This window comes from Microtus oregoni, unplaced genomic scaffold (genome assembly GCF_018167655.1).
Source record: "Microtus oregoni isolate MIOR12 unplaced genomic scaffold, Mior012 000009F_ref0000495, whole genome shotgun sequence".
NCBI lineage: Eukaryota > Metazoa > Chordata > Mammalia > Rodentia > Cricetidae > Microtus > Microtus oregoni.
In genome coordinates this window covers 13,757,786-13,899,654 of record NW_024543068.1, presented here as the reverse complement: position 1 = coordinate 13,899,654, position 141,869 = coordinate 13,757,786, and the positions used below count along the sequence as shown (strand labels likewise).

Below are 141,869 nucleotides of genomic sequence, written 5' to 3'. Positions count from 1 at the left end.
CTAATGTTAACACTATTATCTGACTTTTTAAAAATAGCTTTATATTTGTTTAGTACTTTCACTTTTTTCTCTATTTCTTGCGACAACAGTGAGAGAAAACACGATGCATGAAAAAGATACTGGTCTGTAACACCTAAGAAAGCTAACTACATAGGTGGTTAGCGTGAATCACTCAATCTCTCCATAAAATAAAGGAATTTTGCTGTGTAATTTCTAAGGTTCGGGCAGTTTTAACGTTGTATGATTTTATCTCGATAATGGTTAACCTGAGAGAGAAAACTAAGGTTAAGTTACTTGCCAAAGTACACAGCAAATTATTGACAACACTGGATAAGACCTCATTCTCTGACTTAAGCAGGACACTCTTTCACCTTCAGATTCAAAGGACGTATTTAGGTCAGTAGTTAATCTACAAAATAGTGAATGAGTTTATGCCCAGATTACAGTGTCCCTCAAAAAGGAGAGGGAGGGATTCCTGTACGTAAAAGCAAAGAGCCTTTACTTTTACAGAAATTGGTGAACTTGGACTCTCCGTGATTGGAGAGCCCCGAGCTCAGTTGGTGTTGGGTTTTTATAACAGCAACGGTTGGGGTGAGGGATTTCTAATGTTAAGGACCCCTAATTGGCAGACATTTGCCTAGAGGTGTCGCAGTGAAGAGCATTGGGTGTGTGCTGGCAGGTGATCCTATCTACAATGATTAGAACTTTAGGAATTTCCTTTGCATTGTCTGTTCCTGGGTGGTGCCTGGGTGGTCCCAGTTTGTGGTCTTTCTTGGAACCAGGTATTGCTAAACTACTGAAACTCAGACTCTAGCCTCTGTTGAGCTTGTCATGGCTGGGTCCTACAAGCCATGCAGAAGGGTGATATTGCCCAAAATCATCTCTTCACAGTGGACCACCGGAGGGGGGGGGGGGGCAGCTAAGCTATCTGGAGTGCCCTAAAGATTAAATGTTTACCCAAGTGGTGGCTCATGCCCTTAATCCCAGAACTCTGGCGACAGAGGCAGGTGAATCTCTGTGAATTCAAGGCCAGCCTGTTCTACATAGTGAGTGCCAAGACAGCCAGGGCTGTTACACAAAGAAACCCTGTCTCAAAAAACAAAAACAAGAGCTGGAGAGATGCCTTAGCGGTTAAGAGCACTGGCTGCTCTTCCAGAGGTCCTGAGTTCAATTCCCAGCAACCACATGGTGGCTCACAGCCATCTGTAATGAGATCTGGAGCCCTCTTCTGGTGTGCAAGCAGACACGCAGGCAGAACACCGTGTGCATCATAAAGAGCACCAGCTGTTGAATATCATAAAAAAATAACTAAATAAGGTGGTGTGGGGAGAGGAAAGACAGGATTTTAGCAAAGAAGTTAAGCTAATAAGTTTTAAACAAGCCTGAGATTGTTTGGCATGAAAGGTTTTATTCCTAGGATTGCCTCTGTGAATACCTGTACCTTTGCCAGATTCTTTCATAACTCTGCTTATTAAATGAAGATATTGGTCTGTGTATGTAACTCAATAGAGAATGCTTTCCTGACATACACAAGTTCCAGATCAACCAGGACTACACAGAGAAACCCTGTCTCAACGCCCCCAAGCATATTTATTCAAATGAGACTTATTAGATTGATGTCTTAGAGTTTCTATTGCTGTGATGAAACACTTTGACCAAAAAGCAAGTTGAAGCCAGGCAGTGGTAACACACACCTTTAATTCCAGCACTTGGGAGGCAAAGGCAGGCAGATCTCAGTGAGTTTAAGGCCAGTGTAGTCTACAAAGAGAGTTCCAGGACAGCCAGAGCTGAGCTGTTACTCAGAGAAACCTGTCTTGAAAAAAAAAAAAGTTGAGGATGAAAAGGCTTATTTGGTTTATACTTCTATTTTTATTTTTTTATTTTTTTATTTTATTTTTATTTTTTTTTGGTTTTTTGAGACAGGGTTTCTCTGTGGTTTTGGAGCTTGTCCTGGAACTAGCTCTTCTAGACCAGGCTGTGGTTTATACTTCTAGATCATAGTCTATCTTTAAAGGAAGCCAGGACAGGAACTCAAGCAGGGCTGGAATCTGAAGGCAGGAACTGATGCAAAGGCCATGGAGGGATGCTGCTTTCTGGCTTTTTCCTCATGGTTTGCTCAGTCTGCTTTCTTATAGAACCCAGGACACCAGCCCAGGGATGGAACGATGCACCATGGGCTGGGCCTCCCCCTATCAATCACCAACTAAGAAAATGTCGTACGAAGGGATCTTTTGAAGGTATTGTCTCAGTTGAGGTTCTGGACGACTCTAGCTTGTGTCAAGTTGACAAAAAACTATTCAGTACAATTGGTTTACATAATATACCCACCCTTCTTAATGCTGTGACCCTTTGATACAGCTCCTCATGTTGTAGCGACCTATAATCATAAAATAATTTTCATTGCTATTTCATAACTTCAATTTTGCTAGTGTTATGGATTATAATGTAAATATCTGTGTTTTCTGTTAGTGTAGGTGACCCCTGTGACAGGTCATTCAACCCCCAAAGGTGTCACAAACCACAGATTGAGAACCACTGCTCTAGGTAGTACAACAATGACTCTCTTTACATTGAAGAGACTGAGAACTCAGGAGGCTCAATCCATGAGGTTCAATCCTCAGTAGTTCCAGTCTGGCACTGAATGCCCAGAAGCTTTCTGAAAAAAAGCCATTGGTCTTCAGTGAGTATTGGAAAGTCAAAGAAACTGAGTTAGTGCCTCAGCCCTGGCATCAGAACCTCCAAGAGCAAATTAGACAAAGTAGCTGCCTTCTGTCCTTCTTTCCTTCTTGAGACAAGATCTCCTGTAGTTCCAACTGGTCTTGAATTGAGCTGATAGCCTTGACATCCCTGCCCTCCTACCTTTCCTTCCCAAGTGCTGGGATTACAGGTGTGTGCCTCTGTCCCCTGCTTAGTTTCCTCTTGCTTTCCCTCTAAAATCTGCCTTATTTTAAATTATGTGTATGCCAGTATATCTGTGGGGAATACGTACACAGCTAAGCGTAGGTGCTCTGCGGAAGTCAGAAGAGAGGACTGGATGCCTTGGAGATGGAGTTACAGGGGGCTGAGAGCTCTGCAAGGCTGATGCTGGAAGCCGAACCCAGGTCCTCTACAAGAGCTGTGCTCTAACTACTGGGCCACTTCTCTGGTCCTTAGTTTCCTTCTTCAGAGAATTTGCTAGCAACTTGTGCCAGGCGGCAGTGGCATACACCTTTAAGTCCCAGCACTTGGGAGGCAGAGACAGGCGGATCTCAGTGAGTTCAAGACCAGCCTGGTCTACAGAGTGAGTTCCAGGACAGCCAGGCATGTTACACAGAGAAACCCTGTCTTGAAAAACTAAAAAACAAAAAACAAACAAAAAAAAATACACTTATGTTAGTGTTGCTGCTGTGATAATAGAGTTCAGGGGAAAAAAGACTAAAGAGGGGAAGGATTTACTTTGATTTCTGGTTTCGTTCTATGGTCATCTGGTTCCATAACTATATGTCTGTGGCGAGGTGAAGTAGAGTTGCTTGCCTCATGGCAAGCAGGAAGTAGAGAGAGGGCAGAGCCAAGCCAAGATGTGTGCTTCAAAGTATATCTCTAGCCGGGCGGTGGTGGCGCACGCCTTTAATCCCAGCACTCGGGAGGCAGATGCAGGCGGATCTCTGTGAGTTTGAGACCAGCCTGGTCTACAGAGCTAGTTCCAGGACAGGCTCCAAAGCCACAGAGAAACCCTGTCTCGAAACCCCCCCCCCAAAAAAAATATGCCTCTAGTAACCCACTTTCTCCAGCTGGACCCAACTTCCAGCCATTTTATTACCTGCAGCAACCCTTTCCTTTCCTTTGTTTTCCTTTGCTTCCCTTTCCTTTTTCTTCTTATTGGGTTTTAAGACAGGGTTTCTCTGTATAGCTCTGGCTGTCCTAGAATTTGTTTTGTAGACCGGTCTGGCCTTGAACTCACAGAGATTCACCTGCTTCTGCCAAGGGTGGGGGGGTTGTATTAAAAGTGCAAGTCATCACCGCCCAGGCCAAAGCCCTTTCAGCAATGACCCCATAGATTAATTAACTCATTGAAAAGAGCCCTTAGAATCCAAACATTTTCTAAAGGACGATTCTAAGTACCACCCCTGCTGTTGGTCTCAGGATGATTGTCCTTCATATGCAGTCTATAACATGTCACAACTCTCTTTTCAGGGTCCTGATTTCAGTTGGCAGACCTCAGAGATCCTATCTGGTGGGCAACACCAACCTTGATCTTCAGGGTCTGTGTAAGTACCTATGCTGCACCATATTTTCTCTCTCTGCAGTCCTGGCTAAGACGCAGCTTAGGAGAGTCCTTTCTTTAGGAAGCCTTCCCTGATTCCCACACTCCTTCTGCATCAAATGTCACTGCTAATACAATATTTTTTTTTCAGGGCTAACCAAATTTCTCTTTCTTTCAACCCAAAGTCTGACTTAATCTTCACTGAAAATGACCTTTTGAAACATCTATTTGCTTTTTATTTTGCTTATTTTGTATTTGAGATAGAATCTTGCTATTCAGATGTTGATGGCTTGGAATTTTCTATATACAAGTAGCTAGCCTGGAACCTGCTATGTAGCTATGGAACTCACTATGCAATGATCTGTCTGGACCTGAGCTTGCCTTTGCTTCTGGACTGCTGGGATTATAGGCATGCACTGCTCTACCGAGCACGATGGCATCTGTTTCACTCAGTATCACTACTTGTTCTTCAGTGACTTTAGAAGATCTAACCCAGCTTAGAAAGGAATGGTGCATGGGAGCTAGAGATGGCTCAGCAGTTAAGAGCTCTTGCTCTGGAATCATGAAGCCTATAGTCCGAATCCCAGAACATGCATGACAAACCAGGTATCTATGCAAATGCCTGAAGCCCCAGCTCTGAGGTGGGCAGAGAAGAGAAGTTTATCGGGGTTTGCTGACTTTCAACCTAACCAAGAAGACCTGAGCCCCAAGGAGAGAGAGAGGGAGGGAGATAGAAATAGAGATAGATTGACACGATAGATAGCTAGAAATAGAGGCACAGTTTAAAGGCATTGGAAATGAATGGGCAGCAAGTGACAGGAGGACACCAGACTCTCTTCTGGCCTCTGGGCATGTGCGTCTACACACACACACAAATGCAAATGCATCTTTTTTTTAAACTTGGTCTCGTTTCTTAGATTTATTATTTATGTAGATGAATGCTTTGTATACACTTACATCTGCACATGAGATGACAGCATCCATCACAAAGTTGTGAGCTGCCATGTGGGTGCTGGGAATTGAACTCAGGACCTTTGGAAGAGCAGTGAGTGCTCTTAACCATTGAGCCATCTCTCCAGAATACATCTCCATAAATACATCATTTAAAAAAAGAAGAAACCAGGTACTTAACTTATTTTCCATTCACCTTACTACCCTTCCAACCTATAGAGAATGGATTAAGACTGGGGGCTGTTTCTATCCATTCTGTGGCCTGGTTAGTGGAAGCAGCAGGTCAGTCTCCTGCAGTGAGCTAAGTCCTCTAGGTTTCAGAAGCCAAAAAGTGATCAGGTATTCACACACACACACACACACGCAGAACTCCATGGGCTAGCACCTGCCACATCCAGCCCATGAGTGAGCATTCAGTGCCCTTGTACTGCAGGGATGGCAATCTTCAATCTTCATGCTGTGCAGAGGAGAAGCTGAAGCTACACAGACATTTTAATCATGTTTGGAAGTCTGGAAGTTACATGAAGTCTGAATAGTCTGAATCTTTTTTTTAAAATAACTTATTTTTATTTTAGGTAAAGAGGTTTGTTTTGTTTTGAGACAGGGTTTCTCTGTGTAACAGCCCTGGCTGTCCTGGAACTTATGTTGTAGACCAAGCTGTCCTGGAACTCACATAGATCCGTCTGCTTCTGTGCCACCACCACCCAACTTTAAGTCTGAATCTTGATGACAAGAGCCTGAAATAGAACTTGAAGCAAAAATGCAGATAAAAATGATTTATATGTAGTTGCTTAAAATTATTTTTTGCTACCTATTTTGTAAAGATATATTGTGATTTTTCCCCATTAAACACTAATTTGGTGGGACTGGAGAGATTGATGGCTCAGTGTATCCCTGGGTCCAGTTAGTACTTCTGTCTGCTTGTCTGTTGGGGTGTTGGCTGATCTTGTAGTCATTTTTTTGGTCTAGTACTGGGGATCAATCCTAGAGTCTCGCCTATGTTGAAAAACGCTATTTCTGAACTGCAGTCTGACCTCCACGGCCTAGGGACCTCCCACTCTCAATTTATTATCTCTTCTATGTCTCTAGTTTAAATGCTTGGCATCTGGTGGATTTGGCTAAACAATGCTTTCCTTGTTTAGGCAGTTTTCCTGGCAAGTCACTCAATGGGCCGCTGCACACTTGTGTTAATCGTGTTTCATGGACAGGATCAGAATACACATGGCTGTTTATCTGCAGCTGTCTTCCTGGCAAGTGACTAGGATAAGGTCTCTGACACTGCAAGTGGATGGCTTAACCTGGCCTCCTTAAGTGATAAGTGGCTCGTCCTGACTTCGATTTGTGTGTGTGTGTGTGTGTGTGTGTGTGTGTGTGTGAGAGAGAGAGAGAGAGAGAGAGAGAGAGAGAGAGAGTCTTTTTTTTTTTTTTTCGAGACAGGGTTTCTCCGTAGCTTTTTGGTTCCTGTCCTGGAACTAGCTCTTGTAGACCAGGCTGGCCTCGACTCACAGAGATCCACCTCTGCCTCCCAAGTGCTGGGATTAAAGGCGTGTGCCACTACCGCCAGGCTGAGAGAGAGAGAGTCTTATGTCTTTCTAGCTGGCCTCAAACCCACTTTTCAAGCAAGGATAACTGAAGTAATAGGGGCGGCAGGGCTGCGTTCTCAGCATCCCCGGCCGCCTGCCCGGCTAGCTTATGCCCAAAATAATTACACAGACACTGTATTCTTTTAATCACTGCTTGGCCCTTTAGCCCTAGCCCTTACTGGCTAATCCTGTTATCCCGATCAACCCATCTCTAATAATCTGTGAGAACCGGTCTTACCGGGAAGATTCTATCCTAGTCCATCCTGGGTTGGAGCTTCATGGCGTGTGTCTGCCCGGGAGCGGGGCATGGCATCTCTGCTCTGAGGCGTCTGCTCCCGAGAGAGCTGTGGCTTCTCTGACCTCACTTCCTCTTCCTCCCAGCGTTCTGTCCTGTTTTCTCCTCCCACCTATCCTCTAACCAATAAAATGGGCCAGGGCAGTGCCTTTATTAGCCAATGACCTTCCTCCATCATTTCCCCTTTTTCGGTTTAAACAAAAAAAAGGCTTTAACTTTAACATAGCAAAATTACATATAACAAAACAGTTATCAAGTAAAAGTTACAATAATCTTTATCATAACTAAGGAAAACTATAACTATAAATAACTATTCTTAACTCCATCAAAGACTCCAGAAAGATATAATATTACCTAAGTAAACAAGAACTAAGAAACTTCAAACTCTAGAAATGACAGAGACATCTCGCTGCCTGGACAGTCACCCAAAGTTCCTCTGTACTGTTGGGGCATCCATCTGCAGCCTTCAGGCCCATGGTATCCAGCAGACATTTCCATAAAGCAGGAAAATTTAAAGTCAGTTCAGTCACTATCTGTTTTGTCCTGCAGAATGTCTCGCAGACTCTTTCAAAATGAATCAGGAACCCCGAAAGATCATCTCACCTTAGGCAAGTTCAGTAGTCCTCTCTCTGCAGGTTCTCTGTGTCCAGTTTATGCAATAGTCCAGGCAAGAGCAGTTTCTTGCCCAAATGGCTATCAAACTCCATAAGGTGCCTCTTCGATGCCCATCTTCCTCTTGAAGTACATTGGTGCTATATCATATCCCCCTTTAAATGTAAAAGAACATTTATAAACATTTTTTGGGAATATGGGCGCAGTTATTTCTCTCCAAACTGCTTCCTGCTGAATGGGGGCGTCGTTAATTAGGTCTTTCATGGTATAACCTGTGTGCTAGTTCCATCTCAGTTGGCAGTTGAGCGAAGCAATTTTTTGAAGGCGTTCACACCAACCCTTCAGGAGGGCGTGGTCCATCATACCAAATCGGAATAGAAGAAATGAACAGTGTCTCATCCTCTGTGAAAACAAAATAAGAAACTCCTTTCCAAAGTATCATATCCTTAGATCCAAATTGAAAATATCTATGTTGGATTAGTTCAGCAGTATTTATAAATAAATATCTTTTAGCAGCTGTTGCTCCTTCCTCAGCATTCAAATAATTCAAAGAGAGCATAATAGCATACAGTATCAAGATTCTCTGTGTATTTTCCATCTTTGTTCGTTTTATTTTAACCTCTATTTTATTTTTACTTTTAACTCTTTGCTTTTTGAGACAGGTTCTCTGTATCTTTGACCTGAAGTAACTCTGTAGACCAGGCTGTCTTTGAACTCTCAGAGATCCGCCTGTCTCTGCCTCCCAGGCATTTGGGATTAAAGGTGTACACTACTACACCTTGAACTCACAGAGATCTGTTTGTCTCTGCCTTCTAGGCAGTGGGATTAAAGGCGTGTGCTACCACACACAACAACTCTCTTCCTTTTTTTTTGTTACTTTAAGAACTTTAAATTTTAGTCTGCATATATTTTTAACACACTTCAAACCATTCAGAAATTTTCTCTGTCTTTGAATCTCTCTTTACTGTATATCTTTCTTTTTCTGACCACACGAGTCTTTAATTTACCAAGCAATATCAGTAGGATTAAAGGCGTGGCTTTGCCAGCTAGATCCAGTCCATTCCTTAGCTTTCCAGCCTCATGGCGGATGTACAGGCTGTAGCCATGTTTACTGCAACAACTGTATGGCATTTCAAGGTCCCTGCCAGCAAGTGAGCTACAACAGACAACACTCAAGTCCTCTCTCTCGGTAGCCGGCCCTCCTGCCTCAAACAGTCAGAGTTTGCCCTGGCAGGATGGCCCAGAAAACCGGCATTTTTAAACGGCGCAGCTTTTTTCCTGCTATGGCTGAAAACCGAAAAGCATGTGTTCAGCTTTTCGTCAACACCGTTTAAGTGTTTCGGGCAGGACCTCTTAATGAGCTGCAGGCTTTGCAGCTAAAGCTGAGTCAGGAAGCCTCTCTTAGAAGAAAGCGCATGCTTGCCTCTAGCAAGCAGAGCAGACCCGAGAACACAGCGAGTCTAGTTGCCATCAAACAAATCGTAGCACTTTACTCCAAATGGTCTATTCAAAAGCTCTGTCTCCTGCAGGAGTCAGACAGAGATCGCAATGGTGGCACAGCCCCAGGAAGTCGCGCTTTAAAATGACACAGCGTTTTTTCTGCTACTGTTGCCGAATCAGGAAATCTCTCTACAGCACGCCACCAACAAACAGCAAAAATCTGTGTTAAACTCTCTCTCCCTTATTTTTAAGCCTTCTCAGGTTTTTTAAGTGGGTTTCGGCTGTCCACACGTCTGGGCGCCAACCTGTAGTAGTATGGGGCGGCAGGGCTGCGTCCCCCACACCCGGCCGCCCACATACTACAGATAACCCTGACTTAATTCTCCTGTTTCTACCTCCCAAGAGCTGGGGATAGAGGGTGAGTACCAACGCTGGGTTTTTATGTTGTGCTGGGGATCAAATCCAAGGCCTTGTGCATACTAGGTAAGGACTCTATCCAGTGAGCTAACTCCTCAATGGGAAAACTTTTTCAGTAAACTGAGTTTATGTGTGGTGGTGCTCGCCTTTAATCAGGAGGGTCTTTGGGACTTTGAGGCCAGCCTGGTTTATTCAGTGAGGTCCAGACAGTCAAGACTACATAGTAAGACCTTATCTCGAGACAAAAATAAAAACAAACTGAAACAGAATGTCTTGAAGGAGTCTGCAAAGTTATGTAAAATCTATATTAATTTCTTCTTTTTTGATAGCCTGAGACATTTTATCCTCCTTTATGCCTTTTCAAAGCTATGAAAGGAATTAGTGTGGTAATTTTGCACTAAGGTCTGGGTAGTGAAGGAACCCTGAACATCCTTTTCAATATTTCAATATTCCAATGCATCCACAGCCTGCTAATCCTCCTTTTAAGGCCTAGTTTGTTACCCCCTCTTTTTTGATTGCTTGTTTTTTCTTCTTTGTATTTCAAGACAGGGCTTCTCTGGTAGTTCTGGCTGTCCTGGAACTCACTCTGTAGACCAGGATGCCTCTGCCTCTCAAGTGTTGGGATTAAAGGATGTGTGTCACCACTGCCCAGTTTATTTTATTCATTATCTTTTCTGGAATATTTTTTTTTCTTCTTTGGATCTTGACATTCAGCATTTCTCTCCTCTCCTTCCCTCTTTTACATTTTTTGGGGTTTGTTTGTTTTTCTTATTTTTTGAGACAGGTAGCTTTGGTGCCTGTCCTGGAACTCGCTCTGTAGACCAGGCTGGCCTCGAACTCACAGAGATCCGCTTGCTTCTGCCTCCCAAGTACTGGTATTAAAGGTGTGTGCCACCACAGCCAAACTTGCTTATTTGTTTTTCAAGATAGGGTACAGGGTTTCTCTGTGTAGCCCTGGCTACCCTGGAACTTACTCTGTGCACCAATCTGGCCTTAAACTCACAGAGATTCACCTCCTCTGTCTCCCTAGTACTAGGATTTAAGGTGTGCACCACTACCATGCTTCTGTCTTTCTGATGGCTTCATTCTTTCTATCTTTCTGTAAATTTGGGGTTCTACAAGGTGGTTTCATTGAAGATTCTGTTCACCGTGGTTTCCATTCAGGCTAAGAGAAAAGTAGCCAGTACTCTATCTTTCCTTTTCCATTCAGCAGCCCTCTTAAGACCTGGTCGAGTGGTTTTTAGTTTTGAAATTCTTTTCTATGTGTGTGGCCTGCATGTGTGTCTGTGCGCCACGTGAATGCCTGTTGCCCATGAAAGCCAGAAGAGGGCATCTGATCCCTTGGAACTCAAGTTGTGAGTGGCCATGTGCATGCTAGGAGCTGAACCCAGATCCCTTGTAAGACTCTGTGGGTGTGTTGTTTACTGTTCTGGTTTTCTGATTACCACAATAAAATAGCCTGACCCCACCACTGCTGTCTTAGCTAGGGCTGCTATTGCGGTGATGAACACCATGACCAAAAGCAAGTTGGGAAGGGAAGGGTTAGGCGTATACTTCAGCATTGCTGTTGATCACGGTGGACAGGAACTCAAACAGGGAACGATCTCGGAGGCTGGAGCTGATGCAGAGGACATGGAGGGGTACTGCTTACTGGTTTGCTTCCCTGGCTTGCTCAGCCAATTTTTTTGTTTTGTTGAGACAGGGTTTCTCTGTGTAGCTTTGGAGCATGTCCTGGACTCACTGTGTAGACCAGGCTGGCCTCGAATTCACAGAGATCCACCTGCCTCTGCCTCCTGAGTGCTGGGATTAAAGATCTGTGTCTTCACGGCCTGGCCAGCCTACCTTCTTTTTTTTTGTTTGTTCGTTTTTTGAGACAGGGTTTCTCTGTAGCTTTGGAGCCTGTCCTGGGACTCACTCTGTAGACCAGGCTGGCTCTGAACTCATAGAGATCTACCTGCCTCTGCTTCCAGAGTGCTGGGATTAAAGGCAGGCACCACCATTGCCTGGCCAGTCTACTTTCTTACAGAACCCAGGACCTGCAGCCCAGGTCTGGCACCACCCACCATGGGCTGGGCACTCCCCCATTGATCACTAGATGGGAAAATGCCTTACAGCTGGATCTCAGGGAGGCATTTCCTCAGCTGAGGCTCCTTCCTCTCTGATGATTCTATAGCTTGTGACAAGTTGACACACAAAACCAGCCTACACCACTACCTCCCCACCCACCCAATATACTACTACCCCTAATACACAACCACCACCACCACCACCCCCACCCACCCCCCAATATAAGAAATAAGGAAGAATTTATTTTGGCTTATGATTGATTGAGTACAGTCCATCAATGCAAGGAAACCATAATTGCAAGAACTCAAGGCTGCTGGTTGAACATATTGTATTGGCAGCCAGGAAGCAGAAAACCAGGAGCACTAGTGTTCAGCTTGTCTTTATTCAGTCCAGGCTTGAACCGATAGAATGCTGATGCCAACATTTCTATGTGGGTCTTCCCACCTCAGCTAGCCAATTAGGAAAGCAGTCAAGGTAACCCCTCCCAGGCCATGCTCTGAAGCTTGCATCCCAGGCAGGTCTAGATCCTAGTTACTCTGGAATAACCAGCACATGGGCTAAACTTAAGCAACAAAAGTCTAGGTAAGTTAGACAACTGTCAGAGACAACCTCTCCTTAAAATTTCTTTTTAGGGGCTGGAGAGATGGCTCAGAGGTTAAGAGCATTGCCTGCTCTTCCAAAGGTCCTGAGTTCAATTCCCAGCAACCACATGGTGGCTCACAACCATCTGTAATGGGGTCTGGTGCCCTCTTCTGGCCTGCAGGCATACACACAGACAGAATATTGTATACATAATAAATAAATATATATATAAAAAAATTTCTTTTTAGATTATATGTATGAATATTTTGTCTGAATGCTGTTTGTAGAAGTGAGAAGGGGGCATTGGATCTGCTGGAACTGCAGATAGAGGATTGTGAGCCAACATGTAGGTCCTGGGAACTGGACCCAGTTCCTGTGCAAAAGCAGCAAGGGTTCTTAACTGCTGAGCCACATCTCCAGCTACTACAACCATCCATGTATTTGTTAATTTATTTTTGATTTTAAAGATAAGGTTTCTCTCTGTTGCCCTGGCTATTCTGGAACTTGCTCTATAGACCAGGCTGGCCTCAAATTCAAGAGATCCATTTGCACTGCTTCCAAGTGCTGGGAACATGGTGTATGCTACCACTGCCCAGCTATTTGTTTACTTTTTTGGTTATTATTGTTTATTCATTGTTTGTGTGCATATGGGTGTATTTGAGTGTATCCCACAGTGTTCAGCTTGTGGGAGTTTGGTCTCCTACCAGGTGGGGTTCAGGGATTGAACTAAGGTTGTCATGAATGGCAGGCACCTTTACTGACTGAGCCATCTCACTGGTCCCTAAGGATTTATTAAGCAAGTGATATTATACAAGTAGTGGAGAAATGGCTTAAGGGCAATTGCTGTTTTCCAGAGGACCCTGGATCAATTTCCAGTACACAAGATGGCTCACAACAATCTGTAATTCCAGTTCCAAGGGATATGATGCCCTCTTCTGTCCTGTGCTGGCACCAGGAATGGATGCAGTACACAGACACACATGCAGTCAAAAATACACATAAAGTAAAAATAAATCTTTTTGAGATAGGGTTTCTCTGTAGCTTTGGAGCTTGTCCTGGAACTCGCTTTGTAGACCAGGCTGGCCTTGAACTCACTGAGACCTACCTGCCTCTGCCTCCTAAGTGCTGGGATTAAAGGTGTGCGCCACCACTGTTTGGCTACATCTTTTATTTTTAATATTTATTATGTATACAGTGTTTTGTCTGCATGTATGCCTGTAGGCCAGAAGAGGGCGCCAGATGTGAGCCACTATGTGATTGCCGGGACTTGAACTCAGGACCTCTGGAAGGATAGCCTGTGCTCTTAACACTCACTAAGCAATCTCTCCAACCCCCCTTTTCTAAAAAGGATATGTAAACTGGTTGATGGTGACACACACCTTTAACCCCAGCACTTAGGAAGCAGAGGCAGTCAGATTTCTGTGAGTTCGAGATTCACTTAGTCTATAAAGCGAGTTCCAGGACAGCCAGGACACAGAGAAACCCTGTTTTGAAAAAAACAAACAAGTAAGCAACCCCCCCCCCAAAAAAAAGATATATAGTAATTTGAGAGGATTTTGTTGTGGTTGTAAAAATAAACATTTATTTACAAAATATAAATAGCATTTAATGATAGGAGGTAGTAGCTCATGCTTTTAATCCCAGCACTTGGGAGGCAGAGGCAGGCAGATCTCTGTGAGTGTGAGGACAGCCTGGTCTACAGAGTGAGTTCCAGGCTGTCCAAAGATACACAAAGAAATCCTGTGTGTGTGTGTGTGTGTGTGTGTGTGTGTAGCATTTAATGAGCATTTTATTGTAGAAAGTACCTTTACATTGATTAATTTAATCCTTGGAATTGGGTGTTGGGAAGTAGGTATTGTTCACCTTTTTATAAGGAACCTAGTAAATAGAAATATATGGGAATAAACTGGGTGGTGGTGGTGCATGCCTTTAATCCCAGCACTAGGGAGGCAGAGGCAGACAGATCTCTGTGAGTTTGAGGCCACCTTGCTGGTCTACACAAAGAAACCCTGTCTTGAAAAACTTAAAAAGTCACTATAAAATATGGCAACAGGGGGCTGGAGAGATGGCTCAGTGGTTAAGACCATTGCCTGCTCTTCCAAAGGTCCTGAGTTCAATTCCTGGCAACCACATGGTGGCTCACAACCATCTGTAAAGAGGTCTGGTGCCCTCTTCTGGCCTGCAGACATGCACAGACAGAATATTGTATACATAATAAATAAATAAAATATGGCAACAGTATCATAAACTTTCCTATTTCCACTGTTCTTGCATTCAGTTTTCTTGGTATCAATCATATAACAATTTCCTTTTTGTAGCTTTGTTTTTTGAGACAGGGTCTCTTTATGTACTGCATGTAGCTGCCCTAGGAGTCCTGGAACCAAAGAGGCTAGCTTTGAATTTCCAGAGAACTGGCCTGCCTCAGCCTCCCAGCATAATGGACATGCGCTACATTCCTTTTGTTTTTTGGTTTTTGATACAAAAGTTTCTCTGTGTAACAGTCCTGGCTGTCCTGGAACTTGCTTTGTAGACCAGGTTGGCGTAGAACTGAGAACTGCCTACCTCTGCCTCCCAAATGCTGGGACTAACGGTATACGTCAACACCGTCGGGCTAATGACTTTTTTGTTCAGCAAACATTGAGTACTTGCTAAATACCAATCACTTTTCCATTCACTGGAGCTACAGTAGATAAGCGTTTTGTGCTATTATGTTTATATTATAGTGTGGCAGGAGCAGGTGGACCATGAGACATATTAGTATGACAAACAGTAATATGTACTGGAATAAAACTATGAGGTTATTTGGGTGTGGTGGCACTTGGGGAGGAGACAGGCGGATCTCTGAGAGTCCAGCCTGGTCTCTGTAGACTTCGTCTAAACGACAACTAAGGAAGACGGCAGGGAGTACGAATGACAAAGCGGTCAGGGTTTGCTATTCGTTACTCCGGGGCTTCAGTTCTTCCAGGACAGGAATAAATCTCACTCTACTTTCTGCCTCCTTGGCATAGCACCAGGCAAGATCCCTACGAGTCAACTATAAGCCTTCAGAGTAACAAGAAACAAACAAAGCAGTGGATACTGCTTATAAAATCCATAAATTGAATAACCCAGTAACTTGTGAGTAACTTTTTCATTATTTTAATATTCTTCTGAATCATTAGCACACTACAGAAAGCTGTATTAAATATTCTTACAGGTTTTTGAAGCTATCAAGCATCTAGTTACCTTACGGATCCTATTACCTAGCCTAAGTTGAAGTGCGTGTCCGCACAAAAAGTTCAAAAAAAAAAAAACAAACAAAAACAAAAAACCAAACGTAACCAGTTGTTTTCGAAGGACAAATGACACCTGGGTTTTCTAATGAGGATCCCGATCACACACAGTCTATCAGTTCATCGAACCTCAAAGAACCAGGAGATCAAGGTTCTAATTCCCGGAAAACGAACCACCAAAAAGTGATAAATCCTCTAACAAACCCCGCGTGGGTAACCAGCCGGAACCTTGACCTCAAGATGGCGTCGCGTAGTCATAAGATTCAATCGGCTCCAATCAAAAATGGCAGGGCGCGTCGTCACGTACGGCTCGAGCCTCTCTAGGTACCACCAGGCGCTGCTTCTCTATGGTTATCCTTCTGTGCGCAGTGACTCAGAGGCAACAGCGGCGACTATCTAGGAGCAATCTTCTCTATGGTTTCCCCTCTCCACGCCTCCTGGCGCAGTGCACGCCGGGCAAGAGGAAGACCTCCAGAAGCTCCCCGCGCTGCGCGGCTGGGTTTGCGGCCTATGCGTGTAGGCGCTTCGGACCCAGGCTTTTAGCCCGGCGGCGCTGGGAACCCTCGAACCGGCGGAGCCCACTCCTAACCTGACGCCCAAGAGGCCGCGAAGACCGTCTCGTTTTCTCAGCGGCGGGTGAGTTGACGCTTCCGAACGCTTGAGGAAACCGGTAGACCGGGGACCTCAGCTGCCGGAGGAGGAGGCGGAGGAGATGGAAAAGCCAGGGTGGCTGCGGAGGGCCGGGTGGCGTGGGGGTGAGGGGGTGGGTGGGGGAGGGGACGGGCACGAGGCTTGGGGCTTCTCCGCTCCTCCGAGGCCTCGGGGGGGGGGGGGGGGAAGAAAAGCCTATGGAACCGGGCGTCCTCGGAGGCCAGGCCCATGTCCTGAGCGTGCCTCCGTGGATTTCTGTCGCCCACTCTGTGGCTTCCCGTTCCGTCTGGGAGTGGATCGCCTCGGCTCTGACGGGACTCCTGTGTTAGCCATGGCTAGGATCGGACCTTGTAGGCCGGGGCCCTGCGGCCCCTTTCTCCCCGGGCCTCCAGATCCGCCCCTCGCTAGATTTCCGGGGCCAAGGACTCCCGGGCCCTCAAGGCTGCCTGTGCCTTCAAACTAGCCTGCGCCCACTCTTCTAGCGGGGTGCGGGCCGCCAACGCATTTCTTTCTCTCTTGTGGTCTGGTTGGCGCGGCCAAAGAAGAGCCCCACCCCTCCTTGAATTTAGCGAGTGTCCACTTTTTTGTTTTCGAAAGCACCTTTCCTGGCTCGCCGAAGACGGTGATAGTTTCCCATTCTAGTCCCCTGTCCTCTCGGAAGGATGCTTGATCTCCATTCATTCTAGGTAGCGCCGATCTTCATATTAAAATGTATTACCATCCTTTTGTTTTCAGTATTGATTTTTAAATACGCTTTTAGAAATAGGGTATGAAGGTTATCTTGACGTTATGTAATAGTAGATTAATATTGGCCTGAAAATGCCGTTTTTATACAGGGCAGAGTAAAGCACACCACAAAGAGGGGAAAGGATTGGGTTTCTCTTGCATCACAGTGCTTTGGAACTGAAAGAAAGTGTAGTAGTAGGTAGCTGGCCGTATCGAACACACAGTCTTGTTTTTTTTTTTTTGTATTGTCTGTGAACATCTCCTTCAACTTCCTTCATTTTCAAAATCTCTTGATTTTTGAGTATATTTTAGACTTAAAGAATGTAAGAAAGTAAGAGGGTCTCTATACCATTGGTGCTTGCAAGACTGTACATAGAACTAGGAACTTTCGACGGCTTAATGGGGAAATCTTCACACCACAAACGTAATTTTATGAAAAGTGTAGTTGTTTTTTTTTAAAGGGTATTCCAAAAACCTTGTGAGGTCTCAAGGCATTCGGTTGTCCAGTTCTTGTAATTCAAGCATACAGTGTGTTCTTATTAAACTTTTTTTAAGTCTTGGTTTTCATTTTCGATAAAATGAGTTTGTATTACGATCCACTTTACGGATTGGATTTGAGGACTGAAAAAGTGTATGTAAAATTCTCAATAAGATATATATTCTAGTAACATAATGTTGGTTTATATTGATAAATGTTACTTAAGAACTAGCGTGAGATGTTTCAGAGACTTTACATTTCTGCCTGTGTACTCGGAGTAGACTTTAATAGTTCTATTAATTTTTTTGTTTTTCAAGATAGGGTTTCTCGGTAGCTTTGGAGCCTGTTCTGGAACTAGCTCTTGTTGACCAGGCTGGCCTCAAACTCACTGAGATCTGCCTGACTCTGTCTCCCAAGTGCTGGGCTTAAAAGTGTACGTATGCCACCACTGCCCAGCTATTGATTATTTTTTGTTTGTTTGTTTTGTTTTTCGAGACCAGGTTTCTCGAACTCACAGAGATATGCCCTCCCCCCCCCAGTGCTGAGATTAAAGGCTTGCATCACCACTGCCTGGCCAGGCTATTGATTCTTAAATTCCTTTCTTATTGAGACCTTGTAGTATAGTGAAAGCAGCCTTTGAATTGGTAATTTCTGGAGAGTGGGGAACCTTGGTGTCTCCACCTACTTACTATGTACCCCTAAACATATTAGCTGCTGCTTTTTTGTTTTGTTTTTGAGACAGGGTTTCTCTGTAGCTTTGGAGCCTGCTGGAACTAGCTTTTGTAGACCAGGCTGCCCTCAAACTCACAGAGATCCTCCTGCCTCTGCCTCCCAAGTGCTGGGATTAAAGGCGTGCACCACCACTGCTCAGTTTAAATTAGCTTCTCAATCCATAAAGACAGTAACAGTTGTACAGCAAGTAATTTAGGAGATTAAAAAGGGTGATTCTGGGGCAGGCCTTCAGTCCCAGCACTTGGGAGGCAGAGGCAGGTGGATATCTTATGAGTTCAAAGCCAGCTTTCTTTGCCCAGGACAGCCAGAATTTACACAGGGAAATATCCCCCCCCCCCAAAAAAAGGACTTCTGAAAATAAAAATGTTGACATCACATCGTTTTGGGGGGTTATCATTTCTTTTTTCTTTTTTAAATTTATTTATGTGTATGGCTATTTTTGCCTCCATGTATGTTTGTGTGCCACATTTGAGCCTGGTGTGGCCAGAGGCTAGAAAAGGATCCCCTATAGCTGGAATTTAAAGTTGCTGTGAAACACTATAAGAGTACTGGGCATCAAACCCACGCAGGTCCTATGGAAGAGCTATACAAATGCTCTTAACTACTGAGCTATCTTTTTTTGATAGGATACCAAAGACGACTAGGAGAAAATGTTTTTTTTTTAATATTTATTTTATTTATTTATTATGTATACAATATTCTGTGTGTATGCCTGCAGGCCAGAAGAGTGCACCAGACCTCTTTACAGATGGTTGTGAGCCACCATGTGGTTGCTGGGAATTGAACTCAGGACCTTTGGAAGAGCAGGCAATGCTCTTAACCACTGAGCCATCTCTCCAGCCCGGAGAAAATGTTTTATTGTGTTTTGTTTAGCCGTTATAGTTTTGGTTAAATATTTTTATTGTGATTATCTTTTTTTGCAGTATTGAGTCTCTTTTTTTTGTTGTTTTTTTTTTTATTTTTTTTTATTTTTTCGAGACAGGGTTTCTCTGTGGTTTTAGAGCCTGTCCTGGAACTAGCTCTTGTAGACCAGGCTGGTCTTGAACTCACAGAGATCCGCCTGCCTCTGCCTCCCAAGTGCTGGAATTAAAGGCATATGCCACCGTTGCCTGACTAGTAATCACTATCTTGAAAGAAAACATTCTTTATATTTTTTTAATCTTTTAGAAAATATTTTTGAGACAGGATCTCTTTGGCTGTCCTGGAACTCAACTATGTGTACCAAGCTGGCCTCTGACTCATAGAGATCCACCTATCTCTGCTTTATAAGTGCCAGGATTAAAGGTGTGCGCTACTGTACCTGGTCTTAAAAAATGTTCTTAGGGCTAATATAGTTATTTATTTACTGTATGATGCTGGGGAGCAAATCTACGGCCTTGGACTTATCAGGCAAGTTCTGTACCTTGGAGTTAGTGCTTCCGTCTTTTTTAAAATCTTAGAACTACCATTCACCTTCTTAAAGGGGATTCTGATTCCTAAAACCTTCAGTACCTTTGTACTTTTAATCTTTGATACAGGATTTCAGTACTCAAACTTAAACTTTCGCCCTGGCATCCCCAATGCTGGCTTCTTTGAGACAGGATCTCTTTGGCTCTCCTGGAACTCACTATGAAGACCAAGCTGGCCTCCAACTCACAGAGATTCACCAGGCTTGCTTCTTTTTGTACTTAAAATAACTTTTTTTTTTAAATTATGTGGAGAAAATACTACTAAGAATTATTAGTATTGCGGTATTACCCTCATTTTTTCTTAAAATTTTGAGATGGCGTCTCATACTCTAGCCCAGACTGGTTTCAACATGTATTGTACTACAGGCTGACCTAGAATTCATGGCAGTTCTCCACTTTTGCCTTTTTACTTTGACATAATTTAAAATTTACCCAAAGTTAACAAAGTAGTACATGAATTCTCAGCCATTCTAACTCTTGAGTTTCCTTAGCTTCTACCTCGCTTGTGCAGGTATTACAGGCATGTGCCACCACTGACAGCTAGATTTGAACATTTTTGCCAATTTGATTTTGTTCTTCCTAATTTTCTTCTGACATATTTGTTAGTAAGTGGCTGACATGATGCTTCTAAACTCAAATACTGTAGATTAATTCCTGGAAGCTTTAGGATTTTTTTTATTATTTAAAAATAGTACAGTGATAACAATCAGGAATTTAATATTGGTACAATATTTTTTAATCTTCAGTATTGTTTAATTTTGGTAGTTGTCCTTAATTGATAACTGTTCTTGCCGGGCAGTGGTGGCGCACGCCTTTAATCCCAGCACTCGGGAGGCAGAGGCAGGTGATCTCTTGAGTTTGAGGCCAGCCTGGTCTACAAGAGCTAGTTCCAGGACAGGCTCCAAAGCTACAGAGAAACCCTGTCTCAAAAAACCAAAAAAAAAAACAAAAAACAAAACCAAAAACCTGTTCTTTTAAAAATAGTAACTTTAGAAAACTCAGTGATTTTTTTTTTTTTTTTTTTTTTTTAAGATAATATACAGAGTTGTATAACCATTACCCAAAAGTATCTCTCTGGCCAGGTGGTAGTGGCGCATGCCTTTAATCCCAGCACTCGGAAGGCAGAGGCAGGTGGATCTCTGTGAGTTCGAGACCGGCCTGGTCTACAAGAGCTAGTATCAGGACAGGCTCCAAAGCTACATAGAGAAACCCTGTCTGGAAAGAAAAAAAAAAAAAAGAACAAAAGTATCCCTCTAGCCTATTTGGGAAGCACTGTGTATTCTACCTTAGTTTGTGGCAATCACTGATGTATCTATATAGGCAGTGCTGCCTTTTCCTCATTGAAAGTAAAAATTTCTGAGAAAAAAAAATTGTTTATTTTTTGGAGATTCAAAACACTTTAGTATTGCCTTCCCTGTCTCTTGCCATCCAGTTTTTCTATGTATTGCCCTGTCAACAGGGCCTTTGCTGTGTTAGTAGATGAGCTCTGTGTCAGAGTTATTCCCAGTCTGCTGAAAAGTTGTGGTATAAAAGTTTCTTTTCAACCTTTTCATTATTTGGGCACAGATTATTCCCCCTTTGCTCACAGCAGCTCTGTCATCAGTCTCTAGTAATGTGTAGACTGTAAGCAGTATAGGAAACAGTGTTAAATTAATAGTCAGATGCATTGTGGAGCCATTGAGTTAGTTGTAAAAATCTCACCCTTTCATACCAAATAAAAATGCTTCCTAGAGGAGAGTTTACAACATGGAGCTAAGTTCTATGAGTGTTTGCTGGGGAAATGTATTGGTTCATTCTTTTTTTTTTTTTTTTTTTTTTTTTTTTTTTTTTTTTTATTTTTTTTTATTTTTTTTTATTGGTTCATTCTTAACCATTTCAGAAATTTAGTATATTGTCCCAAGAGAGCTAATGTGCCACTCTTTCCCTGGTGACATTTGGATAAGTTTGCAGTAGAGGATTGGTTATATGTTGTAGACCTGTGACATTCCCAGGTGTAGATAAAAAAGAGTGGACCAAGAAAAAGAAAAGTGAGAGTAGACGTAGAATGCAGATGGTGGACACTATGAATTATTTTATCTTTTCCTTTTTAGATGAAACACCTGTATAAATTATACATAATAAAATCAATACATTTAAATTCCAGTGAGTTTTTGACAAGTTGGGTGACCACTATCACAACAGATAGATAGTGGGAATGCTTATATCACAGGTACTTGTTACTTCAGGACATAAAACTTCATAGTTAACAAATAAAAATATTTTTTAGTCTTTTAAAAGTTAAAACATATTAGGCTAGGCATGGCAGCACACACCTTTAATCCCAGGATTTGGAGGCAGAGGCATCAGGATCGTTTAGGCCAATCTGGTCTTCATAGTGAATTAATTTCATAACAGCCAGAACTACATAGAAGTGACTAGGTGTGGTGATAGTTCATTTATATTTTAATAAATAAAGCTTGCCTGAAGATCAGAGAGTAAAACAGCCCCACTGATCAGCCTTTCAGACCAGGCCGTGGTAACACACACCTTTAATCCCAGTAGCCACACTAGTTTGTCATAGAAACTGGGAGGTGCCTTTGATCCCAGTGGTGCATGCGTTTAATCCCAGCCCTAGAGAGGACTATAAGACAGGAGGAGACAGTCTCATTCTGAGATTCCTGGAGGCAGGATTGCTTTTTCAGACTGGGGTTGAGGTAAGAGCCAGTGGCTGACTGTTTTGCTTTTATGACCTTCATGTTGAACCCCAAATTCTGTTTCTGGGTTTTTATTAATCGTGCTACAACTGGATCTTGAAAACAAAAGACAACCCTCTCACCCCCCAAGCCCTGTAAATCAAAAACAAAAATCACTTTTAGCCAGGCAGAGGCAGGCAGATCTCAAGTTCCAGGCCAGTTTGGTCTACAAAGCAAATTTCAGGATAGCCAGGACTATCCAGAGAAACCCCGTGTCGACAAACAAACCATAAAAACAAAAAAATAAAATTAAATTAAAAAACCCCACAACATCAAACATTGTTATAATTAATATTAAGATAATTTCAATATTGGTAACTATCTTGTCTCCCATCCAAGTACTAACCAGGCTCGACTCCGCTTAGCTTCTGAGATCAGACGAGATGGGGCACCTTCAGAGTGGTATGGCCTTAGACTTGATAACTATCTTTTTTTTTTTTTTTTTTTTAAATATTTATTTATTATGTATACAATATTCTGTCTGTGTGTATGTCTGCAGGCCAGAAGAGGGCACCAGACCTCATTACAGATGGTTGTGAGCCACCATGTGGTTGCTGGGAATTGAACTCAGGACCTTTGGAAGAGCAGGCAGTGCTCTTAACCACTGAGCCATCTCTCCAGCCCTTGATAACTATCTTGTATTCAGTATAATCCTCAGGAAATCTTTTTGGCTGTCTTCAAAATGTGTCCAGAATCTAGCAACTTGTTAACTCCATCTCCTACTGGGCACATTCTTGTGTTATTGCAGTAGTTTCTTGCTTACATCCTATTTCCTTTCTGGTTTAACAGGGTGACAATGATTATGTTAAACCAGAAACCTTTTAAAATGTGTTCTATTCCATTTAAAGTAGCAGCCCAGACATTTACATTGTAGTACTTATTACAAAGCCCTATCTACTTTCTACTTTGATCACTCCCTCTCCCAGGCTAATGGTCTTTTTTTTTTTTTTTTTTTTTTTAATACCTGACTCCATGTTTATTCTCCTGGGGACATAAAGTTGATTTGTGCTGGTCTTCCTCAAAGGCTTTATGGTTTTTTGTTTTGTTTTGTTTTTTTTGCTTGAAAGACTCTTCCCTCAGATATGAATAGGGCTTCATGCTTCAGCCTATGTCAGATCTTTGTTCAAATCTTTACTTAGTGAGGCCTGACCTGATCACTGGAACTGAAAGTAAACCTCTCCCTAGCTCTTTTCCTTGAATTATTTTTCTATAAAACCTTCTAACTTCCAATGTCCCTAAATCTTAGAAGTATATTTTCAAGTTTGAATTTACTTTAAAAATGGAATCTGGTACACTTTGTTATGGTTGTTTCATTTCATATAACAAGTATAAAACTGTTCATAATTTGAATTGTCAAAGGCATCAGGAATGTCTGATTTTTGACTTCCCAACAAGGGATCCATTATCTCAAAGGAAAAGGGACTGTTCATGTTGACTAATATTTTTTCACCTTGAAGTCCAGACCATGTTAAATTTTGAACAGCTTTAAATAAAAGGGAGGTATTTCATAGAAAAATTAGAAATGTATGCAATATTTATATTGAAACTAAAATGTATCTGATTAATTAACTTTTAATAGTAAAAACCCTAAAATATAGCTTAATCCTTAAGAATATAGCTTTACTTTAAAAATGATGTTTATATCTAATAATTGTGGGAGAGAAGTGTCTGTAAAAGTGAATCTGTGGCCCAAGGTCATACCATTGTGAAAGTGGGCGCTAGACTGTTGCTGATGTGTAGTAGCTGTTAAATAAATTTGTCAATGGGTCCTCAGGCGTTGTTTACTCCTCATTAATTAATTTATTTATTCAACAGGTACTATACCAACTGCCTTCCTAAGAAAGTGCTGAGCTAGAGTATTATTATAATACAAGAGCTTCTGTAAGTAGGACAGTAGCCTTCTGTTTTAACAGATACACCTTCCCTCTCCTTTCCATGCAAAGCATTTGTAATACAGATTATAAAAAAACTCAATGGGGAAGGGGAACAAATGAGAGCATAGTATATAATAAAATGTATGAAGATATATAATTGAAACCCATTACTTAATGTGGTAATTTTAAAGGTAGTAATTACAAAAGAAAAGCAGCACATAGAAATTGAATGCACAGTGTCTTTTAAACTTTTAGTTTCCTTTCTGAAATATGCCGATGAGTAGCTTTTCTAGCATCTTTTTGCTACTATAGGAATCATTCTGACAACTCTGACTTGTGAATAAGAACACTTTTCTGAAACCAAAGCTTAAATTTTAAATTTTTTTAAAAAATTATTTTGTTGGGGCTGGAGAGATGGCTCAGAGGTTAAGAGCATTGCCTGCTCTTCCAAAGGTCCTGAGTTCGATTCCCAGCAACCACGTGGTGGCTCACAACCATCTGTAATGGTGTCTGGTGCCCTCTTCTGGCCTGCAGACATACACACAGACAGAATATTGTATACATAATTAATCAATCAATATTTAAAAAAATTATTTTTTTTGAGACAGGATTTCTCTATGTAATAGCCATATCTATCTATCATAGAACTAGCTCTGTAGACCAGGTTGGCCTCAAACTCCAACATCTGCATGGCATTGCCTCCTGACTGCTGGGATTAAGGCATGTACCTGGCAAAGTATTTTTAAAAGTATTTTTTCTTTTTTTTTAATTTTTTTTTTTTTTTTTTACATACCAATCCCAGTTCCCTTTAAAAAATATTTTTGAAGTTGCTATTTACTTATTTTGGGGTATGTGTTCAGTGGCACATGTGTGGAAGCCAGAGGACAACCTTGTGCGTCTGAGGTATGAAATTTAGACTGTCAGTTCTGGTGGCAAGTACCTTTACCTACTGATCCATCTCACCAGCCCTTAGAGACAATTAAAAACTTAGATGAACAGTGTAAAAAGGAACAGTTATGAGCGTATAGTGCATGGTTCTTTCTTTCTTTCTTTTCTTTTCCTTTCTTTCTCTTTCTTTCTGTTTTTTTTTTTTTTTTAATTTTTCGAGATAAGGTTTCTCATTGTAGCCTTGGCTTTCTTGACTGTGTAGACCAGGCTGACCTGAAACTCACGGAGATCCACCTCTGCCTCAGGAGTGCTGGGATTAAAGGCATGCGCCACCACCGCCCAGCCAAGTGCATGCTTTCCTGTTTCAGAGAAACAGTAACAGGTAAACATAGCTTTAGGGATTGAGGAACTAAACTGAAATAGGTTGTTGTGTTTTTAAACTTCAGATTCTTGTACGTACGTTAGATACAGTGCTGATAGAAATATAAATATACACATTAGATTGGAGGCAATGATTTAGTACTAGAGTTTGGATGCAAACAGTGATAATCTGTATTACAGAATTATCTGTGTGCTCACAAAATGGCTCAGTAAGGGTGTGCTTGCTCCTATGCTGACAGCCCAAGGTTAATCCCACCAAGACCCAGGTGATGGGAGAGTCGACTCTGTGGCTTCTTCTCTGACTTCATACATGTCACACACATACCCAGACACATGCAAACTCACACAAATAAATAAATGTAATTTAAAAAATTCTAAATATTTACTAAAATAAAATCAGATGTCCAAGAATTTTCAGTGTTAATGAACTAAGGCACCTGGTGTTTCTGTATTATATATAATTTGTTATATAAAGACAAGAATTGATAATGAAGAGATGTTAGTGACACTGAAGGAGATATGCAGGTAACAGTGTAGTATGAATCTATTATAACAAAGCACAAATTATTAAATATTTGTATATAAAAAGATATGTACAAAACATAACATAGCAAATGGTTGGGATTTGGTGGGTAAAAGAAAAGTAGAAGATAGCACACTTAATAAGAAGCCAGGCATGGTGGTAGTTGAAAGGCTAAGGATGTTGGGTTTGAGGCCAGCCTGGGGTCCCATATCTCGTCCTAAACTGAAAAACCAAATAAATATATGCACTCACCTACAAAGATGCAGCCCAGGTTGGTCTCAAAGCAAACAGCATTGCTACATAGCAATATGGCCTTAAATTTATCCTCATGCCTCAACCTCTCAACTTTAGGGATTACAGTCATGTGCCGCCATGCCTTGCTTAGAAAATATGTTTAACAGTTGTAAGCTTATTTTCTTAGGTAGAAGAAATTTTGCTAGTTGTTTGGCATAAGTAGCTGCTGCTTAGTATAAAACAAAACAAGCAAAAAACTAATTTTATTGGAATCAATGACAAGTTCATTTTAGCTTCTTTTTTTTTTCTTTTGAGACGGTCTCCCCAGGTAGCCCTGGATGACTTGACAATGTAGACAATGTCGTTTTGGCTCTGTCTCCCCAGTGGAATCTGCTCAGCCCAGACTTTTGATTTTTTTTTAATATTTTATTATGTATACAATATATGCCTACAAACCAGAAGAAGAGGGAACCAGACCTCATTACAGATGGTAGTGAACCACCATGTCGTTGCTGGGAATTGAATTCAGGACCTTTGGAATAGCAGGCAATGCTCTTAACAACTGAGCCATCTCTCCAGACCCAGATTTTTGATTTTTGAGACAAGTCCTAGCATACTCAAGATTCTGCTTCCACCTCTGGGATTAGGGTTACAGGCTTGTGCCACCAGTCCTGGCTAGAGGTTTGCTTTAAGAAAAAAGTAAACTGTATGGTGGTATATACCTGTAATCCCCTGACTTGAAATAATGGAGACAGAAAGGTCAAGTGTTCATAATTGTCATCAACTATAGTGTTCAAGGCCAGCTTTGACTACTTGAGATCCGTGTCTTTTAAAAAAAAAAAAAAGCCTGTTACCTTATTACAACTTGTGGGCTCTTTTTATATGTTAGAGCTGTTACTATGTGGGCTGAAAGGGATCCCCTCTTCCTCCTAAGTTTATAATTTAATGACACGTTTGTCTTTAAGAACTAATTAACACTGAGTTGTCAAATACGTTTTCAGAGAATTGCTCGTTTAAAAATGAATGTTATTAGAACACTTAGAAAATTATCTACCCTCCTGGATTCTCAGTTTGTTTTAAAAGATTCATTGATGTTTGGCATTTAATTTTTTGATATTAACTGAACCTCAAAATTTTTTTCTTCCTTTATATGTATTCCCACATGACTGTAGGAGTCTATCCTGACCTTAGTTCGTGTACATTTTGGGAACTTATTTTAGAAAAGATCTAAGTTTTAAAAAATTCTCAATGGACAGACAGAGAAAAGAGGGTCTTTGCCAACTCCTTTGGGTAAGAAACTTTAGAATTTTGCAGATACTCTAAAAATGAAGGTCAACAATATAGGCATGTCAAATTAGAAAGGTTTCAAATAAAATGATTTGTCATTTCTTTCTTTAGACTGGTGCAGTCAGAATGTCTTTCCCCCCTCATTTGAATCGCCCTCCTATGGGAATCCCAGCACTCCCTCCAGGGATCCCACCCCCACAGTTTCCAGGCTTTCCTCCTCCTGTACCTCCAGGTAAGTTTGATCATATTTTTAAATTTTTTTAAGCCCGAGTCTTTGTCATTGTGATAATACCATTGGAACATGATACTCGTGATTTATTAGTAAAGATATGGTAGTCTTACTGTGAAAATGGATATCTGATTTTTATGTGACCTTAAGTTGTTTGAAACAGAATCTGTTGCTCCAGGTGCACCTTTACTTCTTAGCAAGTCCTTCGTGCTCCTGAATGCTGGGGTTACAGTTGAACGTCATCTGTTTTGACTAGTAGATTTGTATTTGTTGCTGGGTTTCAGACTCATCTTGGAAATTCCTTATTTATAAGGTTCAAAAATTTAGAAAATACAGAAAGTTAGCAGTGAATATTTCCTCTTATAGCAATATCAACTAACAGTGTTGTTACTGTCCTGTTATTGTCAAAGGGAAACCAAATGGTAGTTGATTTATCTTTTGAGATGACATAGACTAAGGTTTACATTTTTAGTTTTGTTTTGTTTTTGTTTTTCAAGATAGATTTGTGTGTGTGTGTGTGTGTGTGTGTGTGTGTGTAGCCTTGGCTGTCCTGGAGCTTATTCTGTAGACCAGGCTTGAACTCACAGAGATCCACCTGTCTCTGCCTCGTAAGTGCTGGGATTAAAGCTGTAGTATCAAGACTGCCTGGCTTTTTTGTTTGTTTGTTTGTTTGCTTGCTTGCTTGCTTGCTTGCTTTTGGTTTTTCGAGACAAGGTTTCTCTATGTAACATCTCTGAATGTCCTGGAACTGGAGTTGTAGATCAGCCTGGTCTCAAACTCAGAGAAAGATTTGCCTGACTCTGTCTCCCGAGTGCTGGAATCAGTGCCTCACTTGTGTTTTGTTATTGTTGTTTGGTTTGGATTGGTTTGGTTTTTCTTCTTTTTTTTAAAAAAAAAATAATAATTTATTTAAATTTATTTTATGTGCATTGATGTGAAGGTGTCAGATCCCCTGAAACTATAGTTACAGACAGTTGTAAGCTGCCATGTGGGTGCTGAGAATTGAACTTAGGTCTTCTGGAAGAACAGCCAGTGCTCTTAACCACTGAACTATCTCTTCAGCCCTGGTTTAGTTTTTCAAGATAAGGTTTCTCTAGTTTTGGAACCTGTCCTGGAACTCGCTCTGTAGACCAGGCTGATCTCGAACTCACAAAGCTCTGCCTGCCTGTTTCTGCCTCCCTGAGTGCCAGGATTAAGGCATGCACCACCACCTCCCAGATTTCTGTTTTTGTTTTCTTGTGTTTTTTTTTTTTTTTTTTTTTGAGACAAGGTAATGCCCTGTTTCCTGAGTTTGTTTGGAACTGTGTAGCCCATCCTTGTCTTGACTCACGGTTATCCTCTTTCCTCAGTCTTACAGGTAATTTTCACCACACCCCAAATTTCATCTCAGTATTACGCACACACACTTTGATGGGGACTGGAGGGGTTGGGTTAGGCTTTCAGCTAGCCTAAGATGGTCTGGAACTTGCTGTGTAAAAGGGCTGTTATACTTCAGATCTTCCTGCCATATCTCCTAAGTGTGGAAATACATACATGTTCGCCAGCATGTTTAGATCTAAATATTTTCTTTTTTTGGTTTTTTCGAGACAGGGTTTCTCTTTGACTTTGGAGCCTGTCCTGGAACTAGCTCTGTAGACCAGGCTGGTCTCGAACTCACAGAGATCCGCCTGCCTCTGCCTCCCAAGTGCTGGGATTAAAGGCGTGCTCCACCATCGCCCGGCTATTTAAATATTTTCTTGTATGTACTTTTCTTTGTAGCCTTAGATATCATATACAGGGCCTTCATTATTACTATTTAGTGTGTGAGCTTGTGCTCAGGTAGAAATGCAAGGATGTGCTATGGGGTAGGTATGGAGGACAAAAGACAGCTAGAAGCACTTAGCACTCTTTCCACCATGAGGTTACCAGGGACTGAACTGAGGTTACATTTTTTTTTTTTCTGCTGAAGAACCATTTCTCTAGCTCTCTCTGATTAATGCAGGATATTTTTGTGGGACTGAGACTCCTTTTTAGGCAAGGATGGCTTGCCAGTGGTCCCTATGCTTTTATTTTATGTGGGTGCTGGAGATTAAATGCCTGTCCTCATTTATGCTTTACTCTGTCAGACATGTCTAGCCCTTTCTGTAGTTATTTTTAATTGTATTCTTCTTTTTTTTTCTTTTGGTTTTTTGAGAAAGAGTTTCTCTGTAGCTTTGGAGCCTGTCCTGGAACTAGCTCTTGTAGACCAGGCTGGCCTCAAACTCACAGAGATCACCTGCCTCTGCCTCCCGAGTGCTGGGATTAAAAGCGTGCGCCACCACTGCCCGGCTTAATTGTATTCTTAAAATATGTTATGCTTTTTTCCTTTTAGGGACACCAATGATTCCTGTTCCAATGAGTATTATGGCTCCTGCTCCAACTGTAAGTATAGTTTCTTGTTTTTTGTTTTTGAGACAGAGTCTCGTCACTTCCTGGATTTACTTTGTAGCTGAGGATGACCTTGAATTTAGATTTATTTATTTGTTTATTTTTTCCTCTACCTCTTAAATGCTGGGATTACAGGCATATTAACCATGACCGGTTAATGTGTTGGGGATTGAACCTAACGCCTCATGTTTTCTAGGGAAGTACTCCAAGTTGAGTACTCCTTTCAACACAGTAAACATAAATGAAAAATTAAGATTTAGAATACAGCTAGTACTTTTTGAAATATAAAATTTTGGTAACCTTAGATAGCTTAAAAATGTTTAAATGTGGGACTGGAGAGATGACTCAGTTGTTGGGAGCACTGACTGCTCTTCTCGAGGACCTGGGTTTGAATCTCAGCACCCACATGACAGTTCACACCTGTCTGTGACTCCAGGTCCAGGGGACCCAACACCATTACACAGACATACATGCAGGAAAAACACCAGTACACATAAAATAAATAAGTAAAAATGCTTTTTAAAAATATTTATTTATTTATTTTGTCTACAATATTTTGTGTGTATGACTGCAGGCCAGAAGAGAGCACCAGGCCTTATTACAGATGGTTGTGAGCCACCATGTGGTTGCTGGGAATTGAACTCAGGACCTTTAGAAGAGCAGGCAATGCTCTTAACCTCTGAGCCATTTCTCCAGCCCCCTAAGTAAAAATATTTTAATGTAGTTTGTGTTCTACTTGTCATTATGGGCAGAATTTGCATGCCGTGCTTTTGGAGGCTTGAAGGTGTTGTGAGCCACCTTCTGTAGTTGTTTTGAACTGAATGAGAACCTTCTGTAAGAATAGTGTGTTAGTTACTTTTTTTAAAAAGGATTTATTTATATTTATTTAGTTTATAGTGTTCTGTCTACATATGTGCCTGCAGGCTAGAAGAGGGCACTAGATTTCATTACGGATGAGTTGTGAGCCATGTGGTTGCTGGGAATTTGGAAGAGCAGTCAGTGCTCTTAACTGCTGAGCCTTCTCTCCAGCCCCTCTTAGTTACTTTTATATTGCTGTGACAGAACAGCACCTCCTTAATAGAAGGAGGGGGATTGACTTGGGCTTACTGTTGTAGAAGGATTAGGGTCCGTATTGTAGGAAATCTCGGCACAGGTGGAAATGATGGCAGGAAGGGCTGAGAGCCTGCATCTGAAATAGCAGTAGAAAGCAGAGAATAAACTCAGAATGGTGGGAATCATTAAACTGTCAAAGCCCACCACTTCCTAAACCTCGCAAATAGTTGGGCAATTTTTTTGTTAAAATTGCTTTTGTTTGTTGGGGACAGTGTCTTACTTTTTAGTCCTGACTGGCCTAGAATTCACTATGTAAACCTGGTAGGTTCTCCTTTAACTCAGAGGAGAGCCACATGTCTCCCTGGTGTTTAGATTAAAGATGTGTACCACCATACCTGGCCTAGTTTGGTGTTTTTAGAAGCCTCCAAATGACACTCCCTTTGTATTGTAGAATAGAGAAAGGTGGAATTGGGGTTTGGAGAAATTATTCCTGTTCACAGTTTTTTCCATGCCTACCGAGTTGTATTGAATTCCTTGTTAAGTATATAGATTTCTGGTTCTGTATGTGGGGAAATTGCAAGTTTAAAGTGAAAATAAGCTAGTAACACAAGGACCTTATAAAAAGTAAAAGCGTGCACAGTGTTGAATTTGCCTTCAATTTTGTTCTGATTATAATTGCGTTGAAATTTTTATGTTTTTAATAATATGGCTTATGTTTTAAAATTTTAAAATTGTAAGCAAAAAATGCTTGACTTTTTTCTATCCTTTTTAAAGGTAATTAATGGAAATTTGTGAAGAATAAATTTGTATTAATGAAATATATTACATGCTTTAGGAATTTTTGATCAGTTATGCAGGGCTTTTAATAATATGCTATATATTTATACTTTAAATTTGGAATTTTTAGCAGAATGTCATAATTTCCAGATCAAATATTTTTGTCTTTTTTTACTATAGGTTCTAGTACCTACTGTGTCCATGGTTGGGAAGCATTTGGGAGCAAGAAAGGATCATCCAGGCTTAAAATTAAAAGAAAATGATGAAAATTGTGGTCCTACTACTACAGTTTTTGTTGGCAATATTTCAGAGAAAGCCTCAGACATGCTTATACGACAACTCTTAGCTGTAAGTTAAACTGTGTCCCCCACGCGGTCCCCCGCCCTTTTTTTTTTTTTTTTGGTTTTTCGAGACAGGGTTTCTCTGTGGTTTGGAGCCTGTCTTGGAACTAGCTCTGTAGACCAGGCTGGTCTCGAACTCACAGAGATCCGCCTGCCTCTGCCTCCCGAGTGCTGGGATTAAAGGCGTGCGCCACCACGACCTGGCACGCCCTTTTTTCTTTTTTTTTTTTGAGACAGGCTTTCTCAATTTCTCTGTAATAATCTTGACTATCCTGACTTCCAACTGACTGAGATCCGCCTCTCAAGTGCTCATGTTGAAGGTGTGTGCCACCACCGTCTGGCTATTTTCTACTTTTTTAAACTTACAAAATGAAACTTAAAAAAAAAAAAAAAAGGACTACTTCAGTTTTTGTGGCAGGCTGGCCTCAAACCCAGGAACGTTCGGCTTCTGCCTGTCAGATAGTTAGGTCTAAGGCCTGTGCCCTCATACCTAACTTCTCCATCATTTTTTTTCTTCGCATTTTGTTATAAAAAAATTTTAGATCTGCAGAAGAAAAAAGAGCAGGGCAGTGAGCACGTTAGCTTTATTTATTTATTTATCTATTTATTCATTTATTATGTATACAATGTTGTCTGTATGCCTGCAGGCCAGAAGAGGGCACCAGACCTCATTACAGATGGTTGTAAGCCACTATGTGGTTGCTGGGAATTGAACTCAGGACCTTTGGAAGAGCAGGCAACGCTCTTAACTGCTGAGCCATCTCTCTAGCCCCCTCTTTTTTTTTTAATTAATTTATTTATTATATATACAGCATTCCTTCTATGTATGTCTGCAGACCAGAAGGGGGCACCAGACCCCATTACAGATGGTTGTGAGGCACCATACGGTTGCTGGGAATTGAACTCAGGACCTTTGGAAGAACAGTCGGTGCTCTTAACCTCTGAGCTATCTCTCCAGCCCCTTGCGTTCTTTGATACAGATTCATCAGTGAACTTAATTTTTGTTTGTTTTTTGAAACAGTTTCTCTGTAATTTCTCAGGCTGTCCGAGTATTTTCTCTGTAGACCAGATTGGTCTCAAACTCGGAGATCTACCCACCTCTGCCGAATTGAATTGAATTGAAACCTTACTTGTTTTCAGTTTATGATATAATGAATGAATGAATTTGTGTTTCATTTAATCATAGGGCTCTTTTAGATAACTCTCTGGTTTTATTTATTTTGCTTGTTTCCCTGACACAAGGCTAGATCTTTCATAAAATATTTCTCAGAGTTAGAAATTGCTCAGTATTTGCTCAGATTTTGTACACATTTTTTACACAAGTGTTTTATGTTGTCCTTTTTCCTAGTTTTGGTCATGCTGCGTTAACTTAGTTAAAGTGATCAAAACTTACCATAATAAGAGTGTGTTAGTAATCTTTGGATTAATATGTTGTGATTTTGTAAGTACTTGGTAAATAGATGGATTTTGCTTTTGCTTTTGTTTTTCTGTAGCTTTGGAACCTGTTCTTGAACTCCCTCTGGAGACAGGCTGGCTTTAAACTCACAGAGATATGCCTCTCTCTGCCTTCCGAGTACTGGAATTAAAGGAGTGTACCACCACTGTCTGGCTAAAAATATTTCTATCAAAGAAAATTTTTGTACAGTGTTTTTTGATCATTAGAAGATTTTGACATTGGTGATAATTGATTCTTTTATGCAGAGCAGAAATAGCATGTTATTTAGATACCTTGAATTTTTTTTATTTAAAAAAATATCTTTATTATAGAGCAAAAAAACCTAATTGCTCCTTTTTTTTCCTTCTTTTTTTTTGGTCTTTGGTTTTTTTCAAGACAGAGTTGACCATGCTGTCCTCAAACTCACAGAGCTCCACCTGCCTCTGCTTTAAAAATGCAGTGATTAAAGGTGTGTGCCACCCTCACCTGACTGATTATTTTATATTTGTATTTTGCATGTGTCCATGTATGTGCACCATCTGTGTGCCTGTTGGATCCCTTGGAACTGCGGTTACAGATGGTTGTCAACCACCATATGGGTGCTGGAACTTAACCTAAAGTTTTTTTTGAAGTACAGTTGCTCTGACCACTGAACTATCTCTCCAGCCTTAAGCAAAAATCTTTGGTACATGGGTATTGCTGCTTCCTTTGAAAACCTGGTACTCTCTGGGCAGTGGTGGTGAACGCCTTTAATCCCAGCACTTGGGAGGAAGAGGTAGGTAGATCTCTGTGGCCAGCCTGATCTAAAAAGCTAGTTCTAGCACAGGCACCAAAGCTACATAGAAACCCTTTCTCGAAAAAACAAAGCAAAAAAGAAAACCTGGTAACTTGAGCCAAATTTTTGTAATCTATGTAAAGGTGGAAGGAGCGAACTGGCAAAGTCTTTTTCTTGACTTCTACCTACATACCACATGTGCCCTCAGTCATGCACGCATTTTACACATACATATACACACACCCAGTTGCACATACACAAACACACAATTATGTAATATAATAATGTAATATAGAGAATTTTTTTTCAAGTGGTCAAGTGTTGGTGCATGCCTTTAATCCCAGCACTTAGGATTTCTGACTTTGAAGACATCCTGGTCTACATAGTGAGTTCCAGGACATCTGGAACTGTACAGAGAAAACCTATATTGAAACAAAAATAACAATAATTTAAAAAGAAACATACATGCTGTTACATGGAATGGTATTAGATGGCTTTGTAATGAAAAATAATGGTGCTTATTTTCATGCTGTCACTAATCACTACTATTCATTTTCTGTTTTTGTTTTGTTTTTTTTTTTTGTTTTGTTTTTTTGAGACAGGGTTTCTCTGTAGCTATGGAGCCTGTCTTGTAACTCGCCCTTTTCGACCAGGCTGTCTTCGAACTCACAGAGATCCACCTGCCTTTACCTCTCAAGTATGGGATTAGAGGTGTGCGCCACCACCACCCAGCTCATTTATTTGATTTTTTTTTAATCTTTTTTTAATAAGTAATTCAGTAGCTATTTCCAGTTTGTTGGTTGTGTGGTCCTTGGCATCAAATGACAAAACAGAATCCACAAAACCCAGCTTTGTTAATTTTTAATATTTTATGATTCATACTTTCTTTCATTAAAATAAAATGTTAAAATTGGAAACTATTGGGTGCAGTGGTAGCACATGCCATTAATCCCAACACTTGGGAAACAGGCAGGCAGATTTCTGTGAGTTTGAGGCCATCTTTTTCTACATAGCGAGTTTAGGTCAGCCAGGGCTACGCAGAGAAAGCCTGTGTCGAAAAATAGGGACAAAAAACAAAGCTCCAACCTTTCTTTTTTCTCCTTAGAGACGAGTAACAACTTATTTTTTCTTTTTGAGATGTAGTTTTTATAGCACTGACTGTCTTAGACTTTGGTGTGCATGCCAGTCTGGTCTCAATCACAGAGATTAGCCTGCCTCGGGCTCTGTAGTGCAGAGTCACAGTTATAGTCACAGTTCTGTTTTTGGTTCTGGGGGGCACTCAGGATAGGATATGAGATTTTTTTTCTTTCTTTTTTTTTTTTTTAAGATTTATTTATTTATTGTATATTCACACACCAGAAGAGGAGACCAGATCTCATTACAGATGGTTGTGAACCACCATGTGGGTGCTGGGAATTAAACTCAGGTTCCCTGAAAGAGCAACAAGTGCTCTTAACTTCTGAGCCATCTCTCCAGTCCCCGGATATAAGATTTCTTACTGAAGACTGGGGGGCAGAGATTCAATACAGGGAAAGCAATCAGTGCATTGTTCAGGAGGACCGTGATCAGCCATATACAGTCTTGCAGCACATAAAATAAGCCATAGAATAAATGATAATACCACCCTCCTGTTATTTTCTACTAGCGGTTAATAAGACTCCGTTTTCTTTCTTTTTTTTTCCTTCCTCACCTTAAAGCTTGTCTGTTTCTGTTTTGGTTTTTGGAGACATGCCTTCTCTCTCTAGTCCTGGCTGTCTTGGAACTCATTCTGAGGACCAGACTGTCCTCAAACTTACAGCTTTCTTTTGTCTCATCTCTTGAGTACTAGAATTACAATGTCTAAACCACTGCCTGTCTAAAGCTTTATGTTGTTGTGTAAGCAATTTGTTACATGTCTCATGTTTTTGAGAGACTTAATATCTTTTTTAACAAGATTAGTTGCTGGCATGATCTTTCTTTTTTTAAAGATTTATTTATTATATATACAGTGTTCTGTCTGCATGTATGGCTGCATGCCAGAAGACACCAGATCTCATTACAGATGGTTGCTGGAAATGACCTCAAAGACCTTTGGAAGAGCAACTTTTACTCTTAACCGCAGAGTCATCTCTCCAGCCCATTGGCATAATTTTGTTTGTTTTCTGTTTTCCCCCCTCTATTGATGGTGGCATTATTTTGAAACTGGGTCTCAAATGGGGACCCAGGCTGCCTTCTTACTTTTTCAACCTGAGCCTCTTGGATTACAGGTGTTAGCTATCATACTCTGTAACCATTAATTGTGATCTTACTTGTTTTGAAGCTATTTCATTTTGTTAAGTGGTAAATTCTTAAATTTCTTTTTAAGAAATGTGGTTTGGTGCTAAGCTGGAAGAGAGTACAAGGTGCTTCAGGAAAACTTCAAGGTAATACATATTTTCTTTACTTGTTTGCTTTATTGTAATCTGTTTGCATAAATCACTTAGCATGCTTTACTTTAATTTTCTATTAGGATGTATTAAAAGACAATTGAGCTGGATGATGGTAGTGCACACCTTTAATCCCAGCACGCAGGAGGCAGAGGCAGGCAGATTCTGTGAGCTCATTGCCAACCTAGTGTACAAGAGCTAGTTCTAGAATAGGCACCAAAGCTAAACAGGGAAACCCTGTCTTGAGAAACAATAAAAAGGCAATTGAGAAGGTTTTTCGCTGAGATTTGAGATTAGAAGATTCAAAAGTTGGACTGGAGAGATGGCTCAGCGGTTAAGAGCACTGACTGGTCTTCCTAAGGACCTGAGTTTGATTCCCAGCCATCATATGGGTGGCTCACAGCCATCTGTAATGAGATCTGATGACCTCTTATGGGCTGCAGGCATACATGTAGACAGAATACTGAGAATACTGTACACATAATAAATAAATAAATCTTTAAAGAAAAATAAGTAGATCCAAAAGTTGAAATAGAATGGAGGTAGAAGAGGAAAAAGTTAAAATTACTAAATAGTTTTCTCTTTCTTCCCCCTTTTTAATATACTAAATCTAGTGGTTCTTTTTTTTAAAAAGATTTTATTAGCCGGGCGATGGTGGCGCACGCCTTTAATCCCAGCACTTGGGAGGCAGAGGCAGGCGGATCTCTGTGAGTTCGAGACCAGCCCGGTCTACAAGAGCTAGTTCCAGGACAGGCTCCAAAGCCACAGAGAAACCCTGTCTCGAAAAACAAAAAAAACAAAAAAAAAAAAAAGATTTTATTAATTGCCAGTAAGTTATGTGTGGGTTTTTGTATGTGAGTTCAGTGCCCATCAAAGCTGGAAGAGAGTATTGTATCCCTTAGAGCTGGAGTTATAGTTGGTTTCCGCTTCCTAACAGGGGTTCTGGGAATCTGTCTTCTGTAGTATGTGTTTTTTGTTTTGTTTTTGTTTTTCGAGACAGGGTTTCTCTGTGGCTTTGGAGCCTGTCCTGGAACTAGCTCTGTAGACCAGGCTGGTCTCAACTCACAGAGATCTGCCTGCCTCTGCCTCCCAAGTGCTGGGATTAAAGGTGTGCGCCACCACCTCCCGGCCTGTAGTATGTGTTCTTAACTGCTGTGCTATATCTATCCATCTCTACCACTAGTTTCTTACATATTTAAGGTTATTTTCTCTGAAAGAAAGGCTGTCTGGTCCGGGTTGAGCAATTAGAGCTCAGGAAAAGAGGAAAGATAATCACATGACTTACTTATTTTTGTTTTTTTTGACACAGGGTTTCCCTGTGTAGCTTTGGAACTTGTGCTGAAACTCTGTAGACCAGGCTGGCCGCAAACTTGTAGGGGTACACCTATCTTCCTCCTGAGTACTGGGATTAAAGGCGTGTGCCACCACTGCCTGGCTCTTGTTTACTTTTCACTAATGTCAAACTTTAAATATTAGATGGCTCAGTGGTTAAGAGCACTGGCTGCTCTTCCAGAGGTCCTGAGTTTGATTCCCAGCAACCACATGGTGGCTCAGAACCATCTGTAATGAGATCCGGCGCCCTCTTCTGGCATGTGGGCATACATGGAGGCAGAATGTTGTATACATAATAAATCAATAAATCTTTAAAAAAAAGGGCTGGAGAGATGGCTCAGTGGTTAAGAGCATTGCCTGCTCTTCCAAAGGTCCTGAGTTCAATTCCCAGCAACCACATGGTGGCTCACAACCATCTGTAATGGGGTCTGCTGGCCTCTTCTGGCCTGCAGGCATATACACAGACAGAACATTGTATACATAACAAATAAATAAATATTTAAAAAAACTTTAAATATTTATGCTATTCAGGATATATTTGAGCTTTCTATATTGAAAGTCATTGGGAATTTGTTCTAAGTCTTCTGATAGTTATAGCTATTCCAGTCCTCCTTTGCTTCTGCCTATGCCTTGTCATACCCAGCAAAGGTCTGGATGCTTAAAACTAGATCCTCAGTCTTTTGACTGTTGTTTTTTTCTTTAATTTCTTAAATTTCATTATTTTTTCCTTTCCACTGGTCTTTTATATTCTCTATATTTTTTCTCTCTCTCCCTCCATCACCCTGCCCCCCCCCCTCTCTCTCTCTCACACACACACACACACACACACACACACACACCTACACACATAATCTCTCTCACACACAAACACAGACCTCATTGGTTTGCACATGCTAAAAGTGAAATGGTTATTAGAGAGTTAAAGAGCAGGATTGGAGTGATGACTTCAGTACCCTCAAGTAATGTCTTTAATCATTTTACTTTGCTTTTTTTTTTTTTTACTTTTTATAACTTAAAATTCACAATTTTTTATTTCTAGCTTTTGGATTTTGTGAGTATAAAGAGCCCGAATCTACCCTCCGTGCTCTCAGATTATTGCATGATCTTCAGATTGGAGAGAAGAAGCTACTTGTTAAAGTTGATGCAAAAACAAAGGCACAGTTGGATGAATGGAAAGCAAAGAAGAAAGCTAATGGGGTATGCAATATCTTTTCTAATCTGGGTGCACTAGTTCAGTGTGAATCCTTTATATTGTCATAAATCTAAAATGGGGACTCAGACATCATTATTGTAATATGTACTTATGACTTTTGCAGGAGTGTATTTTCATAGTTTGTAGTTAAGTGTTTTATCTACCCACAGTGGGTGGATGACTGTTGGTTTGCTTGTTCCAGGTTGGGATGAAGGTAGTAAGGGAGGCTGGACAAGGTTAACTTGCCAGAGAAAACACTTGTACAGACTATTCCAATCAGAGCTAATTCATTAAGGCAGCTTTGTAAGTAAGTATAAAATATTTCAACCTACACAATGTTTATTAGTACCCTCTCTTTTAGATGCACACAGATTGGATTCTAAAATGACTGAAAATTAGTTGTACTATTTAATGTATTGGGGTGACTTAGGACATTTTCTTATTTTTCATTTTAGTTCTGTTATTTTAAATGAGGACAAAAAGTTTTTTTATGTCTTGTGTGGTAATGTATCTATTCTCTCCTTCACAAAACAAAACAAATCTTAAGCCTGAGTATATATTGCGTCCATTTTTTTCTTGTCTTTCCACTTCCATCAAAAAGCAAAATAACCCTTTTTCTCATCAAACTTTCATATAGCTTCCTTTAAAGATTATTTTTTAACTCAAATTTAAGCAAAATATAAAAGGAAATCAAGTTTTACCATACCCAAAGTACTTTACTGCAGACATTTTGGTCTCATGTTCTTGAAGACATTTTCTTCTGTGTGACTGAATGTAGTTTTCTGTTGTCTTTGTTTTTTCTTTCAGTGCTGAGGGTAGAGCCCAGAGCTACTGTTTGACAGGCAAGAACTCTGCCACTGATCCATATCCCCACCCCATGAGTATAGTGTTAATTAGAATAGTTTCATTTCATAAAAGCAGGATTAAAGCCAGCTGTGATGGTACAATCCCAGCCCTTGGGAGGTAAAGGCAGTGGGTTAGGAGTTCAAGCTCACCAGTTATTCGAGGAATTTGAGTCTATTCTGGGCAACATTAGACTATCAAATCAAAAAGGATTATTTTATGAACATCTTTCCCCCCTGCTTAATTCTGGTTTTCTTTAGACTTGTAGTATTTAAATAATTCACCAACATATTCTGCATATCTTTTTTTTTTTTTTTTTTTTTTTTTTTGGTTTTTCGAGACAGGGTTTCTCTGTGGCTTTGGAGCCTGTCCTAGAACTCCCTTTGTAGACCAGGCTGGCCTCAAACTCACAGAGATCCGCCAGACTCTGCCTCCCAAGTGCTGGGATTACAGGCGTGCGCCACCACCGCCCGGCTTTTTTTTTTTTTTTTTTTACATAGGACTTTTTTTTTTTAATATTTATTTTATTTATTTATTATGTATACAATATTCTGTGTGTATGCCTGCAGGCCGGAAGAGGGCACCAGACCTCTTTACAGATGGTTGTGAGCCACCATGTGGTTGCCGGGAATTGAACTCAGGACCTTTGGAAGAGCAGGCAATGCTCTTAACCACTGAGCCATCTCTACAGCCCTCTGCATATCTTTATATAGTAAACTATTGTTGCTTATTTGTCAGACCCAATCTTGGTTTGGAATTCTGTTTTTGTTTTTTTTTTTGTTTTTTTTTTTTTTTTTGGTTTTTCGAGACAGGGTTTCTCTGGTTTTGGAGCCTGTTCTGAAACTAGCTCTTGTAGACCAGGCTGGTCTCGAACTCACAGAGATCCGCCTGCCTCTGCCTCTCAAGTGCTGGGATTAAAGGCGTGCGCCACCACCGCCCGGCTGGTTTGGATTTCTTTACAGGTTTGGATTAATATGCTATTAATTGGCTCTTTACAGAGTGAAGTCTATGTTTTGCGTAGTGTTTGGGTTTTATTGTGTTGTGTATCTCTTGTTTTTTGTTTTGGTTTTCAAATTCTATTTTTATGTTTGTTGAGTGAGCACGTATGTTTATGTGCATCATTTCCATGTATTTCCCATTGAAACCAGAAAAGGTTTTTAGTCTCCTAGAACTAGTGTTAAAAGCAGTTGCCAGCCACTGTGTGAATGTTGGGAACGGAACTGATGTCTTCAAGAGCAGCGAGTGCTTTTAACTGCTGAGTTTCTTTTCAGCTGCTGTTTTGGCTTTTCTTTTTTCTTCTTTTTAAAGATAGGATCTTCTATAGTGCAGAGTGGCTTCTTTTTTTCTTTCTTTCTGTGTAGTATGACCTTGAGCTCTATTTCCCCAATGTGCTGGGATTACAATCAGATATGCTATTAATTGGGTCTTTGAAAACACTTAAATTACAGTTATTTGTGTGTATAGATATGTGTGTAGGTACGAATGTGTGTGTGGAAGTCAGAGGATAATTCACAAAAGTTCTCTTCTATTATGTAGGTCCCAGGGATCAAATTGAGGCCCCTTGACATGTTGAACATGTGGCATCAGCCCACAGACTTCTTTTTTTTTTTTTTTGTTTTTTTGTTTTTTTGTTTTTGGTTTTTCGAGACAGGGTTTCTCTGTGGCTTTGGAGCCTGTCCTGGAACTAGCTCTGTAGACCAGGCTGGTCTCGAACTCACAGAGATCCGCCTGCCTCTGCCTCCCAAGTGCTGGGATTAAAGGCGTGCGCCACCATCGCCCGGCGTTTTTTTTTTTTTTCTTTTGTTTTTGAGACTTCTTAATATTATTATTAATTACTTGATTTTTTTTGGTACTTATTGCCCATCCAAGCTCCTCCATTAATATTTTGTCCATCCAGTTATAATTAACATGTCCTTTGATTCATATAGCTATGAATGTGTTAAAACTTTTCCTGGAGAGAGACAACACACAGGTCTACTCACTCCATATAGGAAGCCTGTGACAGACCCAAATACGGTAAATACCACCAAAGTTCAACTTGGTGAACCAATGATCATTCTGGTTTTTCAAGATGGGGTTTCTCTGTAGTTTTGGAACCTGTCCTGGAACTCAGTCTTGTAAACCAATCAGGCTGGCCTCAACTCACAGAGATCCACCTCTTGCATGCTGAGATTAAAGGCATACACCACCACCACCTGGCTGAACCAGTGAATCTTACTGGGGTTTCTTCTGAAATGTGGGTGAGGGGTTACAGGAGCAGGAATGACTCAAAGATTGCTACCTCACCAAGGTCCACTCCAACATGAGTGACAGCTCACAGATATTGGGAAACCTGAAGCAGATTTCACAGCCTGCAGGCAGCTCAGCAGGTTAGAGCACGTCCTTTCAGAGTTACTCTGACAACTGTACTGCTTTCTGCTTCATTCAGGCAGCCTGTCTGGCGGCTTTTATTTATTTATTTATTTATTTAATTTTTTTTTTTTTTGGGTTTTTCGAGACAGGGTTTCTCTGTAGCTTTTTGATGCCTGTCCTGGAACTAGCTCTTGTAGACCAGGCTGGCCTCGAACTCCCAGAGATCCGCCTGCCTCTGCCTCCCGAGTGCTGCGATTAAAGGCAAGGGCCACCACCGCCCGGCTTTGGTGGCTTTTGTAAATTTCTAATTTTTCTTGTTTATTTATTTATTTTCGGCAGCTTTCTTACAGCTCAGTTCAGATTTGTTCTATCTGAGAGGGACTCTCAGCTTTTATTTATATATTATGTATACAATATTCTGTCTGTGTGTATGTCTGCAGGCCAGAAGAGGGCACCAGACCTCATTAAAGATGGTTGTGAGCCACCATATGGTTGCTGGGAATTGAACTCAGGACCTATGGAAGAGCAGGCAATGCTCTTAACTGCTGAGCTATCTATCCCGCCCGACTCTCAACTTTTATTTTTTATTTTTCTGTGAGGGAAAACTGATGAGTTTCAGGGACTTCCTGAACCTGTCTTCAGTTGTTAACCTTCCTGTTCAAGGTCTTCTCTGCAGGATGGAATATTTCAATTTGTAAATAAGTTTTACACAATGACTGCTGTCATTTCTTTATTGTCTTAAAATCCTTTTGTCTCACATCCCTCTTCCACACTCATGGCCTCTATTGTTTACTGTCTCATTTCTCACAGCCTATCATTCCCTGTCTGACTGTCACATTCTGTACCCTTTCCAGATCCCTGGTTTTCACTAAAAGTGAAAATAATTTCACTAACTTCTCTTTTGTACCTACCCTATCACTTAGCAAAATGTCTTTTAAATTAATAACATAATAAGCATTTATTGACTGTCAGTAATAACTTTGTGATCAACTCTTGGTTTCCTCTGACTTGAGGTAAAAGGAAGATCAAAAAAATAGCTTTAATGAGTCAGAGAAAAATATAAAATTTTATAAAAGAAATTGAGCTGGGCGGTGGTGGTGCACACCTTTAATTCCAGCACTCGGGAGGCAGAGGCAGGCGGATCTCTGTGAGTTCGAGACCAGCCTGGTCTACAAGAGCTAGTTCCAGGACAGGCTCCAAAACCACAGAGAAACCCTGTCTCGAAAAACCAAAAAAAAAAAAAAGAAATTGAAATAATTTTCATGATTTTGAATTTTAAGAAAAGTTTCCTTGTTAGCTACCTTGATTAAAAATAGTTAAAAAACTGCTGTTTAGCACAAGTGTATTTCATTGTAGCTAACCAATCTAATCTGTCTAGTCTTGGCCCTACTTGTTGCTTTCTATTTGCTCAGCAATCAGTCTGTAAATATAGATAAACCTCCATGATTGTTTCAAGCTGTGTTTTGTTAACCATGCGTTCAGGAATAAACTGGTGGGCTGTAGAGATGGCCCAAGGGTTACTAACTAATGTAACATTGACAACTTTTTTTTTTTAAATATTTATTTATTTATTATGTATACAATATTCTGTCTGTATGCCTGTAGGCCAGCAGAGGGCACCAGACCCCATTACAGATGGTTGTGAGCCACCATGTGGTTGCTGGGAATTGAACTCAGGACCTTTGGAAGAGCAGGCAGCCCTCTTAACCACGGAGCCATCTCTCCAGCCCCATTGGCAACTTTTGCAGAGGACCCAGGTTTGATTCCCAGCACACACATGGCAGCTTACAAACTGCCTGTAACTCTAGTTTCCCGGGTATCTGACACCAGCTTCTGGCATCCCCTCTACAGCATCAGGCATGCAAGAGGTACACATATATGCAGGAAAAACACCGATACACAAAGGAATGAATTAGTGTGTGAGGTAAATTCCTCTAATGTTAATATTTCATAGGGAGAGGCTGGTCAATGAGGTTAGCCTGGTCTACCTATTAAGTTAGGCCAGCCAGTGCTTGTATATATCTTAGAAAGCAAAACGAAATGATGAGAATTAACTGGTGAGTGTTGGAGTACAGATAATCTCTGGATAGCCATGTGTATTAAATTCTGGTAGATGAAGGTGCTCCAAGTGAACATCTTCACATAGTCCCTTCCAAATTCATAATGTTTACTGAAGGAACTGTGTGTTTGTTTAGGTTCCCCCAGAGTGGCTTCTTTCATTTTATAGAAGTTAGTCTTGATAAAGTTTCTTAGATTTGTTACTTTGTTAGTATTTCTTAGTATACATTTTGGATTTGGAGGTAGAAGTTAAAATTGGGAAATGGAAAGTTGTTGGTGAAGTCAGTGAGAGCTTTAGATCAGAATTGGCAACCTGTCTAATGACCTTTCTATCCCAAATTAACTTTCCTCCTTACGTGTTATTTCGACACATTTTTGTTTTAATGATAATTAGCAGTGAGCTAAGAGACAGCCTATCCTAGCTTTTCTTTCTAAAGATGTAGATTGTAAGGAAATCAGCCATTTGAAAGGTTTGTTATAAATCCTATATGGTCATAATTCTGCCAAATAGCTATGTTGATCCTTAAATTTTTAGTTTTTTTGAATGGTAATTTAGAGTCTGAGTTTCTTTTACATTAGCAGGCCTTTGAATTTACAACTCCATTCTTATTCCTGTGGTCAGAAACCCATGGAGAGTCTTTTGAGGGGGAAAAAAAATTAGAAGTGTAGGAAATGTCACACAGATTGTATATTTTTTTTCTTCTGGTTTCTTTTTTAGAGTGTTTCACTGTGTAGCGCTGTTTGGTCTGAAACTTATAGAAATCCCACCTCCCTCTGTCTCCCAAGTGCTAGAATTAAAGGCCTTCAGCCCCACACATGGCACAATAGTATGTTCTTTAAAGAATGTTTTAATAGTGTAGAGTTAGTTTTCAAAGGCCAAGTTTCAGGGAACTGGTTTTGGTGGCACATAGTTGTAATCTCAGCACTTAGGAGTCTGAGAAAGTATAGCAATTCCAGGCCCGTTGGGGTTATATGTTAGCTTTGAGCAAAAACAAAATTTACAAAATACTCCAAACCTGGAATTTAAATGTAAATGTTACCGGAACATTCTCTTTTAGAAAGGCATAGTGTATCATTAAAGATTTTAGTGACGTGTATAAATTTGAAGACCTTATTGTCCTTATTTCACCAATTTAAAATAAACAGTCTCCATAATTACAGTTTACTACATATTGTTGATCAATAATTTTAGTAGTTTAATTACAGTCTTGTGTAAAGCATCTTGTCTTTATCTAAGATGCCAAGTAGAAAATTTGGCTGAGAAAGTAAGAAACTATTAATAGAGTGGGTTGTTTTATCCTTGACACAATGTCTTATATTATCTGTCATACCCTTCTATTTCTTAGTGTATGTTCATGATGTTTGTGGGCAAAATTCTTCTTTTAAACATTTGTGATTTTTACTTTCTAACGATGTAAAACAATGTGTTCAGAATAAGGATTTGTTAAAATTAAATGTTGATTAATAGTAGGCTCATTAACTGTATATAAATATGTCTAATGGTAGAAACATCTTAATAGTTGTTGTGAAATAACTGGTAAGTTATAATTACTTAAGTAACCACAGAGCATGAAGTTCAGCTTCAGTAGAGTTGAATGTATTGTTACCAAGATCCTGGCATTTATGTGAAAGATTGTAGTCCTTTTTCTCTTGATGTTTTGACAGTTGAAACCAGGATGACACATGTTAGACAAGTCCTGGACGGCTGATCTGTGTTTCTTTCTGGCTCTACAAGCATGGTTTTAAATTAACTTTATATCTGGTTGCTTTAAGGCATGATTAGAAGCAACAATAGCATGTTTTTTTTTTTCATGGCAGACCGAATTTCTTTTTGAGATAGGGTCCTGTTGTGTAAGGGAAGCTTTCCCTGATAGTTATCGCCTTCCCTTAGGACTGTTTATTTGTTACATTCCCAGCTTTGAGTGAAGGTTCAATTCTTCACTTTTCACTTGTGGACTTTGCAGATTCATTTTTACTATTTGGGACTTTTGTGTCCAGTTGAGAGGGAAGATAAGGTTTTGTGAAATCCCGACTACCCACAAATTCGACATCCTGTGTAGGTCTCCCCACTGCTGTGAATACAGGCATCAGCCATCAATGGCCAATCAGATATTCAATCTTAAATGATCGTTATTAGAGTCTAATTTTTTTTTTTTAGAAACATTGAACAATTCGTTTGTGTATGGCTTGATTGATTCTTTTCGTTTATATTTTTTTGAGACTTTTTTTTTGTATAGCCCTAGCTGTCCTGGAACTTGATTCTTGAAGTTGGATATGCACCTGCCTCTGCCTCCTGGGTGCTGAAATTAAAGACATACTTCATCATTCCTGGCTAGGTTTTGATTCATTATTAATGATATTGCATGTGTGACTTAGGAGAAAGAAGTGTATATGGTGTATAGAACATGTGGAGACATGGTTTCACTCTGTGGCTTTGGTTGTTCTGGACCTGTATACAGATAAGTCTGACTTTGAACTCAGAGAGATCATTGGCCTCTTCATTCTGGGTTCTGTGATTAAAGGGGTGAACCTTCATTCCTAGCTAGGTATATGTTTTTACTGTACCATTTAAGCTGTAGAATCCAGGCTGCTGAGGTAGCTGATTAGGTAAAGGGACTTTACTGCTAGACTTGACCATCCAAGTTTGATTTCTGAGATCTTGAACCAACATTCAAGTTATCCTCTTGACTTCCACATGTATGCCATAGGACACACACATATACACACATAGAAATTTTTCAAAAAGATTTAATAATATATAAAAGCATATGTGGGGAAAGAAGCCATCATTTTCAGCATATAACCTTTTTTAGTGTTTACATTTTGTAGATATAGCTATTGAATATTTTTCTTTGTTTAGCCTATTCATATTCTTTGCAATGATTTTTTTCCATTCTCCCCAAATTTGTCTTGGTTTTTTAAGAATGCAAGACCAGAAACTGTTACTAATGATGATGAAGAAGCCTTAGATGAAGAAACAAAGAGAAGAGACCAGATGATTAAAGGGGCAATTGAAGTTTTAATACGTGAATACTCCAGTGAGCTAAATGCACCCTCACAGGAGTCTGACTCTCACCCCAGGAAGAAGAAGAAGGAAAAGAAGGAGGACGTATGTGTTCTGACAACACAGTCATTTCTAATATTTATTTTTCTGAAAAATTATGGTGTTTCTTCAGAAACTCTGGGGTTGTTTGTATCATGAAAAATGCTATAACTGTATATATTGATTATTTAGGGATAGGGAAAGGTTCTATTTTGGGTTTCAGTAGTTTTTTGGGGGGACTTTTAAGTTTTATTTTTGGCTAGATACACTTGTATTTAATATTTCATTTGATCATAAATGGGGGTCTACTTAGTATGTCTATTGGGAAAGATAGTTTGTAGAGTTTGTTAGGTATTAGGTAAAATAGAACTTCCTCTATTGATGTGGAAGGAGAAAAACAATGCATAAGTGAAAATAAGTTAAAGAAATACTGTTCTTTGGTAAGAATTATAGGCAGATCTTTTTATGTGGTAGACAAATTTTCTTTTGTGCATTCAAATACATATCAAGTGGAAAATATTAAGTATGGTTGTTTTCTACAGCTTAGAGATATGGAAACAGTCTTGCTCCCCCCCCCCCCCCCCCATTTTTTTTTCTTTCCTAGTATTGTGAGATAAGGTGTTAGATCTCTGGCTGTCTTGGAACTCATTTTTTAAAATTATTATTTCTTAAAATTTATTTATTACATGTGCAATCTTCTTCCTATTATGTGCCTGCATGCCAGGAAAGGGCACCAGATCTCATTACAGTTGCTTGTGAGCCTCCATGTGGTTGCTGGGAATTGAACTCAGGACCTCTGGAAGAGCAGACAGTGCTCTTAACCTCTCTCCATGCTGGCTTTCAAACTCACAAAGATCAGCCAGCCTGCTTCTGCCTCCCGAGCTCTGGGATTACAGGCGTATACTACCACCACTTGGCCAGTCCTGCTCTTCTTAAGACATTTTTCTCCCTGTCCTCGTCAGAGGAGGTTTTATTTTTATTTATTTTTATTTTTTTTCTCGAGACAGGGTTTCTCTGTAGCTTTGGTGCCTGTCCCGGAACTAGCTCTGTAGCTTTGGTGCCTGTCCCGGAACTAGACCAGGCTGGCCTTGAACTCACAGAGATCCTCCTGCCTTTGCCTCCCGAGTGCTGGGATTAAAGGCGTGCGCCACCACCGCCCGGCCTCAGAGGAGGTTTTAAAGATAAGGAAATAATTTTTACTATAATTTGAAATCAAAATATCACAAGTAATGGTTCCAGTGTAAATATGTAGTAAGTTGAATTACAGCATGATGTTTTTAATAAATAAAAAATTATAAACAAACAAATAAAAATATTTTAATAATAAAAACAGCATACTGTTTTTAAAAAAATCTTTGTGGGTTTCTCTGCAGATTTTCCGTAGATTTCCAGTGGCCCCATTGATCCCTTACCCACTCATCACCAAGGTTCGTTTAAAACGTACATTTTGATTTTATGTGTGTGCTGCTAATTGCCAGATTTGTGCTTTTTACTATTTTTTTTATCGTATTACATTAAATTTTACTGTCAAGTTGGTGCTTTTTTAGTCGATTTTGTAATACTTGTACAAAATACTGAATCATTTTATATTAATATATAAATATTCATTCCTTTCTGTTTCCTTATTTTTAGGAGGATATAAATGCTATAGAAATGGAAGAAGACAAAAGAGACTTGATATCCCGAGAGATCAGCAAATTCAGAGACACACATAAGGTAGTATTCTTATATTTTCACTTAATACCAATCTAGACTTTTTACAGAATCCAAAGCAAACAGACAAGAAAATCAACTTTACATTATTAGAGTATAATTTGTTGCCTTGTAAGGCTTAGTTATTACTGAGGTAGAAACAAAAGAAGACAAGCACCACATTTAAAGGTGGTCATTACTTAATTTTTTCCAGTCACTGACTACTCAACAGTCATCTCACTTTAAAAGAACAAGTTAATTCATAGATTTCAACATAGACGTCAAGGTCGGATTTAACTATATTTAGGGGGCAGCAGGATACCATACATACAATTTAGTTTATTTTTGTGGGCAGTTCTTTATCTTAGGAAAACTTCTTTTTAAAGAGCTGAGATTAAAATTTAAGGTTTATATTTGTGTAGATTTAAGTTTGAGTGGGGGAGATTTTAAAAAGTAGGTCAGTGATTTCCAGACTTACCAAATTATAGATGCATGGAAGAACTGTAAATTCCCATAAAGCTAATCTATTCATTGACCCCCCACCATTATGATAGAGATCATATGGTGACTAATGCAAGATGAAACTCTCAGCTTGGAAAGTAACAAGGAATAGGATGTAAGTATGAGCTTCTGTTTTTATTATATTTATGGATGCCCCCTCAGAAAAATATGCAAAGGGGTAACTGGCTTAGAAATTGGTATTTGTGTACAGTAAATCCCACTCACGAGTTTTGCCTATTTAAAGCTTCTCTCAATGACAGTACCTCTGTGAATGTTGGCTGGTATTGAAGGTGGTGCTTTTTGATGGTGAAATGCAAAATGCATGAGGTGTATTTTGATTGAAGTAATGAGATCTTACTGGTTCTGACTAGATTGAGAGATACATAACATAACTCTGTGGTGTTAAGTGTTCATTTTCTCTATATTGAGTCTTACTGGTTTCAGAATCCCAAGTTGATAATTAATGCTAATGATTAAATGCTGCTGAACACTTAATGTCCAGTTGCCCAACCATTGCTCACAACGGTGCTTTTCTGGAAGTAAATGTATCTAAAAGCACAACTATAACTCCCACAACTTGAGAGTTACAATGGTGGTTTGTGCATTGTCATTGTAGAATACTTCTATATATGTTCAGTATTCCAGTTCAAGGCCGAGTAAGCTTAAAAATGGTATACAGTTGTGTGTGTGGTTTACCCCTTCTATTTTTATTTATTTATTTTAAACCTTCTCATGTTATTGTTAAATTATGAGGAAATCAACTTTGTAAAAGTTTTTAATTGAGAAGATATTACTTCAGCATTTTAAGGGTCTGTCAGGCATTTCACTGCCTTAATACTATTTTACTGAGGGGAATGTTCCTAAAGATCAAAAGAGAAAAAAATCAAACTGTTTCTCTTTGGGTGGTGTGGTTAAGGGGATATTTGAATTCTTAGTAAAAAATGAGCTCAGTGAACCTTTGCATGTTTTGGTATGAGTTTATTAAATAACCACAGACTGTCAGGGTATCAGCGTGGCAGGGGGCGTCCATTTACAGCACGGATGAGTCTGAAGAGAGAATAAGGTAAGATTTTTGATTTTTTTCTTTTTCTTTTTTAACCTCTTTCCTTTTCTCTTCATTACTTAATTTTTAAGGAATCATTTCATTTCTTTCTTGAATATTTCTTAACATACATGCATATATGCTATAAATCTGCTTGTATGCATACACATATTGAATATATAAATAACTTTAGAATGCATTTGTTATGGACTTGATTTTCTCACTTTTGCTTACATAGAGCAATTAGAACTTTAAAATGAGTTGTGAAAGATTTTTTTTTTTTACATCAGAGATAAGGTAGCATAGTAAAAAACAGGAGTAAAAAAATTGAGGACTTTTACAAAAGAAATTAAAAATCTGTAAGTATATATTATCTCCGAAATAAGTTTCTTAAATGTATGATACTGAGGTAAGTCTTATGTAGTCTAGATTCATTTTAAAATATAAATTTTGAATTCCATTAGGAATGTTCAGAAATTAGAAATTACCCCTCTAGTGCTTTTCAGTTTCTGACCTCTCTCTCTCCATGTCTCCTATCTTCCCTTTCTAATTTCAATGTATTCAGTATTGGCTCTGCCTGTACGCTAACTTAGTTCAGCAGCTGAATATATTGATGCCTCATACACTAGCTTTTCTCTCATAATCCTCTATCAGTTCTTTTGTCCGTGAGCAAGACAAAAAGTACCTGACAGGTAAGACTGCTTTTTAAAGTTTTAAATGCTTTACATGACTGAGAAAAAGAAAAATGCAGATTTTATTGTTGCAGTTTAAATTTCATTTCTGTGAAATTAAACGTAGAATTCAGGAATAAATGTGTTTTGTTTTCATTTTGTTTTACTTGATTGGGGTTTTTGTTGTGTTTTCTTTTTTCCCCTTAGTTTGTATAGAAATCTTGTGGTACACTGGTAATCTTTCAGGGATACACACTTGGTCTGACTGTTATTTGGTTTATTTGTGAACCATGTACTTGCTCTTCCTCCCAGAAACATAGCTTGTAGGCAAGGTTAATCCAGTGTTGGCGGTCCATGTCCTAGCACAACATCTGTAAGTTAACATAAGATCCTTGCAAGGGTGGATTTATCATTGTAAATATATTTTTTATTGTCTTATAGGAATAATGGTGGGCATAACTGTACTGCTTTTAACTTTTAAATTAAAATGTTGCAATTATGTACACATTGCTTGAAGTGAGTGGTTTTCAAAGTTTCTGTATTTGGTGGACCATCCTTTTTGTAATGGTGGGAATACATATTTCCATGGTAAAGAAAAAATTTCTGACCGAATTCAGCTTCTGCTTCTTGTGGAGGGTGGGAAGCCTAGAGTGCAGAAGATTGCTGTATAGTGAGTTGGATGTTTAACACCTCTACTTAAAAACCTTCATCAAGTAATCTTCAAGTAGTGAGCCATCTAGGGTTCTAAATACTATCACTGTTCCACTGACTTAGAGATATTCATAATAAGCAGAATAAAACTTTAGCCAATTGTCTTTTTAGGAATTAATAGAAACCACATTCTTCATGGTTATTTTAGAAATTGTGTAGTTAGTGATCAGCCACTCAAGTTTCCCCAACCCAAGATTGGAGATTTTTGGATTGTGTAGAGTATATGATTTTGCACAAAATCTGGCATTCTGATTGTTTTAATTTGTCAAATAAAGCCACAAGTATTTAAAGCCTTGGTGGTTTGATGCTTTTCTTACCAGTATTGGGCATTGCGCCGGGGAAATTATAAATACTGGAGCCACAAAACTAACTCTAAAAGTACTTTTATTGGTTTCTAGAAACTGGAAGAAGAGAAAGGCAAAAAAGAAAAAGAAAGACAGGAAATTGAGAAAGAACGGAGAGAAAGAGAGAGGGAACGTGAAAGGGAACGAGAAAGGCGAGAACGGGAACGAGAAAGGGAAAGAGAACGTGAACGAGAAAAGGAAAAAGAACGGGAGCGGGAACGAGAACGGGATAGGGACCGTGACCGCACAAAAGAGAGAGACCGAGATCGAGAGAGAGATCGTGACCGTGATCGAGAAAGGAGCTCAGATCGAAATAAGGATCGGAGCCGATCAAGGTAGGAAGACTATATATATAATTGATTGTTTATATATAATTGATTGTTTTTGATAATGTAAATGAATTACAAGATTGCCATTGATACGATTTTCATTTAATTTTTTCATAGCCTGCCTATTTGTATACAAAATAATATTATTGACAGGTGGAAGTAACAATATATTTTCTGTTTTTTGGAGGGGTGGGAGAAAGTTTTCTCGGTGTAGCTCTGGTTGTTGTGGAATTTAACGTGGAACACAAAAGAGCTTCTCCTGTTTCTGCCTCCTCAGTGCAGGGATTAATGGAGTACACCATCATAGAGTTGTACATTTTTTTTTGTGTTTTGTCTGCATGTATATACATGTATCATGTATGTGCACGAAGAGTTTGTTAGATCACCTGAAACTATAGTTGTAAGCCACCATATTGGTTGGTCCTGGCTTTTATTTATTTATTTATTTTTTTGAGCCAGGGTTTCTTTGTAGCTTTGGAGCCTGTCCTGGCACTCACTCTGTAGACCAGGCTGGCCTCGAACCCACAGACCCACAGAGATCCGCCTGCCTCTGCCTCCCGAGTGCTGGGATTAAAGGCGTGGGCCACCACCATGCGGCTTGGTCCTGGCTCTTAAGGACGTGCAACAAGTGCTCTTAGCTGTTAAGATACCTCGCCAATCCTATATTTTGTTTTTGAGGTGAGCTCTTTGTGCATCAGGTAGCCTGGAATTTCCTATGTAACCTAGGGTGATTGTGAATTCATCCTTTGCTAAGCTTTGTATGTGCTGGAGGCCTTATGGGCTTGTCCCATCATGCGAGATAGGATGTTTGGGCACAGGGCAAGCACTCTACTGCTGGGCTACATTCCCAGCAACAGCAACAGTTTTCTTCTTTGTAGTTACTCTTTCTCTTGGGCCAGTTTTTAAAAACCTGTTACTGATTGTTACCTAAGTATTAAGAAAGACATAGTTCCATTATATCTTTGAGTTGGTAGACTGTTTTTCTATTAACATTCAGAAGTCAATTCTACCAGTATTGTTTTTAGAAGCAGGTGTGTGTTTCTTTGTCCCTATGTCCCATTTATCCATCTGATTTAGTAATTTCACCCTTTAAGGTGGTCTTTTAATACTTTTGATAATTTATAATTTTTAGAGCAAGATAAAAAAAGAACAGTGATTGAGAAGATTGGAAAACTCAGGTTTTTCAATCATTTTCCAAATACATGTTACTTGTGGCAATGTAGCTTAAAGCCTACTTAGATACCATGACCAAAAGTAAATTTTCAAAGAGTTTATTTAGGATTTCTATTGCTATGAAGAGACACCACGACCACAGTATTTCTTTTAAAGTAGAACATTTCATTGGGGCTGGCTTACTGTTTAAGAGGTTTAGTCCATTATCATTATGGTGGGATATAGTGGTGTGCAGGTAGGCAAAGTGATGGAGAAGGAGCTGAGATTTCTATCTCTTTTCCCCAGGCAAAAGGAAGTGAATTGTAGGTGGTTGGGGGTTGTAGTTTGAACATAGAAAAGCCCACCCCTACAGTGACACTTTCTCTAACAAGGCCACACCTCCTAATAATGCCACTATCTAGATGCATAGTATATTTTATATTTTCTCTTTTTTTCTTGTCGTTATAGCCCTCCCTTAATGAGAATTTGGCATTCTCTGAAATTACACAATTTCTTTTTAAAAATTATTTTTCAAAATCATACCTGGTGGTGCACATCTTTCATTCCAGCACTTTTGGAGGCCAGCCTGGTAGCAAGTTCTAGACAGTTAAGACTATAGTCAAAAAAAATATATATATATATGTATATATATACACACACACACACACACACACACATATACAAGGGCTGCTGCGATAGCTGAGGGGTTAACAGTCAACAGCACTATCTTGTCATTCAGCAATCCTGAAATCTAGTGCCGGCTTCTGGCCTGCAGGCATACATGCAGGCAGAACACTATACATAATAAATACATCTTTAAAAAGACATGCACAAATAACAATGTCCGTTAGTAACATAATTGTCTCAAATACACACACGTGTATTTATTTATCTCTGGGTATTGTGATGTATTTTGCAGTGTAACTTTTTTTAAGGTTTAGTTTTAGTTGTGTATGTGTGTTTATTAGTATGCATGCAAATGTGGTATACTACAACTAGAGAAGGTGAATCCCTGGAGCTGAAATTAGAGGCACTTGATACATACAGCATGCCAAAATTTTCTTTCTATGTGTTTGCCAGCATCATATTCCTTGATTGCTAGTAATGTAGTATTAACAACAAAAATTTCTGACAGTCTCTCGTTTCTCAGGGTGGTCTCTTTCTATGTAGGTAAAGATAGCCTTAAACTTTTTCCATATTCCCTCCCAAATACTGTACTAACAGGCATGCTTTGCCTGACTCTAGATTGGCTTTTTAATACGTTTACTAGTTTTTCATACTTCGTTTTTTCTTCTTCTTCTTCTTCTTCTTCTTCTTCTTCTTCTTCTTCTTCTTCTTCTTCGTCGTCGTCTTCTTCTTCTTCGTCTTCTTCGTCTTCTTCTTCGTCTTCTTCTTCGTCTTTGTCTTCGTCTTCTTCTTCTTCGTCTTCGTCTTCTTCTTCTTCTTCTTCGTCTTCTTCGTCTTCTTCATGTTTTCATTCCCTTATTGTGGGGCGGGGGTGACGACGACAACATTTCTCTGTGCTCTGGCTGTCCTAGAACTCACTTTCTAGACCTACCTGGCCTCTAACTCACAGAGATCCCCTCATCTCCCACCCAGCCTCTGTCTCCCAAATGATGGCATTAAAGGTGTACGCCACCAATTGGACATCCCTTTTTTAATTTTAAAGGCTGATACCTATTATGTAGCTCTGCCTGTCCTGTAACTCAATGTAGACAACTGAGATGTCTTTAAACTAAAAGAGGTCAGCTGGCCTCTTCCTCCCAGACATTAGGTTTAATAGTGTTTATCACCATGCGTGACAGTGCTCTATTTTTTTTTTCGTGCATAATTATGTATCCCAGCATATAATTAGCCAGAATTAATACCATTTCAATTTTTCATGTAATCTTATGTTTATTTTATGTAAGCTTAAGTTTATTTTCTGACATATGAGTAAATTACTAGGACTGACTTGAATGCAATTTAGAATTAGTAGTTAGAATTAGAATCTGTGTTTTTGTTTAATTCCAACATTTGGATTAAAATGCTGGACCTTGTTCATTTTAGACAGTTACTTCACCTGAATTTGTACCTTTCAGTATAGAGACATTTACAGTTCTCTAAAATTAATTTTAAAGTCTGACTTGATTATATATATTGATTTGTAATGTATATTACAGCTTCCCTTGGTTCCTAAAGAAAGAGAATAGAGCGATAAAAAAATATTTAATGTTTTATTTCCAAAGAGAAAAAAGCAGAGATCGTGAAAGGGAACGGGAGAGGGAACGAGAGAGAGAGCGAGAACGGGAACGAGAAAGAGAACGAGAGCGAGAGAGAGAAAGAGAAAGAGAACGGGAACGTGAAAGAGAGAAAGACAAGAAGAGAGACAGGGAAGAGGATGAAGAAGACGCATATGAACGAAGAAAACTTGAACGCAAATTGCGAGAGAAAGAGGCTGCTTATCAAGAGGTAACCTGAGGAAATGTCTTTCCTTGTGAAGTGTGTTACACTCACATAGGCTGGTGGCCATGTTTTATAGAGTCCTGTGTGAAATTTTAAAGTTTTGAAACTTTTTTTCTATTAGCGCCTTAAGAATTGGGAAATCAGAGAACGAAAGAAAACCAGAGAATATGAAAAAGAGGCGGAAAGAGAAGAAGAAAGAAGAAGAGAAATGGTGAGGTTTTAGGTGTAAAAAGGTGTTTTGTCAAGTTAAAGATATTTGAATTTAACACAGAAAATGTTATATATATATGACAGCTTCTCAGTTAATAATTTTTTGTTTCGGCTTTTTAGTATGGTTTCACTGTAGCTTTGGATGCCCTGGAATTAATGATGTAGATCAGGTTGGCCTTGACTCAACTCATACAGATACCTGGATTTCTCATTTCAAACAGCTTTGAGATAGACTCAGTACACATCTCCTCCTACTTTTCATTTGCTGCCCATTAATGATATGTAGTATAATTTCAATCTGCTATAGTGGGTTATAGAAACTTAGAATTAATTTGATGTCGTTTGGTTAAGATTTTAAAAACTTGCTGAGATGATGACAAGATGCCTCATCTTGGAGAATTGGCTCCAACTACCACCCTAAAGTTTAGACTGCAAAAACCTCTTGGTTGAGAGAAAACTGTCACCCACAATTTGTACCTTGACATCCGTATCTGTGTTATGGCATCCACAGGCACATACACAAAAACTTAGTGCCATAAATTTTTTCTTTTAAACAGTTCTGCAAAATTGTTGAATTAGTTAGTGTAGATGTCTGGTTTGTTTGGAGGGAACAGGTTTATATTGTTTTTTTAATTTATTATTTCACTGGTGTTTTTTCTGCATGTATGTATTCTGAGAGTATCATACCTCTAGAACTGAAAATGTGAGCTACCATGTAGGTGTTGACAACTGAAGAGCAGCCAGTGGGTGCTCTTCAGTGATAAGCCAGCTCTGTAGTTCCTCTTGGCACTCTTTTAAGCAGAAGTATATTTAGCATTTATCAAGTAGTTTTCTTGCTACTATAGTCTCTTTATATGGTCATAAATTTAGTTTTGTTGTATTTACACTGATAATTGTTAAGCATGCCCAGGCGGTGGTGGCACACGCCTTTAATCCCAGCACTCGGCAGGCAGAGGCAGGCGGATCTCTGGGAGTTCGAGACCAGCCTGGTCTACAAGAGCTAGTTCCAGGACAGGCTTCAAAGCTACAGAGAAACCCTGTCTCGAAAAACCAAAACAAAACAAAAAAATTGTTAAGCATGAACAGTTTGTTGAGAGTAGTGATAAAAGTTGCTTCAATAGTATATTCTATGTGTTGTGTTATGCAGGGTGTGGTGGCACACACCTTTAATTCCAGTACTTGAGAGGCAGAGGCAGATAAATCTCTGTGAGTAAGAGGCCAGCCTGGCCTACAGAGCTAGTCTCAGGACAGCCAGGGCTACACAAACCCTGTCTATGATAGAAAAAAAAAAAGATAAGAGATGGAATTAGTTGGAGAAACAGACAATGTTGTGCTTGCTGTGAACAAATCTGAAACCTTTAGAGAAATATTTTCTTTACAAAAAAGATTGTTTCTGAAATTGCTGTTAAGTATTTTTTCATGTTTAAGTAACAGATATATTCAGTACAAGTGAACGTTTCCCTGAGTAGTAAATTTCATTTGCGTTTCTGTGTGCTTCTATGTCGCCTGTCCTACATAGCTGTACTTTGAATATTTGAAGATACATAAGATTACTGTTATTGTCAACATACCTCTCCTTATCATATCCCAGCCTAGTGCCTTGTTCTGGACCATACAGAAGTGTTTGTTCATAATTTTGAAACAAGTGTAGAGAAAATATGAGTGTTTGAGATATGAAAGAGTTTTGTTCCCAGTATTTTGGAAGTACTACAGAAGAAGGCTCATTGTGCCTCAGTGAGTTTTTACTAAGGAATAGATAGATGATTCCTATGGATGTCTTTTACAGGACTTTACATCATGATTGCTGAAAGGTATTAAATTGTTAAGTCAGAAACTATTATCGGCTTTACATATAGATGTGAAATCTATCTTTACAATGTGGACATTATTTAAATCTAAATCTTGAATTTTACTTAAATCACTTGTAGTTTTATCTACCCTATGGAATATTAAGATACTTTTGCCTGCCAATAACATTTAATAATATTATATTGTATTGCTTTTTAATGTTTTCAGGTTTCATTGGGAGTGTATTTGAAAATTATATTTATAGGTTATTTGTTTAACATATTGTATATGTGGACTTTTTCGCATCTCAGATATATCCTAAAGCTGACTTATTTAAAATTTTAATTTGATACCCATTTCTATGTGAATAAATGAGAAGTATTAAAATTTTAAGTAATATAGATGTTGAGGAAAAATACTTTCCTAAAGAAGGAAGGATTCTAACTCTTAACCATACTTTGTCCTTTATTTCTACAAAGGCTAAAGAAGCTAAACGACTAAAAGAATTTTTAGAAGACTATGATGATGATAGAGATGATCCGAAGTACTATAGGTAAGCAAGTGTAAACCTATGTGCTGTTTGTGAGTACGAGGCTAGCAGGCGTGTTTAGGGTTAGAATCAATAATCCCATGTGTCTTTAGAGGGTCGTTTAAAAAAACTGTTTAAATTTGTCTTCTGTGTTTCAAAAGTTTCCCATCTGCTCCCCATGTACCATCTCTATATTGATATATTACTGTGAAGTTATGAATTGAACCACTTTGTGTTTACTGGATGTGTGTAGTCTGTCTTTTAATTTATAACTTGCTGCCTTGTCCTACAGATTGGGATTAAAATCATGTGTGTCATATCCACTTATTTTGGTTGAACAGAAAACTTCTCATGTTAAGCATTCACTCAGTTTTCTGAGTTACACCCTCATCCCCAAAAGTTCTTATATTATCTTCGTACCTTACTTGAAAAAATGCTAATTAAGTGTTGGGGATTCACTGTGGAATAGGTACAGCAAAACTGTCTTCCAGCCTGGTTGTGGTGGGCCACACCTTTATTCCCAGCACTCCAGAGGCAGTTTGTTCAAGGCCAGTCTGGTCTAGATAATGAATTCCAGGACAGGCTCTGGAGCTACAGAACTGCCCTGTGCGGATTAACAAAACAAAAACAAAACACAAAAACTTGTCTTCCCCTGGAACATTACCTATTGACTTTTAGGTACATTAGAATGATTTTTCAGAAGAAAATGACAACTCGGTGCTTCCGTGTTGGTTAGGGTTAGGGCTGTGTTACACATTAATGTAGAGAGTACACTGTCTTGGGAGTTCTTTGTAGAACACTTGAGTCTTAGCATTCAGTTATGTGGTTTCTAATATTGAGAAAGGTACTGTTAAACATTTTGTGTTTAGGCAATGATATTAAATGAGTCCTTTTAACTTTTTAGGGGGAGTGCTCTTCAGAAACGGTTGCGTGATAGGGAAAAAGAAATGGAAGCTGATGAACGAGATAGGAAGAGAGAGAAGGAAGAGCTTGAGGAAATCAGGCAGCGCTTACTGGCAGAAGGACATCCAGATCCAGATGCAGAGCTCCAGAGGGTGAGATTACAACACTTGAAATTGTTTGGTTTTAAATCACTAGAAATTTTAAAGTCAGCTATGTTATATTTTTGTTTGTAGATAAAGGGAGTATACAATATGATCTTGGAACTTAATGGTGCTGTTATTTAGTAGGTTAGGAGTACTTCTGTTACTTTTAGTGCAGAAGTTGTCAAGCTGAGCTGAATTTGCACCTTTCTATATTTGTGTATGTTGGGGGACACTTCAGGGGTGATGTACATTTGGGAGCCAGAAGTCAGTCTTGGGTATTACTCCAGAGACGGGATCTTCCTTGGTTTATTTGAGACAGAGTCTCTCATTGTTTCGCTAGCAGGCTGTCTACACCTTTCCAGTATTGTCATTACAAGCACATGGGCTTGGTTTGGGTGTTGTTGGTACTAGAAGTCAAACTCCCATCCTCATGCTTTCAGAGCAATCACTAATCCAACGGAGATATTTCCCGGGACTTGAATTCACAAATCTTTGTAAAATGTCAATACATCAGTTAAGTCTCCCATTACTGGTGACTATTAATAAAATTTGGATAGAAAGTTGTCCATACATTTTTTTTTGTTTTGTAATAAAATTATAGTTTGAAGTATTTTCTTACTTATTTTGGTTTTCAATTCATAATATATCATTTTAAAAAAGATTTAGTTATTTTTATTTTATGTTAGTTGGTTTGCCTACATGTAAATATGTCACATTCTTATCTAGTATACCCTCAAAGGTTCGATTCTCTGAAATTGGAGTGATGGTTGGGAGCCACCATGTGGGTTCTGAGAACTGAGCCTGGGTCCTCTTAAGGAACAGCAGATGCTTTTCATCACTGAGCTGTTTCTCCATCCCAGTAGTCTATTTTTAAGCAGAACAGACTGTTAGCAGATGTACTGTGCTCAACTTTTGCATCCAAGAACTATTAGTTTTGAAAATACTTTTAGTTCTTCTATTAAGTAACAATAGGATGTTTCTGTATTTTCACATGTTACATACATCAAAAAAACCCCATGTCCTTCCTTGTTCCCTTTTTGTTGTTTACTGAGTTGAATACCCTGCGACTGGAGTTACAGATAGTTGTAGCCAGACACCCAATGCTTTTAACCGCTGAGCTCTCTCTCTCCGCCTAGTACTCAGTACTTAATATTAAGGTTTATCCCAGTGGTCAAGTAAAAAAATTATTATTTTTTGTTTTTTTAAAGATTATTTGTTTATTGTCTATACAATGTTTCTCCTGCATGTATACCTCCATGCCAGAAGAGAGTACCAGATCTCATTATAGATGGTTTTGAGCCACTATGTGGTTGCTGGGAATTGAACTCGGAACCTCTGGAAGAGCAGCTAGTGCTCTTCTCTGAGCCGTCTCTGCAGCATCTCAAGTAAATCTTTTATCAGCTCTTTTATGTAAGATGTATAAAGCAAATAGAAGAGTTATAGTAGTAGTCTTTTTTTTTTTTTTTTTTGGTTTTTCGAGACAGGGTTTCTCTGTAGCTTTGGTGCCTGTCCTGGAACTAGCTCTTGTAAACCAGGCTGGCCTCGAACTCCCAGAGATCCGCCTGCCTCTGCCTCCCGAGTGCTGGGATTAAAGGCGTGCGCCACCACCGCCCGGCTAGTAGTCTTTTTTTTAAGGTTAATCAGGTAGTATTTTTTTGGCTGCAGATGGAACAAGAGGCTGAGAGGCGTAGACAGCCTCAAATAAAGCAAGAACCAGAATCAGAGGAGGAAGAAGAAGAAAAGCAAGAAAAAGAAGAAAAACGAGAGGAGCCTATGGAAGAAGAAGAAGAACCAGAGCAAAAGCCTTGTCTTAAACCCACTCTGAGACCCATCAGCTCTGCTCCATCTGTGTCTTCTGCCAGTGGCAATGCAACACCCAACACTCCTGGGGATGAGTCTCCTTGTGGTATTATAATTCCTCATGAAAACTCACCAGATCAACAGCAGCCTGAGGAGCATAGGCCAAAAATAGGACTAAGTCTTAAACTGGGTATGTTTGATTTTCCTTCCTTTTTTTGTCCTTTCCTCCAGTGTCCCCACAACCTTCACTGTAAGGTCAAATATATGGCTCCTTGGTAGATAGATAGCAAAGTATTCAACAATGCCTTTCTAGCTCACGATTGTTTTCATAGTTCTACTAGTGCTCCTATATCTCCAGCTGCCTCAAGCTCTGAGAAGAAGTGAAAAGTTAAATTTTCTAGCACTTGTGAGTAGAGAGTTTTTTTTTGTTGTTGTTGTTTTTAACAGTTGGGATCTTTCTCTGAGAACTGTGGAAGTATCTTTGCATTTTATGAGGGATGGTGGGTTGTCAGATTTAGCATTTGAAAATGTTGTTTTCACTAAGCTAGGGTTTTTAACTATAGGTGCTTCCAATAGTCCTGGCCAGCCTAATTCTGTGAAGAGAAAGAAACTGCCTGTAGATAGTGTCTTTAACAAATTCGAGGATGAAGACAGTGATGATGTGCCCCGAAAAAGGAAACTTGTCCCCTTGGATTATGGTGAAGATGATAAAAATGCGACTAAAGGCACTGTAAACACTGAAGAAAAGCGCAAGCACATTAAAAGTCTCATTGAGAAAATTCCCACAGCCAAACCTGAGCTCTTTGCTTATCCTCTGGATTGGTCTATTGTGGATTCCGTGAGTAGCACATTATATGTTGCTGTATTTGAGCTAGTTTTCAATGTAACTGACATATATACACTCTTATTAACAAATAAGGTGGAATAATCTCTTTGGCATGGCGAATCTTGTCACTAAATAGATAACTTGGCAGATGTTTTTCTATCTCCTTATAAAATCATTTCATTGCTGGGTAATGGGAAGTGCATGCCTTTGATCCCAATATGGTCTATAAAGCAAGTTACAGGTCAGCCAAGGCTATGCAGAAAACCCTGTTTCCAAAAACTTTAAAAAAAATTATTATAATAAAATCACCACAAAAAACATCACATAGCTAGCTACATTAAGATGGCCACTCAGGTCAAGCACTGGTGGCCGTGTCTTTAATCCCAACACTTGGGAGACAAAGGCAGGCCTCTTGAGTTCAAGGCTAAGCCTGGTCTACAGAGCAGGTTTCAGGACATCCAGGGCTGCATAGAGAGACCAAAAAATTTTGTAAGTGGAAGTTATCCTGAAACTATTGAGCTTTGCCTGGGGTTTTATACTTTCAATGTCAGTTACATTTTTATGTACTTATACACCACACATAGAATAATAAAAAACACCATGTAATTGAAATTTTAAAAAATCAGCTTTATTTCTCTTCTCTTTGACAATTTCTATTCTTTTTTCTGCTATTTATCCTTCAGTACCTAATATTGCCTTTTTCTCTGCCATAGCCTTATCCTCCATCCCTCTCACCACCCTCCTACCCCCTGGCCCAAATACTACCTTTTAAAGCCTTCTTTTTAAATGTTAATAGGGTTCACAACACACAGTAAGCTAAGTGACTCATAGGGGATTTTTTCTTTCTGAGTTTGGGTGACAACACTTAATATTTTATGCTTAAGTTTATCTATTTTCCTGCAAATTTAATGATTTTTTTCTTTGTCTTCTTTATTGATTTAAATTGAGCTCTATATATTTTTCTCCACCCCCCCCCATTCCTCTTTCTTTCCCCTTTCCCCCATGTTCCCAATTTACTCAGGAGATCTTCTATTATTTTATTTTTTTCTGTCCTAGGTGGATCCAAGTATGTCTCTCTTAGGTAGGGTCTTGGTTGTCTAGGTTCTCTGGGGTTGTGGAATGTAGGCTGGTTATTCTTTATGTCTAAAAGCCACTTATCAGTAAGTACATATATATCTCTGGGTCTGGGTTACCTCACTCAGTATGTTTTGTTTTGTTTTGTTTTAAATTCCATTTGTCTGAAAATTTCAAGGTGTCATTTTTTTTTAACTGCTGAGTAGTACTCCATTTTGTAAATCTACCACATTTTTCTTATCCATTCTTCAGTTGAGGGGCGTCTAGGTTGTTTCCCAGTTCTGGGTATTATGAAATAACGTTGATATGAACATAGTTGAGAAAATGTCCTACTGGTGTGATTGAGCATCCTTAGGGTATATGCCCAAAAGTGGTATTGCTGGGTTTTGAGGTTGACAGATTTCTAATTTTCTGCGAAATTGCCATACTGATTTCCAAAGCAGCTGTATAAGTTTGCATTCCCACCAGCAATGGGGTATGTTCCTCTTTACTCCATATCCTCGCCAGGATACGTTGTTGTCATTGGTTTTCATCTTGGCCATTCTGGCAGTTGTAAGATGGAATCTCAGAGTTGTTTTGATTTTGATTTGCATTTCTCTGGTGGCTAAGGATGTTAAACATTTCCTTAAATTTCTTTCGGCTGTTTTGAGATTTGTTTGTTGAGAGTTCTCTGTTTAGGTCTGTATCCCCCCCCCCTTTTTTTTTATTGGATTATTTGTTCTTTTGATGTCTAGTTTCTTGAGTTTTTTTTATATTTTAGAGTTTGAAACCAGGGATGGTGATGCCTCCAGAAGTTGTTTTTCGTACAGGATTGTTTTGGCTACCCTGGTTTTTTGTTTTTCCATATGAAGTTGAGTATTGTTCTTTTGAGGTCTGTAAAGAATTTTGCTGGGATTTTGATGGGCATTCCATTGAATCTATAGATTGCCTTTGGTTAGATTGCCATTTTTACTATGTTAATCCCACATCCCAAGAATATGGGCGAGCTTTCCATTTTCCGATGTCTTCTTGGATTTCTTTCTTCAAAGATTTAAAGTTCTTGTCATACAGGTCTTTCATCTGTTTAGTTAGAGTTACCCCTAAGATATTTTACTATTTTTGTACTTGTGTACTATACAACTTAAGTGTTTACACACACAGTAACAAGTGACTCATAAAGGAATTTTTTTTTCTGAATTTGAATGAGAACACTTAATGTTTTATGCCCAAGATTATCCATTTTCCTGCAAATTTCATGGTTTTGTTTTTCTTTATACAGATTTTTTTAATGTGTGCCAGACATTCATTATCCATTAATCTACTGGTTCACTGTAGTAAACAGAGCAGGAAGTTCAGATAGCTCTGGGACAGAGTTCTCTGGCTATAACCTAGGCATAGACTACTGGGTTGTCTACTAATTACATTTATTTATTAAATTTTTTTATTTTTGAGGCAGTGCCTCACTGTGAACTCAGGTCTTCTAGCCTTTGTCTCTTGTGTCCCGGATTTAAGATCTGTGCCCCTATAGTTGACTTATTTTAGTTCTTCAATCTTGCTTTCTTTTGCAGATGCTGATGGAGCGAAGAATACGGCCATGGATCAATAAGAAAATCATAGAATACATAGGCGAAGAAGAAGCTACATTGGTTGATTTTGTTTGTTCTAAGGTTGGTTTTTTTTTCTTCCTCTACCTTTAACATTTATTTTAGACGCTTCCTTAAAAAAAATCCTACCAAATATATGATAATTCAGTTTTAATTAAGGCACCTGTTATTTAAAGACCCATCATTCCACAGCTTTTTTTCTGAGTCAGGGAGGACAGAATTGGTGTCTGTTCTCAATTATATTTTCTCTTTTCTACTGCAAATGCCATGCCACGGTGGTTTGTCTTTTGAGTTTGAATTTTGCAGAGGTAGCCAATAGTTTGTTTCCTCAATTTCTTTGGCAGTCACGGTTTTTGAATAGTCCTGTCATTAATGGTGTTTAGGTAGTGACTGATTAGAGTTCTTGACACAGTGTATTCTATGGAACTTTGTCTTTTAGCTTTGTAGCAGTATACAAGTCTCAAATGGCATCCTTACTATATTTATGCATGAAGAAATTGAACCTTATGGAAAGGTGATGTCTTGGACATTTTTATCCAATATGTAGCATTTTTCAATTCTATAGGCTTTTTGTTGTTTGTTTTGTTTTGTAGAGTAGACAGTTTCCTATAGCCCAGGCTGAGTTTTTCCTTGCCTTCATTTCCTTGGTGCTAGAATTAATGGCATGTACCAGTACACTCAGCCATCATCCAGCAAGATGTGTTTTATTGTGTGTCCTCAAAGTATAGTGTCATTTAATAAAATGGTTATTATAGTGGGAGCATCATATTCTTGTAATAGTATAAATGTGTTCATCTTCCACTATCCTCTGCTTAAAAATATTACAGGATCAAGACTTACATAACCAAGTGTGGCAGATTTCTGTAATCCTAGCATTTAAAGAGGCTAAGGCAAAGGATCACAAGTTTGAGGGCACCCTAGGTTGCATAGCATGAGAGGGGGGGAAAGGCATTTTGTAAGTAATGATTAAACTGTTTTAGTGGTTAGGATTCTGGGTTAAAAAGCTTAGCCAGATGATAGTGGCACACCCCTTTATCCGTAACACTTAGGAAGCAGAGGCAGAGTGATCTCTGAATATACAGAGCAAGTTTCAGGACAGTCAAGGCTTCACATAAACCCTTTCTCTTCTAAAAAAATAAAAATAGAAAATAAAAAGCTTTTAGAGCTAGACATAGTAGGGCTTGTCTCTAAATCAAGCATTAGGGAGACCGATCTCTGTAAGTTCCAAGCCTTCCACAAGTAAACATTGAGACCATGCCTCAAACTAGAGCAACTCCCTCAGGCACAAAAATCTTTACCTACCGTTTAGAGGTTTTGTGTAGCTTTGTAACAGTAATTTGTTTCTTTTAGGTTATGGCCCATAGTTCACCTCAGAGCATTTTAGATGATGTTGCCATGGTAAGTTAGAAAAACATTGTCATCTATGTGAACAAACTGCTTTATAAATTTCTTGCGTTTTCTTGCTAAAAAATCAAATTCCTAATTGTACTTGAATTTGTATTATGGTCAGTATTTTATTTTATTGAACGTTGTAATTTTATAAGTAGAGGGAGGGAAGAGGTTTACAATTTAAATGAGAAAAGTACTGCCTGAAATATGAGGGAGGGCCTGTTTAACCCTAACCCTAACCCTAGCAAATTTGAGTAGAACTGGTAGTTTGAGTGAATTTAGAACTGGTAGGCTAATTGTGGAAGATTTCTTAGAACTAAGCAACTGGGAAAAGGTTTCTGTCAAAGAATAAGATGATAAGAAAGTAGAGCTGGGCTGAAATTGCATTCCTTTAATCCCAGACTATTAGTCCAAATGATGGCACATGCCTATCATATACCTTGGGAATCCCTAACAGCATTGAGACGTGTATTAGAGAACAGCAAGGGAGTTAGGGTTCAGCACAATGGCATGTGTTCATACCCCAAACAAACAAACATGCAAGTAATTTTTTTTTTTTTTTTGTTTTTGTTTTTTTTTTTTTTTTTGTTTTTCGAGACAGGGTTTCTCTGTGGTTTTGGAGCCTGTCCTGGAACTAGCTCTTGTAGACCAGGCTGGTCTCGAACTCACAGAGATCCGCCTGCCTCTGCCTCCCGAGTGCTGGGATTAAAGGCGTGCGCCACCACCGCCCGGCACATGCAAGTAATTTAAAAATTGTTTTTTTAGCTAGGCTGTGGTGGTGCACGTCTTTAATCCCAGCAGAGACAGTCAGATCTCTGTGAGTTCAAGGCCAGCCTGGTCTACAGATCAAGTTTTCCAGGTCTTTGACACATAGAGAAACCCTGTGGGGGGGGGGATTTGCATTAAAGAAAAAGCTTTTAAGGTGTGTAGGCACATGTAGATAAGATAGTACAAGTGTGCTCATGCAGGGGCACCCACTTCGTAAACCAGGCATGCGCACAGGTAAAAGAAGGTGTGAAAAGTAATGTCCTCATGTATCTAAATGAATAGCTCAGAAAAAGTGCTTACTGCTTACCCTAAGTCTAATTAAAATGTTGAGTGTAGCAGTATGCTTTCCTGATCCCAGCATGGAGGGATCCCTCCACGGAGGAGGAGACAGATAGTTGGAGCTTGTCCAACCACCTCTTTTAATTGTTAAGTCCAAGGTTCTAGTGAGAGATCCTGTCTGGGAAAACAAGGTGGACACAGGTTGATTTCTGCCGTCCATGAACTTGCACTTCTCCACACCAAAATACCAGAATATAAATTAGAGAAATGAATAATTGAAAAGAACACTTAATGCTCTATCATGAGATCCAGATTTCTAGTTTCAGCAACCGTGCTGTAAGTCAGGCACACCACCTGTACACTTGTCACTCCAGCAGACACAGAACCTCTAAATGCTTCTTAGATGTTTAAGACAGATTTTTAGCTCAAGTAGTACTTTATTCCTGATAAATACATTTGGTGTTTTTATTTTTATATCACAAACTTTAATTATATATTTTGTGATTTGTGTTCCAAGATCATTTCTCAAGCTACGGCGAAATAATGACCCACAAATGTGTTTAAAGGAAGTTTAAAGAAACTTGATTTGAGAATTTACTGATCACTGTGTAGCATGTAGCAAGGGCTCACTGCAGCTGTTTTAGTTCTGTAGTAGTACTACTGGTATGATGCAGCAAAATTTCTTAGATTTTTACAGCTCAGAGAAGTGAGACTTAGTGAGCTTCTTATGATTCTGCCAAGTACACATCCAATAGCCGGTAAAGATTTGAACCTAGTTTTAATAGAGATTGGACTCTCAGAATTCTTAGAGGCAGTTTAGAAAAGAAACCAGGCAATAAGAAGTTGCTTTCCACTCAAGCAATGATATCCTGGAATTTCATCATAGATAATGTCTGACGTTAGGTCTTTCGTTGCTTTTAACAGCAGGCCTGAGGACCAGACAGAGCCTTATGTTTGTAGGTTAAAGGCAGTAGTAGTATTGGGAACATTATGTAGTAATTAAATCCTAGGTAGATAGTAAACTAACCTAGATTATTTAACAGAAAAAGATAGTGTTCGTGAATCCTGTGGCATCGGTGTTCTCTTAATTCTGTTTACTGCATTCTAGAGACTAGTAAATTCTCATGCAGTGCTTAATTTGGTGTCACATAATAACCGTTTGTTAAATGTTAAGTACGATGATGAGTCTGACTTGGGATAAATAATATTATACTATTAAGATAGATGTATATTTAACTTGTTCATAAATTACTTTTTATGGTAAGGTTTTGCTTATGTGGTTTGGCCAGTCATATATAAATGTAATGTCTATAAAATTAACATCAAAATAAAAGGCAAAATATTATTGGAGGCAAAAATGGTGACATATCTGTAATTCCAGCACTTAAAAAGGGGAATGGTTATCCTTGTTTTCATTTAGGTTTAGGGCTCGCCTGGGTTGTGTTTCTCAAAATCAAACCAGTAAACAAAAGTACAATGGAATAATTATTAGTAAGTCATGGGATTTAGCTAAATTACTAACATTTTTTTTTGATAACTTAAATATTCTGTTTAAAATCTTTTTCATCCTGGATAATTTTTCTTTTTGGTTTATTTGAGACAGGGTTTTTCTGTAACTTTTTGGAGCCTGTCCTGGAACTCACACTGTCGACCAGGCTGGCCTTGAACTCTCAGAGATTGCCTCTGCCTCCTAAGTGTGGAATTAAAGGCATGCTCCAACACTGTCTGGCTGGCTAATTTTTCTTTAGGTCATTATGTTGATTGTGCTGTGGGTAAGAGTTTTGCGTGTTACTGTTGACTTGACATGCCACTAATTATCTTTTCATCTTTTGTCTTCTAGGTACTAGACGAAGAAGCAGAAGTTTTTATAGTCAAAATGTGGAGATTATTGATATATGAAACAGAAGCCAAGAAAATTGGTCTTGTGAAGTAAAACTTTTTGCATTCAGAGTTACATTTCAGATTTCTTCTTTTACACCCTTCAAAGAACTTTGAATTTTCTGTGTCTTCAAAGACATTTGTGAGATCTGTAATTTTTTAATGTAGAAAATGTGAATTCTTTTGTCCTCTAATTTGTTGATACCATGTGTACGCGCTTGGTTGTAAAGTCCTGAATCCCTGGTTCTCTTTTTACTCACCAGGTACAAATTGCTGGTGTGTTTTATAAGCTGCAGCTACTGTACACAGCCTATCTCATGTAATCTTGTTCTGCTGATTCGTCCCTTGTAAATATTGAAATGACTTCCCAATTTTTTTGCAGGATTCCACCTAATATTAAAACTGTACTTTATAGGCACCGACATGAATAATTTGAATACTAGTCATACTCATTACCATGTCACCCCACTCCCTTGATCAGAAATGGCAAGACCTCGTAAAGGCATGGAGTTTAAAATTAGAGTGCAAACCTAGCAGACAGCCATTCCTAATGTATCTCTGTATTAATGTGTTTATGTCAGTGTATGCATAAAAGTCTTTTTAAATTTTCTTTGGGTTCCCTTAAACATTTCGTAATTCATCAATAGACTCATAAAGGAAAAGTGATAATTGTGCCAACCCAAGTAACTAGTATAATTACGGTGTGAGTTTCCCAGAGTGTGATATTCTGCAGCGATCAACAGTCTGCTAAACCAGATTTGTTTCTCTGTGAATAGGATGGTATATCATAGTCTTATTTCTTCTCCAATTTGAAGGCTCAGGATTGAAGGAGATTCTAAAGTTCTGGAGCAGTTTATTCAATACATTTTCAACTTACTTGTCTTCGTTTAATTTGGATGTATTCCTTTTAATAAAATAAAATAAATTCCAAAGGGAGGGGAAGAGCCCATCTTCTTTGATACAAATGACCAGCAGGCACCTCCTGGGAGAGCTTACTATGCTCACCATGAAAGAGAGGGCCTGGCTTCTGTCCCTAGCACCAGTAAATAAGTAAATAAGGTAAGTTTACAAAAGAGATTTTGACAACACAATAGTAATTCACCATGGTATTTAACTGTTTATGTCTTTCTTCCAAAGAAACATCATTCATGGCAGTTTCCTACCTATAAATTTTTATTACTTGTCATCAAACTTTTAATATATTGATGACATGTTTAGAGAAATCCTTAGAATTTAATAGTAATTCAGAAGAACACCAGGGAACAAAATTTATTTGAAAAGTACCAAGTTCCAAACAGTTATTAACAAATAAGGTGCAGCTGTTGCCATGTTTGTTTATTAAAAGGTAAAGATTAAATTGTTAGGGTAATGGAACTGTGAGCTTGAGTTACTAAGTTTTTATTTTAATTTTTTTTTAAAACATCTTGAGGACATCCAAAACACTGTTCTTAATGTTGAACCTTGACATGGCTTCATTTTGTAAATATTTCAGTTATTAAAAATGTATATATTTGATCTTGGAAATGCTTTCTTTGAGTCTTATAAATAAATGACATTATGTTATAATTGTGTAGTGCATATACTAGAAAACAACCCAAAACTAAATTTTTGAATGAGTTTTTATGGTATCAGAAGATCAAAGAGACCTTGTTTACCTTATTTTGGATGAGGCTGTCATCCATGGATGTCTCCACATTGTGATGTTTTCTAAAGGAAAGTTGCAGAAAAATGACCTTTCCAGTTAGAAATTTATTTATTAGCCATTTTTCAGATTTATCCCTCCACTAGCCCAATACCCTCTTTAAGTCATTTATTTTGATTCTTTGTCTTCTAAACACATTGAACATTTGCTTTGACCTCATGCTAGGTTTTTTTTGTTTTTTTTTTTCTTTTTCTTTTTTTAGCTAATATTACTATGAAGTTTTATTCATGTAGATTGACTTTACCTTGCTAATATCTCAGATTCCTGCAAAAACTAGAGATGTTTACCGGGAGCTTTTAGGAGTATATACCTTATACTGCGTAGCATTTCCCTGTAAAATCATAGAACTTTTCAGGAGAGCTGGGATGGTCATGTGGGTGGCAGAAAAGGTGGTTAAATTAAGCTTATACTTTAAACCAAGTTTTGCCATTAAAGCTTCTTAGTTTTTATGATATATCTGTACATTCATTTTTGGTTTTATATTGGTTGGTATTGCTCATTTAAGTTATAAAACACATGAAGTTTTTTTTAAAACATTTATTTATTTATTATGTATACAATATTCTGTCTGTGTATATGCCTACAGGCCAGAAGAGGGTACCAGACATCATTACAAATGGTTGTGAGCCACTATGTGGTTGCTGGGGGATTGAACTCGGGACCTCTGGTATAACAGGCAATGCTCTTAACCACTGAGCCATCTCTCCAGCCCAACACATAAAGTCTTAAAACTAAAATGCTTTTCCCTCATTTGACCACAGAATAAAATTTAAGTATATTTTGAAAAAGAGTAGTTAAAATGTTTGATACAAATTTTTCTCACATTTGAGTGGGCCTCTTTATTACTTGTCTTGTTAAAATGCCTATGTGCTTTAGTAGGGTGTATAATACCTTTAAAAGATACCCCCCCCCCCCCCCCAGAAGGAGTTTCTCTGAATAACAGCCCTCGCTGTTCTGGAACTGTCTCTGTAGACCAAGCTGGTCTCAAAGTCTCAAACTGCAGAGATCTGTCTGTCTCTTCTTCCTGAGTGCTGGGATTAAAGGTGTGTTTCACCACTATGGGCAATAACTAACATTTATAATTACCAGGTGATATAGTATCAACCTATCCATATGAATTACATTAAGTTGAATAAGATTTTTCAGATGCCTGCACATCATTTTATCTTGACAGACTATACAGTAGCAACATTTTTTTTGTTGTTCAAAATAGATTTTAAAGAAAATAGCTGTTTTATTTTATTGAGACTGGACAGTTTTCCAATCAAATTCAGGCTGTCTTTGAATTTCCCAGGCTTCCATTGCAATCCAAAGGGCTAGGCTACAAGTGTGCAACTCTGGTGATGTTTGAGAACAGTAGTTAGCTATATACAATATGTTCTATTTGTGAACATTAAAATAAGCCTCCAAAATAGCGCCCTAGGGCAGTGTCTCCACCAGGCCCTGAGGATGTTCTATTAAAAGTTTGATATTTGAGCTTTATGATTTTTTTCCCTATAAACTATGTAATAGCAAATGTTGGTGTTTTCTTCACAGTAAAGTTTCAGATAATCTAACAGTGATGCCTGTAAGATACAGAAAAATCAGTTTTGCCTGGCGGTGGTGGAGCACATCTTTTTAATCCTAGCAGATCTCTGTGAGTTCAAATCAGCCTTGTCTACAACAGCTAGTTCCATAGCTACAATGAAACCCTGTCCTGAAAAACCAAAATAAATAAATAAAATAAAGATAAGAAAAATAAGTCTTGAGCCAAAACAAGTATTGTGTGTGTCTCTACCATGAAGAAAATAAATTAGCAAATACATATAAATAGGCCTCCAATGTTTGTGAGATTTGTTTTCACCAAACTTTTGGTATCAATATCTGTGATTTCAGAATGGCTATGCATTTTTCTGGTTATACTTCGAAGAGCTTTTTATTTACCACATACAATTTTAATATCTTTATATTTCAGAATGTGCCTTTTTTTTTTCAATTTTTTGTGCTTTTATCTTTGAGACAGGGTCTCACTCACCTTGGCTAGCCTGGAGCTCACTGTGTAGATGTCTGGCCCTACTTGTTTTTAATTTAACTTTTGAGACAGTGTTTCTCTGGGTTGCCGTGGAACACACTTTCTCTGTAGACCAGACTAGCCTTGAACCCTGGTGCTGTGATTGAAGGCACGCACCACTGCCTAGCTCCCTCCGTGTCTGTTTGGTTGGTTGGTTGGTTTTCGATCTTGGGTTTCTCTGTATAGTCTGACTGATAAGGCTTGCCCTAGCGATCTGCTTGCCTCTGCTTCTGCCTTCCAAATGCTGGGATTAAAGTCATGCACCACTGCCTAAGTGTGTCTTGAAGCAACCAAATTAGGAATAGTTGTAAATATCCATAGAAAAAATAATTATAAAAACGAGTGAAAAAAATGCTACATACTTAGTAGTTGGATCGATGACCTTTATATTCTCATACAGAATGGGAGTTAAATTGTGTACTAGCCAAGCTTTTTTTGTAAAGCAGAGTTTATGTTGATCATGGTGACCTTAAACTCACAGATCCTCTTGCCTCTGCTGGGATTAAAGGCCTACCTCACCACACACACAAACCTACTCCATTTTAAGTGTGTACTTTTTGTTTTCTGAGACAGGATTTCTCTGTGTAATAGCTGTCTTCAAACTCTAGACCAGGCTGACCTTGACCTTCTCTGCTCCCGAGTGCTGGGATTAAACAGGCCCCACCACTGACTGACATAAGTGTGTACTTTTTTAATTTGGATTGATTTTATTGAAGTCCTTTCTTCCACAACCCCTTCTCCTCTCTGTCTCTCCCTGTCGTTATCTGTATTTGGTTTAGGCCCATTTGTGTAATCCATGTTGTCCTCACTTTACCAAGAAACCAAGTCAAACAATATTCCATTCCTGTTTGATAACAAAAGGAAAACTGGAGTCCAACAGCTGAGGGTTTCGTTTCCGCCTTTAGTGTTCTAGTGTTAATAGATCTGCATTCAGTTACAGAGATTGAAGTAATTAGTGAGAAAACATACTAAACTTTCAGATGAGTTTATTTCTAGGCAAGAATCTAAAGTATGGACAAACTTGATTGAAAGGCAATTCACTATTTCTATAGGAACTATGGTAGTGTTAATGTATGTGAGTAAAAGCAAATGATCATATGCAACTGTTAATTGTGTACCTTGGACTCATTGGTAATATTCCTGGCCTTCTCATTGACGAGGCCCTGATTAAGAGGCACTTTCAGGTTCAGGCTTCTCTCTTCACTAGGTAGTCACTATTGGATTGTCTCACCGCATTTTGTTGTTCATACCACTGTCCTGTTGCCACGTTCTGAATTTCTGAATACTGGGGAAAAGAAATGCCCTATTGCAGAGAGACTCTGGGCACTTTTTTTTTTATTTTTATTATTTTTTTTTTTTTTGAGACAGCGTTTCTCTGTGGCTTTGGAGTCTGTCTTGGAACTAGCTCTGTAGACCAAGCTGGTCTCGAACTCACAGAGATCTGCCTGCCTCTGCCTCCTGAGTGCTGGGATTAAAGGTGTGCGCCACCATCGCCTGGCTCTTTTTTTAAAAATTTATTTATTTATTATGTATACAATATTCTGTCTGTGTATGCCTAAAGACCAGAAGAGGGCACCAGACCTCATTACAGATGGTTGTGAGCCACCATGTGGTTGCTGGGAATTGAACTCAGGACCTTTGGAAGAGCAGGCAATGCTCTTAACCTCAGCCATCTCTCCAGCCCTCTGAGTACTCTTGGTGCTGATAATTCTTAGGTTAGCTTTCAGTGTTTCTAGACTCAATGTTATGGGTTCAGTGAAAAATATTGAATGACTTCTTGCCTACTTACCCACAAGTCCACCACATGCAGCAAATAGCCCTCAACCCTATCAAAGACTTGTTAGAAAAAGTATTGGGCATTGTTTCTTGAATTTCTACTTATCTAGTTCATGAATGTAGCAAACTTAAGTCCTGCCTGTTGTAATAACTCCATGTGAGTTACCTAGAAGACCTCTTTTCTGGCCATCCCTACAGTTTCTAGAGCCTTGTTCAAGTAATTTTCTTTCTTGGTAATAATTTTGTTAAGACAGGCTCACCTTGAAGTCTTCAATACTGCATCAGTTCCCAAGGAATGTTCCACCACAAACCAGCTCATTTCATTTTCTTCTCTTAGTTTCAAGAACAAAACACAAAAGAATTAACTTAGGTTCCATCTCCTTTTCATTAGTAATTCTAAGAAATTATTTACTATGTACCTTCCAAATGTCTCATTCATCCTGTTGGAAGTGTGTGTAATTCTTCAGTATTTCCACTGATGCTTTGTGGCAGCATGATTGGGATATGATAGCTTATCTTGACTCTCTAAACATTTGCAGTCCACCTGGTATTCACAGGTGTCAATGTTTAATCACCTTTGTGCTCCCCTAATGTCTGTCTTCGCACCATCTCTTGGGTAATGAATCATGGGTGTTCATATTCCTAGAAAGAGGAATATAGAAAACAGGAAAAGGATCTGTAGTCCAGTTTGTGTGTCTTCTCTGCCTGCCCAACCCCCAGACAAGGTTTCTCTTTTTCTCTGTAGACCTGGTCTCTCAAACTCACCTGCCTCTGCCCTCCTGGGTTTGACAGTGTGTACCACCACACTGGGCTTTGCACATAACTCATGCGAGTTTTATAACATGGGTGAACTATATATTTTTTTTATTTTTATATACCAATTCTCCATGAACAAAATGTTATGTTGAGGTTGGCTCTACCAAAGGTTGCAGTTAGGATAATGAACACGTTTTAGCCTGTCTTTGTTTAGTGCTTGTATTGTGCTTCCTGTGTGGTCTCCACTATTTTCTGTATTCCTCCCATATATAAATGTACTTTATTGGGGGAAAGACTAAGGTTAAGAAATTTATGGTATGAAGTATGTATGGTATGTCTCCTCCCAGCTGCCATTCTGCTGGTGTGAAAGATAAATATGAAAATTTTACGCATGAATATATTACATGAAATCTGTATTGAAGCAGGGTTGGGAGTGTTGGGAGAAAATAGAGATGGTTGCTCTGGTATTAGAACGAGGCATCTGGGAAGTAAAATAAATTAGACACTGTGTAGCCCAGTTTGCCCTGTGATTTGTTAAGAAGCCAGTTTGACCTCAGTTTACTGACCTGCCCTCAACTTCTGAGTTGGACGACAGACATAACTTAACAATCGTCTTTACAATTACATAAAATCTTACGGATGCAAAATCAAAGCAGGAAACATTTTCTGCTCTCCAGATGCTTGCATCTTGGAAGACCTTTTCAGATTTGGAGCCTAGAATGTTAGGGTAGTTTCTCAGATTCTTTTTACCCACCAATCGCTTTAGTTTATTGAGAGCACGAACAATTAATTATATCCATTTTGAGCAACTGTACAAATAAATAATGTGAAGAAATGGGAAGTGTTCGGTTTTAAATGTTCTCAAAACGAAGGATGATGTGCAAACGCGTGGTGTATACAGAATAGGTTTTCTTTTTTTTTTTTTGTTGGGGGGGGGGCAGGTGATTTTCTAGACTGGGAATCTCTGTAGTTTTTAGTGCCTGTCCTAGAACTAGCTCTTGTAGCAGTTTGGCCTGGAACTCACGGAGATCCGCCTGCCTCTGCCTCCCGAGTGCTGGGATTAAAGGCCCGGGCTACCACTGCCAGGCCCAGAATAGGTTTTCAAGGCCGTATTTGTGTACAGGGTGTGTTTGATACCGGCAAGGAACACACGAATCTCAGAATCCAACCAAAAAACAAGGGGGAAATGCCTTCGCTTTTAGCATGGGAGAACACTAGATCAGTCTTAAGCCTTACAGCTGCCTCAGATCGCCCAGCATCTTAGACCCACAGCATCCTAGCTTCAAATGAGCCAAGACAGCTGCAGCCCCAGCCCTCACAGTTTGCGCGCGCCACCGGAAGTCCCGTTCACTGTTGGTGCTTGTAGCCAACGTCGTGGGGGCCGGAAATGACGACACTGACGAGGCCTTTAGGGCGGGGCCTAGGACGACCTGCTCTGTGGGCCGAGAGTTCTCGTCGGAAACAAAACAGCAGTAGCAGAGACCGAAACCTCCGGTGCGAGCCGGCCGCCTGGGCGCGGAGAGAAAAGGTGAGTTTCCGGTTGTGCCGGACGGACGGTGTCTGCCAGCTGCGATCGCTCGTTCTTTCTGAGGGCCGGGGCCTTAGCCTTTGCGGGCCGCGCAGCGGGCGTCCTCGAGGATGAGGGGCGGGGTCCAGCCGGGCGGAGACCGAGGAACCCCGCACGGGAAACGAGATCGGCCAGTTTGTTGGGGCCCGGCCAGGCTAAGAGTGACCCCCTCCGAGCGTTGGTCCGGAAGTGCTGGCTTTCCCGGGCGTCCCGGAGCAGGTGGCTGCCGTCGGGGGTGGCCGGCTGTACGGGAGTGGAGCAGGAGATAGAGGAAGCGCCCTAGGCTGGGTCGGCTTGAGCAACTGGTGAGACTCCCCGTCTCGTGTCTCCAGTGTGTCCTAGTCCAGAAGTGAGTGGCACCCAGGGCTAACTTCTCTGTGTCTCCATTGCCAGGCAGAGAGTCGTATCGCCGGCGCTTGTTCCTTCATCAGAGCTGTTAAGGTGCATGCCCGACTCTTGTAGGCGTCTTTAGTGCTTCCTTTTCTTCCTTTTCACGTTTTCTGATGTGACACTGCGGTGGACAGAGATCTGTCTGGTAGTGAGACTGGAGTGCATAAGAGAATTTAGGTGACTTTTATGTAATTTGGAGAGATGAGAGTTACAGTAACGGGAATGTATACGGGAGAAACGTTAGCAGGACAAGCGATCGGCTCAGCCAAAGTATGAGATTGAGTTCAAGAATGAGAAATGAGGAAGTTAGGAAGTGGTTTGAAAATACCACTTTTGAAGTGTCAGCGGGTGAAGATGGCCTGAGGTTAGAACTGTAGGCATGGGTCACTTAGGTAGATTTGCTGCTTGATGTTTGAGTAGCTAACTGGGTGACAGGAACTCCCAAAGAGCCAGGTGGAAGGAGGGTAAGGAGGCAGCTGAGGATGAGTGTAGAGCCACAATAGTGCAGTGTCACAGAAGCCAGAAGGCAGGGAGGCTTGAGGTTGAGGAAGCTTTGTCAGCGACTTGGAATGAAAGGGTGTTGTAGAAGTATCTGAAAATCGGAGTCGCATTGTGCCGTTGAAAGAGGAAGGTGAACCATAGATAGTAGTTTCAAGTGTGCCAACAGACATGTTTGTAAGGGTTACAGGAAACAGGTGAAATTCGTTTTAATGATTTGATAACCAGTATAGCTAGCAGTTTTATTTTAGCATGTAATCATTGTAAAGATGAACTTGTCTTCTCTGCTAGATCTTAACTGAAAATAAAAAAAAATATATCTGATTTCTAAAGTATCCCGGGCACATGTCACAATGTTTTGTTGTGTAAACCGAGTTCCTCTTTGATGCTGGAAGAATTCTTGTTTGGTTTTCATAATACCTTGCCTAGTTCCTGGTTTTAAGTTGAGTAAAAGCAGAAGAATTTAGGCAATGATAAATATCAGAAGCTTACAAGCTAATTAGATGTAAATAATCATCTTTAATGAAAAATTAGTTGTATTCTATCCATTTCCACAGAAGGTTGAGACAGTGACTCACAATAATCATAACTTCATTACAGAGTTATTACAATTTAAAAGAATAGAAAATAAAAATATTAAAATAACATTGGGGGAAAAGAGTCTTTCTAGTTGCCAGGTATGGTGGCATGCGTTTGGAGTCCCAGTTAGTTGGAAGGCTGAGCAAGAAAATCAAGGCCAGCCTTGATGAGAGAGAGACAGTGAGTGAATGAGATGAGATTAGTCCTATGTGATCTGAACCTATTAGAATCTGTAGTCTATTTCTAGGCTGTGTAGGTAGATAGGACATATAGTACATTGTGTGTGAGAAAACTGTGTAGACTCTCATTGTGTGGGTGTGTGTATGTGTGCACACGTGTACGTTATATGCAAAGCTAGAGTCTTTGTCTATATATGTGGGTGCGTGCATCCATGCTTGCAAGTGCAGAGGCCAGAGAAGGACATTGGATGTTTTCTCTATTAGCACCTTATTTTAAAAAAAAGTTATATTTTATTGTTTTTGTATGCAGGGTTGGGGGATGGTGGTGATGGTGGTGGCATGGTGTGTGTGCAGAAGTTTGAAATGAGTTCTCCTTCCATCTTTAAGTTGGTACTGGTACAAGTCTCCAGGCTTGTGGGGCAAGTACCTTTACTTCCTGAGCCACCTCCATAGCCCCTTATTTTTTTTAACTTAATTGTTTTGTTTTGTTTTTTTTGAACAGGGATCATTCTATATAGCTCTGGGTGTCCTGGAACTCACTATCTAGACCAGGCTGGCCTCAAGCTCACAAGTAAAGTAATGCTTCCCCACGTCCAGCTTTAGTTTTTGAAAACTTAATTATGTGTGTGTATCCATAATGGGGATCCTAGTGCTGTGATACAAAGGAATCATTCTTGTTTACATTATGTGGGTTCTGAGCATGGAATTAAGGTTTTCAGATATATGCAGCAAGTGCTCATCAGCCCTGTACCTTATTTCTACGCCAGGATTCCTTTACTGCACCTGAAGGTATTTCAGCTAGAGGGCTGGCCATCAATCTCCTGGGATCCTCGTCTCTACCCCCAGTGCTGGGATTGCAGGCATAATAGCTTTGCCTGGCTTTTCTGTGGTACTAGGAATTTGAGCCCCAGTCCTCTTATTTTCACAGTAAGTGCTTTTACCCACTGAGCCATCTGCCCAGATTCTATATACTGTCTTATACACTTTGAGACTGTTGGTTTGTTTCACTGTAGACCTAGATTTGACTTCTGTGATTCCAAGGCTCTTGGAAGTACTATCAAGCATATATTTGTATCACATTGCCTTTACAAAATCCAGAAAACATCTATATTCTAATATGTTTAATCCTGAAGGTTTGACTAAGAAATCCTCAGCTGATTTTAGCTCGTCTTCATTGCATCTTCTGAGCCAGCCAACATTACCACTTTTAAAACAAGCTGCAGCAGGATGTGTCCATAGCAGCCCTCCTTCAGAGCTAACAGCCTAGAGCACATAGATCTCACTCAAGGCTCTGCTTCAAGGTAGAAGTGTGGGGCCGCTTTTTTGATTTGAGCATCATCTTATGGGGCCTAGGTGGGGAGGGCAAGGAGTACCAATCCATGCTAGTGTCTCAAGGCAATGTCGAATGTATAAAAAAGCAGGGCCAACTGCACAAGCGTAGCTCACATATCTGCCAGTGTCAGTCAACTAAGATCATATTGACAAAGGCACATAGGATTTCACCTAAAGGCTTAGAAGGTAAATAATGAACTTTACCCATCATGAGGCCAAAGAGACATTGGTTCCAGGACCACTAGATTCCAAAACTTAAGGATGCTCCAGTTCAGTCCTTATATAAAACGGTATAGTATTTGGGGCGAGAATGTAGTCATGTACAGAGACCTACACTGGATCCCTAGCACTGAAGAAAAAAATCTGAACAAAAATACATTTGTTACTTATAATCTATACACATAAATCCTCTTGTATACTTTAAATCATTTCCCCATTAGAATATCTAATAACACATAATTGTTACACTGTGTTGGTTAAGGAAGAGCAAAGAAACTACATGTCACATAGTTTCAGTCTTTAGTTGGTTGAATCCGAGAATCCTGAACCAGAAGACATGAAGGCTAACCATTCTTCTCTTGGGGATACTGGGGGAAGAGAGAATATTTACTGAATAATAATTTTATCTACCACAGATGGTTCACAGAGGTGGAGTGGGATGGGAAGAGGGAAAAACACACACTCAATAAGATGCATCACCACCCTTGCTCTTTTTAGTTCTGTCACTTTCAGATCTCTTGGAGGGCGGGGGAAATGATTTGCTCTCTGTACCTTAAAAATTAAGAGTCTGTCTTGGCTATTCCTAAATTAAGGGATTTCTATTTCAGTTACTGAATACAGTTTAGAGTTTGGTTACATTTATTATTGAATGTGAGCCTTCAGAAACTCAAGTAGAACCAGGTTTGATAGTAAAACACTTGTAATCCTAGCACGTGAGAGTTGGAAGCAGGAGGACCTCAAGGTCAAGCATTTTGAGCAAGACCCTGTTTAAATAAATATGTAAATGACAGGGTATGCCTTAATCCCAGCACCCAGGAGTTTGAGGTCAGCCTGATCCACATAGCTGAGTACAGGCCAGGTGGCAGGCTACGTAGTGAAACCCTGTCCCAGACAACCAACCAAGGGGAGAGCCCAGGTGTGGCTCAGTGGTGGACAGGACACTTATTTGCTTCCCACCAGCCAAAATAAACAAATCAAAACTGGAGTCAGCGTTTGGGCTGCCTATCAAGGAGCAGCTGCTAAATGACAAGTAGAAGATAGAGTGGGGAAAGTGTGTGTAGGGGGGCGGGGGGAACAGCCAAAGTGCCCATTTGTGCAGCCTGTTGGTCAGTTGTGAGACCCTCGCCCCAACTTTTGTGAGAAAGCTTTAATTTTTTTTAACAGCCAGCCTTGGGCTCACGGGACATCCATCAGTCTCAAAAAGGAGGTAGATATGTGGTAATAACAACAAAAAGATTGCTCTTTAATTCTTGTCCCCTTGGGGTCAGATATCACTTTATGAGGTTAAAAAGGCCACCTTATCTTGAATATGCCATCCACCTCAAATATTCATCATAAAGTCTTTAAAATCTATAGCTCAGAACCCACTCACGTTCTGCTCCTTGTGCATTTTCTTGTAGCCTACTTGGGTCTGTCTTTAGAGTATATACATTGCTAAATAAGCTTTTGCTTAGATTATGTATATGTGTGTAGACTAAACCCTCCCTCCCCGTTAAGAAATAAGACCCTCACTTTAGGCCATTGCAAGATGTATGCGGATACTGCACCTTTGTTTCCCAGCCACCCAGACCTAAATAATCACACAGAAACTATATTAATTACAACACTCTTTGGCCTATGGCTCAGGTGTATTTTTTGCTAGCTCTTACATCTTAAATTAACCCATTTCTATTAATCTTTGTATCACCACGAGGCTGTGGCTGGAACAGTAACGTTCCAGCATTTTTCTCCTTGGGCAGCTATGTGGCATTTCCCTGACTCCTGAACTTCTGATTCTCCTGCCTGCATTCTTCTAAGTATTGGAATTAGAAATGTTCAAACCCATATCTGGCTTATGTGTATGGAGACTGAACCCAGGAATTGGTTTGTGCTAGGCAAGTACTCTAGGAACACACTACCTCTCTAGCCCTGTGGCTGCTTCCTTGAGTGGGATTTTCTCTTAGGAACCTATCCTGAAACTTGAAACATTGCTCCTGAGATGTGTTTGAAGTTTTAGTTTATAGAGGTTTCTAGTTGTATAGAAACTTTATTTTTTTCCTCATATGTGGTATGTGGATGTTTGCATATTTTGTTGTATGCCCGAGACTGATTTCTGGACCTTTTCTAGATCACTTTCCACCTTATTCTCTGAGACATAGTCTCGATCAAACCCAGAGCTCACTGATATAGCTAGTTTGGCTAGGGAGCTTGCTTTGGGAATGTCCAGTCTTTGCCTCCTGTGTGCTGGGATTAGAGCTGAGCTGCCAGACTCACCCACCCAGTACTGAAGTGGGTCTTGCCATCCCACAGCGAGCACTCTCACCCTGAACCATCTCCCCAGACCCTGCATAGACGTTTCTGCGGAGCATGTCTGAGCTCCGAGTTTATTTATAGTTCTGGGACTCTTTTCCCCTTTGTATATCTGCCTCGTTTTCCCTAGTACTAGGGATGGGCCCCAGGGTCTGCACATACTAGGAAGCAGATCTGCGTCCCACTTGTTAGTGTCTTTGTCTGATAGAAATTGTAGTTGCTCGTCAGAACAATGATCGCTTTTTCCTTTGTCTGACTGCCTGAGTTGTGCTAGGAACAAGCCCAAAGCAGAGGGTAAAGTATTTGCTAGATCAGAATTGATGTGAAGGTCTAGTAAAGAAAATATACTGTGGACAGAACTATGGGGGGACGGTCCATGAACGGGAACGGGATCCTTTTATAGTAGTCAAAAGACTGATTACCTGGCTTTACCTCCTGAGCCATTCGTACTCAAAATTTACTCGAAAATGTACTAAAAAGTCCTTGCAGGCTGGCCATGTCAGGTAAGGCACTCTGATAATTAGGTCAGCAGCACAGGCTCCATAGGTAGGATCTGATTGGTAGTGAGGGGTTTTGCTCTTTTACTTTTGGCCCTTTGATTTCGGCGCTTTGATCCCACAGTGTCTGATAGAAAGGAAGTAGATGGCAGTGAAGAGCTTCAGTGTGTCTGTTCTCAGCAGTGTCCAGAGTGGAAAGCACCAAGATCTACATCCCTTCTCCTCCCTTGCAATGCAGGTCCCTTCCCTGCTACTGGCTGTTAGTGTTCACATCTCTCAGCTGAGAAGGTTATCAGATTTGCAAGTACCTTCTGCCATGCTGCCTGAACCGTGGGGTCATTGACCTTGTCCATCACTCTCTTCAGCTGTTCCTGATCAAAATCAACTCTGTTTTGGCCTACCCCTTTCTTTGTAGCGCTAAGCAGTGTGTGTCTATTCCCCTGCCGTGGCATGGCCTGCTTCTGCTTTTGGGCTCCTTCTGAAGACAGTTCTATCAGGGATGCTCTTCTTATGCCCTGTGATCTTCAGAGCTTCGGGGGAGGCCTGTGATTTCTCTAGGTGACCAGAAGAGCCCTGGGCTCTGGATTGGTAGTGTTATTCATTTGATCCTTAACCTTGCACAGGCAGATCCCTTTGCTGTAGACTGAGGTGCTTGTTGTGTGGGACATGTAAATGCAGAGTCTTGGGCCCAATTTTTGTCTTTTGTTTTTGTCTTTTTGGGAAGGGCAGGCAAGGAAGGTTTTTTGAAAGGGAGAGAAAGAGCTCCCTGGAATAGGAGTGGAGGGTGGAGGTTAAAGAGAGAACTGTCCCTTCATGAGAATTTTTATTATTTTCAGAAATTTTTGTAGATTCATGTGTATAAGTGTTTTGCCTGTGTATAAATATGTGCATATCTGTGTGCCTGGTGCCTGTGGAGGTCAAAAGAAGACATCAGCTATCCGGAAACAGGAGTTGAATGGTTTTGAGCCACTGTATGGGAGCAGGGAAAGAAACCTCGGTCCTCTGCAAGAGCAGCAGCATGTGCCCCTTAACCACCGCGCCAACTCTGTGCCCTCAGGGAACTTTTCTACCCCATTTATTTATTTTTATTTTATGCGCATTGGTGTTTTACCTGCATGTATGTCTGTGTGAGGGCGTCAGGCCCCTGGAACTAGAATTACAGACAGTTGTGAGCCACCATGTGGGTGCTGGGAATTGAACTTGGGTCCTCTGGAAGAACAGCCAGGGCTTTTAACCACTGAGCCATCTCTCCAGCCCCCCATGGGGACTTTTAAAGAATCAAATGGAATATGATTATGAAAAGAACTTTGAAAATAGCATTGGGAATATGCGGAAGTAGTGGCTGTGTTATTATTGATGGTTCTTACAAGATATGTCTGCGAGAGCTCCAGTATGGCTTCTTCTGATGGTTAAACAGACTGTGTAAGTATTAAAGAAACAAGTAAAAAGGGCAGTCCTTTATAAAAATAAATGCTAGGACTGTCTGTGGAAAATACTTTAAATATCTCAGGTTTCACTTTATACTAAAAGCAGTTGCTGATGTTAGGGATCTTGTTTACTTGTGAGCAGTAGTATTATTGCTAGTGGTAAAAATGAGTTTCACAAGCCTTGAGGTGGTGGTGCACGCCTTTAATCCCATCACTCTGGGGCAGAGGCTGGCGGAGGGCAGCCTGGTCTGCAGATCGAATTTCAAGACAGCCAGAGCTATATAGTGAGACCTCATCTCAAAAAACCAAAAATAAAAATGAGTTTAATATAACCTAGTCTGAATTGCTGTAAAGCCTTAGGCAAGGACAGTGTACTATATGTGGGTTTGGATGACTTTGTTTACCAGATGAGATCTTGGTTGAAATAGTTGACTTCTTCATGGTACATTCCCCGCCCCCCCCCCCCTTTTTTTTAGAGACAGGGTCTCATTATACAGGCTAGGCTGGCATCAAACTCTGAGAGATTTGCTTCCTGAGTGCTGGAATTAAAGTATTGTGTTACCACACCCAGCTATTTGATTTGATCGTAAATGAGTGGATAAAGTGAATAACTAATTAGATGTTTTTACTTTTTGTTTAAATTTTGCATGGAAGGAAGGAGACAGATAAACATAAAAGAGATCCTGCAGTGACTAGAAATTTGCCATGAGAAGGCTGGGGTGTGGGTTGGTAGAAGGCTTGTCTAACATGAGTGAGACCTTGGGTTCCATTCCCAGGAGCCCCCCTCTCTTAGAAAAGCTATTTGTTGGGGATAGAGAGACGGGTCAGTGTTTAAAGGGTGCATTCTGCTCTTGGAGAGGACCCAGGTTTGTTTCCCAGCTCTTAACCCAGGGCCTCGAAGCACTGTGCTACGGAAGTCAGTGCCCATCCCCTCTTCTGCTTGTATAAATGGCTGCCGTGTCGGGTGAAATGAGACGGCTAGAGAGGGGTTGTGAAGTGAGAGAGCTAGGCATCTATGGTATGAAGATGGAAGAATTAGTTTAGAGTTGTCAGTACAGAAAAGGAAATTTGAACCCGTGGTGATGCACACCTTTAATCCCAGCACCCAAGAAGCCTCAGAGGTAGGCAGATCTCTGAGTTCAAGGCCAGCCTGGTCTACAGACCAAGATCCAGGACAGCCAGTCAGTGTTAAACAGAGAAACCCCGCCCACCTCCCACCCCCCACCAAAAGGCAAAACCAACAATAAGAAAAAAAGAAATTCGAGACCGTCTCTTAAAATCACGTGACTTCTTGGTTTGAAGTTAAAAAGTATCTCAGTGCTTGAGGTCTCATTGCCATACCTCTCCCTAACACAGTAAATCTGTCAGCCAAAAGTCACACATAGCAAGTTAACACATTTCTTCTGACTTGCAAATGTTTGAGTGGATTTGACTAATTATGAGTAACGTGGTAAAATCCTATTTCATACTAATCCAGGAGTCAACACGTGACAGAAGCCCTTCAAGGTCCTTAAGCAGCTCGGCCTGGAAGAGAACACATGAGAGAAAGGTTTGTTTTTACAGAATATAATTCATGAGAGTGTTTACAAACAAGTGAGTAATCTTAACAGCTTGAAGTTCTGCCTTGTTTTTCCCTTTTCAGAATCCCAAGAGGCTCTGTTTTCCTTGAAAGGGTATTTCTCTACAGTCGCTCCAATGACAGACATACCTGCACCCTTGTCCTACTTCCAGAATGCACAGATGTCTGAGGACAGCCACTCCAACAACACCGTCCGTAGCCAGGTACAGTGTGGGCTTCTGAAGCTTCCCACCACCCACATCACGCGCCTCTGGAAGGTGCTGAGCCTGGGCAGCTTTGTTCTACTTTGGACATTTTTATTTACTGAATACTAAGCTGGGGCTAAAGTATCATAGCCATGGTGAATGGGGCCCCAAAACTACTTTTGTTTTACTTTCTTGTGCTGGGAACTTATCCTGGTGTACTGAGCTGTTCCCCCAGCCCATAAGGCTGATACCACATGAGTGTTGATGCAGGTCCTACTGGCCTCATCACCTCAGCTGAGACTTTCTTCAGCTTCCTGAGGTATGAGGACCTCATGGTCCACATTATTTGTCGTGATCTTACTCTTCTACAAGGAAGAAGGGATACGTTTTATTAGGTTTTCTAGTTTCTGGGCCAGTTTCTGGAAGTGTTCAGTAAATATTTAGTGACGGTGATTATACAAGGTAAAGCATCAAAGGTCTGAGTTGAGGATAGGACAGGGTACATGGTGCAGTACACACCCTCTTCACAGACTATGTGCACACACAGAAATCTGTCTGTTGTGACCCTGTTAGTAAGCCATTGCTGACCAAGTACAGACTCCATAGTAGGCCTGTGAAGTGACTAGGGAGTGGTGGAGCTTCCTGAGATATAACTAGGGTGGAGGAAACCTTGACAAGGGCAGTCTAAGTTCTGTAAGGCTGGCTTTGGGGGATTGTGTATACTTGCTACTAAAATTTGTCATTAAAGGCAAGTCACAAATGAGTATGAGGGACCTGGAGAGGTGGCTTAGGGGTTCAGAGCAATTCCTGCTCTTTCAGAGGATCCTGCATCTACATGGGTGGCTCACAACTGCCTGTTAACTCCAGCTCCAGAGGATCTGATGCCCTCTTCTGGTCTCTGAGAGTACCTGTGTGTGTGCGCGTGCACGTCTATACATGCACACACGCACATACACTAATAGGCTCAAGATTTTCTTTGTGTTCTTTGTAACCCTGTTAGCTAATCACTGCTGACCGAGTTCAGACTTCGCAATAGGCCTGAAGATTTAGGATTCCTGACTTTCTCATCAGTAAAGTTAGATGATTTGCTGACTAGTCTAAGTTATTGTATAACTTAAAATGTTTTGATAGCACAAGGAGTTTGGGTAGCCCAACACTAGAAAGTAGGACTTCAAGTTTTAAAACTCTTACTACAGCTGGGCGGTGGTGGCTCACGCCTTTAATCCCAGCACTCGGGAGGTAGAGGCAGGCGGATCTCTGTGAGTTCGAGGCCAGCCTGGTCTACAAGAACTAGTTCCAGGACAGGAACCAAAAGCTACGGAGAAACCCTGTCTCGAAAAATCAAAAAAAAAAAAAACTCTTACTACAGTCCTGAACAAATAGGTTCAGGATTGAACTGGTTACTCTTCCCACAGTATACTGAATTGAAGTCATTTTGGAAAAGACAAATCTTTACAGTCTGCTAGCTGACGTTCTTGTCTAAGTTTAAGCACCATTATCTGTTGTTAGGTAATGTAATTGGACATAACATGTAAAAAACATTCCTTGTTCCAGATGTCTTAGCATAACCTCTTTTATTTAATTGTTTTTATTTTATGTGCATTTGTGTTTTACCATGGATGTCAGCTCCCCTGGAACTGGAGTTACAGTTGTGAACTGCCGTGTGGGTGTTGAAAGAGCAGTCAGTGCTCTTAGCCACTGAGCCTTCTCTCCAGCCCTAGCGTAACCTCTGTGACAGAGGCAATGATGGGCTGTAGGAGTCCCAAAATATGTTTTCATCTTGTGGACTGCTATGTATAATCTTATTTATAGTGAAGGGACTTTATGTTGGATAAGAGTCACTATTTTTTAAAGTCTAAATATTTATAAAAATTTTATTGTATAATGTTCTAAGCATCTAGAGTAGTGGTTTTCAACCTTCCTAATGCTGTAACCATTTAATATAGTGGGAACCCCCAACCATAAAATTATTGTTGTTACTGCTTCATAACTGTAATTTTGCTACTGTTATGAATCATAATGTAAATATTTAATATATAGGATATCTGATGTACAACCCCAAAGGAGTTGTAACCCACAGGTTAAGAAGCACTAATCTAAAGCATAGCAAATAAGTAACCAACTGATCAAAAGCATAGCAAATAAGTAACCAACTTTATTAAAGTTAGAGGCCGTATTATTTGGCATGTACTTCTTATTTGTAAAGGCGGTTAAGATTTTTCTGTTCTATGTCTGTTGACCAAGGTTTCTGTCCTGCCTGGTCCTGCAGCCGTTCAGTTCCAAAGAAACACACAGAGGTCTGCATTAATCATAAACTGGTTGGCCTATTAGCTCAGGCTTCTTGTTAACTAATTCTTACATCTTAAATTAGCCCATAATTCTTGCCTGTATTAGCCGTGTGGTTTGGTACCTTTATCAGTGAGGCATTCTCATCTTGCTTCCTCTGCAACTGGGTCATGACTGCAGACTGACTCTTTCCCCTTCCAGAATTCTCCTGTTCTCGTTGCCCCACTTTGGCCACTCAGCGTTTTATTAAAATACAAGTGACAAATCTTTACAAAGTACAAGACCATTGTCCCACAGCATATGTCTCTTGAAAACAACAAAAATGCATTTCTATCATGTGGCAGTTCAAACCCAGATATTTATACATGCTATGCAAGTACTCTACATACACCCCAGCCCCTGTTTCTATTTATTGATCCTAAATTCAATGAAACCATAACCAAATAAAATAGATCTCTACATTTAATTTGGAAAATTTTGTGGGAAAACAAACAATATAAAAAAAAATTGAAGTACCTCTTCCCCATCCCACCCTCTTTTCTTAGGAGTTACTCTTCTAAATTTGGCTTTTTTAACATGTTTACTATAAATATGCAACAAAAAGACTTTTGCAATTGTACATGAATCAGCCCAATCTTCTTTGTTCTCTTTTGTGGATACATAAAAACTTGGTTTACAAATGTTTGGTAGTTCCCAGTTTCTCAGCATACTGAGCAGATCTGTTGCCTGTGGTGGAGGCGTGAGAGGTCTCAGAGATAGAGACCAGATTGAGATCTCTGTCCAGTGTTGCTCAGCTATGAGACAGTGAGTGGAGAACTGAAAGTAAGTTCTGTTCTAGCGCAGTAGTGCACTTGGAGTATACGGCTTTTCAGGAGAGTTCTGGGTGGTTTATTTCACAGGTGAGCCTTAATGGAAGGGCTAAAGGGGGGGTTGTCCAGATAGGAATCCAAGTAGGTTGGGGTTTCTTCCTCTGTAGGGTTTCTTACCCTTTTTTTGTCCTTACAAAGTTTTTGATGGGGGGCTGGAGAGATGGCTCAGTGGTTAAGAGCATTGCCTGCTCTTCCAAAGGTCCTGAGTTCAATTCCCGGCAACCACATGGTGGCTCACAACCATCTGTAATGAGGTCTGGTGCCCTCTTCTGGCCTGCAGACATACACACAGACAGAATATTGTATACATAATAAATAAATATTTATAAAAAAAGTTTTTCACCCATACACTGAGACAATGGGGATGCTCTATCGGGAATTCACCAAGACCAGCTGCCCTGGGTCTGAAAAAGCCTGGGATAAAACCGGACTTGCTGAACATAGCGGACAGTGAGGACTACTGAGAACTCAAGAACAATGGCAATGGGTTTTTGATCCTACTGCACGTACTGGCTTTGGGGGAGCCTAGGCAGTTTGGATGCTCACCTTACTAAACCTGGATGGAGGTAGCCAGTCCTTGGACTTCCCACAGGTCAAGGAACCCTGATTGCTCTTTGAGCTGATGAGGGAGAGGGACTTGATCGGGGGAGGGGGAGGGAAATGGGAGGCGGTGGCGGGGAGGGTGGCAGAAATCCTTAATAAATAAATAAATTTTAAAAAAAACATAAAAAAAACAAACAAAAGCCATAAAAAAAGTTTTTGATGTGTTATGGAAATAGATGCATGATGGGAACAGCCAATTTTGCAAGGCTAAATGAATGGAAATTCATTCTAAAAAAGCAAAGTCTGGGTTGGCTATGCTGGTCCCAACCAATTTGAACAGTGATGTGGTAAGATAAAACACAACTCTGTGGTTGCATTAGTCTCTAAACCACCAGCAGTTTGTCCCTTTTTCCTATGCCTGTATAGCCTATCTCAGATCTGCCATTTTTAGTAGAATAACTAGCGTGACCTGTCACAGGAGTCCAGTGGAGATTTCATGGTTTCCCCATTACACACACATATACACACACCCTACTTTACTACCTTCTGTCAGCTTACCCATACTGCCCCAGTGTGGACATGACTTTCATGTTTGTTGATGCCATTGATTGGCTCTGTGTGTATGGACTGGAGACTAAAAGATGGTGTAATTAAATAATGGTTCATTTATTTCTGAAAAATGCAAGGTTTAAAAAGCAATAAATAACCATAGCACTTTGTGTTCTAAATTACCATTTAAATTAGGTATTCAAGAAGCTCTAACTAATAAGAGCCCTGGGTATTTGGCTGTAGTTGGAGAAACAGTAGTAATTACCTTGTTGTTCTCTGCAGTACAGTCCTGTGATGCAGTCAAGGCTGGCTTCAGCCTTCCCAGTTTTCCTAAATGCAGGGATAATAGATATTCATCACCACACCCGACTCTTCTTTTGTACTCTTTTTTGAAATATTTTAATATTAGTATTTTTTGTATGTAATAAATGTACCACTCCTGTCAATGATGGCAGTAGTGGAAGAGGCTGGGAGAATGTGTGAAAACTCTACCCAATGTCCTCCATTCTTGTTTCTGTTTTGTTCAGAGACAAGGTTTCTCTGTGTAGTTCTCGCTGTCCTGGAACTCCCTTTGTAGACCTGGTTGGTCTCCAACTCATAGAAATCCACCTGTCTCTGCCTCCCGAGTGCTGAGATTAAAGACATGTGCCACCATTGCCTGGCTCTGCCCAATATTCTTATGAACTAAAACTGCTAAATGTATATTGAAAGGAAGACATGGACTATCACCACACATGAAGGAAGCCTTTGAAGTTTTTATTGTTTAGAAATACAGAAGTATTTGTGATAGAAATGAGATTTGTTTCCATAGTTAGGAAGAATCAAAGTAGGTAACATGTGGGAGAAAAGATGAATCAAGATTATCTGTTTTTCACTTAGGACTTTATTATTGTATATTTCTGACACTGTTTAACTTTCCAGTAGTGATACACACCTTTAATCCCAGCACCTGGGAGGCAGAGGTAGGCAGATCTCTGAGTTTGAGGCCAGTCTGGTCACAAAGTGAGTTCGAGTTCCAGGATGGCCAGAACTGTGACTCAGAGAAACCCTATCTCGTACCTCCACCCCCAGCCGCTCCCCCCCCCCAAAAAAAATGCCCTTAAAGAAAAGTTTATTGCTTGCTCTTTTTTGTTTGTTTTAAAGACAGGATCTCTAGTAACCACGGCTGTCCTGGAACCTGTCATGTAGCCCAGGCTAGCCTTTAATTTATCATCTTCTTTCCTTAGCCTCCCATGTGTTCAGATATAGGCATATGGCACCATGCCTAGTGAAAACCTTTCTTTTATTTTATTTTATTTAATTTCTCTTAAAATAGCGCTGTGTCTATGTCTAATCATTTTAGTAGGTACAAGATGTTTATTTTTGGAAGCCCCTAAGTATTTTTAGTATTATCTCTTCATTTTAACAGCTTTGAAAGCTGCTTTTTGTTTTGTTTGTTTTTGCTTTCCTGAGATAGGGTCTCTTTATGTAGCCTTAGCTATACTGGAACTCAAAGCATATTTTAGAATTCCTTTAAAAAGATGCTTTTATTTTATTATATTTATTTTAAAAGAGAATCAGTCTCTCTTAATTTAGACTGGTTTCACAGTTCTGCCTTAGTTTCCCAAGTGTTGTGATTATAGGTGAGTGTTATTATGACCATTTTGATGGAGCCAGGCTGTTATCACCCAGACTAGCTTCAACCTGGAAGTATAAGCATCTACCACTGTACCCGACTGGCAGTCTTTAAGAATGGCTTTCTCATGATATAATTGGCATATGATAAACTATACATAGTATTCCATGTGCTGACTTTAACATGTATAAATACTCTTATTTATTCCACCATGATCAAGATAATGAACAGATCTCATCAATCCCAAGTTGCCCCAAGCTCTTTTTGTGTTGTTTCTCAAGCCCTTCTGTGCCCCAGCAACCACCAATCAGATTTTTGTCACTGCACTCTAGTTTTGCTCTTCTAGAAGTTTATATAAATAGAATCATGCTGGCATGGAGAGATGGCTCAGCCTTTAAAGACTAGGCTCATAATCAGAAATAAATAGAATCATGCAGACCTTTTTGTCTGGCTTCTTCCATTAGCATAATTCAAAATTAATGGGTATTATGTCAGTAGTCTCCTTTCTATTCCTGAGTTGGATCTAATTGTATGCTTGTGCAGAGTTCTTTGATCATTTGCTCATTTCAGTATTTGGGGGGTTTTCAACCTGATGACATACTGCAAATAAGGTACTGAGATATTCAGTTAAAAGACTTTAAATGGACATGTATTTATTAAATGTCTAAGGGCAGAGCATAACCCAGTATTTCATGGTATATACAGTTTTCCAAATTGATTACCATCAGTGTATGAGAGTTTCATCTAGTTCATCCCATTCTTGTCAGCACTCACGGTCAGTCCCAAGCTTTGCAGCACTTTTAAAGGCATATTGTAGTATCCTTGTCTGACTAGCGGTGGTGTTGGGTGTTTTCCTGTTGTCACACTGGTGGCACTTTCTCTGGTAAAGTCTCACAGTTTGTTGCCTATTTTTAAATTGTTTGTTGGGGTGGTTGGTTTTTGATTTTTGAGTAAGTTGCTTTCTTGCTACTAAGTTGTGAAAGTTCTTTAAATTCTGGATAATGTAAGTTATAATATATACATCTTGAAAGTATTTTTCCTAATCTTTGGCTTTTCTTTTTATTACTGGTGTTTTTTGAGCAGCAGTTTTGAATATTGATGATGCACTTTTTGTCTTTTTTTTTTTGGTGTAGATATGGTTTGTGTGTATATGTGTGTGTTATTATCTAAGAATTCTTTCCCAAGTTTTTGAAAGTTTTTGTCCACATTATTTTCTTTATAGTTTTATGTTTTACATTTATCTGTTATTGGGCATTATGGCACACACTTGTAGCCCCAGCTACTTATTTGGGAAGCAGAGGCAGGAGCATCACTTGAGGCAAGCCTAGACAACCCAGGCTCAAAGACAAATCTCATTTTGATCTGTGATGTAGTTTAAGTTGGTTTTGTATATGGTCGCACAGTATGGGTCAGAGTTCATTTTTCTGCATGTGAGCATGTCAGCACTGTTATGAAGAAGACTGTTGTTTGCAGTAAAGTGTCTTTGTATCCTGGCACACGTCTGTTCTGTCCCATGGGTCACTTTGTCTTTGTACCAGTAGCATATTGCCACAATTACTGTAAGTGTATATTAAGTTCTGATATCACTACCTAATTGGTTGTTATTTTGATTTTGGGTTGTTTTTTTAAAATATCAGTTGAGTATGACATTGTACACCATTAATCCCAGCATGAAGGAGACAGAGGCAAGCAGACCTCTGAGTTTGAGGCCAGCCGCTCTACTTAAGCCATTGTGTATATAAGTCCTTAGTGATTTTTTTCTATCAGTTTTACAAAGTTTTCTTTTAAAAGACAAACTGGCAATTTGAATTGCATTGAATCCATTCATATGTTTTGTAGAGGATTTGTGGAACTGATATCTTTATAATACCAGTCTTCCATTGCCTGAGTAGTATATTTCTATATGTATTTAGGTCTTTTTTTTTTTTTTTTTTTTTGGTTTTTGGAGACAGGGTTTCTCTGTGGCTTTGGAGCCTGTCCTGGAACTAGCTCTGTAGACCAGGCTGGTCTCGAACTCACAGAGATCCACCTGCCTCTGCCTCCCGAGTGCTGGGATTAAAGGCATGCGCCACCACCGCCCGGCCTTATTTAGGTCTTTTAATTAAAATTTTCAGTTGTGGTAGCACAAAGTTTAAAGTTTGCCCTCTTAATCAGTCTTTAGCTCATGGTTTAATATAAACCACATTCACATTGTGCTCTAGAATGTTTTCATCTTGCAAAGCCAACATCTCCATTGAACTGTCTTCTCCACCTCCACAGTGATAGTTACAATTTCTGTTTCTCCATGTGATGACTTTAACGGTTGTCTTCTTGTGGCTTGCTTACTTCACTTACATAGTTTCTCAAGACTCATCTGTATTATAGAATGTGACAGGACTTTCTTGTTTGTTGCGTATTTTTTCCTTCCTGTTCCTTCTTCTCTGTCCTTTCCACCATAGCCAGGACTACAGGTGTACCCCACCTTGTCTGGTTAGGACTTCTTTAAGGCCAGGTAATACTCTGTTACATGCTGGCATGTTTAAAATTTTGGGGGAGGGGTGTCCTGTGAGACTTCTCTGTCTCCTGGTTTGAATATGGGTGTATATGTCTTTGAGATCCTGTTTTCAGCTTAGTAATTGAGTATATGTTATATATGCCTGAAATGGAATAGCTAGGTCATTTGCTATTTTTAATTAATTTGAGCAGGATCTTATTGTCCTCCTGCCCTAATGTCCTGAGTGCTGGGCATACGGGCTGTGCCACCGTGGCTAACCCCACCCCTCAGGAATCCACCTGTTACTTTCCTTATTGGTTGTGCCTTTTATGTTCCAGATAATAGAGTACAAGGGTCAGTTTCTTCACACCACCACTGCTGTTACTTCCTGTTCGTTTTTCTGAAGCTGGTTTTTCTTGCCTAGCTTGGCTCTAACTAGGCAGGCACTCTAGATTGAGCTACACCCAGCTCCATTTTGTGTTTTGTTTTGTGTTGTTGATGATGGCTATCCTAATGGTGTGAGATAAGCTTTGATATGTTTTGCAAATGAAATTTATTGGTAGTTTCTTTTGTTTGTAGATTACCTGTTCACTCTACTACATGTTCCTTTGGTGCATTTTTTCTTTTGTAGTTATTTTATATATTTTATTCACATTTTTTTAAAAAAAAGTCCATATTCCTTCCTGCACAGCTGCATGTCAAAAAAAACCCCACTATAAACAGTTTGAAATACATGTAGGAAAACAGATATTTGGCATAAAGCTTATTTAAATTTTCCTTAAAAAAACATTATTCAGAGTTTCAAGAAATTTAATAAAATTTTTAGTGATGATTATTTCTGAAACATACAAAATTTAAATATTATAAAAAGGTTAAACCAAAATATGAAAACTTTTTGCTTTTTTTCCTCCTTAGTAAAAATTCAGACTATGTCATATTAAGAAAGTTCAAAAGGTTATAGTGGCTGTCATCTCATTCGCCCTCGGAGTTGCTGTCCCTTCTCATGGGGACAGGGCCTCTCACTGAGGACAGTAACATGTCTTTGATAGGCTTCTTGGGATTCTCCTCGAGGTCTGTCTTGATTGTTCCCGACTCAGACAATTTCCAGTCCAGCTCCTTGCTTGTACAGGTGTAAGATCATCCAGAAGCTGTCTCCAGCTCTGGTAACTTCTTGAACATAATCCTTTCCTGAGATCTCTAAAACTTCTCCAAATTTGTTCCTCAGCTGATGTGCTTTCCACTGGGCCAGCTCGATAGCATGTTCGTCCTCCTCATTGAATTCATCCTTCTCCTCAGCTCCTCCAGAGTCATCTCTTCATATGCTTTCACCCTGACTGCTGGAGGAGTGCCTGCTCCTCTTTTTCTGCTTCTCCTTTTCCAGTTCCTTCAGGCTCTCCTTCGGGAGCAGGATGCCCTTTCTGCACAGGATGTCATTCCACTTGGTGTCTGCATTGGGGTCCTGCTTGCCTCCACTCACTCGGACCAATCCTTTGGTGTATTTTTTATGGTTGGTGTAGTTATTGGTTTTACTTCTATTCTTTAATTTCTCTTCGCAGCATTTTGTAATTTCAAGTGTGTACAAGATATTTGGAGCAGGAGTCCTACACTACCCTCGATTCTGTAGTTCACTGGAAGGTCTCACAGACCTCAGGAAAACTATTGTGTTCACTGTTACAGTTGATTAGTGTGAAAGAATACAGATTAGCATTGGCGATAGAAGAAGGCACATCAGGCAGGCCAGAAGACACTTGCATGAGATTCCAGTGGATTTGTGCAGACAGTGCTTCAGTTCTAGCTACAGCACATGGCAAAATACGTGGACTATTTTCAATTAGGGCAACACACTTGGGCCTCAGTGTCCAGGGTTTTTATTGGTTATGGCCCATACAAACACGGCTGCTTTGGTTCTCCTCCCCCTTTAGAGTCAGACTGACACTGTTCTTGATAGAGATCACAGTCTAGGTTGCTGGAAGGCCTCTCATAAACAGTCCTAATAGGATATTCCAAGGGCTTACAGATATCTTCTAGGATCTGGGTGAGCCAGAATATTCTTGGCAGGTGCAGAGTTTAGAAAATCCTGATGCACTAAGTTGGTAGCCTTACTGTTCAACAGACGCTTAAATCTTTCCTTCCACCTGGCTTGGCTTTCTGGTGTCATACTGTCCCAAAGTAATCACATCCCAGGTTTCTTAACCCTCTGTGTAGTCTTTGCAGAATGGTCTCAGAGTTCAGGAGAACAGGGTCTGTCTGTCTGGTTTCCCTGCTTTTTTCCTGGCTCCCAGCATCCTGTTTGGACATGGCTGATAGTCACTCATTCCCCTATTGTAACAAATGTAGCAATTAACACTTAGAAACTGAAACAGATTTATTTAACAGGAAAAATGGTGAAAGACATGAATACAATTTTATTTTTTTTAACTTTGTTTTGTAGTTTGGGTTTTTTTGGTTTGTATGGTTGGTTGGGTTTTTTTTCAGACAGGGTGTGTGTGTGTGTGTGTGTGTGTGTGTGTGTGTGTGTGTTGTGTGTGTGTGTGTAACCTTGGCTACCGTGTGTGTGTGTGTGTGTGTTGTGGTGTGTGTGTTGTGTTGTGTTGTGGTGTGTGTGTGTGTGTGTAACCTTGGCTACCGTGTGTGTGTGTGTGTGTGTAACCTTGGCTACCCTGGACTCACTTCATAGACGAGACTGATCTGGAACTCAGATCTGTAGTTGGACTTTCTTTGGACTGCCAGCCATCTTCCAAATAAAGACATGGAGACTTATTATTAATTATGAATGCTCAGCCTTAGTTTAGCTCTTTAACTTAGTTTAAACTGTTTCTATTCATGTACATTTTGTCTTTCTACCTTTTTTGTTTCATTCTGTATATTCTACTTTTCTGCTTCCTCTGTGTCTGGCTAGCTGGCCCCTGTCATCTCTTTTGCTTTCTCTCCAGAGCCTAAATTTCTCCCCCTTCTTACTTTCCCTGCTTGGAAGTTTCACCTATGCCTTCTCCTTTGCTATTCACTGTTCAGTTTTTTATTTGTCCAATCAGGTGCCTTAGAAAGGTAAGGCAAAATGACCATACATCTTTACATATTTAAACAAATGCAACACATGTTTCTGTAATTAAACAAGTATTCTGCAACATTTTCCCTTTTTTGTCCAAATAAAAAGAATTTAATTTTAATGTAGTAAGACCATATGCAATAAACAATTATCAAGTAAGAATTATATTTACAATATCCAGTCCATTTGTATTTGGCAAATTCAGAGAAAATACTCTGTTTTCTATCCTAGCTTGAAGTCCAAAGTTTTATACCTAAACCACTTTCTATCATAACTTGTATTACCAACCTAAAAATATCTTCTTAAACCTTAACACATTTTTTTAGATAGACAACTTAAGACTTTATGTCTATCAACCTTTGTAAATTTTTTTTTAAAATATATTTATTGATTATGTAAACAATATTCTGTCTGTGTGTATGCCTGCAGGCCAGAAGAGGGCACCAGACCTCATTACAGATGGTTGTGAGCCACTATGTGGTTGCTGGGAATTGAACTCAGGACCTTTGGAGGAGCAGGCAATGCTCTTAACCTCTGAGCCACCTCTCCAGCCCCCAACCTTTGTAAATTTTGCATCTCTTTTTGTAAACTTTCTTTCTGAATTTGGTAATAAAGAAAATGGTATAACTATCTAGTCTTTAACCCCATCAGAGACGCAAGAAGGATAAAATATTACCTGAGTAAACAGGAAGTGCAGAACAAACAACTTCCAAAACTGTAGGAATGATAGAGACATCTGGTTGCCTTGACAGTCAACCAAGGTTCTTCTGCAATATTGGGACGTCCATCTTTGGCCTACAGGCCTAGAATATCTGACAGACTTTTGTGTGAAGCAGGAGTTTTGTAGGACTGTCTCACTTGTCTTTGAAAAGTTTGGCAGCTACTTTATTTTATGTCCTGCTTGTCCAGTTTTTACAGTATACTGTCAGCAGTTGAAGAAGGGCAGTTTCTTGCTCAAATGGCTAGCTTTGACACAGTGAAAGCAAATTTCATATGGAGGTTCTTCAATGCCCATCATCCTTTTATGAAGTAGATTGATGCTGCCAGCAGCAGATGTCTTCCTGTCATGAAAAGCATTAGATTATTAAATATCTTAAATGCCATATTCTGTAGGTCTCTGAAGGTTTTGAAGATTACTCATCTATCTAAAATAAATCTGTTTTAACTCTGAAAACATATCTAATGTGACTATAAGTTTGATTGTTATAGGGGACTTTTAACTTGCATTTTTTTTTTAAAAAAAATATCCTAAACAGTTTGTTAATAATAGCTTTCAAGGACTAGAACTTTATGTTACATTTTTAAATGAGCTGCATGAGTACAATAGTTTAGACAAGAGTAGAAACATATAACAAAAATAACCTTAAATTTGTATCAATATACAAGAATCCATAAAAATATAAAATATTTGAGATGAATAATTGTCTTTTTGTTCTATATTTTATATCCCCACTAAATGATGGCAGACATCCATAAGCCATCAAAAGACTGAAAACCACCCACCCTACCTCTTGGGAATGTGGGTGTTGTGTTCTCTGGACTGCTTCCTATTTTTTTCTGGGGGTGATGGCATTTCCAGGCGACCCTGAGAAAATTGAGGTAATGGTCAAGTCCTAAGAAAATTAGCTGTAAAATTTGTTGTCCAGTGTTTATGTAATGGGACAGTACAAGGCTATCTGAAGCCCTGGCTAGGATAGTCTGTGAGGCTGGGCCATCTCAGGTAGCAGCCTTGAAGTTGTTCTGAATGCAGAATTCTGAGGAAACTGCAACAGAAGCACTCTAGAAGGCTGGTTCACCTGGACCACCCATTTTCAGTGGTGTCTGGTTTCCTTGCTCTGAAAACACAAACTTTCAAAGCTAGCATACATAACTGCACTAACATGAATATGGAATATGTGTTGTATACAAGCCAACCAAAGATGATTTTGTATTTACATCTTTGAGCAAGTAAAAGTTATCTGTCAACTTTATAAGTTTATTTGGACTCTATATGAACCCTCTACCCATGCCATATGAAAGGATGGCACGTAGTAATAAGTCATGAGGACTCTAACTAACAAGATATATCCTGTGTCATCCAGTCTCAGAGCTGTCCCCACGTCAAGGGATCAGCATATATGTCACCTGTCTTGTAGTCTTTCTAGGTTTATTTCTTTATGTCTGTAGCCAGGATTTTCAGGAGGTTTCCCCTAGTCAAATATGGTCTCTATTAATTTTGAAGGAATTCATAGCCTTTCATTTCCTATGTGAACAAAAGCATAACTTCTTCCCCAACACAATACATTTTCTGAATTCCACTTAAGAGTTAAGGCATCCCTAAAGTATCTCGGCTGGTTTAATTCAGCAGTCCTTTTACAATCTCACATCCCTCAGCAGCTGTTGTTCGCTCACCAGTGTTAAAGAAACTCAAAGCCAACAAAGCACTGTACAGGATCTAGACTCCTGTGCATTTCCCATCTTTTCATGGCTTATTCTTTTTATATTACTTTACCCTTTTCAAAGACTTATTTTTTTTTCCTATTTCTACCCCCATTTTATTTCTTAGGCACCTGTGCACATTGTGTAATATGTCTAAAAACTTTTTCTTTTTTTTTCTTTTTTTTTTTTTTTTTTTTTTGGTTTTTTCGAGACAGGGTTTCTCTGTGGTTTTGGAGCCTGTCCTGGAACTAGCTCTTGTAGACCAGGCTGGTCTCGAACTCACAGAGATCCGCCTGCCTCTGCCTCCCAAGTGCTGGGATTAAAGGCGTGCGCCACCACCGCCCGGCTTAAAAACTTTTTCGGTCTGGACCTGTTTTACTGTGCACTTGTAGCATTCTCTGACCTCATGAGCCAGACCTTAAACTGCTGGGCAGCAGCTAGACCCTCCACTGTGTGGCTCTGCTTCTCCTCAGGTCCATAAGAGCCGAGCCATAAACCTGCAGACCTGGCCTGGTCTGTAGCTGGGAGCTATGTTTAACTGAGAGCTGTATTCAACCACCCAGCTCTAGGAAGTTGGTGTCCTCTCTGTGACAGGTGTTTTTTACTTAGCTTGCCATTTTACATAGTGTGGTGACTGCTCAAGTGCTGTGCTGCATAGCAGCTCCTCTTAAAGGAGCCATGTTCTTTTTTTTTGTTGTTCTTTCTCAGGCCCTATGTGTAAATTCAGGCCCCAGCTTGGGTGCCTGTGATCCGCCTGCCTCTCCCTCCCAAGTGCTGGGATTAAAGACATATGCCACCACTGACTGGCAAGAGACCTTAATCTTAAAAAAAGAAAATGAGAAACTGGTTGTACACTTTTTCATATCTCTTACTTTAACACCATCTTACCTTCACAATATGTTTTACTTTCTAAGAGTTGATAATATGAAGACTAGGGTGTTAAGCAAAAGAGTGACTGTGTGTGAGAGACAGAGACAGAGAGGACAAATATTCACTGCTAAGTTAAACCACACTCTCTAGACCATTTTCAGCTCAAAACAGGGCAGGGTTGGGTCATGCTCCTCATCAACCAGAATATCGAGTGTAGGAGTGAGTGCTTGATCTCCTCTGTCATAGCAACTTTAATTAAACTGTTCATACAGACTGGTAATATAATTGTGCTGCCAAGAAAGTCACACCTGTTTCAGTTCATGTTATTAGAATTGTATTGCTAAACACAGACGTCACAGTTTTGGCTGATGACTTGATCACTTCCTTCTCTGGGAAAATAAAAGCCTAGTTTATCTCTGTTGCTATTTTCTAAATTTATTATTCTGTGTGTGTGTGCGTGTGTGTGTGCGTGCATGTGCTTTAGTCTTTATCACTTTGTATTGCTCACAGGATAAAGTCTCAAGTCTCTGATAGGGCAAATAAAGTTTCCTTTAGAACCTGTCCTAAAAGTCAACAGAAACTTTTCAAAGAGCAGAGTCTCTGGAGCCAGGACCCTTTTAGGGATACTGGGTTTGGAACCAAGGTCTTGCTCATGATGAGTAAATATAAATGAGCTACATTCCCTTTTCAAAATTTTATTCTGAGACTGAGACTTAACCACACTGCCTTCGGACTTTATTTCTCCTGCCTCAGCTTCCTGAGTAATTAGATTGTAGGTGTGCCCCATCACACCCAGCTCAGAGTCTAGAGCAAACTGATTTCAGTGTTGCCACAGCAGAGGACCTGGGATGCAGTAGGATTCTCCTGACTATTGTAAAATGGTATCTTAGTTACTTTTCTGTTTCTTTGGCAAAACACCATGTCCATGACAGATTATAGAAGAAAGGGTTTATTTGGGTCTGTGCTTCCAGAGGGCTAGAGTCCATCAGCGTCATGGCAGGGAAGCATGGCAGCAGACAAGCTTGGTAGCTGAACTGGAAGCAGAGAGAGTGTGCACTAGGAATGGCGAGACTTTTAAACCTATCCCTAATGACTTATTTCTAGTAAGGCCACACCTCCTAAGCACTACACACCTTAGCACTATCAGTTGGGGACCAAGTATTCAAACATCTGAGCCTGTGGGGGACATTTTCATTCAAACCACCACAAATGGGTATGCTCAAGTGAAATCAAAGAGAACCTTAGCCTAAGAGGTATTTCAGGATCCCATGTTATCTCTATTGGCAGATTAGGAGAACTTTTTTTTTCTGGAGGCAGGAGGCTCTGGGTTGAGGCCCTTCTACACTTGCTAGCTGTGCCTGTTTCCTTGTCTATGGAGTGATGGCAATAGAGTGACTGAAAATTAAAGGATATGTAATGTCATAATCCTTCCTTCAATGGAATATTTTTTTAAAGATTTATTTATTTATTATATATACAACATTCCTTTCATGTATGCTTGCATGCCAGAAGCGGGCACCAGATCTTATTATAGATGGTTGTGAGCCACCATGTGGTTGTTGGGAATTGAACTCAGGACCTCTGGAAGAGCAGTCAGTGATCTTAATGTCTGAGCCATCTCTCCAGCCCCTCAATGGAATAATTTTATGCTGTTACTAAATGTGGGCTGTATTATTACTCTCTTGTGTGTGTAAGTGTGCATGGCATGCATGTGGATGTCAGAGGATACTGATATAGAGGCAGGCAGTTCTCTCCTTCCACCTTTCCGTGAGTTCCAGGGATGAAACAGGTTGTTTCATTGGGTGGCAGGTCCCTTTACTTGCTGAGCCATCTTGACCATGGGATGTGTTTTTTAATGAATGATTGTAATCCTCCACAGTAATGTTTATGCTCTGTAGTCAGAACTGATGTTTGAGGGTAGCTTGTTTTCAAATCATCATCCTGAGAGAATTTAGCTTAATCAATCTTCATTTACCAGCAGTGACTATATCAACAGTGGAAGTTGGCTCTTCCCTCCCACCATGTGGTTTCAGGGAATTGAATTTAGATTGTCAGCTTTGATCACAAGTACCTTTGCACACTAAACCATCTCACCCACTCTGGTACTGCTCTTTTTATTTGTTTCACCACTGACAAAATTTAAGTTTTAACAAATGAACAGTAAATACCAGAATAAAAATAAAACTTGGGAAAAATAGGAAAATAGCTGGGCGGTGGTGGCGCACGCCTTTAATTCCAGCACTTGGGAGGAAGAGGCAGGTGGATCTCTGTGATTCTGTGATTTCGAGGCCAGCCTGGTCTACAGAGCTAGTGCCAGGACAGGCTCCAAAGCTGTCTCAAAAAAAAAAAAAAAAAAAAGAAGAAAGAAAGAAAAAATAAAGCCAAGGGTCATGGATAAGTGCACAAGCCCCCAAGCCTGATGACCCAAGTTTGTACCTGTACACACACACACACACACACACACACACACACACACACACAGAGTAAAGTCAGGATGAGGCTGTGCCTTGGTAATAGCAGGACAGTTGCTGAGCATGTATGAGGTATGAGACCTTGGGTTCAGTCCTCGGCATCACAGACAAAAGAAAGAGGGCTTGATAACCCTAAGCATAGAATAGATATGACCCTAACAAGACAACCCCTGGTTTAACTAAGGAAAGTGAGGTCTTACAACGATTGTAAACTCAGCGTCCATCGTCTAGTGTTCATGTCCACTCCCTACTGTATTAGGCACAGTAAAGGCTGGGAAGGTGAGGACATGGAATATCAGGGTTATGTAAGGCCATTTGCTGTCCAGGAGATTGCTTGCTTGTTTGTTTTGTTTTTGAGTCAGGGTTCCTCTGTGTAATGCTGGATTACCAGAACTCACCATGTAGAATAGGCTGGCATGAGTTGTTACGTGTAAGGATTAAAGGCATGTACCACCATGCCTGGCTGGGAGAATTTATTTCAACTAAGTATTTTTAAATGATTGTAGTTTTACATGGCATTATGAAAAAGGATACAGAGAGATATCTTGAACATTACTACATATATTTTAAAGTCTTATTAATAATGAATTCCAGCACTCAGGAGGTGTAGGCAGGCAGATCTCTGAGTTTGAGGCTAGCCTAGTCTATAGAGGGAGTTCCAGGACAGCCAGGGCCATACAGAGAAACCCTCGAAAGGACAGTATATATGGTAGTCTATAAGTTGGCTCTTTCTTGCTTTGTATTTTTCCAAACTTAAGTATTGATTGGCTCATTACTATTAATCCCAGGTATCATTCTTATAGAATGCCTTGGTTGTGCTGAGCTCAGTCTGATTTACTGAATGGTTTTCTTGTGCTTTTAGAGTGACGGTCAAGAACGGCAGCAGCACCATGACAGGCGGAGACTTGACAACCCTGAGCCTGTATCTAATGGTCGACCCCAGAGGAACTCACGGCAGGTGGTGGAACAAGATGAGGAAGAAGATGAAGAGCTGACATTGAAATATGGAGCCAAGCATGTCATCATGCTCTTTGTTCCTGTGACCCTCTGCATGGTGGTAGTCGTGGCTACCATCAAATCCGTCAGCTTCTATACTCGGAAAGATGGGCAGCTGTATGTATTAGTGTTTCATTCTCAAGGCCAGTGGGACTTTTTCCATGTCAGAGCCTGTTGTTATCCCCTTGAGACCTCTGTACTCACAGAGCATGGTAGAGCCATCTTTTCTGATTGCCAGAGCCAGTAGGGATGACGGTGGTTGATTACTTGATACTTTCAGTGACAGAAAGAATGATGGAGAATTATTCCCAGGATGCAGTCATGGGTGGAGCTGAGTTTATGTGACACTGAACAGGGTGGCCGTCGTCTTTCCTGTCTCAGGACCATTGGGCCATCATTCTTACTCTTGGACTGCTGGAGCTTCTTTGTTGTTGATGTTCTATTTTGAATCGAATTCTTACTTTTCAGCCAGGCAGGTGGCATGGTTGGAATGGGCCTGCAATCCTAGTACTTGGGAAATGGCTCATGGGAGTTTAGAGGTTTAGGAACCCTGGATGTGGAGGTTCAGCATGTGGCAGTTGGAATACAGCATGGTGGCTAGCATATGCCTGTAATCTTAGCACTGGGGGGTGGAGAAGGAGTAATCAGGAACTCACAGCCAATTTCTGCTTTATTGTCCTCTTGGCTTGCCTGTTAAATCTTTAACTAAAACTGCCTTCATCTTCTGCTAGAACTAGATCCTTTACTAGTGTTTCTCACTGTATCTTAGGCTGGTCTGGAATTCATTGTGTAGTCTAGGCTAGCCTCAAGTATTTGATCCTCCTGCTTCAGCCTTCTGAGTGCCAGGATTACAAGTGTGCACTACCATACCCAGCTTTATGACCCTGTTACAGAAACTCAAGTTTCTCTCAGAGTAGTGCAGGGTAGGCAGCCCAGCACCGGTCTGTTGGTCTTTTATTCATGAAGCACCTGGGCTCCTTTCTTCCACTTCTGTCCTCTAGGTTCCTCCAGGGTCCAGACTTAGAACCTCAGCTTTCATTCAGACAGCAGGAGGAAGTTGGGAAGGAGATGTAGTCATCACTTAGCAAGGGCCCTCCTTCCTTAGAACACATATTCAAAGTTCTTTGGCCATCATTTAGTCTCATGACCACATCTGCTATAAGGGACAGAAGAAAAGTCATTGGGCCAAGAGCCTTTGGCACCAGAAATAAAGGAATTTTTATGTAAGTGAAAAACAAGGAGAAGACAGCTTCTATTGCAATCACTCTACAGATAAAAGACAGTGGTTCAAACCTTGTTTCCCCCCTCTAATAATTGTCATTTTGCCTAGGTAGTTTATATGGGAGATCCTGGCTATTTAACAGATTCTAATGACCCATGGAGAAAACATTGGGTGAGATTATTATTCCAGTACACAGCGTCCACTAGATGGAGCCACTGCCTGGCTCGTGTGCAAGTGCATCTCTACAGAGGCTAGCTGTTTCCTTCTACCTGAAGCAGTTCTTTTAGAGGATAGCTATTTTCTTAGGTTAAAAATTCTTAGCTAGAGGTTTAGAGAGATGACTCATCAATTAAGAGGTTGTACTACTCTTGTGGGCATCTTGAGTTTGATTCATAACACCCCTACCAGGGACCTTATAACTGCCTTTAATTGCAGCTCCAAGTGATTGGATGCCTCTGCCCTTCATGAACATCTGTACACACATGCGTGCGTGCACACATTCACACAAAACTTAAAATAGTAGTGTATATGTGTGTGTGCGTGTGTGTGTGTGTGTGTGTGTGTATTCTTAAAAACTGTTGGTTAGCACCAGAGTGATACAGACCTATAATCCCCACAGTTGAAAAGCGGAGGCAGGAAGATCACATATTCAAGTACAGCCTGGGCTACATGGTGAATTTCAGGCTAGCTTGGAGTTATTTACTAGATTCTGTCTCAAAAAACTAACCAAACCAAAAAAATTTTTTAATTGTCTGATTAACTGTGAAAGGTACATTCTACAGCACTGTTAATCAAAGGCCTCACAATTAAATACAGTTTTAAAGGGAGTATATGGTTTGAGATATCCATTAACGCTTTCGTATTGTTTTTTTTTTTTCTCTCCTTCCCTCCCTCTAGAATCTATACCCCATTCACAGAAGACACTGAAACTGTAGGCCAAAGAGCCCTGCACTCGATTCTAAATGCTGCCATCATGATTAGTGTCATCGTCGTTATGACCATCCTCCTGGTGGTTCTTTATAAATACCGGTGCTACAAGGTGAGGATGACACAGCTTGGCTTTCTGTCTTGATCTTTCCAAACTTTGTTAGTATGTAGGAAGGAGAAAGAGGGTGCGTGTGCGTGTGCGTGTGCGTGTGTGTGTGTGTGTGTGTGAGATAGAGGCCGGGAGGGAGGGTGTGTGTGTGGTGAAGCTATGCTTGCCAGTGTACATGCACAGTGGAGAGGACAACTTGGTGAAATAGGTTTTCTCCATCTTTCTGTGGGTTCTAGTTATCCAATACTCAAGGTGGTAAACACTTGCATTCACCTCTTGAGCCGCTTCACGACCTTCTCTCGTCTTATTATATACTTGACTAGTAAAGAAAAACGTGCCTTATATCTGGATCTAAGTTTTAGCTATTTTTCTTTCCTTTCATTCTGGAGCATGTTTAAAGTACCAAGACATGACTGGGAAACAGATGTTTCCATGTAAGATCACGTAGCACAACGGTGGTGGCACACGCCTTTAATCCCAGCATGCTGGAGGCAGAGGCTGGCGGATCTCTGTGAGTTCGAGGCCAACCTGGTCTACAATAGTGAGTTCCAGGACAGCCAGGGCTACACAGAGAAACTCTGTCATGAAAAAACAAAAACAAACAAAACAACACAAAACAAAAAAAAATAAGTAAAACAAAACAAAGATCATGTGGCTTCATTATTTTAATTTATATTGTGCCTGTGGCATTCCAAAGGGATGTGCCCTAAGACTTTTGTGTATATCCTTATTGACAAATAGCACTATAGGATTTAAGTGTCTCGTAAAGCCACCTTCAGATGCTGCTGTTAAACTCAGCAGTGACTGGCTAGCTCACTTGAGAGCTCTCAGCACCATTTGTGTGTGCTCTCTTGCCCTGGCTACAGGGAGAAGGTGCAGTAATGATGAGGCCGCCCTCAAACCGCTCCTCCTCCTTCTCTCTCACTAAGTGACAGCTTCCTGAATTTCAGTCGTCTAGAGCATACTCCAGACGCATATCCCAGAGAAATAACAAGTCACTGCAAGTCGTAGACGCTTAAGATCATCCTCAAATAATAGGAATACTGTTAACTCTCTAGATATTACAGTCTGATTTCCTCTGTGTATTGTTTCTGTGTATTCTTTTTTTTTTAAATGTTTATTTATTTATTATGTATACAATATTCTGTCTGTGTGTATGTCTGCAGGCCAGAAGAGGGCACCAGACCTCATTACAGATGTTGTGAGCCACCATGTGGTTGCTGGGAATTGAACTCAGGACCTTTGAAAGAGCAGGCAGTGCTCTTAACCACTGAGCCATCTCTCCAGCCCCTGTTTCTGTGTATTCTTAAACATGGTTAAAATGTATGGTCAGTGTGTGTCATAAAGACTTAGAAAATATTTTTGTAGCTATGTAATATTTAGCTTGGTAAGTATAATTTTTATCTTCTGAGCTCTCTGATTTCGGACATTGTTTCTGTTCACTACTGTAAAGGTAATGTCTTTATGAATAGACTTTTTCCAGTTACTTCCTTAGGGTAAAATCCTAAACTTAAAATTTTAATCATCTAGAAGATTTTTGGGTTTTTTTTGTTGTTGTTGTTTATATTTTTTCTGAGACTGGGTTTCTCTGTGTAGCCCTGGCTGTCCTTGAACTTCCTCTGTAGACCAGGCTGGCCTCAAACTCAGAGATCCTCCTGCCTCTGCCTCCTGAGTGCTGGGATTAAAGGTGTGTGCCACAACTGGCTTTCTACAAGTTTTTAACTCTTAGTGTGCCAAATTTGTTTTTAGACTTATTTATTTTGTTTTATGTGTATGAGTACTTTTTATGTACGTACATACATGTACCACCTATATGCCTGGTGTCTTCCGAGGTCAGAAGAGGGTGTTGAATCCCGAAGAACTAGAGTTAGATGTTTCTGAGCCACCATGTGGGTACTGGGAGTTGAACTCTGATCCTCTGGAAAAGCAGGCGCCTTAACCTGCTGAGCCGTAGCTCCAGAACCATTGTTGTTTTGTTTTTAAGATTGATTTTGCATTAGTGTGTGTGCATGTTTGTCCGCCACATATGTGCAGGCCAGAAGAGAGCCTTGGGGTCTCCTGGAGTTAGAGGACTGATGAGCTGCCTGACATGGGCGTGGAAACCAGATCACGTCCTCTGGAAGAACACTGAGAACTCATAGCCACCCAGCTAGCACGCTAGCCCATGACATTATTTTTCAAAAAGATTTACAATTTGTATTGATTACCAATAGCAAGTGGAATATCTGTATTTTAACCTTCACCAGCGAAAATTTCGCCCCTTTTGGTAAAATACCCTTAGTTAAGCCAAATGTGGTGACACATACATTCATCAGAGACAGATAGGTATTTGTGAGTTTGAGGCCAGCCTGTTCTATTACTAGTTAGGGCTACATGGTACAACCCTGTACCATGTACAAAATAAAACGCGTGCACACACACACATTTTTATAGGGTGAAACTCAGTTGACTGCTAGTCAAAATCAAATTATTTTCTATACCCATGGCTCTAAGCTCATAATCTAACCTTGCTAGATGAACCTTCTAGCGCGTGGTGGTGTTAGCCTGACACGTAAGCATTGTGGTCTGACATTTTGTGGAGGCCACTGAAGAGGAAACGTGTGTGATGGTGAGAGGTCGTCAAACATTCAGAAACAGAAGCAAATGCCTAAGCCCTCCCTTCCTTGAATGTTGTGTTCTTTAGGGTTCTCTGTGCCCATCCCACTGTGGCTTTGTATGTGTGTCTGCATGCAGTGTTTACCTGCCAGCCCCTTTCTTGGCTTAGTGGGCACATTCTGAAGCTTCCTGATTATAGGCTAGGCTTTTTCTTTGATTCCTTTTCAGACTTAATTAGGGGTGGGATTCTGCCTTCTCCCAAGTTTATTCCCTCCCACTCCTAGATTTCTTGCTTTTCTTTTTCCAAATCACCTGTGTGCCTGGATAGAGAGGTGTGGATTCAGCATTGTATTTCCTGAAGTCCCCCCCCCCCGAGTAATTTTGGAATATTATTTCATTTCTGTGAATTTTAACATTTTCATATATAGAAAAGAAACCACCGTCTGTAAGCTACCTCTACTTCCCTCTAATTTTTTTCTATGCAGTGACGACAATATAGCAAACTCTGTTCACATCTGCTTTGTTGCATATGGAGGCCCCACTGTTCTCTCAGCTTTACAGTTGAGGTATGGAGGCAGGGTCGCAGCTGCTGTGAGTCAGAAGGGGGTGACTCTGTTTGGGAATTTTAGTCCAGAATTTGGCCTTGATTGACTCATAGCCATTATGTAAAAATCCTCTCAAATCGTGTCCTCAATTCCTACAAACTGCTTTCTCTTTCTGTGCCTCATGGAAACTGTTTACACATGCTTGACAGTATTCCCCTGCTTGGGAAGTTATGTTCCCACGTATGTTCTCTGCATTAAAGGCTAAAAATTATAATAAACATGTAAAACTTTCAGTGGGGTTGGAAAGATGGCTCAGTGATTAAGAGCTATTCCAGACGGCCCAGATTTAATTCCTACTACCCACATGGTGGCTCACAACCATCCATAACTTAGTTCCAGGGGATCAGATGTCCTCTTCTGGCTTCTTCAGGGACCAGGTGTACACATGGTGCATAGTCATACATACAGGCAAAACACTAAGACACATAAAATAAAAGTAAGTAATAAAATCTTAAAAAAAACCTTCAGTGCCATGTGTGGTGGTGTATGTCTAGTCCCAGCTCTCAGGAGGCAGAGGCAGGCGTGTCTCTGTGAGTTCGAGGCCAGCCTGGGCTACAAGAGCTAGTTCCAGGATAGGCTCCAAAGTTACAGAGAAACCCTGTCTTGAAAAAACAAACAAAAAAATTCAGGTATTTTGTCTGTTTGTGTGCGTGAGTGCTTGCGCGCGTGTGTGTGTGCATGCATGCATAGTATGGGCTAGTCTAATCTATATAATTTAGGCCAGACAGTTTCTTACTGAAACCCTGTCTCAAAAAACAGCAAAAACCGGAGGCTGGAGATAGATGGCTCAGCAGTTAAGGGCACTAACTACTCTTCCAGAGGACCTAAATTCAAATCCTAGCACCTCACAACTGCTTGTAACTCTGGTTGAAGGGAATTTAACATCCTCTTCTGACCTCTACCACTACCAGACTCACAGGATGCACAGATATACATGTAGGCAAAACACCCATAAACATAAATGAGAATTGTGTTCACATACGCTTCCTGGGAGATAGTCCCATGACCTCATGAATGGCTTCCCAGAGGTGACTTTTCGTTTCTCTAGACTTTTCTTTTTGGTTCCTCTAACCAGACACTGAGACTCTTTCCCTGGTGTCAGGATGGGAAGATGGGAAGTCAGAGAGAAGTAGAGCAGCTATCTCATTCCCTGGTGACCAGTGAAAATTCCCCAGGGCCCCAACTGCCGCTTTCTCCCACTCAGGGCTGGTGGGTGGCTGGACTTAAATAGAACTGAAAAGGGGCAAGGGACTTCCAGAGTGCTGTTGTCTTTCTAGTGCCAGCTCTGGTGGACTCTGTGTGGGAGTGGGTGGAACCCAAGTGGCACTACTTGGACTTCCCCAGCTGCCCGCCCCTTCTCTTAGTGTCCAGCTAGCTGAGACACATGGAATGTGCTTATTCTGCCATAACTAGACCTGATCTTAACATATTTGGGTCAGTTCTTTACATCTGTTAATGATGCTAAATTTGAAAATTTATTTCCATTTCCACTTGTTCATTTGTGTTGTTTCATTGTTAATATTGCAGTCTTAAGCATAGCCAGTTCTTTAGAAGAATGTTGTTTACTTTGACTTCTTGTGTGAAGTAGAAGGAACTTGAGCCAGGCATTCAGAAGCTTGCTGGGACCTGTTTAAAAATAAACCCTGAGGAGTTCTCCTGTCAGTAGTTTGGTTCTACGGTGTCTCCAAGAAGCCAAACAAGCAAAAACAAAACAATAACAGCAGAAAACAACCTTACAGGGGTAGACACAGAAAGGCAGTTGACTATGACACATGACTTGTGGCAGATGACCTGTAGCTTTAAAGCCATGAGATTGCTAGCCTGCATAGCTCAGGTTTAGAGAAAGTGCTCACAGCTGGGAACAGAGCAGAGCTCCCAACTTTCAGAGCCTTTACCAGTGGCACTAAGCTTGGAGACTTAAAGAGAATAGAAAGCTGCCTTGCCCTTGATTGTCTCAAGTGGAGGGTGCTCTTTAGTCATCAGAAAGTCATGAGAGAGGTGAGGGACATAGAAAAGGAACAGATAGCCTGTCAGAAGTTAGAAGGGAACATTGGTAGCTGATAAACAGGTAGGGGTGTGTCGATGTGTTTCCTCATTAGTGGAAACAAATGCATGCTAAAAAAAAAAATCAGATGAACGTGTTTGGCACATTGATGTGATTAGTCCTTTTTGTAACTATTAGCCAGTGTTTATTAATGATCAGATAATTAGGAAAACTTAGTAGACTTTTAATTAAATTTAAGTAACTTTTGGGGGGGGTGGAGGAATTTTGAGACAGGGTTTCTCTGTAGCTTTGGAGCCTGTCATGGAACACCATCTGTAGACCAGGCTGACCTCGAACTCACAGAGATCCACCTGCCTCTGCCTCCCAAGTGCTGGGATTAAAGGCGTGGGCCACCACCACGTGGCAAATTTAAGTAATTTTTAAAATTAGTTTCTGTGAAAGAACTGAAAATCCAGAAAGAAAAAGATGTATGCTAGGACATTCATGATAATAAAAATAATAATTGGGTGGGGAGATTATTAAATATATATAAGTATTTATAAAACAGATTCCATATGTAGGGAAAGTCTAGATTGTAAATTCATACATGCGAGTGGAATATTTAAAAATCATGTTTCAAAAAATAATTTGGTGTGCTATATGAATATGTTTCTCATAAAGATGAAGTATAGCTGGCAGTTGTGGCAGACCCTGTAATGCCCGGATTGAGGCAGAAGGATTATGAGTTTGTGGCTAATCTACCCACCCCTCAAACCAGATTGTTTTTAAAGGCATAAATAAAAGCTGTGTACAGCTTACATTGTGTCAGAAGACTTGCATACATGCTGACGCTTGCAGGTGAAAACCATGTGAGGAGAAAATGTTAGGTTTTTTTCAGTATTTTTATGTTTTCTAAATTTTGTGGGTACTTGTTGCTTTTGTTGTTGTTGTTGCTTTATTTTTAATTCCTGCAACACTAGAAATTGAACCCAGGACTCTTCTGCACATTATGAAAGCACTTTACCATGAGTTGTAACCCAGCATACCTTGCTATGTTATGTCAAAAAAAATTTAAAGGCTTTTAAGAATGTATATAAACAGGAATTTTTTAATTGGTTTATTGGTGTTTTACATGTTTTGCATGTCTGTGTAAGTATCTGCACATGAGTGCAGCTGTCCATGGAAGCCAGAAGTTTCAGATCTAAAAAGCTGTCCAGTTTGGGGCACGGTACTGGAAACCTAACTCAGGGTCTCAGGAAGAGCACCTTATGTTCTTAAACCAATGAGCTATCTTTCTAGCCCCTTTATTTTTTTTTTCAAGATTTATTTATTTTTTTATTACATTGGGGTTTTTGCCTGCTGCTATATCTCTGTGAGGATGCCAGATCCCCTGGAGCTGGAATCACAGACAGTTGTGAACTGTATGTGGGTACTGGGAATTGAACCTGGGCCCTTTGGAAGAGCAGTCAGTACTCTTAACCACTGAGCCATCTCTCCAGTCCCAACACTTTTTTGCTCATCGTTTTTTTTTTCTTTCCAATTATGGGCCAGAATAAATAATAGGAATTATTATCTATGTGTTTTGGCAAGTAAATGCCAAGTGATGTCTTTTGTTTCTTTTATAAAAGAACTAAAAAAAGAAAATATGTTAACTGTTTGTGTGCATGTGTGTATATATGTATCTTTATGACATTTCTGTTTTACACTCTGATTAGCACCCACGATTTCTGAATAACTAACTATTCACTGATCCCAAAGCCACATTTGTTCTGCCTTTTAAAAGTAAACATGGGCATGGATTAGAACTTGGTAATATAACAGTTGCCAGCATGTGCCAGGTCGCAGGTTTTATCCCAAGCAGCACAAGAAAAAACAACAACAACAACAACAACAAACCAAAAACAAAACAGAGTGATAGCATGCACCCTGTTCCTTGTTTAGGAGTTATGGAGGCTGTTGGTTATATCTGAGCTCTCTCTCTTCTAGGTCATCCATGCCTGGCTTATTGTTTCATCTCTGTTGTTGCTGTTCTTTTTTTCATTCATTTACTTGGGGTAAGTAATACAGTTTCCTGGCCTCTTTATTTACTGTGGCATCCATCACTACCCTTAGAAGTCCATTTTCTCCTTCCACTTTGGGTTCTGTGGATCAAACTCAGGGAGTCAGGCTTGCCTTTACCCACTGATCTGGTATAGGAGGTCCTTCTATTTATGTGTTCCTCTCATTGGTTGAATAAAGGAATTGCCTTGGTCTTTTGATTGGGCAGCACTTAGGTGGAGTAGACAGAACTGAATGCTGGGAAGAAGGTAGAGAGAGAGCCGCCATGGAGCTGCCAGGTCAGACATGCTAAATCTTTCCTGGTAAGCTATGACCTCGTGGTAACATACAGATTATTAGAAATGGGTTGAATCAAGATGTGAGAATTAGCCAATAAGAGGCTAGAGCTAATGGGCCAGGCAGTGTTTAAATGAATACAGTTTCTGTGTGATTATTTCTGGTGTAAACTAGCCGGTGGGGCGAGACCAAAAGCAGGCCCTCTCTCCTCACTACACTGAGCCATCCTGCTGGCCAAATAGAGAGGTGGGGACCTCGTGCCACAGTATACATGTGGGCAACTTGGAGGTGTCAGTTGTCCCCCATCCTCTTCCAACTTCTTCAGGCACCAACCAGGTCCACATACCAGTACACATACATATATTCAGACAAAACACTCATACACATAAAAATTTTAAAAAATTAAAGAACAAAACGCTGTCAGAACTGAGTGTAACAGACTGTCATTTGTATCTAATAAGAATATGTGTAATCCCAGCACTCAGGAGGCAGAGGCAGGCGGATCTCTGTGAGTTCAAGGCCAGCCTGGTCTACAAGAGCTAGTTCCAGGACAGGAACCAAAAAGCTACGGAGAAACCCTATCTCGGAAATTAAAAAAAAAAAAAAGAATATGTGTATTTGGGGGGCTGGGGAAGTAGCTCAGTTGGTAGAAAGCCATGGATTCCTTTTCCACCACCACATAAGCCTGGTGTGCAAGCAGCAGGATCAGTAGTTCTAGGTCATCCTCTGTTACCGATTGAGGGCAAGCCCATCTTCAGCCCTGCGTGAAAATAAAGTATGCATTAGGTAGACTCTGGAAGGATAACATAAAGCTAATACAGCAGTGTTTTTCCTAGAGAACAGAACTATGGGACAGGGGAGGGAGTTCTATTGTCCATCCTGTATTAACTTACGCATATTTCCCTAAGAGTTGAGATTAGTTTGATTTTCCTGTTTTTGAAATGATTAGTATAATACACATTGCAACCTCATTCAGAAATATCAACATTTTACTTTTAGAATTTCAAAATAGGAGAAAAATCATCTGCATCATCCCCTTGGCCCACAGTTTGTGCTTATATATATTTTTTCTCTCTAGCTACTTAGGACATCTCCTGTAGTTGCAGTCTCTTTAGATGATAGATTTTTATTCTCCAGAAGTTAAAATGGTAATTTTCTTCATCTGAAAAAGTTAAGCAGGGTCTGGGGAGTTGGTTCATGTGGCACTGTGTGCTGGTCAAGTATCAGAACCTGGGTTTGGATACCCAGAACCCACGTAGAAGCCGGGTAGAGTGGCAAGCTCCTATAACCCCAGCAGTAGGAGACAGAAATGGACAGATCCCAGGGACTTGCAGGCCAGTCAAGCTAGCCAAACAGCAGCAGCAAGTTGAGTGAGAGATGGTGTCTCAAAAAATAAGGTGGATGTCAAGTTCATGCCTCTGCATCTGCCCTTGTAGGCGAGCTTACCCACATACACCACACAGAATGCTAAGCATTCTTTTCCTTAAAGGGCTAGGAGGATAAATCAGTGGTGGGGCCCATGCTTAGTATGCGTGAGGCCTTACATTTTTTCCTAGCACTGCACAGATACTCTATTATATTTTTTTATTAATTTTTCTTTATTTACATACCAGTTTCCCCTCCCTCCTCTTCTTCTGTTCCCTCCCCCCACCTCCCTTCTACCATCTACCCCTCCACTCCTTCTCTGACCCCATTCAGAAAGGGACAGGCCGCTCAAGGGAGTCAACAAAGCATGATACATCAAGTTGAGGCAGGACCACGCTCCTTCCCCTGCATCAAATTGGGTGAGGCAACCCAGCATAAGGAATGGCTTCCCAAAAGTCAGTTCAAAAAGTGGGACAGCACTCGGGAGGCAGAGGCAGGCGGATCTCTGTGAGTTCGAGACCAGCCTGGTCTACAGAGCTAGTTCCAGGACAAGCTCCAAAGCCACAGAGAAACCCTGTCTCGAAAAAAAAAAAAAAAAAAAACGAAAAACAAAAAGTGGGACAGGTCCCGACAAACAGATCAAGTCACACAACTGTCACACACATGCAGAGGGCCTAAGTTGCTCCCGTGTTGGCAAGCTCCCGCGAGCTCACGCCACCTCACACAGACACTCTAAATAAAAGGCATTGTATAAGAATAAAGGTAACCTAGGTGGTGACACACGCCTTTAATCCTAGCCCTTGAGAGGCAGAGACAGTCTGGGAGTTTGAGGCCACCCTGGTCTACAAAGTGAGTTCCAGGACAGCCAGAGCTACACAGTGCAATCCTGTCTCAAAAAACCAGGATGAATGAATGAGTGAGTAAAGGGAAGTCCAGTCATCCTTCTAGAGATTAATAGATGAATTTCCAGCTCTGTTCTCTTTTCCTTTGCTGGGAATAAAGGCATGTGCCACCCCCACCTGGGTTCAGGCTGTGTTATTGGACACTTTTCTCATTAGTGGGATTGGGGTTTGTTTCTTTGTTTCTGTAGCAACAGTGTGTCAAACTATATTCTTTGCATATGTATTTGTATAAAATTTATGTTTTGTAATGGATACCATAAGTTTCATTATGAAAATATTTATGTTTCTGCTATAAATCTGATTGGTTCTTTTTTCTAGTTTCAGATACTTTAGGATTTCATAAAATATGGTATTATAGGCAATATGATTTAATTCTTTTAGTTTTGCTCTTATTTTTACAGGTGTGACCTGTATTAATGAAATTCATTCATTAATGTGAATAATGTAATACCTGTTAAAATAAGTTCTGCTTGAGGAAAGTGTGATTTTAAAAAGATGTTACATAAATAACAGTACAGAGGCTGGAGAGATGACTCAGAGGTTAAGAGCACTGACTGCTCCTCCAGAGGTCCTGAGTTCAGTTCCCAGCAACCACATGGTGGCTCACAACCATCTGTAATGAGATCTGGTGCCCTCTTCTGGCCTGCAGGCATACATGCAACCAGAATACTGTATATATAATAAATAAATAAATCTTTAAAAAAATAACAGTACAGCATGGGCCATAGTAAAAACATAAAAATGGAATCCGAGAGTTAATGTTTCAGAATCTTACTTCTAAACTATGTAACATGAGAATTACACAGAAGTCACCTTAAATCCTTGTTTATTTTTCCAGGGAAGTCTTTAAGACCTACAATGTTGCTGTGGACTACATTACAGTTGTTCTGCTCATCTGGAATTTTGGTGTGGTGGGAATGATTGCCATTCACTGGAAAGGCCCACTTCGACTGCAGCAGGCGTATCTCATTATGATCAGTGCCCTGATGGCCCTGGTATTTATCAAGTACCTCCCTGAGTGGACCGCATGGCTCATCTTGGCTGTGATTTCAGTATATGGTAAAACTCAAGACTGACACTTTGTTCATCACAGAAATCCTTGCTGGTGTGTTTTCCTTCCTATTCTAGTTCTCTTGATTTAAGGAAAATCTTAATGGCTATTTCCCATAGCTCTTTAGTGTTCTTTCCTTTTAAAGTGCTGAGGATTTTATCTGGAACTAGTTGGTGCTAGGCACGTGCTGTGCCATGAGCCCCATCTCCAGCCCTGAGAGTAAGGACTTGCAGTTTTAAGTCTGTGTGTGCCGAATTGATGGGAGGAACCGTAGTTCTCTGGTCAGAAGATTTAGAGTCAGTTCTTTCTCTTAGCATATGTTAGGTCCTGGCTTTAGTCCCCCAGACAACAGTAAGCAAAAAAGCAAAATATGATCAGTAGTTTTATTGAGCTTTGATTTCCTTGTAAGTTGGGAACAAGTGTGCAGGAATGTAAGAGTTCAGTGAATTGAATATATGCTGAGAAGTGCTAGCAGCCACCCAACACATGTAGAATGTTGAGTTTATTCTTTAAGAATTAGTTGATAATTTTTTATATAAAGGCCTGTGTTGTGGCGTAAGTATAGAGGTCAGAGAACAACCTCTGGAGTCAGTGCTCCCCTTCTTCAGGCAGGTCCAGGTACCTCAGCTGACCCATCTCTCTGCCCCCAACTCATTTTTTTTTTTTGACACATTTTTTTTAATGTCTGCGAGTGTTTGCCTGTATATCTATGCTTGACACACAGGCCTTGTGCCTGCAGAGGCTAGAAGAGGACGTCGTATACTCTAGAACTGAATTTACATCCAGTTGTGAGCTGCCTTGTGGGTCCTGAGAATTGAACCCAGGTCTTCTAGAAGAGCAGCCAGTGCTCTTAACCTCTTAGCCACCTTTATCCCTTCCTCAATTAAGTTTTTTAAAAATAACTTCTTTATTTTTATTTCATATACATTGGTATTTTGCCTGCATGTATGTCTGAGTTGAGGGTGTTGGGTCTCCTAAAACTATGCTACAAACAGTTGTGAGCTGCCATATGGGTGCTGGGAATTGAACTTAGGTCCCCTGGAGGAGCAGTTAGTGCTCTTAACCACTCAGCCATCTCTCCAGCCCCTCTTCAGTTCATTTGTAAGGTCAAAATCATAAAGCAACTTCAGTGGAATCACCCCTTTAAAGATGACATTTTTACTGATGTGTGCACAGCTGTGATCTCAGCACTTGATCGGTAGAGGTAGGAGGACCAGCGGTTTCAAGGTTATCCATAGCTAATATAATAAGTTTCAGACCAACCTGGGCCCTTTAAAACCTTTCTCAAAAAAAAAAAAAAAATTCTGAGAATGAGGTTTACATTTGTAAAACAAGCCCAGTGCCTGCTTGTTTATTGTATTTGAAGTTAAATCTACAGAAAGACCTGTGGGTAGAGCACATAACTTGAGGGGTCCCAACCTGGTGCAGATTGACTACATCAACCTGGATCCGGTTTAGGGAGTCTAATGCCAGGCAGTTCATCGTTGACTTTATTTAAAACACAGTACAATTCGGGGAAAGGTTTCCAGGCAACAATCAGTCCAATTCCAGGTGCACAATAAAGCTTAAGGTGTACCAACAAAGACCATGTGACCGTGAGGGTGGGTTCTATAGCTAAAAGGCCTAGACTCTAGTGTGATCTCTGACCATAGCATAGAGGTCAGCAGGCCATAAAGTACTTGCAACATCTCCCCTCAGAATGGGTAATGGTTTAGGAAGGGAAAAGTCTGGAATAATCATTCTGGGGAATTAGGGTGAGGTCTGTCTCCAGATAAAGGTCACCAGGTCATTAACAGAATCCATTCACAGCTTTCTGGATGGAATCTAGATATTTGATTTGTATCTCCTCCAGTAAGGAGACACCCCTGTGTGATTAACTAAGAGAAGCAGGAGCTTCTCTTAGTGCTTCTCTGTGAGTACAAGGACCTCTGCCTCCAGTAATAACTGGCATAAAAGTTGTCAATAAGAACCTAGTATTTTACATCCAGGCATGGTGGCATGGGAGGCAGAGGCAGGCAGATCTCTGAATTTGAGACCAGCCTGGTCTACAGAGGGAGTTCCAGCACAGCCAGGACTGTTACACAGAGAAGCCCTGTCATGAAAAATAAACTAAAACAAACAAAAACCTCTATCAATTCAATAATAAAAGCAAACCTTGCAATGGGGAGATAGGTCAGGAGTTCAGGGTGCATACCACTCCTGTAGAGGACCAGAACTCAGTTCACGGCACCCACATACATACGCGTAATTTAAATTTAAAAAATTGTAAACATGCTTTTGGACAATTAAAGATTCTAATTCTTTAACAACTGCTGTGACATGGGTCCTGAAAAAGTCACAATAATACTCTAGTCATGAGTAACAGGGGGACTAGCTTTATTCTGCAGCTCTTGCCCCACATGAAAGCCAAAAAGAGATCCCTTCTCAGAGACTTCTCAGTGCTCACCATTCTAAAAAGCGTGGAAGTATGTGGTGACCTGTAGCTGGAATCTGTCGTTCCCTCTTGAACTGATGGAGAAAAGCCTTTGGGAATAGAGCAGCTAGTCGGGTTAGAGAAGTCCTTTACTCTGTGCCCACTCTCATGGAAACTCATCTTAGTGATGCTTTGTAAATCTACCATCTGTCTATTTACAGTGGTAAAATATTTGCCTAATCTCATGTGGCTTGACCTAAAATCTGAATTCTAAGCCTGTCTTATTCTCTCCATGACCCTCAGCCCCCTGCTCATAGCACAGGTGAGACCTCCTCAGAGCTTTGGGTCTTGTGCCCAGTGTTAGATAGTGACTCTCAACTCCATTTCTTACAAAGCATCAAGATGTTTTGTCAGAAGTATTCTGAAAACTTTTAAGTAAATTAATTTACATTCATTTCAGTTGCCCTAAAAATAACTGAATCTATTCATTTCAAAATTCTATAAGGGAAACATGTCATAAAACCAGAATAGTTGCAGGATGTGGCCCCTTTAACCCAGCTGAAGATGTCACTAGCTGTCTGCACAGGAAATCCACTTCCCTCACCTGGACTGGTTGGAGTGGAGTGCTGAGAGGAGAGCGCTGGGCTGTGTTCCTGCTCTGCAGATGCATGGCCACTGCAGGCCTCTCAGTGGCCTGACGTCGCCTGTCAGGCCTTCCTTTGCAATTTTAGTGTGCCTGTTTGATATTTTTAAATGTTTGAGGTTATTTTCTGAATTTCTAGAACAGAAAATACAAGAAAAATTATAGTCTATGGAAGAAAATGGTGTCACATCAGACACAGTTTAGGCATATTGCCTCCTCTCTGAGTCAGTTTTTAGCTCCACATATGTTCTGAGACCTAAATATTTGTGAAGTACTTTATTTGACTGGAAACTGAAAAAATATTAAACTTTGTCATACAAAGAAGCTATTATTTTATTTAAATGTGTTGCCCTCTTGTTGCAAGTTCCTTAGTTAAGTGTGCTTGTTCTGAGATGCTGGGGACCAAGTTCAGGCTCACGTGCTGGACAAGTGCGCCCCCACAGCACACCCCCATTCCGCACTGTCTTTAAAGAAAGGATGCTCTCCTCCAAAGCGTCGGTCTGTAATTTGTAGGTGGAATTATTTGAAAATGACTCCCTTCCACTCTGCTGTCACAGGTTGAGAACTACTCTAGAACAGTTCTCTCTTGCTGCTGCTACCTCTCTCCTTCCAGCCAAGAGTCGTGTCTAGACCCCACTAATCATACACTGGAGACTGGGCACATGGCAGGAAGGCCCAAGTGTAATTTGCACAGCTCTTCTGTTTCATTTTGCTTAGGTTGCTCTTTTTCTTACGTAACTTCAAGCATTTCCATGTTCTCCCCGCACTCCTTTGTCAAATGCATTAAGCCTGCCCCTCAGTTAAGTCCTCCCCAGCATGTGCTCATTTACACAGTTCAATATGTTTTATTGGGTGTCTTTTTTATCTTTCTAGATTTGGTGGCTGTTTTATGCCCCAAAGGTCCACTTCGTATGCTGGTTGAAACAGCTCAGGAAAGAAATGAAACTCTCTTTCCAGCTCTTATCTATTCCTGTAAGTATGCCAGAGTGATACTGTGTTAGTGCATTCAGTTTTAAGGTGCCCTCTGAGGTCAGAAGTCAGAAGAGAGCATTGGATTCCTGGAACTGGATTTACGGATGGTTCTGAGCCACTGTGTGGGTACTGGGAATCAAACATGGGTCCTCTGCAAGAGCAGCCAGTGCATTCATGGCTCTAACCAGTTCTCCTTCCTTCCTTCCTTCCTTCCTTCCTTCCTTCCTTCCTTTCTCCTTTTTTGTTTTTGTTTTTTTGTTTTGTTTCTGTGTTTGTTTGTTTGTTTGTTTTTTCAAGACAGGGTTTCTGTGTAGCCTTGGAGCCTATCCTGGATCTCGCTCTGTAGACTAGGTTATATTTGTTCCTTCACCTGCAGTCTTTACCGTGTTTTAACCCTCAGTTCCTTCTGTGTTTAACATTTGAGTGACATCACAGACCAGTGGCTGCAGAAGTAACAGCCTTTTGCTTGCTAGCGCAGTGTCCTGGGCTGTAAGAACTCACCAGAAACTTTGTCTTTCTCGACAGCAACAATGGTGTGGCTGGTGAACATGGCCGAAGGAGACCCAGAAGCCCAAAGAAGGGTACCCAAAAACCCCAAGTATAACACACAAAGTAGGTGACACTCATTGCTAACTGTCCTGGTTTTACAGGCTCATTGTCATTTGTAGATAAATAGTTGAGGTTATGAAGCAGTGATTTAAACCTTCCCTTTGGTCATACTCTCCTTGCTGGAGCTCAGGACAGAGCACTTGCTTGCCATTTGAGAAGCCCTGGGCGTAGAGGATGTGTGACAATGACAGACGTCACAGAATCTCCTAGAAAAACTGGCCACCCCGGTAAATGCACATAGAACTATTTTTTTTAATTTATTTATTTATTAAGCATACAATGTAATGTTGGCATGGAAGGCACCAGGTCTCATTACAGACAATTGTGAGCCACCATATCGTTGCGGGGAGTTGAACTCAGGACCTCTAGAAGAGCAGCCAGTGCTCTTAACCTCTGAGCCATCTCTCCAGCCCCTCCATAGAACTATTTAAGGAGCTGAAATACTTGCCAAGCCACCAGTCCACACTGGACTGAGATGCTGCCATTAATGTGTATATTTTAAAAACAAAGCTCTCTCTTTCTCGCCCACCCTCCAATAAAAATGAGAACCTTAATCAAGTCAGAACATCTGTAATCTCAGCCTGGAGGTAGAGACAAGAGGATTGTCAGTTCAGCCTTTGACTATAGTGTGAGCCTGTCAGCAAAAGGGGGATGGGGTCAGGGACACTTCTCCAGCATGCCCAGGGTAACGGAATGTCTGAGAGGTGTGGTGATGCTCACATTAAGACAGTTAAGTACCTCAGTGGATGGATAATGGTGATGACCAAGGACTGGATTCTACAGAAGACAGTAAGGAAAATCAATTAGAAGCTGTGTCAGAAAGAATTGAAGAACAGGGACTGGAGAGATGGCTCAGCAGTTAAGAGCACTGACTGCTCTTTCAGAGGACACAGGTTCAATTCCCAGCACCCAAATGGCAGCTCACAACTGTCTGTAACTCCAAAATCTGACACCCTCACACAGACATACAGGCAGGTAAAACACCAATGCAAATAAAAATAAATAAATAATTTTTAAAAGAATTGAATAGTGTGGTGTAAAAGTAAAGCAGAAAGAAAATTTCTTAAAAAGACAAAGGAAAGGCTATCCTTTGGAAGTTGAGGAAAAAAGGAAAAATAGTTAAGAGAAAACAGTGGGCCTTGGTAGCATTGCTGTTTGGTTACAGATGCAAAAGAGTGCATTTTGGTGGCTGTGAGAGGAAACGGTGCTGGGAGCTCAGCTGAGGCTCGAAGCTGTTGGACCTCATTTTCTCGGATACGCAGCAGCACAGGGTGACGTTTGAGGAGAAATAAATCAAAGGCAGGAGAGGAAGTATTGGAAATGGTTGTTAGAAGCCTAATTTTAAAATCCATATGTAGATATATTTAATTTTATGTGTTTGACTATTTTGCCTGCATGTATGTATGTACACATGCATGGTTGGGACCTGCAGAGGTCAGCAGAGGGCGCCGGATCCCATGGACTTTCGGACGGTTGTGAGCCACCATGTGAGTGCCGAGAGCCAAACCCATCTCTCCAGCCCCAAGTCTGGGTGGCATACTGAGCTAAAGAAAAAAAAGACTATGTTTTAGGGTTTCTATTACTGTGAAGAAACCCCATGACCAAAGAAACTTGGGAGGAAAGGGTTTATCCAGCTTCCATTTCCACAGCACTGTTTATCACTGAAGGAAGTCAGGGCAGGAACCTGGAGCCAGGAGCTGATGCAGAGGCTGTGGAGGGGAGCTGCATGGCTGGCTGAGCCTGCTTCATTTCAGAACCCAGGACCACCTGCCCAGAGACGGCACCACACAATGGCCAGGCCCTCCTGAATCAATCACTAATTAAGAAGATGCCCAACAGGCTTGCCCACAGCCCGATCTTATGGAGGCATTTCTTCAGTTGAGTTTCCCTCCTCTCTGATGACTCTGGCTGTGGCAGGTTGACATGGACCCATCCAGCACACTGTATATTATGGGTGTGACTGTATTTTTGGTATATTGAGATTTTATTCTTTCAGCAAATGCTGACTTAATACTGGGTGTATGCCCAGTGCTGTCTTAAGTTCTGAGGGTAGAATCCTGGACAGTACCTTCCCTGGTGGTGTTCACTGTGGTGATATTTTGTTCATATTTTAATAAATGAAGCTTGCCTGAAGATCAGAGTGCAGAAGTAAGTTACTAGAAGCCAGGGAGTGGTGGCACACACCTTTAATCCCAGGACTTGGGAGACAGAGGCAGAGGGATCCTGTGAGTTCAAGGCTACCCTGGGTTATACAAGATTGAGTCTGTCTAAAATGAAACAGAGATCACACAAAGATCATCCCAGCACTTGGGATCATGTGCCTTTAATCCCAGCACTAGGGAGGTGGAGACAGGAGTGATATGGCTGGGTGGAGAGAGGAATTTCAGGTGGGAGGAAACAGGAGCTCAGTACTCCCCTGCAGTCTGAGGAGACAGTTGGAGAACAGGATCACCCCTTTGGTCTGAGCATCGGTAGAGGTAAAAGACCCCTCTAGTAGCTGCCTCTCTGCTTCTCTGATCTTAAACATTAACCCCTATATCTGACTCACGGCTTTTATTCTTAAGACCAACTAGAGTAGTCGGGCGGTGGTGGCGCACGCCTTTAATCCCAGCACTTGGGAGGCAGAGGCAGGCGGATCTCTGTGAGTTCAAGACCAGCCTGGTATACAAGAGCTAGTTCCAGGACAGGCTCCAAAATCACAGAGAAACCCTGTCTCGAAAAAAACCAAAAAAAAAAAAGACCAACTAGAGTTTGTGCTACAGTTCACAGGAGTGCAGGTTCTTTACCATTTCCTGCTCCACGACCTTTGACCTCTCCTTGTGGTCATGACAGTTGCAGTGCTGGGCATTATATCCAGACTACATGCAGGGAAGATGGAAGCCATTCCTTCCTTCCTTAAAAAGAGGAAAGAAAGGGGAAATGCCAACACTCATAGACAGTGCCAAGTCACAGTTCCTCATCTGTAGAGTTTTAATTGGCTGCGCTTTCCTGAACCATGATTCTGCACTCTAGAGAATGAAAGAAATGGCTGTAAGTATTAGAACTCTAATTGCTGCCTTCTCTCTTAAAGGAGCAGAAAGGGAGACACAGGACACTAGTCCTGGGACCGATGATGGTGGCTTCAGTGAGGAATGGGAAGCCCAAAGGGACAGTCACCTGGGGCCTCACCGCTCCACTCCTGAGTCAAGAGCTGCTGTCCAGGAACTTTCCGGCAGTGTCCTGACTAGTGAAGACCCGGAGGAAAGTACGTGTGCCACCTCTGTCTGCAGCCTTGGGTTACTTTGAGTGACTGTATTATTCGTCTCTTGAGTGCATTGAATTGTTCAGGGGAAGTAGCTTATTCTATATTTGCCACGCAAGCATGACGACCTGAGTTCGATCTCCAACACCACATTTTAAGAAAAAAGAAAAAAAAAAAAGATCAGCACAGCTTTAGTGATCCCAGCATGGGGGAGGGAGAGACAGGAGGGTCTGCAGTCTCAGGGCCAGTGGCAGACCCTGTCTCCAAACTAAGATGCAGAACAACTGAAGAAGACACCAGGTGTCAGCCTTGGGCCTCTAAACCTGTCAGGTGCATACGAGGTCCTGTCGGGATTCCGCGGTGCAAGTTCTGGCTGTGAGCTAGGCTTTATGTAAAAGTCAGGAGTTATTAATTCAGTTTCTGTGGTTGTTAAGATGGGACAGCAGATCGGTTGGGACTCCTAAAATTCCTGATGTAAAAAAATAGGAAGATAAAGAAAAAAATCTTTCTGAAGCCTGAATTGTGAATATTGTTTCCTGATACTGAGGTACTATGTGTTTTGATTGATTCGTTTGGCTTTGGTTTTTGAGATGAAGTCTCACCGTGTGAGGCAGACCTCAAACTCCTGGTCTTAAGCTGTCCTCCTATTCAGCCTCCTAAGTGGCTCAGAGTGTAGATGCATGTCGCCACGCCTAGCTTGGGGTCATAAATTTGAACTATGAAATCATAGCAGTTAGGTGTGGTGGCACGCACTTGTAGTCCTAGGGCTCGAGTGGCAGAGGCAGTAGGTTCACAAATTCAAGGCCAACTGGGGCTATATAACAACACCATCTGGGGAAAAAAAGCATAGGAAAGAATGACAAACTTTCTTACATCTTTAATCTTTCTTTTTTTAGGGGGAGTAAAGCTTGGATTGGGAGATTTCATTTTCTACAGTGTTCTGGTTGGTAAAGCCTCAGCCACGGCCAGCGGAGACTGGAACACAACCATAGCCTGCTTTGTGGCCATACTAATCGTAAGTGTGCCCTGGCAAAGATAGGTCAGACGCTGAGTTCCCTGTAACTTTAGGATAAATTTCTTTTTTTTCTTTTAATATTTATTTATTTATTATATTATGTGTATAGCATTCCTTCCACGTGTGCCTGCAAGCCAGAAAGGGGGCGCCAGGTCTCATTATAGATGGCTGTAAGCCACCATGTGGTTGCTGGGAACTGAACTCAGGACCTCTGGAAGAGCAGTCAGTGCTCTTAACCTCTGAGCCATCTCTCCAGCCCAGGATAAATTTCTTTTAAGTGTGTTCATGCACATATACTGTGGAAAATGTTTAACAGAACAGCTTTTGGGGAGCTGGATCTTTCCTTCCCCCCGGGGCAGGGACACTGCAGTTTTTGCCCCCCACTCCCCCCCCCCCCCGTCTGCCCTCCTGTCTCCACTTCCCATCCCCCGTAGGAGTGCTGGGACCACAGGGAGTGCCCACTACATCCTGCTCTTCACATGCGCTCTGGGGTCCACCTCGGCTTGTCCGGCTTACGTGGCAGTGCTTTTACCTGCTGAGCCATCGCCCTGGCCCTAACAATTTTCTTTGGATTCCAGATAGGCTGAGAATTCCAATCCCTTGAGAAGCTTTTAAAAATGGATAATTAGACCCTACCTGAGTAGTTCTTCACTCTGGACACACATTAAAACCGCCTGCTGTTTCCAGCCTAGCTGTGTCTTGTCTGCGGAGAAGTGTATTGCTGAGTCTCGAGAGCTGCAGCATCGTGCACTTGCTCTTCTACACTTGCTTTTGGTATCAGTCCTGTGCTCATCCTTGTCCCATCCAGAGATAGAATAACTACCTTGTTTTGAGTAGTTCTTAAAAATTCTCCAGGAAATTATACCTCTTAGACGCTTTGTTGAAGCCTGGCAGCGTAGGTGGGAGTCAGCTAGGACTCCCAGTCCGTGCGCTAAGCCAGTGCTCAGTGCTCTTACACTGACGCTCATCTGCCAGGACTGCTTTGGGACGGCAGGTGTGGAGCGAGAGAGGCTGGCCCAGTACAGGATCCCATCTTGTTTATAGTGCCTGTGGCTTTCAGAATTTAGAAAGCTAGGTGTGTTGGTGTACACCTTTAACCCTGGTATTCTGGAAGCAAAGTCAGGTGGCTCTCTGCCTGGTTAAATTCTAGGCCATATAATAAGAGTTTATCTTCTTGATTTTGTTTTTTTCGAGACAAGATTTTTCTGTAGCTTTGGAGCCTGTCCTGGAGCTTGATTTGAGGCCAGCCTAGGTTGTATGTGATGGTCTTTTTTAAAAAAAATCTATTTAATTCAGGCATTGTGCACACTTAGGTCCTGGTACTTAGGAGGCTGAGGCTTGAAAATTAAGAATTTGAGGCCAATCTGGGCTGTGTATATAAGTAAACAAAAAAGCAGCAACTGTATTTTCAGGGAGGGTCACTCTCAGCATGCACAAGGCCCTGGGCATCGCCAGTACAGATTTTCTTCCCTCATCCCCTCCCATGTCCTCTTTCCTCCCTTTCTCTTGAACCAGCTTTCACTGTGGTGCCCAGGCTGGGCTCAGGTAATCCAGCCTCGGCCTCCGGCGTAGCTGGCGTGTACCATAAGGTTCTGTTCCAGAAGCTATGTTTTTCTTTGCTGACTCCAGATTTCATGAGAGTTTTGTTGTAGAAGTTAGGACTGGAGAGAGTATTCACTGCGTGTGGTACTGAACAGTTGTGTGTGGCATGCTGTCAGTCCTGAGTGTGCATCTGTCCATCCCCACAGGGCCTGTGCCTTACCTTACTACTGCTCGCCATCTTCAAGAAGGCGCTGCCAGCTCTCCCCATCTCCATCACCTTTGGGCTGGTTTTCTACTTTGCCACGGATTATCTCGTGCAGCCCTTTATGGACCAGCTTGCATTCCATCAATTTTATATCTAGCATATCTACAGTTAGAATCCATGGATGTTTCTTCTTTGATTATTAAATACCTGAGGAGGACATACGTGACTCTCCCTTGTCCTCATTAACGAAGTCAAGACTCTAGCTGGACTTTTGCAGCTTCCTTCCAAGTTCCCTGGCCACCTGCTTTGTTGGACTCTGGAAGGAGGTATCTACAGAAAACGGCTTCCAGCATTCACTGCAATGATGAATCATTGCAGTGGGCAGATATCCCTCAGTGCAAATACTACCGGATTTGAGGGACAAGGACAAGCAAATGTGCTGGACCAAGAAGTTGTGTTCTGCCTGTGTATGACCCTTGGCACGGAGATTTTGCCAGCACTGGGAACCCTCAAGAGGCTGAAGTGGTGTGAACCAAGCAGAACTTCCATCTTCTCCACCATGTTGGAAATAAAACCTGTATTAGCTGAATCCTGCACTGTCCAGAGGTTCTGTGAGGAGGGAACACTGGGCCTGGGCCTCACTCGTAGGCTCTTTTGCTGCCCACTCGTAAGTTTAAATAAGGGCCCCCCCACCCCAAAACTCCCTTTCCTGTCACATCTGTGGTGTTGACCGTTTTGGTTCTCAAGCACTGACTCATTATCACCTGTGGTTGCCGCTTCTCCCCAAGGCCAGTCTGGACGAATTTGGGGTTGCTTTATTCTGAGTCATAACCTCAGGTTCCAAAGTTTATAATTTCTGGAAGTTATGGAATTATTGCTCGATAGTACCCTGTCTTCCTCAAGTAAGTTCTGGATTTTCCACAGCCTCCTCATTGTTAGACATACTTGCGAGCTTACTTTACCCCTGATACTTCTGTCTCTGTCCCTCCCTTGTCCCCACAGCGGTTCTGTTTAACAGCAGACAGGGCAGCTCTGGGAGGCAGCAAATGACCCTGATAACCCCGGGTCCTGACCTCACGTGATGCAGCTAGTGCTTGTAGCCTGGCCGTCATCAGACCCCTCGGAGGCAGACAGGATCAAAGCGCAGGCTGGCTGGTGAAGCGCTCCGGCCTAGTGTTTCTTCTGTCACAGCAACCCTCTGCCAGGGTCAGAGTTCAAACTAGGACTGGGGTAGAACTCAGTGGTAGAATATTTGTCTAGCAAGACCCGGGTTCAGTCCCCAGCATTGGAAAAGAAAATAAAACTACAGAATTTGAATTAATGTCCAATGCCAGTAGTTTCTCAGTTCATGAACCAATTGTGTCTAACAAGGCAAGAGTTTGGCAAAAAGCTGGTTCTTGGTTAGCTGTGGAAAACCTGGAGTCGCCAAGGGCAGGGGCCTCCCACAGCCGTGGGGCAGTGTGCTCACTACACAGGCAGGTGTGAAGGCCGAGGCTGTGCTACGGAGGTCACAGGTGAGCTCAGGTGCTGTGGGTCAGTTTGGCAGCATGCACAGACTGAGCAGGAGTCCCATGGGTGTGTGGCAGCGGCCTCAGCCAGGAGATCGTCTGGGCAATGTGAAAAACTTGGAAACGGGTCAAGAAGTGCTTGCTAGCTCTCTCCCAGACTAGCCTGTGAGCCAGTTTGGGCTTCTCTTTATTCTTTTGGGTCACAGTAGTATGTGTGTGTGTGTGTGTACACATACGTGTGGGAGGGGGCACAATTGATCATACCTGGCATTTGGGGCATGCTAGCAAGTGCTCCACTAATGGGCTAACTCAGCCTGGTGTAATTCTAGTAAGAATTCAACTTTAGGAGTCAGGCCTAATCCCTCACTGGTAAGGCCAGCGAGCCTAGCCTCATCGAGGTCCAGGCCAGTGAAAGGCCCTGTGTCAAAAAGCAAGGTGATGGCTCCAGAGGACAGAACCCCACAAACGTGCACACATAAGAGCTGAGGGTGTAGCTTTTTGGTAGAGCACAGGGCACTCAGCACCCTCGGGGCCCTGGGTTCAGGCTCATCTTAGCCAATGAGAAAAAAACTAGGAGCCACACAAGAGAAGAGAGGGACTTGGGTAGAAGGTACTGTTTTATTATTGTGCGCACATGCCCCAGCCCATACATGGAGGTCAGAGATCAGCCCTGTGCTATCTCAGCTCTCTCTACATTCACATGGGTGCTGAGGCTCAGACTCGGGCCACCAGGTGCTGCCCAGCCATCTCACTACCCCCCTTTGCCCGGACAGCAGAATGGAAGTCACAGCCTTTTGATTCAAGGTGCTTTTGTGTAAGGGTCCAAGTGTTTCGACGTCTTTCATGGATAAGAGGGTCCATCCAGGTTGTGTTTGTGTGTGGGTATTTAAGCCTAGGAGAGGAGTGGCTGCAAGCCGCACCTGGGATAAAGTCACTGAATCCAACCTACTTAGTGGAAAACTGGTGGGGAGAAAAGCAGTAGCTTTGGGGCTCGGGTCTGATGCCTACAGGATACAGCATTTTGGGGCAGAATGCCAGCTGCAGTTGGCCAGAAAAGAAGGACTCTTTCCTGTTTTTGAATCTGCTGTGCTAGAGGGGTCCTGGGGCCATAACTTTTACTCTCAATGACTGCATTTCTCCAAGAGGAAAAAAAGAGAAAAAAATGGGGCAAAGGACAAAGCCAAAAGCAATCTGAACTTCACCACAGAGGAGCAGTTTCGTTTTTAAATTCCACTGGAGAGTTTAGTGTCCTTTTGCGATAGGCGCCCAAGTGTTTGCTGCTTGTCCTGTCTGTGGTTTTAAGCCAATGTGTGTGTGTGTGATGGGGTCTCCTGTGTAAGCACAGGTTGGACTCAAATTTATGATCCTTCTGCTTTCACCTTACAAGTACTGGGATCACACAGACATGAGCTGTCATGCTGAGTCATGTATGTATATAATATATACATTACATTTATTTACTGTGTGTGTAGGCATGGAGCATGTGCTCATGAAGTCAAAGGATAAACAACAGCAGTTGCTTCTCTGCTCCCATCACGCGGGTTCCAGGACTTGAACTCGGATCCTCAGGTTGGGAGGCCTATGCTTTTTACCCACTGAGCCATCTTGCTGGCCCTGTGTGTGCTCTTGATCCTGTTTGTTAAACTGCCAAACAAGGTCTTCCATGGTCAGACCTGTAAGGGAAGTAAGTCTCCGTCTCCAACCCCCAGAAGCGAGGCTTTGCATTGCTGACCACTTGTGACCTTACCCTGGAAGAAAAGCTGAGATGCAGGCGTTGTTCAGTATCCTGTGTGCTTGGCGTGGTACAGGAGTCGAAGGCTGCAGAGATGAGCCAGAGCCTTGTTTGTCCTCTTCCCTCCCTGCCTTCGTCCCTCCACTTCCCCTGTCCCTTCTGAAAGAAAACCCCCTGCTATGCTCAGAGTCATTGCGTAGCTGAGGGTGTTCCTAAACTTCAGCCCTTCTGCTTCTTGCTCTGAAGAGCTGGGTTACCCACATGCACCACTGTGCCCAGTTTACTCTGTGCGGGGGATTGAACTGGGCCGTGTGCGTTATAGGCAGGCACTCTATAGGAGTTACATCCCCAGATCCCACACACATCTTGACGTCTCTTGTCTCTTAACTACTTTTGACCACTGAGGCTTACAAAAGGGATGCTATCAATAAGGTGATGTCGTTCTTTGAGCGAGCCCCCTTGGATCCTTGATGCTCAGTTTGAGGATAGCTCAGGAGCTGGATATCTGCTTCCACCCTCAGGGTGGAAATAGCTGTCATATCTTGCTAAGTTAGAGTTCAGAAGCAATCCTGGCGTCTTCTCGTGTCTTTAGATTATCCAAGCACAGGCAGTTTTAAAAAAGGAAAAAGGCACCGGTTTTTGTTCTTCCCAGCCCTCGTGGATAGTGCCCGCTAGATACCCACAGGCTGCCACATCTCAGGGTCCTCTGCACCTCATCAGTCTACACATCTGATAAGAAACCATAATTTGCATATTGCAAAGCCCATCTTGGTGCTGAAATGAACCCTTTCTTGAATGTCAAAGCCATTTCCAGGAATGTGGGGTAGCAATGTGCCTCTTGGGATGCAGGGCCCCTCTGACCCTGCCAGGTAGTGCTAACCCTTGCCTGCACAGCAGGAAGGGTTTCCCTGAATGCACTTCTATTCAAATGCATACTTGTGGAAGGCAAGTGCCAGGGTGAGCTTTTCCAGAGTGTCACTGCCTGGCTTCCCCTACTATGGGTAATAATTTGTACATAACAGACTGTGAATATAACTTTTTAAATAAATACTTTCAAACTCTTGGAAAGATATAATTTTGACAATGATTGCAGATTTTCTTCCTGTATTTGTCAAATGAATAAAGAACGTGTGAGCCAGTGGTGCTGGTTTTCTTCCAGGAACACTGGGATGCGGAAGCCTGTGCACTGGTTCATAGCTGCCAAGGCACCTTGGAGCTTTCTGTTCTTTATGTGTACCAAGGCACTATGGGTTGTAGCAGAGCCGCACCCTTAAAGCTGCAACATCCCATCTGTTTCTAACTGATGTTCATGGTTCTGTATTACGGATCTATGGTTCAGCAGCCACAGATAGTAATTTGAAAAGCAAAACATTGCATTTGTATCAAACACACAGAGTACTCAACATCTCCTAAATGAAACCACAAGTAACTCATTCATGCCCGTACACTCAGCACTTAGAAAGCTGAGCCAAGAGGATTGCTGTGGGTTCAAGGCCAGCCTGGGCTAACACAAGACAGTGTCTCAAACAAAACAAAACAAACAAAAACACCTGGCAGTGGTGGCGCACACCTTTAATCCCAGCACTTGGGAGGCAGAAACAGGCAGATCTCTGTGAGTTCGAGACCGTCTTAGTCTTCAGAGTGAGTTCCAGGACAGCCAGAGCTGCACAAAGAAACCTTGTCTCAAAAAGCCAAAATAAAAAAACAAAAACCTAGAGATGATCCAGAGTTGTACAGGTGGATCTCTGAGTTCCAGGCCAGCCTGGTCTACATGGTGAGTTCCAGGCCAGCCAAGGCTATGTGTTGAGCAGGGGGAGGGATTGCTGCATAGCCTCACTAGTGGAGAAATGCACTCTTGCTTTCAATAGGTGCCCCCCCCTCTGTCCTGAAGTCAGAGACATCTCCATTTCTGAGCTGTGAAGAAAGACATGACGGGGGTTTGTGCAGTGGCTCAGCAGGTGGAGGTGCAAGCCTGAGGACTCGAATGTGATTGCTGGAACCCACTTCACAGAGAGAATGGACTCCTGCAGCCACACAAAGAATCATACACCATTAGCTCGGGCAGGGGAGGCCACAGAGTGCCATTGTCCTCAGAAGGAGCAGCTCAGAGGTAGAGCCAGGTGTGGGAGTGCGCACTGTAATCCCAACACTTAGGAGACAGAGGCAGAAGAGCCAATATAAATCCAAGGCCAGTCAGACTGGTAGGTAGCTAGAACAAAGGAGGAATGGCTAGTCATGATGCCCCAGCCCAAACATCCGGAATCCAAATGCTTACTCCTTAGTTAGGGTTTCTGCTGCTGTGAAGAGACACCATGACAGGCAACTCTTAGGAAACATTTAACAGGTGGCTTACAGCTTGAGGTTTAGTCCATTGCCATCCTGGTGGGACATGGCAGCATGCAGGCAGACATGGTGCTGGAGGAACCGAGAGTTTCACATCTTGATATACAGGCAACGGGAAGTGTAGCTTGAGCATAGGAGACCTCAATACCCACCCCCACAGAGACACTCTTCCTCCAGCAAAGCCACACCTCACACCTCCTGCTAGTGCTACTACCTTTGGGGACCATTTCAACACATGGAGGCATCATTTGTTTTCGTGAATCTTGAAGGCGGTGGTACCGTATTCTGCTAAAGGCTCATGGCTTGTCTGCCTCAGCTGGGAGCAGTTTCTGGATGTTAGAAGCCCTGCATGGGTGCTGGGAGCATGTGAACCGTGCATGGAGCAAAGCAGAGAGCAAGCCTGCATTCCTCTCTTGGACAGGTAAGGACCACTGTTGTGTCAGCCGCATCTTAGGGGCCGGGGACAACTCAGGGTCTAGCTAAAAAGGCCATCGCAATGGTTCAACAGCTTAAAGCACTTCACATGACCTGAGTGTCACTGCCAGATCACACAGCGGAGGGAGAAAACCATCTTTAAAGATTTCCTCTTACCTCTGCACGCACACTGTGGTGCACAGCAACCGTACTCAACAATAATACAAATTTAGATATGAAAGAAGCAACGACTGGGGCTGGAGAGAAGGCTCTGCCTAAGAGCACTGCTGCTCTTGCAGAGGGCCTGGGTTTAGTATCCTGGACTCTCACAATCATCTGTAACTCGAGTTCCCAGGAATCTGACTCCTGAGCTTGGACATCAGGTATGTACATGATACACAGACATACATGCAGGCAAAACACTCATATACATAAATCTTAGTATTTTTAAGTGCACACATACATATATGGAGAGTGAGCAAAAGAGCTATTGTTTTTGCTGTTGTTGTTTTAGAAAGGGTCTTAGTATGTAGCCCTGGCTGATTTGAAACTCACTATGTAGACCAGACTCACAGAGATCTGCCTTCATCTCCCTCTTGGGTGCTGGGATTAAAAGCATGTGCCACCAGGCCCAACACGTACGTGTGTGTGTGTGTGTGTGTGTGTGTGTGTGTGTGTGTGTGTACACACATTATTTACTTATTTAGGGAACTGGCAAGGAACAGCATAATGTTGGCTTACGTAAATTAAGCAGAAATCCAGGAGGGAAGGATCCATAAAAGATGAGATTTAAAATTTGTTTTACCAGGTATTGCAGGCTTTTAATCCCAGCAGAGGCAAAGACAGGCAGGTTTCTGTGAGTTTTGAGCCAACTTGATCTACATAGTGAGTTCCAGGCAGTTACATAGTGAGACCCTGTCAAAAATAAATAATTTTATATTTATACACACATGTGTGCGTTTGTGGTATGTGTGTACGTGTACAGGTGAGTGCTGGTGCCCTCAAAAGCCAAAGACATCAGATGCCCTGGAGCTGGAACTATAGGGGTTGTTAATCATCCAACCTGGGTGCTGGGACGCGAACTCACACCCTCTGGAAGAACAGTATGTGCTCTCGGTCACTGTGCCGTCTCATCTCTCCCGCTCTGGTCTTTGGCTTTTGAGACATGACCTCACCATGTAGCCCAGGCTGTCCTCAAACTCACAGGCAGTGGGATAACAGACACGGACACCCTTGCCTGCCATTTTTTGGAGTTTAGGGTTAGTGAGATGGTAAAGGAACCTGTCACTAAACTGAGTTTGATGGCCAGGACCTACATGGTAGAGGAGAGAGCAGATTGTCCTCTGACCTCCACATGCGTGCAGTGAGCTCCTTCATCCTCTACTCCCCACAGGATAATTTGACACTGGAATAAAGAGCTTGTTCAGTGATTACGAGCACTCACTGCTCTTCCAGAAGACCTGAGTTTGATTCCCAGCACCCACATGGCAGCTCACAACCATCTGTGGCTCCAGTCCTAGGGAATCCGATGCCCTCCTTTGGCCTCTGTGGGCACCAGGCATGCAGTGGTACACATGTATGCAGGCAGAACACTCATGCGCATAAAAAGTAAAAAAAAAAAGCAGTAGAAAATTCTTTAGGAACAGACTACAGGCCAGGCATGGGGGTGCACACCTTTAATCCCAGCATTTATGGGACAGAGGCAGAGATATCTCCGAGTTTAAAGCTAACCTGGTCCACAGAGAGTCCCAGGCCATCTAGGGCTACACAGAGACAGGCTACCCTGTCTTTTAAAAAGTAAAAATCTAAGCGGGGCAGTGGTGGTGCACGCCTTTAATCCCAGCACTCAGGAGGCAGAGGCAGGCGGGTATCTGTGAGTTCGAGGCCAGCCTGGTCTACAAGAGCTAGTTCCAGGACAGAAACCCTGTCTCGAAAAAGTCAAAAAAAAAAAAAAAAGGTAAAAATCTAAAGGGTTTACTATGAGCAGAAATTCAATGAAAATGGCTATGTCTGTGGCATAGAATACCTTAACATAATATGAACTATTGCAGACAACACAATTCTAAAGAATCTGCTGTGGGACAATGGTTTTACCCTGTAAAGATTTGTTTTTTGTACTTGTTTAATAAAATACTGATTGGCCAGTAGCCAGGCAGGAAGTAGAGGTGGGGCAATGAGAACAGGAGAATTCTGGGAAGAGGAAAGAGTCAGTTGGCAGTCGTCACCCAGACACAGAGGAAGCAAGATGAGAAGAATGGTACCAAGCCACATGGCTGACATAAACAAGAATAATGGGTTAATGGAAGATGTAAGAATTAGTTAATAGGGGCTGGAGAGATGGCTCAGAGGTTAAGAGCACTGGCTGCTCTCCCAGAGTTCCTGAGTTCAATTCCCAGCAACCACATGGTGGCTCACAGCCATCTGTAATGAGATCTGGTGTCCTCTTCTGGTGCGCGGGCATACATGCAAAATAGAACACTGTAAACAAAATAAATAAATCTTAAAAAAATTAGTAATAATAATAATATAATGCATGACTGACAAAATTCAAACTATTAAAATGATTTACAATTAAAAAAATAGTTAATAAGAAGTCTGAACTAATAGGCCAATCAGTTTATAATTAATGTAGATCTCTGTGTGTTTCTTTGAGACTGAACGGCTGCAGGACCTGGTGGAACAGAAGCCAGTATCCCTACCTGTCACATGGGAGCCCAGAGTTCAATTCCCCAAGAGGGAGTCAGGGACCTGGTGGGACAGAAAGCTCTGTCAACAAGAATCTACACAGCTTTGGGACATTCATCTCATCATGCTCTGTTAACATAAGGGAAAGATTTAAGGGTTGGGGAGATGGCTTTGCAGTTAACACTTGCTGCGCAAGCATAAAGACATGAGTTCAAATCTCAGAACCCACATAAAACTCCAGGTATGGCCACATGCTCCTGGAACTCCAGCAACAAGGAGAGGTGCAAAGAGACAGCCAAGTGTGCTGGTCACCAGCCTAGCCCCTGTTCAGTGAAAGATCCTACTTCAAAGGAACACGGTCGAGCATGGTAGAGCAGAGCACCTGACTCCCCCACACACATGCCCAGTACTGGCCAACGAGCTCCTGTGTCCTCTCTCACGCATGCCCAGTACACTAAGATGGCTGGCCAGCGAGCTCCGGGTCCTCTCTAACGCATGCCCAGTACACTAAGATGGCTGGCCAGTATGCTCCTGGGTCCTCTCTCACGCATGCCCAGTACACTAAGATGGCTGGCCAGTGTGCTCCTGGGTCCTCTACCATGCATGCCCAGTACACTAGGATGGCTGGCCAGTGTGCTCCTGGGTTCTCTATCACACATGCCCAGTATACTAGGACAGCTAGCCAGCGAGCTCCCGGGTCCCCAGTCTTCAGCCTCCAGCATTGGGACTACCTGCCCCACCGGGCTCTTTACATGGGTGTTGGAATCAAAACTCCTGTCCTAAAACTTGTGCCAAAACACTTTTCCCACCAAGCCATCCCCAGCTTTAGAGAACACGGGGAGGGGAAGTTGTATAACAATCCCAAGGTTATCTCAAGGTCAAAAAGACTGAATTTAGACCGTCAATTTTGTAAAAGTCTGCCCAGTAGTGTCGAAAGGGTTCAGCACTTGGAAGACAGAGGTACCAGATAGGTTTTCCAGGCCAGCCTGGTCTCCATAGTGAATTTTAGTCTAACCAGGGTGACTAAGACCTTATATCAAAAAGGGCAAAATAAATTTAAAAATGCATAGATATGAAAATAAAATAAAATCTTTGTCACAACTCAGTTTTCCAAAGTAGTCAAAAACCTAAAGAAAGCTGGGCAATGGTGGTGCACGCCTTTAATCCCAACATTTGGGAAGCAGAGATCTCTCTGAGTTTAAGGCAGCCTGGTCCACAGAGTGAGTTCCAGGATAACCAAGACTACACAGAGAAACCCTGTCTCGAAAACAAAAACAAACAGAAAAGCGAAACAAAAAAAAGGAAAAAAAACAGAAAGAAAAAGTACAAACACAAGAAATTATGTCGCTAGAACAGAATCAACCCCAGGAAAACTACAGCCAAGAACATTTTATTTATTTATTTATTTATTTATTTATTTATTTTTTATTTATTTATTTATTATGTATACAATGTTCTGTCTGTGTGTATGTCTGCAGGCCAGAAGAGGGCACCAGATCTCATTACAGATGGTTGTGAGCCACCATGTGGTTGCCAGGAATTGAACTCAGGACCTCTGGAAGAGCAGGCAATGCTCTTAACCACTGAGCCATCTCTCCAGCCCCCAGCCAAGAACATTTATTCCACTTTTAGGATGAATAGAAATCAGAAATTGGATGTTTGTGCCCTTGCTGTCGAAGTACCAACTGAGGATGGACTGGTGACAGGAGGCAGATGCTACTCCCTGTGCAAGGAGTTCCTGGAGCGCCACTGGGGCAAGTACCACTGGACTTTGCCTGTGCTATGGGTATCCCAGGAACTGGTGGAGCCAAGGAGGCAGGATGCTGATGGTGCTGTGTGAAACTGATTCAATCTTTGCTCCTTGCATCAGATGACATCATGGAGTCTTCTGTCACTTGTTGGGGGCAGAGCTGCTGGTGTCAGAAGCCAGGCATAGGTCTAGAGGCCATCTGTGATGTTCTGCTTCTGGAGGCCTGCATGGACTGCTTGCTGAAGCTGCACTGCGGGAGCTCCCTGCCCCCTGCACCTGATGGAGGCTTCCTGCTGAGTTCCCAGCCAACTGAGATCTGCAGACTCTGGATGGGCTCATCACTATGCTCCCTGGTCATGTGGCTCTGGGAAGACACACTGCAGAGGTGCACAGCTGTTGTCAAGTACAAGACAGCTCCGGACTCCTTCCAGCTGCCATGCTCATGGCAGGCATGGGTGGGGACAGGGAGTAGCCAGTGCCAGGAGGGTCCTGCTGGAGATGGGTTCTCTCAGATCTGGATGATTGCTTTGATCTTCTTGGGGACCCAGTATTGGCACTGACATCTGGGACAGTGTAGATGGTGTTTCAGTGTCTGCAGTGAGCACCAAATCTTAAAGGAGAATCAAGGACAGAAGGACCCAGAGGAGGTGGAGCGGGTAAAAGCGCTTTATGAGGAGCCAGATCTGCCCTGTGTTCTTCATGTATGAGGAGGACAGTCACAACCCTGGCAAAAGTCTCATGGAGCAATAGGCCACCCCCCAGTTCCTGCCCTCAAGCATCTTCCTGGAGCCAGCAAAAAAAAGACACAGAGAGCGATCTCAGTACAGCCCACTGGTAGAGCCCTTCTCTGGCATGGGTGAGGTCCTAGGTTGGGCCTGGTGGCACACACCTGTAGTCCCAGTACTTGGGAGGCTGAGGCAGCAGGATTGCCATGTGAGACCAGCCAGGCTGCATAGCAATACCCCGTCTCAAGAAACCAAAAGGGCAGCGAGGGGAAGACATAACAGTCATGGTGGGAGCCATTTTCTGTTCCACTGGCTCGCAGACACAATTGCCCCCAGTGCAGATCCATTTACACGCTTCCAGAGACCTTGGAGACAGCATTTCAAGATGGGGAGGTTGTTGAGTGGCTAATGCTGTCCTGCAAGTGTGAGAATTGGAGCTTGGAGCCCCAGGACCTGGGTAAAGCCAGATGTGACGGGGTCATCCGTGGCAAGATGAGAGGTGAAGGCAGGACAATTCTGGGGAGCTCAAGGGCCCAGTCTGTAGAGTAGTGAGCAAGAGACCCTGCCTCAGAGAACAAGGTTATAGGCAAGCACTAACACCTGATGTTGCCCTCTGACCTCCACATGAGCACAATGGCACATACATGCACGTACACATATGAATACATGTACATACATACAAACCATACACACAAACAGCACACACATGGCCTACACACACATATCTTATACATGCTATATACCTTAAACACACACCATACACACACACCACACGCACATATGATATATACATCATGAATAGATACCATACACACACACCACACACACATACCATATATATACACATCACATACAGATACCCTATATACACACATTACACACATACATAAAACAAGTTAACCGTGTCTGCATGAGACTGCAGCAGCAGAATGGCCCTAAGAAGGGAGCAGGAGCGAGGGAGGCAGCGAATCGCACACGATCTGCTGACCTCGGTCGTGAGACACAGCAACACTCAAACTTCTGGGAGATGAATTCGCAAAAGGAGAAACGTAATTGCTACTTTAAATAGAGGCCATAGCGTTCAAAACCCAGAATTAGAGAAATTAAATGGAGCCTGTAGGACGGGGAAAGCAGCCCCAATGGTGGTTGAAAAAGTAAAAAGTGGCATCAGAACTAAAAATCAAAGCTTCTCAAAATGTTTACAAAGAACAGCTCCAGAGAGCCGTGTGGCTGTGGTGCAGCAGCAGCAGACAGTTCTGCTCCTCCGAGAGCCGTGTGGTCCTGCAGCAGCAGCAGACAGTTCTGCCCCTCCGAGAGCCGTGTGGTCCTGCAGCAGCAGCAGACAGTTCTGCTCCTCCGAGAGCCGTGTGGCTGTGGTGCAGCAGCAGCAGACAGTTCTGCTCCTCCGAGAGCCGTGTGGCTGTGGTGCAGCAGCAGCAGACAGTTCTGCCCCTCCGAGAGCCGTGTGGCTGTGGTGCAGCAGCAGCAGACAGTTCTGCTCCTCCGAGAGCCGTGTGGCTGTGGTGCAGCAGCAGCAGACAGTTCTGCCCCTCCGAGACCCGTGTGGCTGTGGTGCAGCAGCAGCAGACAGTTCTGCTCCTCCGAGAGCCGTGTGGCTGTGGTGCAGCAGCAGCAGACAGTTCTGCTCCTCCGAGAGCCGTGTGGCTGTGGTGCAGCAGCAGCAGACAGTTCTGCTCCTCCGAGAGCCGTGTGGCTGTGGTGCAGCAGCAGCAGACAGTTCTGCTCCTCCGAGAGCCGTGTGGCTGTGGTGCAGCAGCAGCAGACAGTTCTGCTCCTCCGAGAGCCGTGTGGTCCTGCAGCAGCAGCAGACAGTTCTGCTCCTCCGAGACCCGTGTGGCTGTGGTGCAGCCGTAGCAGACAGTTCTGCTCCTCCGAGAGCCGTGTGGTCCTGCAGCAGCAGCAGACAGTTCTGCTCCTCCGAGAGCCGTGTGGTCCTGCAGCAGCAGCAGACAGTTCTGCTCCTCCGAGAGCCGTGTGGTCCTGCAGCAGCAGCAGTAGACAGGTCTGAGTTTGGATAATGTGGTAAAGCTCAATGAACTTAGGAATAATTCCCTTTCAATCGCAGCCAACTTGACCACACAC

At 41.3% G+C, this 141,869-nt stretch overlaps 2 protein-coding genes across 9 annotated transcripts; both read left to right on the top strand.

Moving 5' to 3' along the window:
• Positions 1–15,920: 15,920 nt before the first annotated feature.
• Positions 15,921–71,229, top strand: Rbm25 (RNA binding motif protein 25). 5 transcript variants are annotated; one of them, XM_041658070.1, is made up of 21 exons: positions 15,921–16,098; positions 24,045–24,110; positions 27,302–27,419; positions 27,528–27,648; positions 29,996–30,045; positions 32,062–32,229; positions 36,777–36,834; positions 39,209–39,366; positions 47,538–47,723; positions 49,031–49,084; positions 49,290–49,373; positions 52,673–52,953; positions 56,328–56,550; positions 56,666–56,755; positions 59,022–59,095; positions 59,976–60,126; positions 61,783–62,107; positions 62,481–62,755; positions 65,365–65,463; positions 66,751–66,798; positions 69,677–71,229. In XM_041658070.1, the coding sequence occupies exons 3-21, from the start codon at positions 27,378–27,380 to the stop codon at positions 69,767–69,769; spliced, it is 2,580 nt and encodes an 859-aa protein (XP_041514004.1). In that variant the 5' UTR covers positions 15,921–16,098; positions 24,045–24,110; positions 27,302–27,377; the 3' UTR covers positions 69,770–71,229. The 5 variants fall into 5 exon arrangements, with proteins under 5 accessions (XP_041514004.1, XP_041514005.1, XP_041514008.1 ...); XM_041658074.1 differs by lacking the exon at positions 27,302–27,419 and adding an exon at positions 25,254–25,373 and having other exon boundaries at positions 15,922–16,098; XM_041658071.1 differs by lacking the exon at positions 24,045–24,110.
• Positions 71,230–77,406: 6,177 nt separating this feature from the next.
• Positions 77,407–129,198, top strand: Psen1 (presenilin 1). Of its 4 annotated transcripts, none has more exons than XM_041658291.1 (12): positions 77,407–77,526; positions 86,453–86,524; positions 86,618–86,757; positions 104,742–104,992; positions 106,995–107,136; positions 114,304–114,371; positions 117,757–117,977; positions 121,899–121,997; positions 122,523–122,609; positions 125,677–125,850; positions 126,744–126,862; positions 128,611–129,198. In XM_041658291.1, exons 3-12 carry the CDS (start codon positions 86,671–86,673, stop codon positions 128,764–128,766), a joined length of 1,404 nt encoding a protein of 467 aa, XP_041514225.1. In that variant the 5' UTR covers positions 77,407–77,526; positions 86,453–86,524; positions 86,618–86,670; the 3' UTR covers positions 128,767–129,198. The 4 variants fall into 4 exon arrangements, with proteins under 4 accessions (XP_041514225.1, XP_041514226.1, XP_041514227.1 ...); XM_041658292.1 differs by lacking the exon at positions 77,407–77,526 and adding an exon at positions 77,611–77,870; XM_041658293.1 differs by lacking the exon at positions 77,407–77,526 and adding an exon at positions 77,611–77,914.
• Positions 129,199–141,869: the final 12,671 nt, after the last annotated feature.

Coding starts and splice junctions, on each gene's coding strand:
- Rbm25 (XM_041658071.1), top strand. CDS start 27,378: ATGGACAGACAGAGAAAAGAGGGTCTTTGCCAACTCCTTTGG. Junction 36,835..39,208: donor TGCTTCAGGAAAACTTCAAG/GTAATACATATT, acceptor TTTTATTTCTAG/CTTTTGGATTTTGTGAGTAT. Junction 56,756..59,021: donor AAGAAAGAAGAAGAGAAATG/GTGAGGTTTTAG, acceptor ATTTCTACAAAG/GCTAAAGAAGCTAAACGACT.
- Psen1 (XM_041658291.1), top strand. CDS start 86,671: ATGACAGACATACCTGCACCCTTGTCCTACTTCCAGAATGCACAGATG. Junction 107,137..114,303: donor ATAAATACCGGTGCTACAAG/GTGAGGATGACA, acceptor TCTCTCTTCTAG/GTCATCCATGCCTGGCTTAT. Junction 121,998..122,522: donor TCCAGCTCTTATCTATTCCT/GTAAGTATGCCA, acceptor CTTTCTCGACAG/CAACAATGGTGTGGCTGGTG.